General features: G+C 34.4%; 5 protein-coding genes and 1 non-coding gene across 12 annotated transcripts in view; 2 read left to right on the forward strand and 4 right to left on the reverse strand.

The window, feature by feature from the left end:
* The window catches only part of U11/U12-31K (RNA recognition motif and CCHC-type zinc finger domains containing protein), a 4,897-nt gene extending 876 nt beyond the window's left edge, over positions 1 to 4,021 (reverse strand). The window contains exons 1-2 of one of the 2 annotated variants that reach the window (XR_016529072.1): positions 3,163 to 4,021; positions 144 to 274 (exon numbers count right to left, since the gene is read on the reverse strand). Coding sequence is in view for 1 of the 2 variants with exons in the window: in XM_090312738.1 (XP_090168864.1) it covers positions 3,196 to 3,975 (780 nt within the window). In the remaining variant the exon portion in view is untranslated. The remainder of the gene's footprint in view (positions 1 to 143; positions 275 to 3,162) is intronic. The other variant, XM_090312738.1, reaches the window with a different exon arrangement.
* Positions 4,022 to 37,774: 33,753 nt separating this feature from the next.
* Positions 37,775 to 37,881, reverse strand: LOC120076947 (small nucleolar RNA R71). Its single transcript, XR_005481692.1, has one exon. It is a non-coding gene; the product is annotated as a small nucleolar RNA R71 (small nucleolar RNA).
* A 7,087-nt stretch (positions 37,882 to 44,968) lies between these two features.
* On the forward strand, positions 44,969 to 49,949 carry LOC120075565 (MEF2BNB-like protein). 5 transcript variants are annotated; one of them, XM_039029061.2, is made up of 2 exons: positions 44,969 to 45,315; positions 48,893 to 49,949. In XM_039029061.2, exon 2 carries the CDS (start codon positions 48,921 to 48,923, stop codon positions 49,737 to 49,739), a length of 819 nt encoding a protein of 272 aa, XP_038884989.1. In that variant the 5' UTR covers positions 44,969 to 45,315; positions 48,893 to 48,920; the 3' UTR covers positions 49,740 to 49,949. The 5 variants fall into 5 exon arrangements, with proteins under 5 accessions (XP_038884989.1, XP_038884991.1, XP_038884987.1 ...); XM_039029063.2 differs by having other exon boundaries at positions 48,940 to 49,949; XM_039029059.2 differs by having other exon boundaries at positions 45,025 to 45,315; positions 48,862 to 49,949.
* A 12,370-nt stretch (positions 49,950 to 62,319) lies between these two features.
* FLD (protein FLOWERING locus D-like protein) lies at positions 62,320 to 67,218 on the reverse strand. The gene is made up of 5 exons (XM_039029364.2): positions 65,321 to 67,218; positions 63,987 to 64,748; positions 63,854 to 63,902; positions 63,644 to 63,768; positions 62,320 to 63,019 (listed from the first exon to the last, which is right to left on the reverse strand). The coding sequence occupies exons 1-5, from the start codon at positions 67,083 to 67,085 to the stop codon at positions 62,997 to 62,999; spliced, it is 2,724 nt and encodes a 907-aa protein (XP_038885292.1). The 5' UTR covers positions 67,086 to 67,218; the 3' UTR covers positions 62,320 to 62,996.
* Positions 67,219 to 68,379: 1,161 nt separating this feature from the next.
* On the forward strand, positions 68,380 to 87,943 carry SEC8 (subunit of exocyst complex 8). 2 transcript variants are annotated; one of them, XM_090312735.1, is made up of 27 exons: positions 68,380 to 68,844; positions 70,449 to 70,502; positions 71,562 to 71,774; positions 72,049 to 72,222; positions 74,736 to 74,840; positions 75,238 to 75,347; positions 76,027 to 76,200; positions 77,038 to 77,215; positions 77,341 to 77,447; positions 77,901 to 78,205; positions 78,304 to 78,467; positions 78,962 to 79,077; positions 79,827 to 79,897; positions 80,264 to 80,394; positions 80,483 to 80,532; positions 80,977 to 81,077; positions 81,623 to 81,735; positions 81,852 to 81,963; positions 82,268 to 82,461; positions 82,606 to 82,691; positions 84,026 to 84,212; positions 84,296 to 84,373; positions 85,430 to 85,531; positions 85,653 to 85,727; positions 86,256 to 86,351; positions 87,342 to 87,391; positions 87,479 to 87,943. In XM_090312735.1, exons 2-27 carry the CDS (start codon positions 70,461 to 70,463, stop codon positions 87,564 to 87,566), a joined length of 3,222 nt encoding a protein of 1,073 aa, XP_090168861.1. In that variant the 5' UTR covers positions 68,380 to 68,844; positions 70,449 to 70,460; the 3' UTR covers positions 87,567 to 87,943. The 2 variants fall into 2 exon arrangements, with proteins under 2 accessions (XP_090168861.1, XP_090168862.1); XM_090312736.1 differs by having other exon boundaries at positions 68,449 to 68,648.
* A 1,087-nt stretch (positions 87,944 to 89,030) lies between these two features.
* MRH2 (Armadillo/beta-catenin repeat family protein / kinesin motor family protein) lies at positions 89,031 to 101,235 on the reverse strand. Its single transcript, XM_039029589.2, has 21 exons — positions 100,786 to 101,235; positions 99,456 to 99,556; positions 99,055 to 99,177; positions 98,530 to 98,715; positions 97,545 to 97,766; positions 97,289 to 97,457; positions 96,994 to 97,143; positions 96,570 to 96,658; positions 95,503 to 95,715; positions 95,220 to 95,354; positions 94,193 to 94,372; positions 93,409 to 93,588; positions 92,855 to 92,968; positions 92,661 to 92,789; positions 92,442 to 92,580; positions 92,208 to 92,300; positions 91,684 to 91,809; positions 91,325 to 91,450; positions 90,430 to 90,573; positions 90,204 to 90,332; positions 89,031 to 89,389 (listed from the first exon to the last, which is right to left on the reverse strand). The coding sequence occupies exons 1-21, from the start codon at positions 101,033 to 101,035 to the stop codon at positions 89,253 to 89,255; spliced, it is 3,135 nt and encodes a 1,044-aa protein (XP_038885517.1). The 5' UTR covers positions 101,036 to 101,235; the 3' UTR covers positions 89,031 to 89,252.
* Positions 101,236 to 105,170: the final 3,935 nt, after the last annotated feature.

Raw genomic sequence — 105,170 nt, forward strand, 5'->3', positions numbered from 1 at the left:
TATCTGCCTATCATTCAACTGAACAAACCTCTTCCTACAGGCAAGGACAGAAAAGCACTGACGGAGGCCAGTAATTGGATTAAAGACTATCTTATCTACTATAAGTGTGATTTAGATTTAAAAGGTGCAAAATCTAAGAATACCTTGTGAACGTTATTCTTGAGACATCCTGAGCTATGCTCTCATATACAATGTTGCATTACAAAGCCATCAAGCTTAGTCTTCGGGACTTCATCAGGGGAGAAAAAAGTAATCATGTGGATGCACAAGAGGCCTGATTGTCGGTGACACAATCAAAAAGGGAAAAAAATCAATCATTTGGATGCACAAGAGGGCTGACCAGACAGACAAGGATCAATCAAAAACGGGAAAAAAAATTACAAGAGGCTTGTTGGTGACAAAAGAGAAACGAAAATAATAAAAGAAGGATTGATAGAAACAAGAATCATGTGGGTGTACTAACATAAGCGACCTCCCAATCTCCATCCAAGACCTCTAAGACCAGTAAAATCCATTTTATTTCTCTCCGATCAATGCTCCTAAAAATGACCGAGATGAGACTAACAGAAACCTTCCTTTCTAACAAGAGAAGAAAGGCCTAGAAAACACTTCCCTCAACAAGAGAAGCCTATGATTTAGAACCAAAAGGATTTCAAACATCTGAAAAGATCTATATTATACCACACTTACACCAAAAGGCTGCCACTAAATAATGATCACACTCTTTAAAAGAAAAGAGCGTTGGGTGGTCGATAGACCAAATATATGCGTATTCTAAGCATCATGGATTAATCTCCGCACAAAGATGGATTTTAGATGCTTAGATAATGTGAAGCCTCAACTTAGGTTGTTGGATTGTGATTTAAATTGCCATAGTATTCTTTTAGATCTGATGAGGAAGATGGGGGGTTTCCATCTCTAAGTTGCCCAGTATCTGGTACATCTATTTCATTTTGGAGGGAACCTTGGCTTAGCTGTGTAGCTCTTTATACGGTATTTCCTTGTTTGTTTAGGCTTACTCACTTACCGAATATTAAGGTTGCTGATGTGTGGATTGAGGACTCCGAGGCTTCGGACTTGCGTCTTCATCGTAATCTCAATAATTTAGAAACTCTTGAATGGGCCGCCTTGTCGCAATTATTATGTCCTGTCAGTTTCCATCGTTCGCCTGACACCTGGATTTGGACTATTGATCCTTCTTCAACGTTCACTGTTAAATCTCTTATGGATAATATGGTAGATACAATTGATTTTCAAGTCAAGGATGTTTGTTCAGCTATTTGGACGGATCATTTTCCTAAGAAAATCAAAATTTTCTTATGGGAACTAAGCCTTGGTGCAATTAATACTATTGATTATCTCCAACGAAGAATGCCATATATGACCATCTCTCCATCTTGGTGCCATATGTGCCATAATCAATCAAAGTCTACAGCTCATCTTTTTGTGCATTGTCCTTTCACATTGCATTTTTGGCATATCATGATGCAAGCTTTTGGTTGGTCAGCGGTTTTTTCCCACAATATGTTTGACAATCTTGCTTCTTTGTTGGTTGGTCATCCATTTCATGGTCCTAAGAAGACCCTTTGGTTAGCTTTTATATGAGCTTTCTTCTAGACTTTATGGGGCGAGCATAATAAACGTCTTTTTAGAGATCGTTCTTCCAGTTTTGATCTTTTTTTAGATTTGACTCTATCTACTGCATTGTATTGGTGCAATCTAAGCAACCTTTAAACATCTCTTTCTTATTTAGTTTCCAATTGGAAATCTCTTTTGTAATCATCTTTAGGTGCTATGGGGTCTTCCCTTTTATTACATTTATTCAATGAAATGTTTCTTACCTAAAAAAAATCTCTAAGCTGCCCAATAAGAGTCTGGACTCTAGAAAAACTTGGAGATTTGTCTTCCAAATTCCTTTCAACTTGGTACATCTTTCAACAAATTTTCTTCTTAATCAATCTATCTATTACCATAGTAAGTTGGGAAGAGGAAAAAATAAACTATATAGATCAAAAGTTTGATATTCACTCTTTCTTAGCAAAAAAACTGAATCCTCACGACACATGAAGTATATTACTGTCTATGCCACAATTGCTGAATTAGTGCATTATGTGTCAAACTCATAGGGAGAAACAGATCACTTCTTCCTCCATTGTTCATTTGCTGTGGATTCTATGGTAAGTAATTTAGCACGTTTAATTTATCTTGGAACCTGCCACAGTTGATCAGAATAGAAAAGGTTCTAATGATAAAGATGGAGATCTTTCCTTTCTCTCCTTCTTTTCCCTCATCTAGTTTGGTTACTCTATTTCAAATTGGTGTGTGCATATCCACTTCAAAGGCTTATGCAATGACTTCCCGCTTATTATTGATGTCGATTGGGCCATTAAATAGATTTATTTTATATATAGAATAATTTCCATTGGCTTTTCTAGAGTTTCCCCACCTTTCCTTTTCATCTAATCTCAGTGAACAGTTCTTGTTTCTCTTCAAAAAGAAGAAAATAATAATAATGCTTGTTCGAAGGAGCATGGACCAGGACCATTCATCAAGTCTGAAACGTTTGGAGAAGTCTTGGCACAAGGGAAAGCAAGCCCTAAAAGATTGATGGCACTAATCACCGGGATCATGATGTGGGAATTCCAAAATATATAAAAATACAAAAATACTGCTCATGCTCGAGGGAATTAATAAGCAACTTATACTCACTATCACTGCAGAAATCCTTGACTCTTGAAAAAGGTGGCATGAGATGGAAGATTGAGTATTTATTACCATTTCCAGATTCCAGTATAGACCGGTTATTGCTATCGTATGGGCATACATTGTTAAGAGCAGTACCTCTGTCCTATTGAGTTCAACATAACATATGGAGGTGAAAATTTGAATTTATTTCTGGCCTATTGGTGGAGGACATGTGCCTTAGGCTGGCAGTAGTACCACAATCCTTAATACTCCTGACATTATCAAAAAGCAGAATCTAGAGTACACACCTATAGCTCGTTCTTACTTACCGCACCCAGCAGCCTAAATTTTGAAGTTTGTAAGCTAATTTCATCTAACAATGGCTCCCAAGCAACATGCACCAAAATAAAACAGAAATGGAGGCTTAAAGTATAACAGAACGACAGAAAAGAACGACACAATAGTAAAACCACGTACCTTCGCAAATTCTTCCCAAAGAGACGAGCTCTGTTAATCATCTTCGTCACTCTCGTCACTGAAATAACTCGCTTTCTTCGCTTTTTTCTTTTCGACAACGTTCTCACCGCCAGTCAGGAGTCTCTGGTCTGCATCTCCGTCCACCACCGAGGCCCAATTGTCATCCTCGAACCCTTCTCCAACATCCGATCCCCAATCCTCCTCGTGCCTAGCACCGACTCCACCCCTTCTCCCCCGCTTCGGTTCTGGCCGCTCCCTTGGCCCCAATTGATTTTTAGGGCATTCATAAGACAAATGGCCATCAACTGCGCCGCATTCGTAGCACCTACTCTTATCCTTATAAACCCTTTTCCTTATAAACTCAGCGGCGCGACCATTATCAGTCGCTATGGCAGCCTTCAGAACGCGACCATTCAAAATCTTCCCGTTCATCTGTTTCGCGGCCTTGACTGCATCGTCCTGAGAAATAAACTGGACGAAAGCAACGCCGCGAGACTTGCGAGTCTGGCGATCTTTCAACACCGTAACACGAGCGATCTTACCGAAGGTGGAGAAGAGAGTATGGAGGTCGGAATTAGTGAGTGAATAGTCGAAATTGGAAACATATACAGTAGACTTCGAAGGAACCAAACCTCCGGAACCACCACTGAACTTGGTGGATGAGTGTGAGTGCGATTGCGATGAGAAGTGCGACTGTGAAGCCGACGGCGGCGGCGGGGCAGAAGAGGCGGCGGAGGGATACCGGTAATAGAAGGTTTCGTCGTCCTCGCTGTCGCTATTAGGGTTATTGGTTCTCTTTCCCTTGCGCGCCATTTTTTCAGCGTCAGTCTCTGACAGAAACAAATCTGGTGGTAATTTCATACCCGTTGTTTTAATTTTCTTTTTTGTACATATAGAGAGAGTTAAATTACAATTTTAGCCCTTTTGTTTTAGATTTCTATCCCTTCAAAATTAAAATTTAATCTTTTTAATTCTTAAACTTTACAAATTAAAAGTTTAAAAGACATATACTTTTCTATAATCTTTTTAAGCTAAATGTATCAAAATGATTATTAATGTTTTGGAATCGTTCTAAAGTCCAAATCAATTATAAATTAAATCAGACAAATGAAGTCTTTTAGATGGGAGAAAAAAAGGTTTTTTTTTTTAAAAAAAAAAAGAATTATTTAAATTATTTTGATAAAAGTCGGTTAAATTTATACTTCAAAAATGTTTTGAAATCTATTTTGAATGGTTGCGAAACATTTCAATTTTTTCAAAATAACTTATTTTTAAAATTGAACATTTAAAAAATTTACCAAACACACTCAAAGTTATGAATCGAAGGTATGACATGGTTGTAATCAAGGTTAAAATGTCGATGTCTACATAAATAGCAAGGTCTTAATTTTACATAAATGTCTATCAAAATATCGATAAAATTTTGATACCAATGAATATTTTTGGAAAATTTGTAAAAACTACAAATTCAAAAAATAAATTTAAATTAGTAAGTAAATATTTTATGATTTTTAAACAAGTTAATATGTCTATTATTTATATTATATTTACATTAGTGATATTTTGTTACTTGATTATTATATTTTATGAATTTTTCTGCAATATAATGAAAATATCGCTTCATGTCGATGTTGAACCCATGAAAATATAAAAATATCAATAAAAATTTTGATGTGGGAACAAAAATTTAACACTATATTTATTATACTTAGGCCAACATAATTTAACGTTTAAGTCAACACCAAAGGTAAAGTGGTGTTTGGAGCATGCAGTGGCTTGCCAACCTTGAATAAGGACATTGTTTTGGGTTGTTGTTGTTTTTTTTTTTTTTTTTTTTTTGTATGTTTTGTTTTGATAAACAAAACATATAAAACATATATTATTTATGTTATAAAATTAGAGAGCATAACGGAACACGGATATGGAGAAAATATAATATAATAATAAATAGATATTGTAATAATATATAATATAAATAAATGACAAAAGAATAAAAATAAATAACTTAAATAAAATTAAAAAAAGATTCTCTAATTTCTCTAATTTCCTTCCAAAAATTTGGGATTTCTCACCAATCTTCACCCCTTACAAAATCCACAAAATGACCACTATTTATAAGATAATTGAAAAGTAGGAGGTGAAATTAGTTGGACACTAAGTGTTGGGTTTTATGCCTTAAAACTCGTAGATAGTAAATGTAATTAATTTATCATCATCAATAAAGAGTCATATATGTTAAATCAATAAATGTTATTGTTTGTATTGTTGTCTATTTTGTCTAAATAATCCTGAATCCAATAAACTAACATCCAAGATTGCTTATGAGTCTTGAACTATATGTGGAGACATACATGAACCAATGTTCAAAATGCAACCTAAAAGGTCTATAATATAGAGATAAGGTTAGGTACCTTATTTTAATAACACTATGGATACAACCCGCTTTGTATTTGATACAAACATAATGATCTAACGCGTTCGTGTAGGTGGCGCACGAGTGGGGGTATCCTATGCAATGAGTTTGCATAAAACTATAATGCAAAATAGCAACCACTAGATGTAACACCGTTGACTAGTTATTTTTTTATTTCAATAGGATGACCTAGGCGACTTAGTCTTAATTCTAAGTATATCATGAACTCCTGCTTACAAGGGATTGTCCTTTTATTTGCATGGGTGAGGGTGGCTAGTTCACCGACTTGATATATCTACTTTGGGTACGAGATCGATTGGGGAGCTAGGAACATAATAATACATTAGCCCGAGATCGATGGAATTCACTTTTTCCCTCCTTAAGGATAAGTAGATGAGTGTTCCCTTAAGTGGTATCTTCGGACTTGAAAAAATGGTCCTACCCTCTCATTAGCCCGAGAGGAGTTTCTATTTATTGGTTGGACCATAAACATATTATTCATTAAACGAGCAATGGTACTTAAGAAGTCAGAGATAACCCAAGGATAAAACAGTAATTTGACATAGTTGGAGTTACGAACACTTGTGAATGACTAACTTGCTGGTATTGGTCTATATTCCTAGACACGGAGCATATGTGGGTTTATAGTGGAGTGTACTCACGGTTAACGAATATTAATTAACTTGGTTAATGAGTTTAACCAATTAATCTCATATCGTTAGATCTACATGTCTACCAAATCCCTTCATTAGCTCACTATATGATACTTAGGAGGGATAATTTGAATTATTCAAAATGATTTGAGGAAACTATATATCAATGTGATTAGTATATAATTAATTATGGATATGATCTATAATCAAATTGAAAATTAATATTTGAATAAGATTCAGATTAATTAATTCAAGTGAATTAGATTCACAAAGAATTAACTAATAGAGAGGTTTTGCACATACACATGAAATGTATATGATAATTAAATGTATATATTAAATTGGGTTTAATGTATAAGTAGTTATTTAAAAAATATTGTGGAAATCAAAATTAAATAACTATCATTTAATTGTGTAAATTAAATGAGTGTTATTTAATTGGGCTAATTAACCAAATAAGTGTTATTTAATTAAATGGACTAACTAATTAAATAAATATTATTTAGTTAATGTTGGGTTTTATGTCATAAAACTCGTGGTTTGTAAACAATAAACTCATTCTGTAAAACAATAAAGTTATTATTAAAGTTTGAAAATTCAATAAGCTGTTATTGAATATATGAATTGTTTATTTCGTTTTAAAAATAAATCTAATAAACTAAAATATCAATAACTATTACATGAATACTTAAACTTTATGTGGAAACAAAAAAGTGGATTAGGTTCGAGTAAATAGTCAAAATGATCTATAATATATGATTAAGGTTGAGTACCTTATTTTGGTAATACTATTGGATGCAGCCTACTTTGTAGTTGTTACAAGGAGTTGTAAAGTGCTACAAACAAAGTGATCATGATTTGTACATATCATGATATGAGAAGTGAGGGTGTCATGTGCAATGAGTTTGCATAAGGTCGGACCATGAAATAAGTCACTCTTACCTTATAACGCTGTTTACTATTTAAGACTGACTATTTCAAAACGATGACCTAGGTAACTGAACTCCTGTTTATTCGGGATTATCCTTAGATTTGCATAGGTGGGGGTTGGCTCAACAACGTCGGCTCAATAAGCCTCCCATTTTAGGGGTAAGGTAGATAGTTGAGGACATAGGGTGCAAGATAGAATCCACTCCTACCCACTTTCACGGATAGTGAGAGATTGTTCCCTTAAGTGTTGACTCCGAGTCTTGAGCAAGAGGCCTCACCCTCTCATTGGCCCAAGAGAAACTTGGTTTGATGATTGAATCACAAACCAATTATTCATTAGAGGATCATTGGGACTTAAGGAATAAGAGGTAATCTCGGGGGTAAAACAGTCTTTTGACCCAGTTGTTATTATGAACAACCTGTGAAGGTTAATTTACTAATCATGATTATATTGAGTGGACACAATATATCTATAGTGAGGGGGTGCAACTACGGACTTTAGTGGAGTGACCCAGTAGTTAACGAATGAAGGTTAATTCGGTGTAAAGAGTTTAGTCAATTAATCTCAAATCATTGGAGCCCATGATCTGTAGGTCCATTAAGTCCCCCTACTAGCTCACAAACAAATTAGCCTTAGATAAGTGTGTTGATTTGAAACGTTCAAATTAGAATTAAGGGAATTAGTAATTATATGTGATATAATTACACGTTTAATTTTGGAATTAAGCGGAATTGGAGAATCGATTAATATTTAAATATGATTTAACTATTAAATTCATGAATAAAGATTTATGGTAATGGAATTTGTGACGAATTAATTGAATATTTGATATTAAATTAATAAAATTTATTGAATTATTGAATTAATTTTATTAGAAAAATAATTATTGAATTATTGAATTAATTTATTAATTTTATTAGAAAATTAATTATTAAATTAATTTGGTAAAATTAATAAAATTTCAATTTTTTAACTATTTTTTTTTAATTTTGGAAATAAAAAATAAAAGAAGAAAACTGGAAATGGAAAAAGTGGGATTTTCCCACTTTAGGTGCAAGCACCTTAGTTATTAAACCACCAAGGTTTCAGCTCAAATTCACAAGCACGAGCTGTGATTCATGCAAGGTTGTTAGTTGCATGAAAGTCATGCAATATAAAGTTGGAATTTTTAGTAGAATGGATTGAGCAATCGTTGTTGAATGTTGAGAATTTGTGTTTGACGAAGTGTTCTTCACACTGTATAAAACCAGTAAGCTCCTCTCTAATTCCCTTCGATTCAACCTTATTTTGAGTCTTACAACTCAATCCAAGACACCAAGATAATAGTAGGGAAGACCCTTGTGGTAGTTCACATCCAAATAAGAAGGAGATCGTAGTTGAAGATCATGAATCAAAGGTACTTCAAAGGTTAGTGTTGAAACCTTGTTTTTAGTTTATAAGCATGCTTAGTTTGAAGCCAAAATTAATGAATTATAATACTTTATCCTATTTTTGCTTCCCGAATCCAACAATTAATTATAGAAAATGAAAATATATTGGGAAATATGCTTGGTCCTTCTCTATATAAAGATCTTCCCATGGCCTTCTGGGAATGCATCGAATACACAATTCTCATTGTAGAGAAACCCTGACAATACACAACTCTCTAGCATTATCGTGTCGAATTTTCCCCGAGCCTCCTTACTCTCCAAAACCTTATTCTCCTCTCCATATCCCAATAGCCGGATACCACCTATACCTATATTAGAATCCCAGAGAATAACGAGATAACTCTCATGGTAGTATTTGAGATCGCTCAAGGAGTTGTTCGTGATCAAGATCGTTTGGAGATTCGTACGTTGGAACCTTGGAGAGGATTGTTTGTGTTACTTGGGATTCTACAAAGGTAAGAACTGTTATAATCCTTTCCCCAATGTCATGTTAATTTACGTGTTTATTCATTCAATTTAGTATAACAATTTTGTTTAATGTAAAATCGATCGTGGGATATAAGGCATTCTCACACGAAACGCCTTCGCTGCGAAATTTGATCCCTTCAATTGGTATCAGAGTCAATTCCTTGCATCTTCGTTCTTCATATTTTTCGAAACAAAATCGTTTGGATGTGAGTTTTCATATTCTGCATATTGAATGTTTAAATGGTTGGTTTGCAAAAGTGAATGTTTTCGATTTTGACACTAAAATTACTTTTTAATTTGATTAAATTTTAAGGGCTCGTTGTATTTTTGGGCGTTTTAATTCATGCTTTGAGTCTGTAAGTTTGTGTTGATCGAGAGCAATGGTTGTTGAAGAGATCGGGATCAACAGAGGAGTTCAGGGCACAGTGTCTATTGCAGCATTTCAACGTTGCAAGGTAAAGGCAAAACGATGCAGCCGCAGCGTTGCAACGCCTCGAAAGTTGACAGAGAAGTTGTAATGCGCGCGCGGGGGCTTGTGTTGACTGAAGACTCTTAACCTAATTTCCTTATTTGTATTTTATTTTATATTAATTAATTAAATTAATATAATGATTATATTAGTTTAATCAATGAATTTTATTTTAGGGTGCCAAAATCGGTTCATTTTTTGTTGTTTGATTTAATTATTCATTTGATGTATGTTTTAAATTATCTATTATTTGAATTCATATTCATACTATATGTCACATAGATTCAAAAATACCCACCTTAGGATAAACATGTGCATGCAACATAATTAAATATAAAGGGTTATATTTTCTATATGTATGATCGAATTAGCATATTCATGCAACATAATATATCTGTTGTATTAGTGTTGTATGATTAACCCAAGTATGCTCATGCATCATACTATATATTAACATCGTTCTCATAAATAGTAGAGTGGTGTATATGAATGCTTGACTTTTTTTTTCATAGATTTAATAATTAATTAATTTATAAAGAGTTATAGTATTTTGATGAAATGGATTAAAATCTATAGTCTAAATTGCATGCATACATAGGTCCAAATTATTTTAAATGATTTAAAATTGACTTATATTATTTATGATGAGATTATGAATATGTTAATATTTTAAAATTTGTTTTAATAGGATTAAAATGAATTTTAATAAAAGATTAAATTTATAAGAGACCTTTGTCTAAGAAAGGTTCTGTCTAGGAGGGGGTATTTAAGCTGACGGAAACGGAACACCTCCACCTGAGAACCAACCTAGAAGGTGAATTGGGCAAATATCTTATAAGCATGTTATGAAATCAAGTATTGTTAAACCATTCTAATATAAATGTTATATTGAGTAAATGTAAAGGATTTAGATAAATTCATTAGTCGAGTTTTAACTATGTATAATAAAATCCTAACAAAAATAATGGAATACTCTAGTGGGATGAATTTGGTATATATGATATATCAAATTTAAGCTCTCACATCCCCAAGAGTTCACATCATGAGATCCATGCTCGGCTTCGTGTCGCCTTAGGAGCAATCTCTCTTCGAAGAGTGTTTGCATGAGTCAATAACAAGATGAATTGGGAAAACATAGTAAGTGAGAGGCATGTGTGTCAATGTATCCCATGGTCTCCTCCATTAGGTTGCACCGTGAGATTCCTACGGTATACCTACGTATTATCTTAGAGCGACCTCCCTTTGGAGGGCCTCATCATATGGGTCGAAACAACACAAACTCCAGCAGTGGATAAGCTTTCTTAAGTTAATCTTCAATAGTTGTTTTTCCCCTTCAGTAGCCTGTTGAAGTATACCTCTGGGATCCGAAAATGAGAAGGTCGCAATTAGGGGATGAATTAAGTTAGTTAATGAATCCTTGATCGAAACAGCAGTAACAAAAAACTACAGGAATAAGAGCTATTCTGGTATTAGTAATTGGATAATATTGTCTCAATTTAGGAGAGGAGTAGTTGATCACCCTTCGATGACTATTGCTCTAAATCTTTGAAGTATCGTTGCAAAAACTCAAATAAAAAATTTAATCAGGGTTCTTTGATTAAATGTGTTTTTTGCTAAATTGATTGGATTAAGTAATGAGTTATTACAAAGATAACTAATAAGGTCAATTGATTGTTATATGTTTCAGCATGTCTTCCACAATCATATATTTGCGTAAAAGTGAGAAATTAACCATTGAAAACTATGCGATGTAGAAATCTAGCATGAATACGATTTTAGTTGTTGATGATCTGCGATTTGTCTTGATGGAGGAATTTCCTCTAGTCCCCGCTCAAAATGCATCTCAAGCATTGAAGGATACTTATGACCGTTGGACGAAGGCCAATGACAAGGCTCAAGTCTACATCTTGTTAAGTATGTCTGACGTTCTTGCTAAGAAGCATGAGGTCATGATGACTGCACATCAGATCATAGAGTCCCTCTAGAAGATGTTTGGACAACCGTCCACTCGAACCTGACACGAGACCTTCAAGTACATTTATATTGTGTGCATGAAAAAGAGCCAATCAGTGAGAGAACATGTCCTTGACCTGATGGTCTATTTCAATGTCGTCGATATGAACCGTGCGGTCATAGACGATCAGAGTCAAGTGTCCTTTATTTTAGAATCTCTTCCGAAGTTTTCTTTAGTTCTATAGCAATGTGATAATGAAAAAAATACAGTACAATCTGACTACCTTTTTGAACGAGTTACAACATTTTTAGTCTCTTATGAAAGATAAGGGACCAGTAATAGGAGAGGCAAATGTTTCCCGTTCCAAAAAGTTCCATAGGGGTTTATCCTCTCGAACCAAGCCTATTCCTTCGACTTCTGGTACTAAATAGATCCAGAAAAAGAAAGAAGGGAAGGGGAAGGCTCCCGCTGCTGGCAAAGGCAAGGGCAATTAAAATACTTCGATCTGATCAGGGTGGAGAGTACATGGATTTAGAATTCTAAGACTATTTAATAGAATATGGAATTCAATTCGAACTCTCGACACTTGGTACTGAAGGGATCGAATCCCATAGCAGAAGCGTTCTCGTGTGAGAATGTCTTGTTGGGGTGTGTGCCCTAAAGTCTCGTGTCCTGTAGTTTGCAAATAACTTTGTACAAACACTTGTGATGTATAATATAAATGATATTTACTTCACTACTTGACTTTACACATTTAGATTTTTTTTTATTTTACCACAAACCAATAAATTTAATATCCCTAGTTTTTATATAACTTAAGCATGTATGCAGTGACATACGAGTGGATCATGTCTTAAGTGACAACAAAAATAGTCTGTAGTATATGGATATATGAGGGAAACCTTATCCTGGTAACACTATGGACGCAACCCGCTTTGTGGAATTGTTACAAATGTTGTGACTTGCCACAGATGGTATGATTTTGATCATTCGTGTAGTGGACATGCGAGCGTGGGTGTCCTATACAAAGAGTTTGTATAAGACTTGACCTCGAAGTGTTAATGTCTTGTCATATAACTTCGTTCATGACTGAGATTTCACTTCACTAGGATGACCATAGGTAATATGACCTCAATCCTGAGTGAGTTGGGAACTCCTGCCATTAAGGCGGTCCTTTGATTTGCATGGGTGTGAGTGGCCAGAGCGTCGACTCAAACCTACCATTTTAGGAATTCTTCTGATTTGGGAGCTGGGAACTCAACTTCACAAGATGGAGTTCACTCCTTTCCCAAAGTAGGGGTAAGGAGGTTACAAATTTGTGGAATTGTTACAAATGTTGTGACTTGTCATAGATGGTATAATCTTGATCATTTATGTAGTGGACATGCGAGCGGGGGTGTCTTATACAAAGAGTTTGTATAAGACTTGACCTCGAAGTATTAATGCCTTGTCATATAACTTCGTTCATGATTGAGACTTCACTTCACTATGATGACCATAGGTAACATGACCTCAATCCTAAGTGAGTTGGGAACTCCTGCCATTGAAGGCGGTCCTTTGATTTGCATGGATGCAAGTGGCCAGAGCGCCGACTCAAACCTACCATTTTGGAGATTCATCTGATTTGGGAGCTAGGAACTCAGCTTCACAAGAGGGAGTTCACTCCTTCCCCAAAGTAGGGGTAAGTAGATAGATTGCTCTCTTAAGGGCTGATCCCGGGGCTTGAACGATGTAGCGCCACACATCTTCTCATGGCCCGAGAGGTGTTAGTAGGACTATGTTGTATTGTTCATTAGAGGGATCAGTGGTACTTAAGGAGGAAGATATAATTATAGGGGCAAAACGGTAAATTGGCCTGCTGTAATTATGAGCATCTATGAAGGGTCATCGTACTGATGATTGATTACATCCAATGGACATAGAAATATATCTATGGCAAGAGAGTTCAACTATCGATCTTTAATGGAATGTCTGATAGTTAATGGATGGTAGATATCATGACTGAAGAGTTTAGTCAGCTATTCACGCACCGTTGGAGCTTTGAGCCATAGGTCCATAAAGTCCCCTTGGTAGCTTGGATACAAGTTGAGAATCAGTTTTTGGGTCAGTATGAAATATTCAAATTGACAAGAGGAAGTTCAATTATATATGATATAATTGAACGAGTTAATTAAATATGATATAATTAACTTTATGTATGAGATACATTAATTTGGAGGAAATTGGATATAAATATGATTTATATATAGTAGAGGAAAATATTATAATTAAAATATGATATTAATTCATATGTTATGAATATGATAAGATCACATTCCTTGGACGGTTATAAAGAAAATGGGACGACGTCTCTTTTGTTCTAAATAACGGATGAGTGCATTATAAATAACCGACAGTGTGCAGGAGTCATAGGCACGGACATTATGTTAAAAAGAGTGTCATCGTTTAGAAAGTCAGTGCCTATACGATAGTGACTACACGATCGGTTACATATACGATATTGCTAAGCGATCGCTTACTGATTACACCCTCATGTGCTATTAACTAAACGATCGTTTACCTTTTCTTAAGCGATCGTTTAGCTCTTGATATTTACTAAACAATCGTATAGACGATCGCTTAGTTTTTTTTCCACGCGATCGGACGATCGCTCACCCTTTTCCTACACAATCGTTTAGACGATCGTTTACTTTTTCCTACACGATCGTATACTTCACCTAAATGATCAAGCATCTTGTCTATGCGATAGACGACCTCATCTCCCACTTGCTTGATCATTGTGTATGGTCTCTCTTCCTTCTTCCCTCTACCAAATTCGAACAAAGTCCATGCTTTGGATTCTCACTCCAAGAATACTGAGGGCTCTGAGTGTTGTTATCTTCTCCGTTTCCTTCTGTCTGAGTGGTGATTGTTCGAGGCAGATGATTGGGTTTTAGACTCGCTGTGAAGAAGAAATCTTCATCTGGTATGATCTCTTGATCTCTTTAGCATTATGAATGCATATTAGTATATTTTGAATGTATATGCGGTAATTCAGTCACAATGAATTGGAAATATCCGCTTCCACTTGTAGGTACTCGTGAATAAGAATTCCTTCACGTCTTGCATCCCGCAATTTGATTTTTACAATAAATAAAATCGTTATACTAAATTGAATGAATAAACACGTAAATTAGCATGCTATTGGGGAAAAGGTTAGAACAATTTTTACCTTTGCAGATTTCCCAAGTGCCACGAATAATCCTGTCCAAAGTTCCAACGAACGGATCTTCAAACAATCTTGACCATGAACAACTCCTCGAGTGATCTCAAACACTATCACGAGAGTTACCTCGTTATTCTCTGGGATTCCAATAGAGGGATAAGTGATATCTAACTATTGGGATAGGGAGGGAAGAAATTTGTTTTAGAGGGTTGAGAGGATTTATGGCTTAGAGAAAATTATGCACAATAACACTAAGGAGTTGTATATTATAAGAGTTTTTCTGCAATCAAAGTGTGTTGCCAAAGGGCCATGGGGAAGTCTTTACATAGAGAATAGCCAAACATCTTTCCCAATATATTTTCCTTTTCTATAATTAATTAAATAATATTTATTTAATTAATTAGCTCATTTAATTAAATAACACTTATTTAATCAATTAGCCCAATTAAATAACACTTATTTACTTTGCACAATTAAATAACATTTGATTAAATTTTTATTTGCAAAATAATTAAATAACTACTCATACATTAAACCCAATTTAATATATACATTTAATTACCATATACATCTCATGTATTTGTGCAAAACCTCTCTATTAATTCACTTGAATTAATTTGAATCTTATTCAAATATTTCTCTCCGATTTAATTATAGATCATATCCATAAATAATTATATATTACTCTCATTAATATATAGTTTCCTCGAATTAATTTGAACAATTCAAATTATCCCTCTTTAAGTATTCTCTAGTGAGCTAATAAGGGGACCTGGTGGACCTGTAGATCCGAACCTCCAACGATATAAGATTAATTGGTTAAACTCATTAATCAAGTTAATCAATATTCGTTAACTGTTGGTACACTCTACTAAAGACCCACAGTTGCATTCTCACTACAGATATATTTATGTGTCCACCGATATAGTCCAATACCAGTAAGTTAGTCCTTCATGAGTGTTCATAACTCCAACTGGGTCAAATTACCGTTTTACCCTTAGGTTATCTTTGGCTCCTTAAGTACTAGTGCTTCTCTAATGAACAACCTGTTTATGGTCCAACCAATAAATAGAAACCCCTCTCGGGCCAATAAGAGGGTAGGACTCTTTGTTCAAGTCCCGAAGAGACCACTTAAGAGAACACTATTCTACTTACCCTCAAAGAGGCAGAGAGTGACTTCCATCTTGTATTATTATGTTCCCAGCTCCCTACTCAGTCTCGTCCCCAAAATGATAGGCATATTGGGTCAGCGAACTGACCACCCCTCACCCATGCAAATCAAAAAACAATCCCTCATGAATAGGAGTTTATAATGTACTCAGAATTAAGACTAAGTCGCGTAAGTCATCATATTGAAATAGAAACATAACTAATCAACAATGTTACATCTAGTGGTTACTATTTCGCGGTTCAGTCTTATGCAAACTCATTGCATAGGATATCCCCACTCGCATGTCACTTACATGAATGTGTTGGATCGTTATGTTTGTATCAAATACAAAGTGGGTCGTATCCATAGTGTTATCTGGATAAGGTACCCAATCTTATCCCTGTACATAGACCCTTTAGGTTGTATCTTGAACATTAATCCCTGTATGTCTCCAGATACTATTCAAAACTCATGAGGTAGCCTTGGATGTTATTTATTGGATTTAGGGTTATTTAGACAAAATAGACAACAATACAGATAATAATATTTATTGATTTAACATCTATAACTCTTTATTGATGATGATCAATTAATAACATTTACTTTCTATAAGTATTATGGCATAAAACCCAATAAATACACCTCTGTAGAATGGTGTATCAGAAATGAGAAATAGAACATTATTACATATGGTTCGTTCTATGATGAGCTATGCTCAATTGCCTTACTCGTTTTTGGGGTATGCAGTAGAGACTGCAGTTCACATCTTGAATAATATTTCCTTGAAGAGTGTTTCTAAAACACCTTTCGAGTTATGGAGGGGGCATAAACCGAGTCTACGATATTTTAGAATTTGGTGTTGTCCTACACATGTGTTAGTGACAAATCTTAAGAAGTTGAAACCTCGTTCAAGATTGTGTCAATTTGTTGGTTATCCTAAGGAAACGATAGGTGATCTGTTCTATGACCGTCAAGAAAATAAAGTGATTGTATCAACAAACACTACGTTTTTAGATAAAAAGAATCCACATGAGAGATCGTAAACCATATAGCAAACTAGTATTAAGTGAAGCTACTGAAGAATCAACAAGGGTTGTTGATGAAGCTGGTCCTTCATCAAGAGTTAATGAAGAAGTCAGCACTTTAGATCAGTCTCGTCCTTCTCAATCGTTGAGAGTGCCTCAATGCAGTAGAAGGGTTGTGATTCAACTTGACCGTTATGGTTATCATACTAGATGGTGGTGTTGAAGATCCATTGTCTTATAAACAAACGATGAATGACGTAGACAATGACTAATGGGTTAAAGCCATGGACCTTGAAATGGGGTCCATGTATTCCAATTTATTATGGGAGCTTGTAGATTTATCTGTATGGGTCAAACCCATAGAGTGGAAATGGATCTACAAAAGAAATAGAGATGTAGCTGGAAAGGTATAGACCTTCAAGGCTAGACTTATAGCAAAGGGTTATACCCAAAAGAAGGGGTTGACTATGAGGAAACTTTTTCCTTTGTTGTCATGCTTAAGTCTATAAGAATTTTCTTGTCCATAGCCACATATTATGACTATAAGATATGACAAACAGATGTCAAGACTACTTTTTTGAATGACAATCTTGAGGAGAATATCTTTATGTCTCAGTCCAAGGGGTTCATAGCCCAAGGTCAGGAGCAAAAGATTTGCAAGCTGAATCGATCCATTTATATGTTGAAACAGACATCCAAATCTTGGAACATTAGACTTGATATAGTGATCAAATCTTTTGGTTTTAATCAAAACATCGATGAACCTTGTATCTACAAGAAAATCATCAACGATAAAGTAGCTTTTCTAATACTTTACGTGGACGTGGGAATGATGTAGGGTACATTACTGACATTAAGGAATGGTTGGCAGCCTAATTCCAAATGAAAGATTTGGAAGAGACGCAGTATGTACTTGGGATTCAAATCATCAAGAATCGCAAGAATAGAACGCTAGCTCTATCTCAAACATCTTATATCGACGAAATGTTGACTCGATATTCGATGCATGACTCTAAGAAGGGTTTGTTACCTTTTAGGCACGGGGTTCACTTGTCCTAAGATACCTCAAGGAGTTGAGGATATGATATCTATTCCTTATGCATCAACCCTGGGCAACTTAATGTATGTTATGCTCTATACTGGGTTAGATATTTGTTATGCAGGGGAATTGTCAATAGGTACCAGTCTAATCTAGGGTTAGACCATTGGACAACGATTAAGAACGTCTTCAAGTATTTCAAGAGAACGAAGGACTACAAGCTGATTTATAGAGCTAAGGATTTGATCCTTACATGATACACATACTCTGATTTCCAAACTAACAAGGATTCTAGGAAATCACGTCAAGATCAATGTTTACCTTGAACGGGGGAGCTGTAGTATGACGTAGTTAAAGGAACTCTAAATCTAGAGAACCAATGAGTGGAAGCAGATCGTTCCAAACTCCATTGTGAAAGAATATAAACACTTACAATCAAACAAACAGATTATGCATTAAGGATAAAATTATAGCATGCTTTTGAGATAAAATACAAGGGATCGAGTAGAATACCTTTGAAGAACCCTTTCTTCACGTATTTCCTCGATCGAACTCGAACGCGTTAAACAACACGATTGCAATGAGCCTTTGAAAAATCCTCGATCACCAGCGAGTACAACTCGATCCTCGAATAGAATTGGACACCACCACTCGATTACCTTGGTATTCTCAGTGTGAGAATCCAGGAGGTGTGGGCTCTGTATGGATATGGACAGAGGGATGGAGGAAATGAACGATCGAGTATGCAACAGAAGAAGAAGAAGTTTATCGAATAGACTTAGTACTTGATCGTGTAGTTAAGTGAGTAACTATCGTATAGTAAACTCGATGACTTATTGTTTTCTCTTTCGAATATGAAAACAATCACTTGATGCGTGTGTCGTATGAAATGAAACTGAAAAAACATTTTTCAACTTTATCTCACAGTTAGCCATAAACTGTGTATAACCACCCACTAAGTTGGTTATTTGGGGAAAAGGAAACTAATTATCTCATGATTAATATATTATAAATAAATGCAATAACTAACTTATCATATTATATTTATAACATTTAGTTTGAATATTGCATCATATGCAACATATAAACCATAGTTCTTTTTCTCATTTATGACATTTAATATAAATCATATTTATATTAATTCTTCCAATCAAATAATGTATCAAATACATCATATCAATTATATTATATATAATTTAATTATATCATATATAATCAAATTCTCTCTTGTCAATTTGAACATTTCAAACTAACCTAAAAACTGATTCTCAACTCGAATCCATTGAGCTACCAAGGGGACCTTATGGACCTGTAGCTTGAAGCTCCAACAGTATATGAATAATTAACTAAACTCTTTAATCATGATATCCACCATCCGTTAATTGTCGGGCATTCTACTAAAGACCGTCAGCTACACTCTTTGCACTACATATATATTTATGTATCCATTGGTGAAGGAACTTTTAAACAAGAGAATCCATGAGCGGAAGCGGATGTTTTCAATTTCTTTACGACATAATTACCACACATACATTCTAACATTCAGATATGCATTATATACTAATTACTGGCATGCTTTAATAAATAATATACAAAAGGTTGAGATAAACATACCAGTTGAAGACTTTCTTCAATTAAACTCAATCCAGCGGAAGCAACTCCTCTACACTTCTTATCGCCCAACAAATAGTTGCCTAGCAGCACCACGGTCGTCTACACGATCAGCAGCATACGGACCAATAGCAACCGTGGACGACACCACCACTCGTAGCCCTCTGTATTCTCAGAGTGAGAATCCAAAGGATGAACTCTGATGGAATTGGTAGAGGGAGGAGGAAAAGGCGATCGTGTAGTACGAACAAGCAAGTGGGAGATAGTAGAAGACTATCGTATAGTCATGTGCTTATCGTTTAGAAAAAGATACACGATCGGGTAGGTTTTGCTAAGCGATCACCTAGCAAAAGGAAAGCGATCGTTTAGGTCTGCTTGGTCCACTAAGCGATCAATTTGAAAAGGTAAGCGATTGTTTAGAAATCACGAGCGATCGGGTGTGCGATCATTTAGAAAGATGGGCACTATCATATAGGTTCTCAGCATTATGCGATCGAATAGAAACACACCGTGAGCGATTTTTCTACGTCCGTTTTTGTGTCTCACAAAATGAAAAACAATTTTCATTTTTATTCTTCAGTTACAAAAACTGAATTCGATCTTCTCACTTTCGCACGATTCTGGAGAAATTCTCGGCCAATTATCTCATAATCACCTAATCAATTAGTTAATGAATATAATCATATTATATTCTTAACCTATAGTTTGATATCATATATCTACTATAGTATTTTCTCCTCTACTTGGTATAAATTCATATTTATATTCAATTTCCTCCAAAATAATGTATCTTATACATTTAGTCAATTATATTATATATAATTAACCAGTTTAATTATATCATATATAATCAAACTCCCTCTTGTCAATTTGAAATTTCAAACTGACCCAAAAACTTATTCTTAACTTTATCCATGCTACTAAAAGGCCCTTATGGACCTATGACTCAAAACTTCAACGATACGTGAATGACTAACTAAACTCTTTAGCCACGAGATCCACCATTCTTTAACTGTCAGATATTCCACTAAAGACCAATAGTTGAACTCTTCTTACCACAAATATATTTCTGTGTCCATCAGATATAACAAATCATGAGTACGATGAATCTTCACAGATGCTCGTAAGTACAACTGGGTCAATTTACCGTTTTTCCCCTGTAGTTACATCTCACTTCTTAAGTACCACTGATCCCTCTAATGAACAATACAACATAGTCCAACTATGTATGAACACTTATCGGGCCAAGAGAAGGTGTGTGGCGCCGCATCGTTCAAGCCCTGGAATCAACCTTTAAGGGAGCTATCTATCTACTTCCCCCTACATCGGGAAAAGAGTGAATTCCATCTTGTGTAGTTGAGTTCCCAGCTCCCAAACCAGATGAATCCCCAAAGTGGTAGATTTGAGTCGATGACCTGGCCACTCGCACCCATGCAAATCAAAAAACCACCCCTAATGGCAGGAGTTCCCAACTCACTCATGATTGAGGTCATGTTACCTATGGTCATCCTAGTGAAGTGAAGTCTTTATCATGAACGGTGTTATATAACGAGACGTTAACACTTCGTGGTCAGGTCTTATACAAACTCTTTGTATAGGACGTCCCCGCTCGCATGTCCCCTACACGAATAATCAGGATCAGATCATCTGTGACAAGTCACAACACTTGTGACCATTCTACAAAGCGGGCCGCATCGTAGCGTTACCAGGATAACGTTTCCCTCCTATATCCATATACTATTGACCATTTTGGTTATCACTTAAGACATGATCCACTTGTATATCACCACATACATGCTTAAGTTACATGCAGACAACCAGGACTTTTAGATTTATTGGTTTGTGGTAAAGCAAATAAAACATTCAACTGAGTAAAATCAATAAATGAAGTAAAATATCATATATAACCAATCAATAGTACAATGACCCTTCATAAATCACTCGTAAGTACAGCTGGGCCAATTTACCGTTTGTCCCTGTAGTTACATCTAACTCCTTAAGTACCACTGATTTCTCTAATGAATAATAGATCATAGTCCTACTATGACTAAACCCTTCTTGGGCCAAGAGAAGGTGTGGCACAACATTGTTTAAGCCCCATAATCAACATTTAAGGGAGCAATTTATCTACTTACCCCTGCTTCGGGGAAGGAGTGAATTTTGTCCTATGTAACTGAGTTTCTAGCTCTCTAATCAGACGAATCCCCAAAGTGGTAGGTTTTAGTCGACGATCTGCCACTCTCACCCATAAAAATTAAAGGACCGCCCTCATAGGTAGGAGTTCACAACTCACTCGGGATTAAGGTCATGTTACCTATGGTCATCCTAGTGAAATGAAAGTCTCTATCATGAACAGCGTTATATAACGAGACTAAACATTTCATGGTTTGGTCTTATATTAAATCTTTTGTATAAAGCATCCCCGCTCGCATGTCTAATACACAAATGATCAGGATCATACCATTTGTAAAACTTTACAACATTTGTAACACCTAAAAAGCGGGCCACACTCGTAGTGTCGCAAGGATAAGGTTTCCCTCCTTTATCCATATATTACAGACCATTTAGGTTATTACTTAATGCACGATCCACTTGTATGTCTCCATATACATGCTTAAGTTACAATGCAGGGATCTTAGTTTATTGGTTTGTGGTTAATGCAACTAAAATATCTTATTTTTCATAGACTAAAGTGAATAAAATATCTCATATTATAAATCACAAAGCGTTTGTTCATACAAGTGTTTACAAACTATAGGACCTTACGAGATTTAGGGCATCAACCCCAACAGTAGTATCAAACAAGGATACATTGCAGATTCTACTGTGGAATCTAAGTATATGCCTGCTTGTGAAGCAGAAAAGAAAGAAGTTTGGCTCATGAAGTTCCTAAGTGATTTGGAAGCGGTTCTAAATATGGCTTGTTCGCCACCTTATACTGTGACAACAGTAGGACATTAGCCATTATTGATTTATTTACAAAAGCTCTCTCTCAGCTGAAGTGTATGAGGGTCGTCTAGAGAATCTAGATCTACGAGACATGTACATTGTATAATCTAGGGCAAGTGGAAAATGTGTAATGAGTATATGGATACCCTAGTCTACTGTATTTAGCATTATCTTGCCTTTTGGATCGTGTACAACCCATAACTAGAATTTTAGTTCAAGTGGAAGTTTGTTGGGTTTTATGCCCTAAAACTCAATAGTAAATGTTATTAATTGACCATCATTAATAAAGACTTATAAATGTTAAATCAATAAATGTTATTGTTTGCATTGTTGTCTATTTTGTCTAAATAACCCTAAATCTAATAAACTAACATCCAAGTCTGCCTTATGAGTCTTGAACTATATGTAGAGACATATGGGGATCAATGTTCAAGATACGACCTAAAGGTTCTATAATATAGGGATAAGGATGGGCCCTTATCCTGGCAACACTATGGATATGACCCACTTTGTATTTGATACAAATATAATGATCCAACGCATTCGTGTAGGTGACACGCGAATGAGGGTATCTTATGCAATGAGTTTGCATGAGAGTGGACCGCAAAATAGTAACCACTAGATGTAACACCGTTAACTAGTTAGGTTTCTATTTTAATAGGATGACCTATGCGATTTGGTCTTAATCTTGAGTATATTAAGAACACCTATTCACGAGGGATTTTCCTTTGATTTGCATAGGTGAGGGTGACCAGTTCGCGAACCCAATATGCCTACCATTTTGGGGACGAGACCGAGTGGGGAGCTGGAAACATAATAATACAAGATGGAATTCACTCCGTCCCTCCTTGAGGGTATGTAGATTAGTGTGTTGGGTTATATGTCCTAAAACTCATAGTTTGTAAACTTTAAACAAATTCTATTCACAATGAAGATGTTATTGAGTTTTTTTTTTCCCAATAAAGTTTATATTGAATATGTAAATTGCATTTATAGATTTCTAAATCCAATAAACTAATGAACCCATGGCTATAACATGGATACTTAAACTTTATGTAGAGATATAAAAGAGGATCAAGTTTTAGTATATAGCCAAAACGATCTATAAATATATGGATATGGTTGGGTATCTTATCCTGGGGACATTATGGATGCGACCCGCTTTGTATATTAATACAAACGATGTGATTCTAAAATTGTTCATGTGGAGACATGCGAGTTGGGGCATCCTGTGCAAAAGATGTTTGCATAAGACCAGATCACGAAGTCACTTTTCTTTATAACGACCGTTTACTGTCGAGACAAACTATTTCAGTTCAATGACCTAAGGTAACTCGATCTCAATCCTGAACTAACTATGAACTCCTATTTACTCAGGATTATCATTTAATTTGCATGGGTGAGAGTGACTCAAATATCGCTGCTCAATAAGCCTCCGATTTTAGGGGTAAGAATAGATAGCTGAGGACATAGTCCTGCAAGACGAAATTCACTCATACCCATCTTAGGGTTAGCAAGTAGGTTGTTCCCATAAGTATTGACTCATGGTCTTGAACAAAGGGGTCTCGCACTCTCTAGGGCTGAGAGGGATTTGGTTTATTAGTAGGACCATAAATCAATTGTTCATTAGAGGATCAGTGGAGACTTAAGGAGCAAGATGTATTACGAACGGTAATTTTGACCTAGCTGTAAATATGAACAACCTGTGAAGGATCGACTTACTGTATTATGGTTAATTCAAGTGGATAGAAATATATCTACAGTAAGGAGAGTCCAACTACTGAACTATAGTGGTGTGTCTCGGTAGTTAACGAATATTGATTAATTCAATTCAAAGAATCTAACCAATTAATCTCAAATCGTTGGAGCTCATGATCTGTAGGTTCATTAGGTTCCTCTATTAGCTCGTAACAGGATTAAACCCTAGAATAGCGTGTTGAAAGAATTTAAACTGTTTAAATTTGGTTTAGAGTTTGGAATAATTATATATGATACAATTAGATGTTTAATTAACGAATTAAACGTGTCGGAGAGTTGGAAAATATTTAAATCCGATTTAAATATTGCACATATGAATTAGGATTCATGTTTTGATTTTTTTAAAAAAATAATTTAATATGTGATATCAAATTAGTTTAAAATTAATTAAATTGTTTAATTAATTATTTAAAAAATTAATAATTTGTATTAAATTTATTAAATTTTGAATTTAATAATTAAAATCTAAATTTAGTTATTTTCCTATTAATTTAAATTATGTGATAAATTAAATTAAATAGAAGATTAAGGAAAAATGGGATTTTCCCTCATTTCCTACCCAATCCAATTAATTTAGTGCTTTATTAAGTGTCAAATTATCACGCAATTCAATTGCATGTAGATCTTCTTTTAAAATAGAAGATTATTCAGCTGAAAGGGGCAGAGAAAATTCTAAATTTTTGTGGAGAATAATCTCTCTTACAATTTGACTTTCTTCCTCAAATTCTCATCAATTTGGATCCCACAATTTAATCTAAGGCCTAATAGTAGAGAAACTCCTTGTGGTGGTCTACTGCAAATTCCTAAAAAGTTTTCACGGATTGTTTGGAACAAATTTGAGGATTTATCAAAGGTTGTATTCTTGAAACCTTACTACTGATATTTTCATAAACATACATGCATCCACCAAATTTGATGCAGTTAGAGTGCTTAAAATCCTAATAGCTTCTGTGTGTTGAATGTCAACTCCATCGAAGTGTTCTCTTAAGCGGTGTCTCCGAAACTCGAAGAAATAGCCCTGCCCTTTCATTCGCCCGAGAGGGGTTTCCGTTTATTGGTTGGACCATAAACAAGTTGTTCATTAAATGAACACTGGTACTTAAAGAGCTAGAGGTAACCCAAGAGTTAAACAGTAATTTGACCCAGTTGGAGTTATGAACACTTGTGAAGGTAATATAGACTGACTCGTTGGTATTAGTCTATATTCATGGACACAGAAATATATTTTTAGTGAGAAGAGTACATTTGTGGGTCTTTAGTGAAGTGTACACACAGTTAACAAATATCGATTAACTTGGTTAATAAGTTTAACTAATTAATCTCATATCGTTAGAGCTTCTGATCTATAGGTCCACCAAATCCCCTCGTTAGCTCACTAGAGGATACTTAAGAGAGGTAATTTGAATTATTCAAAATAATTTGAGGAAACTATATATTAATGTGATTAATATATAATTAATTGTGAATATGATCTATAATCAAATTAGGAAGTAATATTTGAATAAGATTTAAATTAATTAATTCAAGTGAATTAGATTCACAAATAATTAATTAATAGAGAGATTTTTCACATATACATGGGATGTATATGATGATTAAATATATACATTAAATTGAGGTTAATTTATAAGTAGTTATTTAAAAATTATTGTGCAAATCAAAATTAAATAAGTGTTATTTAATTGGGCTAATTGATTGAATAAGTGCTATTTAATTAAATGCGCTAATTAATTAAATAAATTTTATTTAATTAATTATAGAAAAGAAAAATATATTGGGAAAGATGTTTGACCCTTCTCTATAAAAAGACCTCCCCATGCCATTTAGGAATGCATTGAATACATTCATTGCAGAGAAATTCTGACAATATACGACTCCCTAGTATTATTGTGCAGAATTTTCTCTGAGCCTCTCTACTCTCCAAATCCGTATTCTTTTCTCCCTCTCCCAATTGTTGGATACCACATATACCTTTATTGGAATCCTAGAGAATAACGAGGTAACTCTCGTGGCAGTATTCGAGATCGCTCGAGGAGTTATTCATGATCAAAACTATTTAGAGAACCATTCGTTTGAACCTTGGAAAGGATTGTTCGTGGCACTTAGGGGATCTACAAAGGTAAGAACCGTTCTAATCCTTTCCCCACTAGTATGTTAATTTACGTGTTTATTCCTTCAGTTTAGTATGACTATTTTGTTTAATTTAAAATCGAATTGAGGGATACAAGGCATTCTTACAGAGACGCTTCCGCTGCGACATTTGATCCCTTCATTAAGGATGTGTACTCATAAGACATATGGACTACGTGTTTAAAGACACATAACGTAGTAAGAGAATGCCATATGTTCTTCTAGGACGCCAAGCTTTGGCACTAATGGGCATCTATTATTATTATAATATTTAAAATACTCCTTAGATGCCCATTATATATGAAATATGCCTCATTAAAACTTTACTAGGAAAAAATCTCATGGGATAAAAATCCTAGTGAAGGGAAAAGAGTATATATTTCCTATAATTTATACTTTTAAAAGAATATATTTGCTCCCCTTCATGAAAACATCACTTAAGTGATGGAACACGAGACATATGCAGCGGAAAAAGGATCTAATTACACTTTAATTGCTTCTAATTAAAAGGAAAATATCATGCAAATATAGGAAAAAACAGTAAATTAAAAGGGATATAATACAACCTTTGTAGCTCCCGAAACGCTTCTATCTCCACTCGAACATGAATCGGACAACCACTAGAGTTGACCTACCATCCTCTAGACTCAGAACCGAGTTGTGGAACCCGATGGATGAAGAAACCGAGAGAGAGGAAAAGATGGAAATAGGAGATGGATTGGTTTTGGGTTGGGGTTTTTTTTCAGCCCAATTTATAAACTAATTTTGGCAAAATTGTCAAAAGTTTTTTATCCAATTTGAAAGCCCAAATTTATAGAAAAAAGTCATATAACAATTGCATGAAACAGATTCATAAAAACCCAACACTTCAAAATCCACTATCTAAATGGGCTTGAGTCTCCACTATAAGCCAATACAAAACCCACTATCTTGTTAGTGGAATTATCCAACAAAAGTTTGGATTTTCCCACCAACTTTAGTCAAAGGGCAAAATGGTCATTTTGTCAAAATCAAATTTTGACCGAAAAGTCAACATTTTGACTTTTTGTGATTTTTCGTGTTGACTGATTTTGACCTTCCGAGCATGAATCCATATTCATTTTCTCGAAATTCAAATCACATCTGAATATAAGGCCGATCAAAGTTTGACTTTTCAAAGTCAAAAGTCAATTCTTTGACTTTTTACATCTTTGACCATTTCCATTATTTTCGAGCTTCCAAATATGAACATATTCATATTCTTGATATTTAAATCATATTTATTCATTAGAGTTGTATCTCTAAACTGAAAACCAACCACTATATCACATATACTTGTCAGTTTCTCTCTCTTCACCTAATTCGAACAATTTGAATCATTCTATCATACTGTTCTAAGTTTATTCCATATGAGCTAGTAGGAGAACCTAATGGACTTATAGATCATGGGCTCTAACGATCTGAGATTAGCTGACTAAACTCTTTTAAACGGAGCACATCAACATTCGTTAACTAACGGGTCATTCCACTATAGTCCCGTAGTTGCACTCCCCTCACTATAGATATATTTGTGTCCATATGATATAACCACGATTAATAAGCTAATCCTTCACAGGTTGTTCGTAATCTCGGTTGGGTCATAAAAAACCGTTTTACCCCCAAGACTACATCTTGTTTCTTAAGTTCCATTGATCCTCTAATGAACAATTGGTTTAAGGTTCAACCTATAAACTAAACCCCTCTTAGGCCAAGGAGAGGGTGGGGCCCCTTGTTCAAGACCTGGATTCAGTACCAAAGGGAACAACCTATCTACTATCCCTATAATAGGTAGGAGTGAATTCCGTCTTGCATCTTATGTTCCTAGCTATCCACCTGATCTTACCCTTGAAATGGGAGGCTTATTAGGCCAGCGATAATAAGCTGCCCTCACCTTTGCAGATCTAAGGATAATTCCAAGTGAACAGGAGTTCATAGTTAGCTAAGGATTAAGATTAAGTTACTTAGGTCATCAATTAACGAAATAGTCAGTTTTATACATAAAATGGCATTTAGAACGTAAAAAGTAACTATTTCATGGTTCAGTCTTATGTAAACTCTTTACATAGGATGCTCCCACTTTCATGTCTCCACGTGAACGGTTTAGGATCACATCGTTTGTACTAAATACAAAATGGATCGCATCCATAGTGTCCCCAGAATTAGACTTCCAACCTTATTCATATATTATAGACCATTTTAGCTATATATATTTGAACTTGATCCACATTTATATCACTACATAAATTTCAAACTTAAACTTAATAGCCTCGGATCCTTAGTTTATTGGATTCATGAATATAGAATTTAATTTTACTAAAGATTTTCAATAACAGCTTTATTGAACAAGATTATGATATTACAAACTACGAGTTTTAGGACATAAAATCTAACATTAAGATCTCTGAGTCGCTGCGTTCCAATGTCGTGCACCAATTTTTCCAAAGATTGTGGTAGGTAATGCTTTTATAAATAAGCCTACTAGGTTATCTTTTGAACAAATTTATTGTACTGTAATTAGAGATATCCAAAAAATCCACAGGGTTGAGGCCCCTGGGGACCCGCCCCGAACGGGGAGGGGAATGGGGGAGGGAGTGGGGATTTTCCCCCATTTACAATTCGGGGGCGGGGTCGAGGTCGGGGAATTATAAATATTATATATATATATATATATTAATATTGTAGACTTTCTTAAGATAATTATAGATGTTTTAATTATTTAAGTTTAAGATTTTTATTACTTTAATTTTTTAGATGTCATAATATTTAAGATATGATGCTCTAGATGTTGAATTTTAATTTTTATAAATTATGAGGATTTAGAATTTTAATTATATTTTTAAAATTGCATGTGTATTATTGTTTTAATTAGTAAAATTGATAATATTTCATTAAAATGACAATTCCATCGAAAATGTTTAAAGAACTGTAAAAAAAATATTTAATTGAAATTAAAAAAATGTTAGAGAAAAATAAAGGCGGGGAATTTTTCCTCGAAGGGAACCCGATCCCCCCGAAATCCCTGCGGGGAATCCCCGCCCCGTTCCCTATGGGGAAATTCACGGGGACGGAGAATGGAATAGGGGGCGAGGGCGGGGACGGGGAAGACTTCCTTGTCCCCGCCCCACCCCGTGGACATCTCTAACAGTAATGTCATCATTTTCTTCAAGATCATGAATGTTGAAAATTTTTGGTGATATATGCTTTGTTCTATCTCCTTTAGTATATCCTTATTTAGTTTGGGATATGCATGCTGTGTTGTCTTTGTTTAATATTGTTAGAAGATTTTTATTAGAAGATAAGCCACATGTTTCACAAATGTGCTGAGCCATTGATCTTAGTCATACACATTATCGGCTAGCCTCTTGAATTGCAAGAATTTCATCACGAAGCATCGTTATGATTTGTTTCACTGACCGCTACGATATAGCAGTTCTTCCACATGTGAATAGATAACATGTTTGAGATCTTGCTTTGTGTGGATCAGATAAATATCCAGAATCTGCATAACCAACTAGATCAAAATTTGATTTATTTGAATAAAATAAACCCATATCAATCGTTCTTCGGAGATAACGTAATATATGCTTAATTTCATTCCAACGTCATTTTGTTGGAGAAAAACTGTATCTAGCTAATAAATTTACTGAAAATGTTATCTGATTTTGTATTATTAGCAAGATATATAAGTGCACCAATTGCACTAAGATATGGTACTTTAGGATTAAGTATTTCTTCATTATCATCTCAAGGTCGAAATGTATCTTTCCTCACATCTAATGAACAAACTTCCATTTCAATATTAAATAGATGTGTTTTGTCCATATAAAAAAAAATTCTGTATAAGTTCATTGATGAAAAAATATCCTATCTGCTAAATGCTCAATTTGCAAATCAAGATAAAAATTTGTTTTTTTCGAGATCTTTCATCTCAAATTTCTTTTAAGATATTATATTTCCTTTGAAAGCTCTTCAAAAGTTCTAATTATATTTAAATCATCAACATATATAACTATAATAGCAAAATCTGTCTGTGATTTCTTTATAGAAACACACAAACATATTGGATTATTCTGATATCCTTCTTTGAACAAATATCCACTTAGGCGATTGTATCACATTCATCCTAATTGAATTCTATAACTTTATTGAATACATTTTTATAACTTTATTGAATACAATTCTCAGGAATTTGATTTATGTCTTAGGTACCTTAAATCCTTATGGGATTCTCATACAAACATCTTATTAAGAGATTTATATAAATATGTTTTGACTACATCCATAAGAAACATGTCCAAATTTTCATACACAGTCAGACAATTAAATATTTTAGTGTAATTACATTCACCATTGGAGAATATGTCTTATCATAATCAATACCAGGTCTTTGTGAAAAACCTTGTGCAACTAGTCTTGTTTTATATCTTGTGACCACATTATTTTCATTTCTTTTTCTCACAAATACTCATTTGTATCCCACAGGTTTGACACCTTCTGGTGTTCAGACTACTGATCCAAAAATCCGACTTTTTGAAAGTGAGTTTAATTCTGTTTTGATTGCTTCTTTCCATTGAAGCCAATCTTTTCTATGTTGACATTCTTCAATAGATTTTGGTTTAGAATCCTCACTTTCAGATTTAATATCAATAGCAACATTATACACAAAAATGTTGTCAACAACTACATTAGTTCGGTTCAATCTTTTTCCTGTCACGACATAGTTTATTGAAATCTCATTATTATTTTTAGGTATTTCACCTTCCTCACTAGTCATGTCAAGGAATTCTTCATGGGTATTTATATCATCAACCAAGTCTTTTTTACTATTAATTATTTTTCGTTTTTGAGGATTTTTTTTATCTTTGGAACCAGCTGGTCTACCATGCTTTTGGTGTGTTCCAGACTCATTAGTGACAACTTGCTGCGTTGAGATATTAATTTTCGATGGAACATTTGTAGCTGGTATACGTGACTTAGTTACTTTATTTGCATCTATAAATGCATATGATGACTGATTTGCTATATTTTGCAAATGAATTATTTGTTGAACATCAAGTTCACATTGATCTATACGGGATCTAAATGAGACAATAATGATGCATTCCATGTAATTGTTTTTCCAACTTCTTAACTTCTCCCCCTAATGTTGGAAAATTTGTCTCATTAAAATGACAATCAACAAATCGAAATACAATACCCGTCAGGGGTTCGAAATATTTAATAATTGATGAGGAATCATATCCAATATATATTTTTAACCTTCTTTAAGGGCACACCTTAGTACGTTGTGATGGAACAATTGGAACATATACGAATACATAAAAAAATTCTCAGATGGGAAATATTTAGCTCATGTCCATAAGTTAATTGTAATGGCAAGTGCTTATGATAAGCTATTAGCCTGATGCGTACAAGTGACATTGCATGCAAAATAACATGTCCCCATATAGATGAAAGAAGCTTAACTCTCATAAGTGATGATCTTTCAGTGAATTGCAAACGTTTTATGAATGATTTTGTTAAAACATTTTGTGTATGATCATGAGCTACAAGATGTTCACACTTATCCCAATTGATATACAATAATTATCAAAAGCTTGGGATGTAAATTCACCAACATTATCAAGACGAATGGTCTTGATTGTATTATCAGAAAATTGTGCTCTTAACTTAATTAGAGCAAGTAATCATGCAAATGCAAGATTTTGACTCGATAATAAGCACACACATGACCATCTACTGGATGCGTCTATTAATATCATAAAATATCTAAATAGTCCACTTGGTGGGTTAATAGGTCCACATATATCACCATGAATTCATTTTAAAAATGCAAGTGATTTAGTTTCCACTTTGACTAGTGATGGTCTAATGATTAATTTGCTTTGAGAACAAGCATCACATGATTCATTAGATTGAATAATCTTCAGGCTCTTTAATGGATGCCCATTTGAATTCTCAATAATTATTATCATCATTATAGACCTTGGATGACCTAATATGTTGTGTCCAATTGTAAATATGTCTAGATTCATGAACTTCAAGTTTATTGTTGCATATGTTTCAATTACTCGTATATGGGTATAATATAATCCAGAAGATAAAGCAGACAACTCTTCTAATATACGTTTTCTATATGAGATAGTAAATATGATATAAAGATACTCCATATTATTCTTTCTATCGGTTTAATATGATAACCATTGCAATGTATATCTTCAAAACTAAGCAGATTTCTCTTTGATTGGCTAGAGAACAATCTATTGTCAATTGTAAATTTTGTTGCTCTAGGCAAAATAATATTTGTTTTTTCAAATCCTTCAATCAGATTTGCAGAACCTTATATTGTATTGACCTTTTCTTCCAGCATTGTCAGTTACTTGTAAGTATTGTATATGTAATTGCATTGTCTGCCAAACATAGATCTTCTTTACTAATTTTTTAGTCACCTAATATATAAAAATGATTCAGATTTCTTCATTAAAATAAAATAATTACAATAAGAAAAACAACAGTTGGAATATAAAAAGATTAACATCTACTAAGAGGGGAAAAAACATGGAGATGAAAAAAAAACACATTAAATCAAGATATTTTCAAAGTCAAAGGAACACTTGATGTTCCATCAATTCTGTCGATTTTCTCTTCAGGAGATTCAAAAAAGTTTGATATATCCAAAATTTTCATATAGGATGGGTCAAATATGTCATTATCTTGGTATGCAAAATTTGTTTTCACATTTTTTTTTCTTTTTCCTTAAGGGGTGCTTGATAGAGATCAACTAAGTGTTTTGACGTATGACAAATACGTGACCAATACCCAATTATTCTGCATCGGAAACATTTATTTTCAACATTTTTTAAACTTTTATCTTGTGGAGCTTTTTCTTTGTGATCATCATTTTATGTGGTTCTTTTAAAATTTGAATGATTAGAACGACCACTACAAAAATAATAATTATTTCTTCCTCTACCACGATCACGACCTCGACCATGACCATGATCTCGACCATGATTATTAAAATTCACATTATTTACTTAAGGGAATGTTGTTGTTCCAATTGGTCTGACTGTGTATGAAAATCTAGACATGAATCTTATAGATGTAGCCACAACATATTTAAATGGATCTCTTGATAATGATATTTATATGAGAATTCCAGAAGGATTTAAGGTACCTGAAACATATAAATTAAATTCTCAGGAATTGTATACTCAATAAAGTTACAGAGATCGTTATATGGATTGAAACAATCAGAACAAATATGGCACAATCGCCTGAGTAGATATTTGTTAAAAGAAGGATATCAAAATAATCCAATATATCCATGTGTTTTTATAAATAAATCACAGTCAGGATTTGTTATTACAATTGTATATGTTGATGATTTAAATATAATTGGAGCTCTTGAAGAGCTTTCAAAGGCAATAGAACATCTTAAGAAAGAATATGAGATGAAAGATCTTGGAAAAACAAAATTTTGCTTGGACTTACAAATTGATGTCCTAATTCTCTCGGAGTCTCGTTGTTTTGTAAAGATACACATTGTTTAATGAATAAAATAAATGTTATTTAATTATGACATTTACTCATATCCAATAAACAAATCTCATTGGTTATCTTATGTGAACTTAAGCATGTATATGTGATATACAAGTGGATCATGCCTTAAGTGATAACCTAAATAGGTCTGTAGTATAAGAATTAAGGTGGATACCTGATCCTGGTGACACTACATATACGGCTCGGTTTGTAGAGGTTTGCAAGTGTTGTAAACTACTACAGATGGTAGATCCTGACCATTCATGTGGAGACGAGAAGCGAGGGTGTCCTATACAAAGAGTTTGTATAAGATTTGGACCACAAGATGACTAGACTCTGTATATAACGTCGTTGATACTAGAGACTTACATCTCACCTAAATGACCATAGGTGACACGACCTCAATCCTGAGTGGTTGGGAAACTCCTGGTTTTGAGCACAGTCCTTTGATTAGTATGAGTGAGAGTGTCTAGAATGCCAACTCAACATGCCTACCTTTTTGGGGACTTGTCTGATTTGGGAGCTGGGAACTCAATCCATAAGATGGAATTCACTCATTTCCCGAAGTAGGGATAAGTAGAGAGATTGCTCCTTTAAGGGCTGATTCCAGGGCTTGAATATAGTGGCCAAAACTATGGTTTATATGTTTCATGGATGAAATATTAAAACTATAGGTTATAAATATAGTATGACAAGTTGGTTATCATTTATATTTATAATAATATTAATTATTGGATAATTAATTATTTTTCTTTAATAACTAAGTGAGTGGGTGGTTATTGATTCATGGTAACCGTGAGTTTAAAAGGAAAGTGGTTTTCCTATTTTGAGAAGAAATTTTACAAACGCTAAAAAGTTTTTTTGAGTTTTCTCTTTCGCGCAAAAGAAACTCACGTAGTCTTCAAGTAAATACAGATTTACTAAATAACGACTGGACGAGCTAAACGATTGCATAGTTTTGCTAGATGATCGCTTACCCAAAGTAAACGATTGTGTAGTGTCTGTAGGCGGCAGACGAAGCTAAACGATGGGCTAAATGATCGCATAGCTTTTGCTAGACGATGCTTAGCTTTATCTAAACGATTAGGCATCGATCTATATGATAGGTCTCTGTCATCTCCCACTTGCCCAGTCGTATACGCGATCGGTGTTTCCTCCTTCGTCTGCCTCATACCAAGTCCGAACAGAGCCCACCCTTTGGATTCTCATACCGAGAATACCAAGGTAGCCTTGTTGGTGGTGTCAGACTCAACTCGACACCGTCGAGGTTTTCTAGAGGCCGTTTGTGGTGTTGTGGAGGCCGTTTGTGACCGAGGTGATCGTTGAGGACGAGCACGAAGTGTTCGTGCTGTGTTGCTGTTGTGTTGCGGTCGTGTAGATCAAGCGTTCGAGGTTACTGATTGTTCGAGCGGTCGCGCAACGGAGCGTGGAGACGCATCTTCAAATGTGCGTAGAGTTTGCTCTTTGTTCATTTGAGTTTTTTATGCTGTAATTCCTCTGTTAATTGTATAACCACTTGTTTGGAATTCGATTGTAAATGTAATGTTCATTTATGATTGTGATTTGGAATAATCTTTCTTCCACTACTTAATGAAATCTCGAATCCGATTTCTTTCAATTGAGCATTTAGCAGATGAGATGTTTGTTCATCAGTCAACTTATATAGGAAAAATTTTAAAAATGTTCTATATGGACAAACATGTCTATTAAACATTCCAATGTAAGTTTGTTCACTAGATGTGAAAAAAATATATATTTTGACCTCGAGACGATAATGAAGAACTTCTTGGTCCTGAAGTATCATATTGATAACTGGTAGAAATCCAATTTGTTAAAGCTCAAATTATTAAAACAGTGGGAGAAAGCGATGGTAAAATAGGCAATATTACGATTGAATGCGCCAAACTAAAAGAAAATTGTGATCGCTAACGCTCATCACATAAAAACAGTTAAATTGCATTATTCTGTGCAGGTACAATTTGATGGTGCGTTTTGAGTTTGCGATCTAAGAGTACCTCAAAGATGATCACATAAAGACCTTAAATAAAGGCGATAACATAATATAATGAAACGTGATGGAACGTAAAACTGATAACGGTCAAATAAAAATTTCAGTTGACGATCGTTGAAGACCATACCGTTGCAAATATATTGAATTTCTGATGACTATCAGACGGTGCAATAGGGTATGGAAATTAATGCTGCCCATCCACGCAATCATTAGTGCTTTTCCTAGAAGTTTATAAATACCGAATGTTACCAAACCAGAAATAGCACGCGAAGAGGCGAGGCGAAGCTAAGGGAAGGGAATTCTTGAGAAGAAATTAATTTTTGGAGAGGTCGAGAGACTGCCGAAAACGCACGGAGGAAAGATGCCCAACCCTTGTGAGAGCAAGAGCCTACAATTTGGGAAAGAATTGAAGTGATAAGAGTAGTGTAAAAAGTCAGAGGAAACAAGACATTGCTTACCTGGCTTGATACTTCTTACACCATTTATTGTTTTGTACTCAAACACTTTATTTGCAAAAATGGAAACTTCATTTCAATTTATGATCAGTCTCTCCACACCATACATGAGTAACTAAATTTGTGAATGAGTTGAGAAGTACTTAGTTAGCATGACTTAAGCTATGCACCTTATGCGATCATCTTATCTTATGTATGCTTCATTCATCATTTAGAGTACTTGAGAGAGTAGTCTAAAGATAAAATCTAGGTTTGAGAGAGTCGGTTTAGATCGCATAAGCAAGAGTAGAAACTTAGAAATAAGTTCTATCTACTACATTCCATACACATTACATGCATCCTAGAAATAGGAAATGTGGCATTATGTATTGAGAAATGTAGTGCTTAATATTTGTGTATAGCATGATCGCATGACTTGTACAAAATTTTAAAAAATGCTAGCTAAAACTCTTCTCAACCCTTTCATCGTATACTTGTTACAACACCACCCTTTCATCGCTGCGCATTTAATTCCATCGCATTAGAAAATCTAAGTTAAATCACCATCTACTTCTTAATCATCATTACAATAGGATCAGGGAATCCGTCGCATATCTATTTAGTAATCTTTACGTTTGACCCTGGACTTACCAGGACCCGAATAAGGCTTATACTTAGGCTTTCTTAGGAAAACTTGCATGATCATCGCATCCACACATCCTTTCATCGCATGATAAATCAATGCATCAAGTTTTTGGCGCCGTTGCCGGAGATTACGATATAGATTGCGCTAACATCAAACCTCTTTGATCTTTACAGCTTTCGACCTTTGGAGTATTACAATTCCACATGTGAAGGAAAAAGCAAGCGTCGTATGAGCGAAGGACATACTCTTGAGCTCAAGTACGACCCAGAGATTGAAAGAACTTTTCGCAAAAGGCAGAGAAACATAAACGACAAGGAAGATTTCGTAGAATGGCTTAACAACCTGAGGAATGAGTAACGAATAAAAACAACATGATGACAAATCCTATCCTATTGGAAAATGATCGCAATAGACCCATCTGGGACTATGCATCACCAAACCTGTATGATTTCTCCTCAGAAATTATGAGACCAGCATTAGATGGATCAAGGTTCAAGATGAAGCCAGTAATGTTACAAATGATACAAACAGAAGGACAGTTCAGAGGATGACGTGGTGAAGATCCGCACACCCATCTACGAAGCTTCATTGAAATTTGTAACACTTTTGTGTTCTCTAATATTTCCCTAGAAGAGGTTTGACTCACGTTATTTCCATTTTCACTATGCGATAAAGCAAGAAAATGGGCATACCCTCTCGAATCAGGAGAGATAACGTCATGGGAACAAGTTGTAGAGAAGTTTATGAAGAAGTATTTCCCTCCCACAGAAAATGCCAGAAAGAGAAAATTGATCACCAATTTTGAACAAGAACAAGATGAATCGCTCAGTGACGCATGGGCGAGATTCAAGAAACTAGTACGTGATTGCCCAAATAATGGATTACCGGATTGCCTCCAAATGGAGATATTCTATCATGGACTTAACTCTACATCGCAGACAGCTGCCAATGCGGCAAGAGCAGGAGGTCTTCTAGATAAAACATATGATGAAGCAAAGAATATTCTTGATCGCATCTCGAAAAACTACGAAGATTGCCAAGAAAGCGATTAAAGAACGAAGCCCAAAGAAGGTAATTCGAGTAATGTTACCATCGCATCATTACAAAATCAGATGAATGTGACGATAAACTTGTTGCAAGGCATCAAAGTAAACAATTCAGGAACTCAAAATGGGCAAGTCAATGCGATAGAGCAAACAAGCACCAACTATGTCGTATGTGAAGAATCGCATTCTTTTGAGGAATACCCACGAAATCCTCAATCAGTTTACTTTTTCAAAAACAATCCTTTTTCAACCACTTACAACTCGGGGTGGCGAAATCACCCTAATTTTTCTTGGAAGAACAACCAATAGCAAGGCAGTTAGCTTGTGGCTCAGAGAGAGGGACCGCCAGGATTTTTCCATAGAACTAATGGACAACAGCAAGCTAGCAGTTCTCAAACACCATCCTCATCATCCTTGGAAAACTTGTTGAAGCAATACATCGAAAAGAATGAAACAATCCTTCAAAACCAAGCTACATCCATCTGCAATTTGGAAATTCAAATGAAATTGCAGGAGAACTAAAGAACAGACCCCAAGGGACATTGCCTAGCTCAACCGAGTTTCCACGCAATCCAAGGAATATAGGAAAATAGCATTGCCAAGCAGTCACCCTAAGGAGTGGAAAGACGGCGATAGAAGTCAGAAAGGAGCCTTGCAAGACCGAGTTAAAGGAGCAATGTGCGATTGACAAAGAAGCCTCTATCGCAGACTAAATCAAAGAAGTCCGAAACTAGGGAACCAAAATATGCGATCACCTCTAAGCCTTAGACCATGAAACATTGAAAGTACAACTACCTCTGTTTCCTCAAATACTGAAAAAGAAACATAACGATGAAGGCCAATATTGGCGCTTCTTGGAAGTATTGAAACAATTGCACATCAATATTCCATTCAAAGAAGCGATAAAGCAGATGCCGGGGTATGCGAAATTTTTGAAGGACATTGTTTCGAAGAAGAGAAGCACGGGAAGATTCGCCACAGTGGCATTGACACAAGAATCCAACACTATAATTCCACCAAAGATACGCAACCCAGGCAGTTTCACAATACCCTGCTCAATAGGAGGAATCTATATTGGTCAAGCATTATGTGATCTTGGGGCAAGCATAAACGTAATGCCCCTTTCAATCTTCAAAGATTGAATGTGGGACATCTAACACCTACAATGGTGACTCTTCAACTCGCCGATAGATCCTTGGTGCAACCTGAAGGGAAATTAAAGGATGTCTTGGTAATAATAGATAGATTCATTCTACCTGCATACTTCATTATCTTAGATTATAAGGCGGATAAAGATGTTCCAATTATATTGGGACGACCATTCTTGTCTACTGGTTGTGTTCAAATAGATGTGCACAAGGGAGAAATCACAATAAGCGTCAACGGAAAGAAGCTCAGGTTCAATATTATCAAAGCAATGAAATTCCCAGATGAGGAAGGTTTATCAGATTTCGATGATGAACAAACGTGCGTTGAAAATTGGGAGTCCGAAGAGAATGAAGAAAGAGAGGATGTGACAGCATCTATTGAGACTTGCCATGCGATAATAGAGATGCTGAAGAATGATGAAATGCTAAACTTGGATGAAGAAAGAAAAGTACAGTAGCCCTCTTTAGAGCAACCACCCACACTAGAACTAAAAACTCTACCAACCCACTTGAAGTATGTATTTCTCGGCCAGAATGGAACCTTACCAATCATCATATCCTCTGTGTTACCTAAATAAAAAGAAACCACGCTGATCATTGTTCTAAAGAAATATATTAGAGCAATCAGATAGACGCTCGCAGACATCAGAGGTATTAGCCCAATGTATTGCATGAATCGAATCCGGCTTGAAGAAAAATAGAAGGGCTCAATAGAACCTCAATGTAGATTAAACCCTGCGATGAAAGAGGTTGTCAAAAAATAAATCATCAAATGGTTATATGTCGGCATTAGACCTTATCGCAGATAGCACGTGGGTCAGCCCCGTGCAATGTATTCCCAAAAAGGGTGGGATGACAGTGGTTCCTAATTCAAACAACAAATTAGTCCCCATGAGGACCGTCACGGGTTGGCGGATTTGTATGGACTATGGGAAACTCAACGCGGCAACAAAGAAAGATTATTTCTCCTTACCTTTCATTGATCAAATGCTCGATCGATTAGCGGGGAATGATTATCTCTGCTTCCTTGATGGGTACGCAGACTATAACTAAATTATGATCGCACCAGAGGATGAAGAAAAAAATCACGTTCACATGTCCATATAGAACGTTCGCCTTTTCTTTTGGATTATGTAATGCTCCCAGTACATTTCAAAGGTGTATGATGGCGATCTTCTTCAATTACGTTGAAGACTCGGTTGAAATCTTTATGGATGACTTCTCAGTCTATGGACAAACATATGAAATCTTTCTGCAAAACCTGGAGAGAATATTGAAGAGATGTGAAGAAACTAATCTAGTGTTGAACTGGGAAAAGTGTCATTTCATGGTCAACGAAGGAATTGTGCTCGGGCACAAGGTTTTAAGTAATGGGTTAGAAGTAAACAAAGCAAAGATTGAAGCTATAAAAATCTTCCACCTCCAGCGAATGTGAAAGCTTTGAGGAGTTTCCTAAGACACGCGGGGTTTTACAGAAGGTTTGTGAAGGACTTTTCCAAAATCGCTCGACCTTTGAATGCGTTGTTGGAAACTGATAGACCCTTTGATTTCAATTCACACTGCCTCACTGCATTCAAAACACTAAAGGATGCTTTGACTACAACGCCAATTCTGATCGTACCTGATTGGGCAAAGCCATTCGAACTGATGTACGATGCCAGCGGATATGCGATGGGGGCAATCTTGGCACAAAAAGTAAAGACAATGTTACACCCCATCACATATGCTAGCAGAACATTAAACTCCATGCAGGCGAATTACAGCATCACCGAGAAGGAACTTTTAGCGGTGATTTTTGCGATTGAAAAATTAAGACCTTACTTGTTGGGATCAAAGGTGATTGTCCACACAGACCATTCTGCGATAAGATATTTGATGACCAAAAAAGATGCGAAGCCTAGACTAATCTGATGGGTTCTCTTACTCCAAGAATTTAATATGGAAATAATCGACTGAAAGGGAACAGAACCAGGTCACTGACTATTTATCGCGATTAGAGAATCCAAAACTGGACCGTATCTAGTCGAAGGTGAACGCCTCATTTCCTAATGAGCAGTTGCTTAAAATTGAAGAACTACCCTGGTATGCAGATATTGTCAACTTCTTGGTCTGCAAACAATTCCTTGAAAACTACACATCCCATTAAAAAAAAAAAGGCTCATTCATGAAAGCAAATTTTACTACTGGGACGATCCAAATCTCTACAAGAGGGGACCAAACCAGATATTGAGACTTTGTGTTCTAGAAACTGCTTTCCATCGCATATTGTTTCAATGTCATGAATTACCCTATGGAGCGCATTTCGGCGGACAGTGCACAACAGCAAAAGTTTTGCAATATGGGGATTACTGGCCCACACTGTTCAAAGATGCACGAAAATACTCCATGAAATGCGATAAGTGCCAACGCACTAGAAGCATTTCAAAAAAAAAAAAAATGCGATGCCAATGAACATCATTTTGGAGGTGGAGCTATTCAATGTCTGGGGAATAGATTTCATGGGACCATTTCCATCGTCAAATAATCATAAATACATTCAATTGGTTGTAGACTATGTTTCCAAATGAATTGAAGTTGTTTCATGTGTTGCAAACGATGCGGCAACGGTCTCTAAATTCTTACAGAAAAACATATTCACTCGTTTTGGCACTCCACGTGCCATAATAAGTGATGAAGGGACCCACTTTGTGAATCACATTATTAGTAAACTATTGATCAAATATAATGTCCACCATAAGATTGCCACAACATATCACCCTCAAACAAACGGACAAGCAAAGGTTTTCAACAAAGAAATCAAGTCAATCTTAGAGAAGGTGGTGAACCCATCGCGGAAGGATTGAGCCATGAAGTTGGATGATGCCTTGTGGGCATATCGGACTATTTATAAGACACCCATAGACATGTCACCATATACGTTCGTGTTTGGAAAGGCTTGTCATCTGCCGTTGGAATTGGAATATAAGGCGATGTGGGCAGTTAATAAACTTAACTTTGATCTTAAGGTTGCAGGAGAAGAGAGAAAACTTCAACTACTAGAGTTGGACGAGTGGAGATTACAAGCGTATGAGAATTCCGAAATTTACAAAGAACGCACCAAGCGATGGAATGATAAGCGTCTTTGCAAGAAAAACCTCAAGACAGGTCAAAGGGTATTATTGTTCAACTCTAGGTTGTGTCTCTTTCCTGAAAACTGAAGTCGTGTTGGTCCGGGCATTTTATCATCAAAGAAGCATTCCCGCATGAAGCGGTGGAATTGACCAACGAAGATGGGACTAACGCATTTAAAGCGAATGGACAAAGAATAAAGATATATCATAGAGGAGATTTCCAACGCGAGAAAACCTCCATTGACGGGTAAGCCATAATAAAGAAGAAACACTCAGTCCCTGCAATGATAAGCGACATACATTCATCAGGGACGAAGTATATCCTTTTGAGTATCCTTTTTGTTTTTTTTTTCCAAGAATCTATTTTACTTTAAGCCAATAACAGTAGAAATTCAGTTGACGACCGTTGAAGACCATACTGTTGCAAATACATTGAACTTCCGATGACTATCAGACGGCGCAACAGGGTATGGAAATTAATATTGCCCATCCATGCAATCATTAGTGAGAAAAATTGCTTTGCCTAGAAGTCTATAAATACCCAATGTTACCAAACCAGAAACAGCGCGCGAAGAGGCGAGGCGAAGCCGAGAGAAGGGAATTCTTGAGAAGAAATTAATTTTTGGAGAGGTCAAGAGACTGCCGAAAACAACATGGAGGAGAGACACCCAACCCTTGCGAGAGCAAGAGCCTACAATTCGGGAAAGAATTGAATTGATAAGAGTAGTGTAAAAAACCAGAGGAAGCAACATTGCTTACCTGGCTTGATACTTCTTACACCATTTATTGTTTTATACTCAAAACACTTTATTTGCAAAAATGGAAACTTCATTTCAATTTATGATCAGTCTCTCCACACCATGCATGAGTAACTAAATTTGTGAATGGGTTGAGAAGTACTTAGTTAGCATGACTTAAGCTGTACACCTTATGCGATCATCTTATCTTATGTATGCTTCATTCATCATTTGGAGTACTTGAGAGAATAGTCCAAAGACAGAATCTAGGCTTGAGAGAGTCAGATTATATCGCATAAGCAAGAGTAGAGACTTAGAAATAAGTCCTATCTGCTACATTCCATACACATTGCATGCATCCTAAAAATAAGAAATGTGGCATTATGCATTAAGAAATGCAGTGTTTAATATTTGTGTATAGCATGATCGCATGACTTGTACAAAATTTTAAGAAATGCTAGCTAAAACTCTTCTCAACCATTTCATCACATATTTGTTACAACACCACCCTTTCATCGTCGCGCATTTAATTCCATCGCATTAGAAAATCTAAGTTAAATCACCATCTACTTCCTAATCACCATCGCAATAAGATCAGAGAGTCCTTTGCATATCTATTTAGTCATCCCTGCGTTCGACCCTAGACTTACCAGGACCCTAAGAAGGCTTATACTTGGGCTTTATTAGGAAAACTTGCATGATCATTGCATCCACACATCCTTTCATCGCATGATAAATCAACACGTCACATATCTTAGTGCAATTGGCGCACTTATGTATCTTGCTAATAATATAAGACCAGAGATTATATTTCCAGTAAATTTATCAGCAAGATATAGTTCTTCTCCAACAAGAAGACGTTTGAACAGAATTGAGCATATACTCCGTTATCTCCAAGGAACAATTGATATGAGTTTATTTTATTCAAATAAATCAAATTTTGATCTAGTTGGTTATGCAGATTCTGGATATTTATCTAATCTATACAAAGCTAGATCTCAAACAGGTCATCTATTTACATGTGGAGGAATTGTTGTATCGTGACAGTCAATGAAACAAACCATAACGACAACTTCCTCAAATCGTGCTGAAATTCTTGCAATTCATGAGGCTAGTCGAGAATGTGTATAGCTAAGATTAATGAGTCAGTATATTCGTGAAACATGTGATTTGTCTTCTAATAAAAATCTTCCAACAATATTACATGAATACAGTACAACATGCATATCCCAAATCAAAAAAGGATATATTAAAGGAGATAGAACACAGTATATTTCACCAAAGTTTTTCTATACTCATGATCTTGAAGAAAATGACGATATCATTGTACAACAAATTTGTTTGAAAGATAACCTGACAGACTTATTTACAAAGGCATTACCTATTGCAATCTTTGAAAAATTAGTGCATAACATTGGAATGCGCGACTCAGAGATCTCAAGTGATGTTTCCACGAGAGAGAGTCTTTTTAGGAGTATAAATTATATGAAATATGTACTAATTTCCGTCCACTAAGATTTTTTTCCCATTGGATTTTTTTTTCTAATAAGGTTTTGACAAGTCATATTTAATATATATAATGGACATTTAAGGGGAGTAATATTATGATAATAGATGTCTATTAGATGTTCATGCTTAATGTCCATTGACCATATGTCATGCCCCAATTTTTCAAAGTGTTGTCCATGTGTCTCAATATTACATATTATTAGTGTGTATGTAATCCGCCTCTACTTGCCAAATTGGCATTTGGTGGGTTTTGGGAGGTACACATATTTGACAAATTCCATGAAAATTGGAGAAAATGGAGAATTCAGAGAAAATTATTATTTTATATTTTGCTTATTTATTTATTTATTAATATATTATATTACATTTATTTTAATATTATATTTGATTGATATATGTGTTGTGGTTGCACTGTTCACAACATTTCTTAGTTTATGTACCAATTTTATCAAATTTCAAACTTTTCCAAAAATTCCATGGACACGTCGTTCATTTCTGTCATTTTTGTTAGCATATTGTTCTCTTATTAAAGCAGAAGAAGAAAAAAGAACGGCGAGAGCAAGAGAAAAAGGATTGTACTCCTCCAAGCCAAGGCCCACCAGATTCAATGGCAGAGCTTTGCTGACGAAAATAAATTCGAATTTGTCTCTACCTGCCGTTATCGGCTACTTTTTCTATAAAGCTTGAAGAAGAAGATAAAATCCAGAGCTTTTATCTCCCTGCGACCCTCAAGAAACCTCGAGCGCATTGGTTTTCTAGGGTTTCCTGTAAGTTTTCTTATTTCCTTTTGCCAATTTATCCATTGTAGTTATTGCTTGTGAAATTCTTATATATCGTCGCACTGGATGAAGAATGGAGATTCTTTTATTATTATTGTTGTTGTTGTTAATAATATGATATTTTAGCTGGGTGTTAGCTATTGAGGGCTGATGAATTTGTCAATTTCCCTCATGATAGAAATATTTCCAATTTGCTAGGAACATAGTTTTAGGTTTATTTCTGAACTATGATCTCAGGTTAGTTTGGACAAAACCACCACTTTAATTTCATTCCAAACCAAGGATCAGAATGAGAATGTTTGTGATGTTAAGGGTCTTTGTAATGTTAGTAAATAAGAAATCTTCTTTATAGTTTTATCTTCTTGTGGTATTACCCTTTAGGTTTTTCAAGTCAATTCTTGTTGGATCCTTCCAATCCAAATGTGTAATTCTTAGTCATACTGGCTTAGAGGTCCTAAGTTTGAACATTCGGGGTGGCACGGGCGCCATCAGTATAGGGGAGCAAAGCTCTGACTCCCGGTTATCAAATAAAGAAGAAAAAAAAAAGGAGTATTCTCAGATGAAGCTGTAACAAATCATTACTTTGCCATCATAGTCAGGGGTTGGGTTAAAGACACAAGACTTAACAACTCTTGTTGGGAATGTGAAAACTGGTGTGGGTAGGTTGAGTTCGATTTTTACCCCATTTGTTCAAAATCTGATGCTGAGCTGATATTTCAGTTCTGCAAAAATTTTAAACAATTTGCAACTTGATATTGAAAAGTGAAAGATTCAATTACTAGAGCCCATTTGATAACCATTTGCGACTTGTTTACCCTGGTTTTCATATTTCCTAACTAAACACTAAAATACTTGAACTAAATTCCAAAAACAATAACTACTTTTTTTAGTTTTCAAAATTTGACTTAGTTTTTTAAAACACTCTTAAAGAGTATATTACAAATCAAAGAAATCAATAGGCGAAAGTAGTGTATTTATTTATTTATTTTTTTAAGAACAACTACTTTCATTGAGACAAAATGAAAGAATGTAGGGGCGAACAAAAACATGCCCACAAAAAAAAAAAACCATCTAAAGGAAGAGGTTCCAGCTAAGTAAAATGTTTTCTATAGAATAGTTACAAAACAACTTTGAAATTGAAGCCTAAAGGGACACATGAAATCTCACTAAAGACCACACCTCACAAGGTTCCCTGACGCTCCCTCTAAACACACTATCATTCCTCTCCCCCTAAATATCCCAAACACCTGTACACCCCAGCAAGCCACAAAAAACGACCTTTCTCTTTGAAAGGCGGATGGAGAAGGAACTTTTAGATCATCATATGAACGTCTCTCTGACCAGCAATGCTCACGCATTGAACTCCTGCAAAAAGAAACTTCATATAGTCATCGCATACTGGCAGTTCCAAAGGAGATGATCCAGATCTTCCTCTGCCTCCCGACAAAGGATATAGCAAAAAAGTCTCACAAGTGAAGTTCTTCTCCTAACAAGCCTATCGAAAGTGTTCACATGACCAAGCAAGACTTGCCAAATAAAAAACCTGACTTTCTTAGGTTTAATCCTCTAAATCACATCAAACCCAAACACCCAAAGGGAGACAGATCTAATAACAACTTGAAGAAAGACTTACAAGAAAACTCCTCACCAAGATTCAAACTCCAAATACGAACATTCCGTCTCCCCTCCCTAAAGGTGCACCCCTCCAAAAGAGAAAGAAGAGAGGCAACCTCCGCCGTTTCCCTATTAGACAAATGACGACGAATCCCAAAAGAAAAAGACAGAGAGTTCTCATACCAAATCAACAAATCCGAGACTGGGCGGTTTTTAAAGGCAAACAAATGTAAACTTTTCCCCACCCACTGATCTTCCCAAAAGTACATTTCCTTACCATCCCCCACAACACACCGAACAAAATGAGAATAAGTAGGAAGCTTGACTGAAATATCTTTCTAAGGATTCCGATGTGTGCCTTTAACCCCTTTCTCTACCCAATCAAAAGGATGGTTATCGTGCTTGCTCACAATGATCCTACGCCGTAAAGCCTCGGGCTCAAGGGCGAAGCACCAAAGCCACTTTGCCAACAGGGCTCTGTTGTGAGTCCTTAAATTACCAATCTCCAATCCCCCCTGATGCATAGGATGCCCAACCACCTCCTAGCTCACCAAGTGAGAACCCTTCCCTTCATCCACACCTTCCCAAAGAAAGTCCCTCATTAAACTTTCTAAGCCTATGCAGACCGAACTAGGAGCCGAAAAAGGGAAAAGTAATACACAGGAACACCACTTAGCACCAATCTGATCAACGTTGACCTACCTGCTTTGGAGAAGAAACTTTTCTTCCACATAGAAAGCCTCTTTTGGATCTTCTTAGAAATGGGATCCCAGAATGTTATAGCCCTCGGATTACCTCCCAGGGGAAGCCTACGGTAATAGGCGAAATAAGTGTTATAAGCTTACTTTTAAACACCGAAAACCAAATAGTTATTGAACGAGGCCTTGGTATTTGGTTTTTGGTTGTGGTGAAAATCAAGTTTATAAAGACTACTTCCACCTATTGGCTTCTTTTTGTTATCTACTTAGGAGTGCTTACAAATTCAAGGCAAGTTTGGAAAACTAAGAATATTAGATTTTAAAAGCATGATTTTGTTTTTGGAATTTGGCTAAGAATTCAAATGTTTAGGTAGAAAAATTGAAACCACGGCAAAGTAATGGTGAGAAAACAAATACGATTTGAAAAATAAAAAAATCAAGAAATCAAATGGGACCTAGGTGTTTGATAAGACCCATGGGTTGGAGTTGGACATTACCCTCAATGAGATTCACCTTCATCTTTATATGCCATGGCATTTTGAAATTTTAAAGTTGGTCTTCGTATAGAAATCAAGGTGACATGGATTCGTTTTCTTTGCTTCCAGTAATCAGAAGAAAGTGAGGTGTAAAACTATTTAGTGATCCTCTTGGATTAAATGCTCACATGTCCATGCTTAATTTGTGAAGTATATCATTGTCACGATATATGTGTATGGGTTTATGTTATGATTTCATTTTGCAACTGCACCATACAGAAGTTAGCATTTATTAGAACCAAGTATATTTACATGTTCATTTTCTTATAAGAAACAATTTCATTGATGGTGAAACTACAAAAGATGGCCCTCCATATGGTGGATTTACAAAAGACTTCTCCGATTATATGTTTTAGACAGTTCTATTAGATGTTTTTTTTTTTAAAAAAAAAAAATGTGAACATAGTTATTGGTTGTAGACCCCTGCCTGGCCAAAAGTAAGGAAGACAGGCAAATATGGGCGACAAAGAGAAGATAAGAAGGTTGCCTTTTTCTATAAATTTCAGACTCAGTAAATTTCCTGTTGCATTGCTTTTTTAAATCTATTTTTAATTTTTATTTTATTCCCTAATCTATTGTGGCATCTCATTGCTGGTGTGTTGTTAACTTCGCGAACAAATAGTATTTTAGTTATTCTACAATTTGTTGTCTGTCTTCCATTCTTTTTACCCTTTCATTTCGGTTAGCAATTACAGTTGTTATGTTCCATAAACCCAGTGATGAACTGCCATTCACCTTTGAAAGGATGTATGGATTCTCCACAGTTGATGGCTTTGTGGAGATAGCTGAAAGCTCAGCAGAGATGATCAAGTATATAGCAAATGAACCTTCAACTGGGCTTTTCTACATTCAACAGCATACAAAAAATGCTGTTCCCAATGTTATCAATCTGAAGAATAGTGTGGTAGACAAATCTCATGAAACAACTCTGCACACTGAAGATTCGGAGGATTCAATCACGATGTTGAGGTCGATGAAAGAATGTGGGTTTCCTATTGCTGATGAGATGATCAGAGACATAAGGAAGTCCCTTGCTATAATGTCAACCAAACAACCAAGAAGGGGTTTGATACGTAATACTTCTGGTATGCTGCAGCAGCAGCAGCAGCCAGGGAGAATGAGCACTTGGAGATCGGCCACTTGGGGGCGAAGAGCAATTGTAGCCCCACTTGATGATGACAGTGGTGGTTATATTTCGACGGTATTCAAGTCGGCAAGAGAAAAGGCGAGCAACTTTAAATGGCCACAGCTTGAGATCAGGGAAGATCTTGCACAAGTTGAAGTTGATAAGCTACAACCACAACCTATCCAACCACCAGTTGCTCCTGCTACTTCTAGTTCATCACAGCCAGATATGGACACTGAGGAGTTGCCTCTGTCCAGTCAAGTTAATGATGAGTCGCAACGAGAGGACCAGGTTGAAGACAATTTGAATACTGATTTACTTTTGGTGTCCGATAACTTCGATGATTTCAGGGCTGATAAAGAAGCGAAACTGGAGGAGTGGTTGGGAGAATCTGGCGGCTTGAATGAAAGAGATTTGAGGACAGGGAAAGGCCATTAACATTGATTTTGAATAGTGTTAATGCCTTCTACAATGCGTTTTTTACTGTAAAAATGATCAAATAAAGATCACTCTAGACACGTTTTCTTCTTCCATCATTTTTGTCCGACCCTGAATTGCACCAGTGGAGTTGTATTTCCATAGCTTTGTAACATGATATTATTGGAATTATTATAAATATCATATTGCCCAATGTTTAGTGTTTTAAAAGTCATGTGTCATTTTTTATATTGTCCATGTGCTTTGTGATAATTCATGCTTGGTGTTCATCTAAGTTCATATCCTACTTACCACTTTGTCTATAAGTAGTGACATTTGGTGGATCTCAACATAATGCACATTGGTGAGAAATTCACTTCAAAATATCATTAATTTTCATATCAAATTTTATAATTTTAGTTATTTTATGATTTTGGTTATTTTATTTTAGATTATATTTTATATATTTATTATTATTATAAAAATATATTATTATATTATATTTTTTCTACGTGTTTCCGTCATGCTCCTCAATTTCACAATACGTTATCGGTACGAGTTCTTGTTGTTTTTCTCGCTAAAGGTATTTCGGTTTTTCCCTCTTTGTTATAATTAATAAATTTAACGTTATTTTGTATATTTAATATCTATTAAATTTCTACCATAAGTATAATATTTTATGAAAGTGTTGCCATGACAAATTTCACAAAATTAGAATTTGTCGCCCTTGATATTAACGACAATAATTATTTGTTATGGGTACTTGATGTTGAAATCCACCTAGAAGTTATGAATCTTGGGGAGACTATTAGAAGGAAATACGACATCCAGGACAAGGCAAAAATTATGATTTTCCTTCGTCATCATCTCTACGAGGGATTGAAAATGGAGTATTTTACAATAAAAGATCCCCGTATCTTGTGGAAAAATTTGAAAGAGAGGTATGATCCTAAAAAAACAATTATTCTTCCTAAAACTCGTTATGAGTGAATGCACTTGAGGTTACAAGATTTCAAATCAGTAAGTGATTACAACTCCGCATTATTTAAATTCACTTTAAAATTCTTGTTATGCGGAGAGAAAATTACTGATGCTGATATGTTAGAGAAGACATTTTCTACACTTCATGTCTCGAATATGCTCTGCAGCAACAATATTGAGAGAAAGGTTTTAAACAATGTTCTGAACTAATTTCATGTCTTCTTGTGGCCGAACAAAATAACGAGTTATTGATGAAGAACCACGAATCTCGACTAACTAGAACAACACCATTCCCTGAAGTGAATGTTAATAATCGAGGTCGTGGTCATCCATTTAAATTTCAAAAGAACCACATAAAATGATGATCACAAAGGAAAAGTTCCACAAGCTAAAAGTTCAAAGAGTGTTGAAAATAAATGCTTCCGATGTGGAATGACTGGGCATTGGTCACGTACCTGTTGTACGTCAAAACAATTAGTTGACCTCTATCAAGCCTCCCTGATGGAAAAAGAGAAAAATGTGAAAACAAATTTTGCATACCAAGATAATGACATATTTGACCTATCCCACATGACAAATTTGGATGTGGTGGACATTTTTGAACCTCTTGAAGGGAAGATTGACACAGTTGGTGTAACATCAAGTGTTTCTTTTGACTTTGAGATTATCTAAACTTAATGTTGTTGTTTTCTTTTATCTATCTTCATATTTTTTTTAGTAACTTTTGTATATTTTAAGTGTTATTTTTCTTATTGTAATTATTTTCTTTTAATGAAGAAACATGGATCATTTTCATATGTCAGGTGTTTAAAAAATGAGCAAAGAAAATTTATGTCTGGTAGACAGTGCAACTACACACAATACTTACAAATAAAAAATATTTTTCCAAATTGACAATGCAGAAAGAAATAGTAAATACAATATTAGATTCTGCAAACTTGATCAAAGGTTTTGAAAAATAAAATATTATTGTCTAGAGGAACAAATTTTACAATTGACAATGCATTGTTCTCTAGTCAATCAAAGAGAAATATTATAAGTTTTTAAAATATACGTTGCGATGGTTATCATATTGAGACTGATAGTAAGAATAATGTGAAATATCTATATATCATATCCACTGTCTCAAATAAAAAATGTATATTGGAAGAGTTGCATGTTTTATCTTTTGGATTATATTATACTCATATACGAGTAATTAAAATATATGCAACAATGAACCTGAAGTTCATGAATCTCACATATTTATAATTTGGCATGATCGATTGAGCCACCCAGGATTTATAATGATGAGAAGAATTATTGAGAATTCAAATGGACATCCATTGAAGAGCTAGAAGATTCTTCAATCTAATGAATTATCATGTGATGCTTGCTCTCAAGGAAAATTGATAATTAGATCATCACCAGCTAAAGTGGGGACTGAATCACTTACATTCTTAGAACGAATTCATGGTGATATATGTGGACCGATTAACCCACCAAGTGGACCATTTAGATATTTTATGGTATTAATAGATGCATCCGATGGTCACACGTATGCTTTTTATCAAGTTGAAATCTTGCATTTGCAAGATTACTTGCTCAAATAATTAAGTTAAGAGCACAATTTTCTGATTATACAATTAAGACCAATTTTCTGATCACACATCCTGTAGCTCATGTTCAAACATAAAACGTGTTTTAGTAGAATCATTCATAAAATATTTGCAATTAATTGCAAGACCATTAGCTAAGTTTCCTTCATTTGTATGGGGACATGCTATTTTGCATGCAACATCACTTGTATGCATTAGGCCAGTAGCTTATCATAAATACACGCCTTACAATTAGCTTATGGTCACGAGCCAAGTATTTCCCATATGAGAATTTTTGGGTGTGAAGTATATGTTCCAATTGCTCCATCACAACATACTAAGATGGGTCCTCAAAGGAGGTTAGGAATATATGTTGGATATGATTCCCCATCAATTATTAAATATCTTGAACTTCTGACTGGTGATGTATTTACTGAACGATTTGCTGATTGTCATTTTAATGAGACAAATTTTCTAACATTAGGGAAAAAATAAAGAAATTACATGGAATGCATCGTTATTGTCTCATTTAGATACCCATACAGATCAATGTGAACTTGAAGTTCAGAAAATAATTCATTTGCAAAATATAACAAATCAGTTACTAGATGCATTTATAGATGCAAAGAAAGTAACAAAGTCACATATACCCGCTGCAAATGTTCCATAAAAATTTGATATCCCAATACAACAAGTTGTCGCTAATGAGTCTGGAACACGCCAGAAGCGTGGTAGACCAGTGGGTTTTGAAGGTAAAAGTCCTCGAAAACGAAAAATAAGTAAAAAATACTTGGTTGAGGATGTAAATACCCATGAAGAAATCTTTGACATGACTAGTGAGGAAAGTGAAAAACCTAAAGATAATAATAAGATTTCAATAAACTATGTCATGACAGGAAAAAGATGGAATCGAATTAATGTAGTTATTGACAACATTTTTGCATATAATGTTGCTCTTGATATTATATCTAAAAATGAGGATCCTGAACCAAAATCTATTAAAGAATGTTGACATAGACAAGATTGGCTTAAGTGGAAAGAAGCAATCGAGGCAGAATTAAACTCACTTTCAAAGCGGCAGGTTTTTGGACCAGTAGTCCGAACACCAGAAGGTGTCAAACCTTGTAGGATACAAATGGGTATTTGTGAGAAAATAAATGAAAATAATGAGGTCACAAGATACAGAGCAAGACTAGTTGCACAAGGTTTTTCACAAATACCTGGTATTAATTATGAGGAGACATATTCTCTAGTGGTGGATGAAATTACACTAAGATATTTAATTGGTTTGACTGTGTATAAAAGTCTGAATATGCATCTTGTGGATGTAGTCACAACATATTTATATGGATCTCTTGATAATGATATTTATATAAGAATCCCAAAATGATTTAAGGTACATGAAACATATACATCAAATTCTCCAGAATGGTATTCAATAAAATTACAAAGATCACTATATGGATTGAAACAATCAGGACGGATGTGGTATAATCGCCTGAGTGGATATTTATTGAAAGAAAGATATCAAAATAATCCAATATGTCTATGTGTTTTCATAAAGAAATCACAATCAAGATTTTCTATTATAAATGTATATGTTGACGACTTGAATATAATTAGAACTTTTGAAAAGCTTTCGAAGGCAATAGAATATCTTAAGAAAGAACTTGAGATGAAAGATCTCGGAAAAACAAAATGTTTCCTTGGTTTGCAAATTGAGTGATGTGTTCGTAGCATGCGATGAAATGAATAATGATTATAAGGTTATAACGCTTTATTTTTCCTAGTAGAACCCAAGTGTAAGTCAAACCAGAGTCCTAGTAAGTCCAGGGTCGAACTCAAGGATTGCTTAGAAGTGTGCGATAAACTGATACTCAGATCTTAATGCAAATGAAATGTTATACAAATGGTTGATTTTTGGTATTATTCTAAATCTATTGCGTTGAGGGTTGTGCTTCAAGTGAAACAGTGGGAACAATGGTTATGGATACTAGCAAGCGATGGTAGAATTGAGAAGAATTTTCACCAACACTTCCTAAGCAACTAAATGAGTTATGCATTCAAGCAGTGCACTCGATATACGACCAACACTTTTCAGTGTATTTAGCCCCATTATTCTATCTTTAGGATGCATGCGGTGAGTACAGTATGCAAAAGATGAACTTATTCCTAAAGAGCATCTCCTCTTGTTTTACGAGTTCTAAATCTGAATTCTTTCAAACCTAGATTATTTGCTTAGAATAATCTTTCGAATTATTCAAGTGATGCGAGTAGGCATACATAAAACAAATGATCGCATAATTCTTTTGCTACTTAGTTCATGTTGGTTATATGCTTCTCAACCCATAAGGTAATTTAGCTACTTATGATAGTGATAGAAGAAATGAACAAAGAATGGGATAAACATTTATTCATATTGCATACATGAATTCTTCAATGTTAACGATACAACATAAATACACTGTAAGATAAAGGAAGGGATAAAGAATCAAGCTGTGGTGTACAATGTCTTGCTCCCTCTGGCTTTTATGCTGACTACTTCACTTAAATATCAAACAATGGAGCTTTTCTTCTTCCATAAGAGACCCAGGCCCTCACCAGGGTGTTTTTATGGTTGAACGAGAAGGATTCTTTCCAGAGTTTTCTTCTTAAAAGTTTTATGACCCTCGTATATTTTGCATGGCGATTGTATAGGTATTTATAGGTGTCTGATGATGACTTCTCTTCTCTCACTCATGATTGTGTTGATAAGGTGCATTGAATTCCATACCTTGATGCGCCACCTACAACCCGTTGAAAGTTCATTGAATCTTCAACAAAGTTCTCTAATCAGCTACCAACTCAATCTGAGATTTGACTTCCACCGTCCATGTCATATCATGCTTCATCGCCTAAGGTTGTCACATTAACTGGTTATGTGATCGTGCTTTTGTTTATGATATTTCTTGTTTGTTCGCATCAATGAATGTTTTGCATTAAAATAGCGACATTAGCTCAAAATTTAGATAGATCAGGCATTGGAGATGTATGATTGCATGCTATGATTATTTTATAAATTCTTTAGCAAAAATGTCGCATTTTTAGAGCTTTTTTTCTTATTCTTTTGGATGAGAAAGATAAAATAACTTGTATTTCTACAAGTTATCATTGAGCATTTAGTAGATGGAATATTTATTCATCTTATACAGGAAAAGTTTTGAAAAGATTTTATATAGACAAAGCATATCCATTAAATATTCCAATGGAAGTCCGTTTATTGGATATAAAGAAAGATATATTTCGATCTCGAAAAGATAATGAAGAACTTCTTGGTCCTGAAGTACCATATCTTAGTGCAATTGGTGCACTTATTTATCTTACTAATAATACAAGACCACATATTGCATTTTCAGTAAATTTAGTAGCAAGATATAGTTCTTTTAAAAAAAAAAAAAGAGATTGGAATGAAATTAAGCATATACTTCGTTATCCTTGAGGAACAATTGATATGCGTTTAGTTTATTCAAATAAATCAAAATTTGATTTAGTTGGTTATACAGATTTTGGATATTTATCTGATCTATACAAAGTTAGATCTCAAACAGGTTATCTGTTCACATCCATTAAATATCATGAGGATCGTTGAAACAGATCGTAACGGCCACTTCCTCAAATCATGCTGAAATTCTTGCAATTCTCGAGGCTAGTCGAGAATGTGTATGGCTAAGGTCAATCACTCAGCACATTCGTAAAATGTGTGACTTGCCTTCTAATAAAAATCTTCCAACAATATTGTACGAAGACAACACAGTGTTGGAAATTTCCTAAACTCGCAGTTCGTAAATGTTGTTAACATATTCTGTTTATTAATAAAAAAATGTTGTTGAGTATTTTATTAAATAAATTACTATTTATATTGCATTATTTTATGAAAATCCAATAAACGAATCAATGGCTATAACATGAATACTTTAACTTTATGTAGCGACATAAGAGAGAATCAAGTTCTAGTATGTAGTCAAAATGGTCTATAAGTATACATATGAGATTGGGTACCTCATCCTGATGACACTATTGGATGCGACTCATTTTGTATACTGATATAAATGATGTGATCCAATACTCATTATGTTGGGATTGGTGTCCTAATTCTCCCGGAGTCTCGTAGTTTGTAAACTGTACACATCGTTATGAATAAAATAAGAGTTATTTTATTTGGCATTTACTCATATCCAATAAACAAAGTTCCATGATTATTGTATGAAAACTTAAGCATGTATATGAGATATACAAGTAGATTATGCCTTAAGTGATAACCTAAAAAGGTCTATAGTATAAGAATTAAGGAAGGATACCTAATCCTGTTGACACTACGGATACGACCCGCTTTTCAAGTATTGTGAACTACTACAGATGGTTGATCCTGACTATTCATGTGGAGACATGCGAGCGGAGGTGTCCTATACAAAGAGTTTGTATAAGACCAGACCACGAGATGATTAGTCTCTTTATATAACGCCATTAATACTTAAGATTTATATCTCACCTAAACGACCATAGGTGACATGACCCCAATCCTGAGTGTTTTGGGAACTCCTGCCTTTTAGGTCGGTCCTTTGATTAGTATGGGTGAGAGTGGCAACTCAACAAAGTTACACAAGATGGAATTCACGCCTTCCCTGAACCAGGAGTAAGTAGATAGATTGCTTCCTTAAGGGCTGATTCTGGGTCTTGAACATAGTGGCCACAACTTCGCTTTGGAAGAGAAGACTCAGTCATAGTAGGACTATGACTTATGTTCATTAGAGAGATCAGTGGTATTTAAGGAATTAGATGTAACTACAGGGGCAAAATGGTTAATTGGCCCAGCTGTACTTACGAGCGATCTGTGAAGGGTTATCGCACTGTTGATTAGTTGATATGGATACAAAATATATCTGCAATAAAGAGAGTGTAGATGTCGGTCTTTAGTGGAGTGCCCGACAATTAACGGATGGTGGATCCTCTAACTAAAGAATTTAGTAAGTTATTCACGTACCGTTGAAGCTTCAAGCTACAGGTCTATGAGGTCCCCTTGGTAGGAATCAGTTCTTGGTGTTAGTTTGAAGTGTTCAAATTGACAGGAGGAAACTCAATTATATATGATATGATCAGTGTGATGTAAGAGATACATCAAGTGGAGGATTAATGTAAATGTCATTTACATTAAGTACTATAAAATAGAAAAAAGAACTATGGTTATGTTTCGTGTGATGAAATATTAAAACTATAGGTTATAAATATAATATAGTAAGTTGGTTATCGTATTTATTTATAATAATATTAATTATTGGATAATTATCTCTTTTTCTCTAATAACCAATTGAGTGGGAGATTATTGGTGGTTTTATGGTAACCGTGAGATAAAAGAAAAATTATTTTCCTAAATTTTGGAAGAGTTTCTACTTTTGGAAAAAAAAAACTCACGACATTGCTATCAAGTGAAAGTGTTTCACTAAACGATAGCTTATGGAGAGACTGAACGATCGTGGAGTGTCACTATACGATAGTTCACTCAGGTGGTCGTAGCTAAACGATCGCAGGGCATTGTCTATACGATAGGCTGCCTTCTTCTACACGATTGAGCATTTATCTATACGATAGAGACTTCTCATCTCCCACTTGCTCAATCGTCTCCACGATTGTTGTTCCTCCAATCTTGTCTTCTAACCAAGTCCATATAGAGCCCACACTTCTGGAATCTCAAACCGAGAATACCAAAGTAACCACTATGGTGGTGTCCTCACTCAACTCGACTGAGTTCGAGGTTTTAGAGGCCGTTTGTTGCGTTTCTGTTCATTGTTGATCGTAACGATTGCGGTCGTTTTGTTCGAGTGTTCATGTATTGCTGTCCTGAAGAATGAACAAGCATTTGTGATTGAGGGAGTTTGAAGAATGAGTCTTCAAAGGTATGATACTCTATCCCTCGATCTTATCTTAAAGCATGCTGTAATTTTGTATGTTGCATGACCTATTAGTTTCCGTTTTGTGACTGTAATTGTTTATGTTCAATTTCAAATGGAATTTGGAATGATCATTCCACTGCTCATGGAAATCTTCATGTTTGATTTCCTTCACATTTATATGGAGGCATGTGATTGTGGCATCATGTACAATGAGTTTGCATAAGACCGGACCTCGAACTAATCACTTTTCTTTATAACAACCGTTTACTGTTAAAACTGACTATCTCAAACTCAATGACCTAGGGTAACTCGATCTTAATTCTGAGCTAACTATGAACTCCTATATATTCGGGATTATTCTTTGATTTGCATAGGTGAGAGTAATCCAACAGCACTGCTCAATAAACCTCCCATTTTGGGGATAAGGCTGGATAGATAGCTGGGGACATAGCTTTGCAATATGAAATTCACTCCTACCCGATTTAGGGTTAGTAGATAGGTTGTTCTCTTAAGCGTTGATGCCTTGTTTTGAACAATGGGGCCCTGCCCTCTCATGGAAGAGAGAGTTATGATTTATAAGTTGGACTATAAATCAATTGTTCAATGGAGGATCGGTGGGAGCTTAAAGAGCAAGATGTATTTACAGGGGTAAAACAATAATCTTTGACCCAACTATAAAATACGAACGACCTGTGAAGGATTGACTTACTGATTATGGTTAAAATAGATAGAAATATATCTACAATAAGGAGAGTGCAACTATCGAGCTATAATGGAATATCTTGATAGTTAACGGTTTAAAGAGTTTAACCAATTAATTATAAATTGTTGGAGCTCATGATCTGTAGGTCCATAAGGTCTTTCTACTAGCTCGTAATTTGGATTAGCAAATTGAGTAATCTAAATGAGATTTGAAATTAGGGTTTAGAATTTGAAATGTTTAAATTCAATTAGGGTTTCTTTTAATTGTATTCGATACAATTGAATTGTTTAATTTTATCGAAAATTAAACGAAATTGGAGAATCAATTAATGTTTAAATTATGATTTAAATATTAATTTCATGAAATTAAATTCATTGTAGTAAAATTGGTATTTTATTAATTTAATATTAGATATTAAATTAACAAAATTAATTAAAAGGTTTAATTAATTAGTTTTATTTAAAATTAATTAATTGAATTAATTTTTTATAAAACAAATAAAAACAAATAAATTAGTTTATTTGTATTTTTTGATTTTAGAAATCATTTTTTTTAAAAAAAAATAAATAAAACAAAACCAATACAAAGTGGAAATTTCCAAAAGTTGGAAATCTCCACTATGGTGCAAAGTACCTTATTCATCCAATTTCACTCAATCTATGAAGAAGAAACTGGCCTTCATGTAAGCTTTGAATGTGCATGATGAAAACTTTATAAATTAAAGTGTTGGGCTGGATGATTAAGCTAAGCATTCAGAACTTCTTCAAGAACTCTGCAAAATTGAAAACCCTCCAAACCCTCTTCATATCTTCATAAAATCCAGCTCAATTTAGTGTTTTCACCATACAATCCTTGCAAGAGAATAGTAGAGAAGATCTTCATGGTAGTCTACTTGTAGATTGAAGCATATTTACGTGGAGCTCAGTTGGTGTTGAAGAGGTTTCATCAAAGGTATTGTGTTCAACAAATCCTCTTCTATAATTGCTACTTTGAAGCATGTTTTAAACTCAAATTAAGTATAATTAGGGTGCTTGTTGATTCTGATTTTCTCAGTTGCATGTTAATTTACTCTATCACATGATTTGCATAGCTCAAATCAAAGGATGATATATTAAAGGAGATATAACAAAGTATATTTCACCAAAACTTTTTTACGCTCATGATCTTGAAGAAAATAGCGATATCACTGTACAACAAATTTGTTCGAATGATAACCCGATAAACTTATTTACAAAGGCATTACCAATCAAAATTTTGAAAAATTGGTGCACAACATTGAAATGCGACGACTCAGAGATTTTAAGTGATGTTTTTGTGAGGAGAGTAAATATATCGTATTATTTTAGGAGTATGTATTATATGAAATATGTACTCTTTTTCCTTCATTAGGATTTTTTCCCATTGGGTTTTTCCTAGTAAGATTTTAACGAGACATGTTTCAGATATACATACAGTATATATATACATCTAAGTGGAGTATTATAAATATCATAAAAATAGATGGCCAATGCTTAATGTCCTAAAAGCCATGTGTCATTTTTCTTATTGTCCATATGCCTTGTGATAAGTGGAGTATTATAAATATCATAAAAATAGATGGCCAATGCTTAATGTCCTAAAAGCCATGTGTCATTTTTCTTATTGTCCATATGCCTTGTGATAATTCATGTTTGTCCATGTAAGTCCACATCCTACTTGCCACTTTGCCTATAAATAGTGACATTTGATGGATCTCAACCTAATCCACATTGGTGAGAAATCCATTTCAAAATTCCATAAATTTTCATTTTTAATTTTAGTTATTTTATTTTAGATTATATTTTATATATTTATTATTATTATATAAATATATTATTATATTATATTTTCTCCATATACATGTTTCCATCGTGCTCCTCAATTTCACGACAGAAGTAAATATTTATTGGAGTGTCGTATGTTCACTTTTTACGTTTCCACAAATGTGATAATTGAATAAAAGATTTGAATAAGATTATACGTAGAAAGTACTAGACTAGATGGTCTTGGAGATTAGACTGATTGGTTATTCGTTGGTTTGTTCTTTTGTTATGCCTAAGAATGAGGTTTATATATGTATAACGTATGTATGTATTAATTGATTTATTTTATAAATAATTTTTGTATGATTGACCTTATAGTTGTGAGGTTGTTTGGGCCAGTTTTCGAAAGTAATAAAGGATGATTTTGTCATTGTCAAAATGCATCAAAAATGTGTTAATTATCCAAACTACCTCTTGCAATTTTATTGAGTGCGGCATTGAGATCATTTATACCAAAGTGTTTTACACGTTAAGGTTCTTCCTCCCTCATGCTTAATTAATTTAATACAAATAACGCTTTCAGATGTTAAAATTCTTTCTCATGATAACTAATCCAATATAATAGTCCTCTTACATGCTAGAACTCTTCCTCCCTTGCGTTTAATTGATCCAATACAATAATGCTCTTACACACTAAGGTTCTTTCTCTCTCATACTTAATAATTAATTCATTACAACAGTGTTCTCATACACTGACTCTTCCTCCCTTGGCTAATCTAATGCAATGCTTTCACGTTCTTCCTTCACACTTAACCAGTTCCAAAGGTGAATAAATCTTGAATTGATAGTGCATTGATCCCTACATATTAAAGGTATTTTTGTAATCGTCCACAACCATGTTTTTTGTTTTTATGAGTGGAACCCCCTGATTTATAGTGCCTGACCGTTGTGTACTTATAAAATGAAATATGTCGAAATTATTTTGTTTTGAAAATAAATATTCGATGGTGGTTAATTCGATAAAATATGATATGTAAGTTTGCAATCGATTTTGTTGGTATTGTTCAATGAAATTTAATCCAATACAACAATGTTCTCTCTTCATCCCTCTACATTTAACTAATCCAATACAATAGTGCTCTCACACACTAGGACTTTTTTTTTTCTCGTACTTGTACTCCTCTTCATTCATTCCCTCCTACTTGCAATTGTCACGACACTCTCATTGGCCCTCCTCCTCACACTCTTACTTGTGCTCGTGTTTGCCACTCTAAACCTTCATTGATAGTGGACGAAGAGGAGCACAGAATGATTATCCTTCATTTTCAAAAACTGAAGCAAACAACGTTAACCCTCCAAAATATAGTAATCCGTATAAAAACCCAAGAATAAAACCTTATTATTTTTAGTTAGGCATATGATAACGTGGTTTCCATGAACATAAATTCTAGATGTCTTTATTCTGTTTCATTACTCTAGAAATATGTTTTGTTGTTATTAATAAATAACTAATCAGATTAATTCAAACAAATAATATAAATTAATTTATTACAAGTTATTGGTTATTTTGACACAAGTCAAATAATCAATTACTTTTGTACCTATCCATGGAAAGTAAGTCATACAAGCTGATGAGTAATTCAATGGAGAATTATATGAATAAATAAATGTATACTTAAGGATAGATATTACACCACACAGAAGTTGCAAACCTACACCCTTAGCAATTCTACTTCTACATTCCTTCTTTCTGTTATAGTAGTGTACAAGTAAACGATTTGCCAACATTCTTTCCCTTTTTGGCTTCAGTAATATTCACCAAGCATAGGATAATGTTGCTCTAATTAATAATCCTAATAATCGATTTTCAAGTATACAATTCAAAAACATCACATGTCCATATTGGTTGCTTTGAAGCTTCCAGGGAACTGGAAATGAAGAAGATCCACTCAGAAGGTGCTGATTCCTCTGTAAACTCACCATCATAAAGCTGAACCAGGTGCTGAAGTTGATGCTTTTTTCTCAGCAAAACAACCTTAACATCTCCAGATTATGGCTAATGGGTAATACTATTTCCAGGTCAGTAATTTCAGTTTCATTGAGCGATTTGGTTAAGGCATACACTCCAAATGTGTATTGGAAGCATTTGACGTTTGAATTCCAGGTAGGTTACAGAGAATGAGACCTACAGCTCAACCAGCTGCATAGGGATCTATGTTTTGCTTTGTTGTTTGGCTGGAACAGAAAGTTACCTTTTGAATGGTCAATTGTGTCGACTGTCGAGTCTGAGGAGAGGTCTACTCATTGCTTCAAGATGTCATGTTGGTCTGATCTGTGAGATGCATCAGAAATTCCATCAGGGGAAGGTTGGATCATGACATGAATTATAGACGAGAAAATAAAGTACAACCGATCTTATGAGTCGTTAACCATTGGCAAAGGAATTAAAAAGAGAGAGAGAGAGAGAGAAAAGTGTTATCCAACATAACCACACACTTCAATATAAGCACATGTTTTTTTATTCAATATGTTCATAGTAGGAGGAGATAATTGACCATTGGTTAAATTACAAATTTGGTCTACATGATTTGGAGAATGTTAAAATTTAGTCCCCGTGATTTAAACCATTTGAATTTGTCCCTATTGTTTAAACGTTTGAATTTGTCCGATGGTTTGATAAAACCTCGTATGGAATATTTCTGAAGGTTTTATCCAACGTTAGGGATTATTTATATTATTTTATCAAACCATTTGGATGAAATTCTAACTTTTAAAATTAAAATGACTAAATTCTAACTTTCTCCAACTATGGACCAAAATCGTAATTAACCTTGTAATTTAACCTTGATTGTTCATCTAAGGGGATGTAACTACAGTGGAAAGTTCATTCTCTAAAAATTCTGAAACGCACGCACGTCGACATCCATATTAAAATCAAGTGGATTAGATTATTTACCTGAACGAAGGGCTGCAGAGGAGTCTTGATCCACCAGTTTAATGTTGTCTAATACTTGATCATTTGATGTGTTTGAAACAGGAGCAGCCGCTACTCTAGTACTGTTTCTCACTATTTTGGCCCTCCTAAAGAAGTGAAACAAGATTGCCAATATTGGAAAATAGATTGTCAAAGGAACAGTGATAAAAATGTGAAGAAATTTAAACGTACCTGACTGCATTTCGCTTCAAAGTGCTGCTGGTTTTCATCTTTGATATCCCTTTGAAAACCAAGTAAAAATTTCAGTGTGATCTATAATAAATTTGACTGAAATTGAGGAAAAGTAGATGCAGACCATGCTCACCTGATTTAAGAGCTAAATAAGTTGAAGAAGGTTTCTTATTCCCCCTCTCAGCTTTAATGGAAGCAATTACAGAATCAGCATTAGGACCCAGACCTTTTCTTCCCACTAGTCTCACTCCTAGCTTCTCACACAGGTAATTCAACCTCATTTCATCACCCCCTCGAACCTCTCGGAGTTCAAGGGCCTGTTGCCTCGACAACAGAGTATAAACATGAAGCTGTTGTTGTTGATTAAAGTGTGATTGAAGTTGTTGGAAAAGCAACTTATTTGTGTGCTGTTGATCTGAGTTTGAACCTTCATGGTTCTTCTTCTGAGGATCATTGAATGTCACCCTTAGAATGACTGTTGACTTAGGGTCAGCATTTTTTCGACCAAAAATTATAGAGAAGCTTCCAAATTCCAAATCTGGCTCTCGGAATAGATCTGCAAGAAGACAGGCACAAGAGTGTGCATTTTTGGAAGGGCCTCTATCTATCTTCAACCTCAAAGCTCGAGCATTGGCATAGTTTGCCATATTGGCTGCTTCTCTTAGCCCACTTAGAAAAGCTCCATGCATAGTTGCTGGATATCGTCTCGTAGTTGCCTCACCAGCAAAGAAGAGTCTTCCATCTCCCACATTTTCTGCTAGAATGTCATAGTCATCACCTGATGCGCCCACTGCAACATTTGAGTAAGAGCCCAGACTAAATGGATCGCTAGCCCATCTAGTACAGACTGTTTGAATAGGCTCTGGGACATCAATTCCTTGGGGTTCATAGATACCTGCATCTCTTTACGTTGAGAATCTTTTAACACCACAAAATTAACTAGGGCAATTATTCCAAAGATATATTAAAAACATTTCAGTAAAAACATACAATGAAGACAAATAACAACACTCAAAACACAATAACACTTTGAACGGGAGAAGAAAAGGACAGAAAGTTAGGGTTCTCCTGATCTTACTTTTCTAAAAGTTATGCAATGAGATATCTTGATTTCTTCTAAAAAGTTCCTTTCCCGCTAAATTTTTTCATCTAAAAAAAGACACTTCCCAAGTCAATTAATGCTATAAAAGAAGAATCGGTGAGAGAACATTAATTTCAATCTTGGATTTCAAAGATACAGTTCCTATGTGAACCTCCAAGGGCGCTGAAAAAGTCAAACTGCTTTTTTCATAGCTCAAAATTCCGTCCTCTTTAATCTTGCCCCTGGTCTTAAGAAATCTAAAATGTAACCAAGTAACGGGTAATCAAATTCTCAAGCAAAAAATGGTAGACAAACTAACTTTGTTGGGAAAAGTTCAAGTTCAAAGATTCCCTATAGAAAAAAATGGCATGAGCATAAATTATTACCCTTAAGAATTTCAATAACCCGAGTCACAGCATCTGTAGGGGGCATGCTCTCAAACTTATGTGCAGCTTCACCTGCAACTAAGGCTATCAACAGAGGACCACCTGCAACAGTTGCATAGTTGTAAAATAAAAAGAACTCTCCTCGACGACTTGGATCATCAGACAGGTGCCCAAAGGTGTCAAGATCCATTTCCCAAAACACACGAGGAAAAAGCATTGCAACCTTGTTCAACAGTCCAAAACCCAACCTCTTTATGCCGTCCAGCTTTCTCTGAGGCAATTCTGGAATAAACTTAATAGAACCACTCTTTAAAACACCAAGAGGTACGGTGCACAAAGCCATATCACCTTCAATGACCTGATTTCCAGCAATAACCTGCACACCGTGACCACTGTATCTAATAGTGTGCACTGTTTTCTCATATAAAATAGAAACATTTTCAGCCAACGCTTGAATCAACCTTCCATTGCCCCCAGCCAAGAAGCAATGATCCCCTCCCATGTCATACGGATCATCTTGGTCCCAGAATGCAAGTGAAAGCTTCGACAGCAAACCTGCATTTGCATATTCTAAATTAGCAAGATGCCAATTGAACAAGTTCATCTCTTCACTATTAACTGAATCCCCATGAGCCTGCCAAAACGTTTCCAGTGCTGCACCAAGAGAAACATCAACAGAGACCTCCCCCATTGACTGCCTGAGCATACTTGCCTTATCCAAAAGATGGTTAAATGCAGTTTCCACCTTCAAGTCCATATCAGGATCCACAGGCTTCCCATCCAGACTATAAAGTGGACACTTATCTCTAACCTTATGAAGAGAATAGCCTAATTGTCTAGCCATAATACCAAGTGGGTTTCCTAAAGTACCAGTCAAAACACTCCCACCTAAATCTGCAGCTGCACATACCCTGTTTCCACCCTCCATCTTCTTGGTATAAACCCGCCCACCTGCTCGCTTCCTGCCCTCCAGAACAGTCACTTTAAACCCAAAACGCATCAATTGCCTAGCAGCAGCAAGACCTGCCAGTCCCGCGCCGACCACAATTACACTAGGCTTAGATGGTTCGGCAGGAATTTTTTCTTTGATTGCAGGAGCAACCCCAAAATTAATATACCCATGTGAAACCAAATAATTATAGGCAGTGTCTAGTAAAGTATGACAATGAGTAGGTATAGAATCAATAAACATCTCCTTACTCACCCAACTCGACACATTTTCGCGCCACTTCGCAATAATGTGATTACGAATGATTATGTAGTTCACCTGTTCAATACCTCCGATAACAGAGACCACCCGAGCATCAATTTCATCCTCCGTTAAGTGATCAGCCGGAAATCCGGCCGTTAGCGCAAGCAAGGCCTCGGCAGTGGATTCTTTATTGATCACGATAATCTCATCAGCCACATCTGGGACATTGGCGCTAGAACTTTCAACGCCATTTCTGGCTGCCGGTACTGAAGCTGAAGAAGAGGAAGAGACGATGCCATTGTTGCCACTGAAACTTCCATTGGGAAAGGGAGGGAAATTAAACGACGTGACACTTCGCTGTGGTCTGCCTCTTCGCCGTTTCTTCGGAACTGGGAATGGAAAAAACTGGCTCGAATCTATCGTAGAGTCTTGATTTTGAGTGATACTCGTGTTGATCGTTGTATCGGAATTAGGGTTAATGTTGAGGCTGAAGTTCTCTTCCGGCAAAAAGAGAGTGAACGGAATCGGCGGGAACGAATCAAATAATTCGGAGCTCTGGTCCGGCAGATCCATGATTTTCCCGGCGATCGCGAGTCCGAGGAGCCGATAAACGGTCGTCGGAGGAGAGAAAATTAAGGGACGGTTTGTTTATTACCCGACGATGGGTGATTGGGGACTTACCCAGAGATCAAGTTTACAAAAATATCCCTCGGTTTTTTTGGGGGAAAAAATAATTTTATATCAACTTTTATTCAAATTAAACTGAAATATAATATTTATTTCCGTTTTTATCCCGCTTAATAAAATTAGGACAAATATCAACTTATATCCTCTAAAATATATCAATTATAGTTAAATGTATAATTGTTTATATTGTAGTTCAACCGATGTAGAGTTGGAAGATTTGTACCTCTAATATTAATATTATAAAACATGAAAAAAACCAACATTTCATTAAGTATTTACATTTATATTTATGTTAAATTACAAACTTTGGTCATTAAATTTTCATATTTACATTTAATAAGTCTTTAAACTTTCATTTTTTTAAGAAAAAAAACCTTCTAATTTTATATTTAATTGGTTGAACTCTCATCTTTGTGTTTAACAAGTCTCTTGACTTTAACAAATATAAATATAAATCTTTGTATCTGTAAATTTATACTTAATACATCATGTATATATTAATCATTTTTTTAAATTAATGAACCTATTAAACATAAAATCGAAGGAAATGTGATTGTTGGAACTTTTACTTCAGTGTCCAACAAATTGATTAATTTGTATAAAAATATAGAATAAAGCAGTGACCTAGCAAATAATAAAAAAAAAAAACATTAGCAATCAGAGTAAAAAAAAAAAAAAATAACTAGATAAAAAAAAAACAGTTTATTTTATTAAAGAGTTCAAAATTTAACCCGACAAATCTATAATATAAACATTGGATTAAATACTATTTTGATCTTGTATTTTTTGTTTTGATTTGTTTTAGTCTCTGTATTTTAAAAATGTTTATTTTGATAATTGTATTTATAATTTTGGTTCATTTTAGTCGTCGAATTTTCAAAAAGTGTCCATTTTGATCCTTTAAAAATGGAAATCAAAGAACTAAAATGGTAAGTTTTTGAAAGCACAAGAATTAAAATGAACATTTTGAAAGCACAAGAACCAAAATAAATTAAAATTAAAAATATAGAGACCAAAATGAACATTTTAGAAATATAGAGACAACAAAAATAACTAAAATAAAGAATTAGTTTTTTTTAACACTAAACTAGTATTTAAACCATAAATATATTTCCATTGAATTATCGACTCAAAAATGAAAATGTAACTCATTTATGTTACTTAAATATACTATTGCTTTATTTATTAAGACCCATACTCAGACCGTGAATACCAATAACTATATATATAAATCACCAACTAATTCTTCCCGCTGGCCTCGTTGAAAATTTCTTGCTTGGACTTTAGGGCAAAATCGGCAGATCAACTCAATTTCTTTCTTCATCACCATTTTCTCACGTTCTGAGCAAAATCAGAGCACTAATTCAGCTCGCTTCTCTCGCTCATCAGCATTCCGTTAGAGCTCTGGACTCAGTTCATCTCCATCGCCGGTCGGCGAATCAAACCTCGGTGATAATCTGTAATCTCTCGTTTTCTTTCTTTTTTGGGCTGTACGTGTCAATTGTTACCCCTTTTTGGTCTATAAAGGCTGTTGGTTTCCAAAGCAAGCAACATTCGATTTCTTGTTGAATTATCTATCGTTCTCTCCGTTCCTCGTGATCTCATTTCTTCAGTCTTCTACGACAGTCAATGTCTTTTGTTTAAGGTTTGTTCTCTTGATCTATCTCAAGGTTTTTCGAATTAAGTTATGTTTAATGGCTGACGTTGATGGTTGCTGGTGATTTATCATTTTATTGGTATTTGAATCATGATTTCTGAGAATTCATGACGTGGGTCCGGTTTTCGGAGGGTGTAAACTTTTTTTAAAGGTTTTAGTTGCTGCAATCTGTTGTTATTTATGTTCCGAGCTCGCTGTAATGCGTGTAAATATAGGTCTCATTTTGCTATCAGTCCCTTCCTTGCTGTGGTCGTCTACTGTAGTCTGCTGTAACTTGGGAATTGGTGACATTTGATATCTAAAGTGGCCTATGCCCATCACGGTCCCCACACATTTGGTCGTCAAAAACTTTGTAGGATCTTTTCCATAAGTTTGAACCCATTACAAAAAATGCTTATGCTGAGGAAGTATTTATCCTCGTAGCTTCCTTAATTGGTTCAGGGTTTTACCCTTTGTGATTTTATTAAATGAAATCTGTTTCTCAAAATAAAGGAAGGGAGTTATTGCTTTCGTGCTGCATTTTGTTTATTTCCCGTAGAGTGCTTATGCTTCTCAAGGGGGAGAGGAAAAGGACGACATGCATTGAATTCATTTTAGGAATGTTATTAGTGAATAGCGTGTAGTTTTCCTTTAGTTTCTTGCTGTAGTAGATTGTTTTGCCCTTTGAGCTTGGTTTCAAGAATTAGTTGAAAGACTTGAGCTGCGCTTTAATGATTACCGGCTTGATATTCTCTAGGTAAAGGCTTGAAAAAGGGAGAACCCATAAAGAACGGAGGCAACATACAAAAATGGCCTTCAATCTAACATAATACCTAATGAGTAATTACAAAAAAGCTCAGTTGCCAACGCCTGTAGGGACATGTTGAAACTAAATATAGGACAAACCCTCTAAAAGTTTTATTGTTTCTTTCTCTCTAGAGCCCCTAAACAGTACGTGCCATAAAAACCTTGCTTTCTCACGGTTGATGAAAAGGAGGATGGAGAATGAACTCCTTAGTCATCTCTTTGCAACCTCTATGTGTGGCCAAACTAATACCGAATCTCAAAAAAAAAAAAAAAAAAGATTCCAAACTGCATAAGAAGTTTCACAAGCCCAAAGAATTTGATCTAGATCGTTTGTCAGTTTCCTGCAAAGAATGCAACATAACGACACCATCATGTTGGTCATCCTCCTCGAGATGCTATCCAAGGCATTAATTCTTCCATGGAGAACCTACCAGACAAAAAACTAAACCTTCCTATAATTCTCACTTTCCACGATGAGGCAAAGACCACTCTAGGGAGATGGGTTCACTAAACAGAGAAGAAATGCTTTACACTAGAACCCTTCAGAAGGACTAGGGTTCTAGGTATAGATATCCCTTCTCCCTGGGCTACAACGAAACTCCCCTAGCACCAGTAGAAGATTGATAATATCCAACATTTCCCTGTCGGACAAGTCTCTAGTGTTAGAAATGTTATTTGTGAATACTGTGCTGTTTGACTTTAGTTTGTTGCTATAATAGATTATTTTGCCCATTCAGCCTTGGTTTCGAGAATCGGTTGGATGACTTAAGTTGCGCTCTAACAGTTACTTGCTTGCTCCTTTTTAGGTAAGGCTCAAAATGGGAATTTTTGATGGCTTGCCAGTCCCTCCCGAGAAAGCTGTGAGTCTTCTTTTAGACACTCATTTTCATGCAGTCTTGTGGTGTGTTATATGAGTTATGGTTCTTCATTCCTTCCATACATTATTATAATTGTCCATCAATTTTATATTTTATATTTTGTCATGTTCGAAAGGAAAAGTTCTTTAATGTGATTTGTTAATACATGATCACATTACTGTGCGGAAGGATATTTGGAGGTTTACATTTGTGTTTAGAGTAATAGCTTGTAGCAGTTTCCATTTTCCTTCTGTACAGCAGGAAAGGTTCATTGATTAACAGTTTGACTCTTATTCATGATATTTGTATTACTTGGGATGCTTATTATATTCACACATCATAAATTTCTGTATTTGTATGATATGTTTGACTTCTAGTGATGGCTTTTGGAACTTCGTCAGCATTCTTCATATTGGTGCTCCTGCTGTATGTATGCCAATTTGGGAGCCTTATTTGTAATCCCCTTGGCTTTTGGGGATATTTTGTTGCCTCTTTTTGTACAACTCCATTTTTTTATGAATACACCTGATTTCGTAACAAACAAAACAAGTGAAAACTAAAACCTGCTGTGCATGTTGTGTGTGTGTCTCTCTCGTCATTCATTATGGACTTTTTTTTGTTGTGGGGGGCGGGGGGTTGTTGAGAAGCACCACTGAATTGTGACAAAGAAAGGGTTCATGGGCAATATTTCTTCTTCTTCTTCTTCTTTGCTTTTTTTGTTGCTTTTTTTGTTTTTGCTTTGTTGTGGGACTTTTGGCTTGGGAGGAATAGTGGGATTTTTCATGGGTTTGAGTGGTCTGGAGAAGATCTTGGGGATGCGATCAGGTTTAACATTTAGTGAATTTGGAAACATAAACATTATCAAGATTGCATACCTAACATGCCCTACCCAACTGATGAAGGAATTTTCCTACTTATCCTTATATTGAAATTATTTTTTCCCCTAGAAGTGATCAATGACGCTTGAGCCCAGTTTTGTTAAATATCAAATATCGATATTAACACTTTTCTAGAGGCCATGTACTAGCTATCTTGATATCTGGGTATTTTTGTTAAATGCAGTATTTGAAGGATGAACTTTTGAGAGTCGATGAGAGTTGGGCTGCTGCACGGTTTGATTCGCTTCCTCATGTTGTTCATATTCTGACGTCAAAAGATCGTGAAGGGGAAGCACAAGTTTTAAAGGAGCAGAGTGATGTTATTGAGGAAGTTGTGGATGAAGTGGTGCATGCTTTTCATGGTGGTTTCAACAAAGCCATTCAAAATTACTCCCAGGTTTATTATTATTGTCATTATTTTTGCCTATGTGCACACTTTTACTCCCTGATTACGGATTCAAATCTTCTCTTATCCTTCCAATTAGTCGTTATTTTTGGGTCATATTTTCTTTGGTTGAACCCATTGGCAGCATTGAGATTTTCTTGGTTCAATAGTATCTCGTTTCAATATATCTGTAGTGTTGTTGTAGGAATCTCTATAATTCGTAAACAACGCTTCAGAAGTTTTTTTCCCACTACAAAACTTATTTTTTAAATTGATTTTTCACCAGATATTGCGTTTATTTAGTGAATCTGCCGAAAGTATAGCAGTTTTGAAGGTTGATTTAGCCGATACAAAAAAAAGTTTCAGTGCCCGCAGTAAACAGTTGCATCAGCTTTGGTATCGTTCAGTTACATTGCGTCACATAATATCCCTTCTAGATCAAATTGAGGGCATTGCTAAGGTATGGCCTCTTAATTTTTTGGTTCTAACTCTTTACATTACCAACAAATGGTTATCTGAAATCTGTAAATTGTTGAAATTTGATTTTCGAATGGGTTCGTATGTCATAATGTTCTATTTTATGATCGATGCAGTTTACTTCTTAAAATTGTAGTAGTGAAAAGCTCTTTTGAGTACAACCACAGACCTCTTATAGCTAGTGCCCGTACAATCACAAAAAGACCCTGACCATTGATCCATTCAATCCACTTTGAGTGAAAACCCACTAATGAGAGTATTCTTTCATGAACATCCCAGTTTACTCGATCAGAGGCCTTTTCCATATCAATTTTAAGAATCCAGCCCTTTTTTTCTTTGCTCAGTAATCTTCTACTGCTTCGTTTGCTACAAGGATCGGGTCTAAAATCTGTCCTCCTCCAATGAAAGCACTTTGAGTGTCCGAGATTAAGGATGGCATCGCCTTTTTCAGCCTCTCAGATTGGACTTTGGTAATTATTTTGTAGGGAGCCGTGGTTAGATTTATGGGTCTAAAGTCTGAGACATACAGAGTCTCTTCCTGTTTAGGGTTGAGGCATATAAAATGCTCCTTGATACAAGCATTTAGTTTACTATTTAGATGGAATCCCTCGAACATTGATTACTAAGGCTGGTAGCTAGTCATTTTTGTGTAATTGTCGGACTTGATATAAATTATTCCAGCTTAGACAAACAAGACAGTACTTAGAATTAGGTTTTCCTTTTCCAACAAATGACAAATAATGGAAAAAAAATAATAATACATTGACCTTGACCTACATCAACACGATTCAGCATTTAGTCCTGCTTGAATTGCATGCCATACTGACCTGACCTTAAGCTTAAACAGATGGATTATGATAAACTCTAATTATATCAATACTTCAACACTCCTCATTACTTGTGGGCTTGAAAAGTTGTAGAAGGCTCAACAAGTGGAAATCAATAGTAATTGAGAGGAAATGACATTAAGCTTAAGCTTAAACAGATGGATTATGATAAACTCTAATTATATCAATACTTCAACACTCCTCATTACTTGTGGGCTTGAAAAGTTGTAGAAGGCTCAACAAGTGGAAATCAATAGTAATTGAGAGGAAATGACATTAAGGGGGTTCTAGAACCTCTTTTTCTAATACCGTATTAAATCATCAATCAACCCAAAATCTTGTTCTGATACTACGTTAAATCACCAATCAACCCAAAATCTTGTTATGATACTACGTTAAATCACCAAACAACCCAAAATCATATTACGATATCATGTCAAATCATCAAGCAACCTAAAAGCTTGTTCTAATACCATGTTAAATCATCCCACCCAAAATCTTAAGTTGTGGATTATGGATAAATTTTTTTATATCAATACCTCATCATATACATACCTCCATAATTATGTATATCCATTATCCCCATAGATTATTGTTGATCTATTTAATAACTAAGAAATATGACTAAGGGTGTGTTTGAAATACATTTTCAAGTGTTTAATTTAAAAAATAAGTCATTTTGGAAAAAATTGGAGTGTTTGTCAAATGGGTCTTGTATAAGGCCAGCATTCTGTTGGATTGAGCTCAAGTTCACTTCTTTTACGTTTCGTTTTCATAGTACCAACAAATGCTCTACTTAGAAAAAAAAGAGAATTGATTTCACAGCTCCTCTTTGCCCCCTATGACGTCTAGTTCTATTCTAGTAAGGCTTTTATTTACGAGGTTCTGAATACTTCATTTCTGACTTAATGGATGCACTAATGGATAAGGGGTAGTGTGGGCAATTCCTGAATATCAAGAGAACGTTGATCAATATTCAGGAAGAGATCGAGGATCCTGATCTTTGTCAACACAAGACTCGTTCAAGTGTATTTTAATAAGGATTTATCAAAAGTGTTTAAATAAAAATGAGTTTTTTTAAAAACACTTTTTTCTCAAGTCAATCCGAACGGATCCTAAATGGAGCTAAACTTGACCAAAAAAAGGAAAAAAAAAAATGAAGCAATTGATGAAGAAGACATGTACACATTGGACAGAGGGTGCGTGCACCACAATGAAGCATCGTGAACAACCCAAAATAAAGATACAAAGAGATTACAAAAATGCTTTTTGTTACATAAAAGGCAATGGTGGGGCACTGCAAATTTCTTTCATTTGAACCACAAAGAAACTTTGAAATAATCACCAGAAGTTATCATATTGCAATATCTAATATGATCTTCTATTTTGTTTTCTAATCCCTAAAGAAAGAGCTAAATGACTTTGATTACTCGGACTCTGCCTTTAACATCGAAACCTTTAAGAAAATGAAAGAACAAATGTTCTCACTTTTCTTGAAGATTGTGTTTCTCAACTTTTCAAGGCCTCATGGAAGGTGAGGTACCTAATGACTATATCCGATGTTGACTGACTCTTCTATGAAAAACGGGGTTCAATTTTAGTAGAGAACTTTTTTCATTCATTCTGAATAGTTGTAGTTGGCATAATATTCATCTGAAACATATCTCAGGTTCCGGGGCGAATTGAAAAACTGATTGCAGAAAAGCAATTTTATGCTGCAGTTCAACTACATGTTCAATCTGCGTTAATGCTTGAGCGCGAAGGGCTTCAAACAGTAAGTTTATTAAGAAAACTTTAATTGCCCAACAGGAATGTTTATATTCATCAGTTGCTTTCTAGTGTGGCTATTGCTGTGTTTCGTATGGAGAGATTGGAGAAATGAAGAGGGATAGAGGGAAAAGGGAAGGAGAGTGTGGGTAAACAGAGTTAGTTTCCATCTCTTTATGAGAGGTGAAATGGGTTAGGGGCTATTATCATGATTTGAAAATCTGAACCTAGGATTTAATAGAGCATGCTCATTTCTTCCATCCCCTGTAGGCCCTTTTTCAATTTAATGCTCCAGAAGTCTCTCATCTGGTTCCTCTTCACATATAGTTGTCATTTCTAGTATTTTAAGGATGATTAGCTTGTTCTATCGTGGATGCATTGTGATGACACCCGTTCTCATATAGGTTGGTGCTCTTCAAGATGTGCGGTCGGAGTTGACTAAATTACGGGGAGTTATTTTTTATAAAGTTTTGGAGGATTTGCATGCCCATCTTTATAATAAGGGTGATTACAGGTAATTGATTTCATATCATTCTTTTGTTGCTGGTTTGACGTCAACTTGCATCTGTATTTTTATGAATTATGATGGAGTTACTGGTCATTTATACTTACTTCAGTTGTTGGTTGTGGTTCACGTTATTATTTTTAAATGCCATTTTGATGTATATTACTATTAGGGGCATAATTATGAATTTAATCTGAAAGAGATGAAAATGAAAAATATGTTATAATTCAAATATCGTTTGGTTCTTGAATTTTATCTCTGGTTATTATTAAGTCAAGAACTTCTGAATATTTGAATTCAGTCTCTTGTTTTTGATTAAATGCTCAAACTAGTTCTTGATTAAACTCCTTAGTTGGATTTAGAAGTTGTTTACCCTTGGATATATTTGGATATTTCAATCAAACAATGAAATTGTTTCATATAAAAAAAAAGGGTGAAATTATGTCCGCCATAAATTAACGAAGTTTCTTTTTCTTTTCTGGATATGAAGCATTTGACAAAGTGACTTCTTATCTTTCGAAGGAAGAAAAAAGAAAAGAAAAGAAAAGTTGTAGGCAAGCAAATCCTCTTTGCACCTTTTTTAAGTCTTTCAGCCACTTGCTCGAAATCAAAATATGCTGTTGTGTAATTACATATTGCCTATTATATTTGGTTTTTTTTATGCTACAAATCTAATACTTTTCTGCAGTTCAGCAGCCTCAATCATGCAGGAAAGGGACGATGAAGTACCAACTGCTGAAGCTGTTGCTTTGTCTCTGAATAGCTCACAATCTCTGTCTCGAAGAACCAGGTCGCAGAGAGGTGACGGTCAATTTGGCATTCATGTAGATGGATCATTTAGAACAGGTTCTGTTGATGATGGGTAAGAGTTTTCACAACTTTCTTCAAGTTTTCTTTCTCCTTCCTCTTCTCGTATGCTCTTCCCCTAGTCTCAATAGAGGTTTCTATGATTTATTTGTTCATTTTGTAAATTTGGTATTTTTTCTGTGTTCTTGATTTAGCCTGACTTGTGAAAAATTACATTTTTTTTTTAATAAATAAATAATAAGAAACCTGCTGTATGGAGTTACAAATATATAAAAGAAAGAGAGAAACAGGAAAAACAACCTAAGGGATGGGGGAAGAGAGATTCCCTACCCGTCAAAAAAAGCTACTTGCAAAAGGCCCAATCAATTTTACTGTTGTCATTGATTTCTTGAGCTTGAACAGTTTGCTTGAGGTTATCATTGTTTAGTACATTGTAGTATTTATAGTCAGTTTGTTCTAGTAGGCTACACTATTATCATATTCATGAAAAGTTACACTATATCACTGGGAGGGGGCTCACATGGAGGGAGGAGAGATGACCAGAAAACCAATGAGCTATTAAAAAAATCTCATTGGGTTACATTATTAGTGAGATCCTTCTAAAAACTTTTTGATGTTGATTTGAAAACTATATCTCCTTCAATCTAGGCAAGGGCCTTCTTACACAGAATCACGTGCAAAGACTGCTCTCTTGTTTACCCCAAGAGCATACGACCTATCCTTCAATCTAGAGCTTTCTTACACAGTATCATTTATTAATATTTTTCGGATTGTAAAATTACATTATATTAACAGATATCATTAATATGTGACCCAACCGTTATGATTGACCTGCTGTTGACCTTGAGGAAATTATGCTGTTTTCATTATTGTTGTCTTCCCTTGTATCCAGGTCATCTTTTGATGGCCACGAGGAAGCTAGTACTTTGGAATTAAATGACGAAGCTGTTTCAGACGGTCAGTCAACTTTTTCAAGGGTCAATGGTGGAGATAGTGGGTTAAAAGAGGCGAAACTGGCTGCACGTCAATTGCCAACATGGCTTTCAAATTCCATTCCAGATGAATTTCTAGTAAGAAATATTTCTTATCTTCTCATTTGAAAAAAAAAATCAGAGAATTTTTGTAGTCTTACAGTTTGATCCTTTAACTTTTCCCTTGACTTTGTGGCTCAGTTTCTATTATATTTTGGATTTAGGAAACAATAAAGAAGCTTGATGCTCCGCTTCATGTGAAGTATTTGCAGACCATGATTGAATGTCTGTGCATGCTTGGCAAAGTTGCTGCTGCGGGTGCAATCATATGGTTTGTTTCTTGTCTAATCTTTTTCTGCCAAACATTGGGGTTGCATAAAGGCTCTCCAATTTTTCAAAGGACACTTAAGTTTTAACTCAAAAAAAGACAATAACATCATTAGGGGTGGGCTGACATATATGCTTTTTTTCTCTAAAAGTTGTGATATAATTCCAGAGAATCTTATTACAGTAAAAGATGTTTTAGATCTATCATTTAGGTGAATGTTCATTTTGCTCTTTTTTAAGGTTCCAGTTTTTTAGAATCTTAATCTTGTAGATATTGCTTCTACTCTATTTCTTCGAGGAGTATTCTTACTCTTTTCTCGGCACTTTTGTTCGTAATTATTGCTTTATTTCTCTCAAATGATCCAATCTATCATATCCAGAAAAACACTAAATCTATATTTGTTTCATCTGAATTTATTTGATCTATTAACTTCTTTAAGGTTTTCTTATATGACAGCCAAAGATTACGACCAACTATTCATGAGATAATAACTTCCAGAATCAAAGCTTATGCAGAACAAAGAAATTCTTCAAGGTTAGGCTTTGGTCAGGCTGTTCGATCCGGGACTGCTGCTCATTTTACGAAGGAACAGTTAGAAAGTTTCCATGTACCAAAACTTAAGTGCCAGAATGGGATTTCACTGGCTGGGACGTTGATTGCAGTAAGCCCCGTCTCTCCTGTGATGGCTCCTATGGGGAAAGCACAGACTTCTGCAAGAGATCTTCTTGATTCTGTTTTGGAAACTGTTGTTCGTGTATTTGGTCAGAAAACATTTTTCATATATACTTTGATAAGAATATTTTTTGTATATCCTTCTCCCTGAAATGCTGAGTGTTAATTGCCAATGGTAATCATACAGAGAATCATGTTGTTGTTGGGGAGCTTCTGGAAGCAAAAGTTTTGCGGCAAGCAGATATGAATACACCGAAGTCAATGCCAACTGATGATAATTGGAATACGGACTCTGAAGCTTCTCAAGTTACTGGAGGTTATACTATAGGCTTTGCCTTGACAGTTTTGCAGGTAATCATGTAGCTTCACTCTCTCTCTCTCCTCTCTCCTCTCTCTCTCTTCTTCTTCTTCTTCTTCTTCTTCTTCTTCTTCTTCTTCTTTCTTCTTCTCTAAAAAAAATTAAATTATAAATTAAGGAACATAGACATTTTATTAAGAAAGACATTTCATTAAGAAAAAGAAAAGGCCAAAGCCAAAACAACCTTAATGGACAAAGGGACGAGAATGACCCTTCTCCAAAAGAGTAAATGGTTCAAACTAGAAGCCTCCTATGTTGACGGTGCAAGTGAAGTAATTACAAAGGAACTTGTGTTGAGCACTTCAATGCTGGCCATGAATTGTGTAAGATCACATAGTTGTTATATTTTCACACATGTACTTTGCTTCCCTTAGGGAACCCTTAACTTTGGAGGGTCATGAAGCACATGTAGTTGGGTGTTGATATCTCTACAAAAAACTTGGTATCTAAAATTTATGTACTCTTGATATCTTCGGCTATGAAACAGAGTGAATGTCAGCAACTCATTTGTGAGATTCTGCGAGCAACTCCTGAGGCAGCATCAGCTGATGCTGCTGTACAAACAGCCAGGCTTGCGAGCAAGGCACCCTCCAAAGAAAAGAGGCATGTATTTAGTTGATCTTCTTTATCATTCTTGAGCATATTTTGGAATCCTTTTTTACCTTCATTTGGTTATCTTTTCATACTTCATCTTCATGTAACCTTTGGCACGTTAAGCTTCTTTATCAACCTTCAGCATATTTTTTTTTTTTGCTTCTTTCTTCTTTATTGTTGTTTTTCTAAATTTTTCGTGCCTTTTTGCTCTGGTCCTCTGGATTTATAATAATGTCTGGACTCTGAAGGTAGCTTCAGATATGTAATTTCTTGAAATGTTCTTGCCTACAATACAGGCAATATATAAAGGCAGTGGTACTGTTTGCTCCTTTACTCTTTGGTTTTGATGCCGTCAAGATTGGATTTGGTGTGAACATGAAGTTTAGCAGTAGATCTTCTTAATAATCCACGTGCCCCAAAATTTCTCCCCTAAATAATTAAAGGACAATCAACAAATATTGATTTTAAATTGGTGATCTTTCTTGTAACCTGCCTATAGGTGCTTGGAGTCTTAATCTACCTATTTCATTTATCAATGAAATTGTTTCTCTTCTAAATAATAACAACAACAACAACAACAACAAATATTGATTTTTCTATTCCAAATGTCTATGGTAATTCTGTTCATTCTTTAGTCTATAAAATATTCATATTTCTAGTGTATGAGAATAGTATGATACTAAAATTCCTCACGTTTATGCTTTTACTTTTCTTGAATTTTTATTGCAAAAATGCATTTTCATGCAAATGAACTGCAGGGATGGGGCAGAGGATGGTCTCACCTTCGCTTTTCGTTTCACAGATGCTACGATATCTGTTCCTAACCAAGGTGGGTATAGATATTAGTACATGCAAAATAAGAAATTTTCATTTCCCTTAAACCAAGAAGCGATGGATCTGTTTGGAGTCAGTTTCAACAACCATTACTCTGACCAAAATCGTGAAATGAACTATAAAAATTAATGAATTCCATTCCTTCAAGTGTTCTTAATTGATTATGTTGCTGTCAGAATGGTTAATAACGACCTTGTGCTCTGAACCTGGATACTCTAACTCAGTTCTATACCTTCTATAGATATTCATTCAATGCAATTGTTATTATAATGTTCTGTTGTGTATGTGTTTTTCACTCCTTCCACTTCTCTGTTAGTCAGCATATCTAAATATTTTTCCATTTTGTTTAATTATCATAAAGGCGTGGATCTCATTCGGCATGGATGGAGTAGGAAAGTTCCCAATGTATCACAAGAAGGCTATGGATCTGCGGCTGTCTTGCCTGAACAGGGATTTTATTTGGCGGCCGCCATATACCGGCCAGTTCTTCAGGTTTCTGACTGTTATTTATACAGATGATAAAATATGAACGAACGAGTCGATATTGGTTTCTATCCTGACATTTTGATATCTTCCCCAGTTCACGGATAAAGTTGCTAAAATGCTTCCCGAAAAGTACTCACAGCTGGGGTAAGGATTAAAAGCTAGAAAAATATAATAGTGTGTTTGTATCTAGACACTACTTTAAAAGGATCTCCACTCGAAATGGTTAATGATTCATTGCATAGTTCTTATTCTTCTATTCTGCATCTGGGAAATTATGAGGGAGACGGCCTAGTTAAACGATGATATGCTTTGATGATCAGCTAATATTAAAATAAGTTGCATAAGCATTGTTTGAAAATTTCCCTTATATTATTTACCTGCGTTAATTATAGAAAGAAAGTATATGTATATGATAGTGAAAATATATTATTTACATTTATCTGAAGAATTTAGTATTTGTATTTGGTATTTGGTTATTCCAAATGCATTATCCTTAGAATGGCCTTATTGTTGATTTTTATTTTTGTTTATTATTTTTTAAATTTTGCATTATTATTGATTTCAGTAATTTGATTCCTGAAATTACAGGAATGATGGATTACTTTCTTTTTTGGACAATTTTGTGAAGGACCACTTTTTGCCAACTATGTTTGTGGACTACCGAAAAAGTGTGCAACAAGCTATTTCAAGCAAGTTCTCTCACCTCTCAGCCTCTCCTTCTAAAAACTATTGGAGAATTGCAACCTGAATACATTTTCTTACAATACAAAACCTCAAAAAATTAGCCCCCATATAGTTATAAATTTTCTTAAAATAAGCATATTACTAACGTAAGCAGAAATTGAGGCATAGAGTGAAGTTGTAGAGGTTTATCCAAGCAATTTCCGTTCAGTGCAGGTTCGGGTAAATATGGAGTTCCAATGAGTTATAGTGACACAAAACTGAATTGTGCTGACCATGAAAATAATATCCTGAAAAGGCAATTCTCAGCTTTCTCCATCTACCCATTTAATTAAATATGGTGTAATAATATTTGCGATAGTAGACGTGTTTCTATTGGGCATAAAATGAGTAGATCAAATAGAGTTGTATGGTTTGTAACTTTGTAAAAGAAGAAAGAATCTTGCCTGTATACTCAGTCTGATACTTGATCAAAGACTTGTCGGTTGTTTGTGCCTTATGGGCTATGACGTTTCTAGTGAACTATATTTCTAAATTTAAGAACTCTTCATAGGTCCGGCTGCATTTCGCCCAAGGGCTCATACTGCTGTGATTTATAATTCATCCGTTGAGAGGGGTCGACCCGTCTTACAAGGACTACTGGCTATTGATTTCCTTGAGCGAGAGGCAAGTCAATATTTCTTCACTGGATAAGCTGGCTTTCCTCCTTTGCAATTATAATTCACCTTTTTGTACTTTATAGTTTGATATTCTGCATTGATGTTTGGCCTAAAAATTTCTAGGTTATTGGTTGGGCTCAAGCCATGCCCAAGTTTTCTTGCGACCTTGTGAAGTATGTGCAAACATTCCTCGAGCGAACATATGAAAGGTGTCGAACATCGTATATGGAGGCATGTGCTTTTGTTCCTTTTCTACATTCCTCTTTCTTCGGTTGGCATATACTTTATACTCATGCTATCCTTCTAATTTCAGTTTTCCTTATTGGTTGTTGAGTTTATTTTCTTCTTGCTTATTCTTCGTTGGGTTTGAAGTTTTAAACCATGAAGAATTCATACTTTGATTAATGTTACTCATTTTCTCATATAAACTCAAAACAATAGAAGAACCCCTTGTTGAATTTATTCTATAATTACCCTGTAGCATGTTTCTTTTCTTGAATCACCTTGTACTCAAGAGTTGTTGTTTTAATTCCAGGCAGTTCTTGAAAAACAGAGCTATATGCTTATTGGGAGACACGATATTGACAAATTACTGCGACTTGATCCAGCTAGTGCTTGTTTATCAAATCTCAGTAGCCCATCAGACCTAGAAAATAGTACTTCTGATGCTGAAACTGCTGAAATTGAATTAGAGCTCTCCAATTTATTATTGAACTTACCGCCAATTAAGCAGGTTTGGAAATAATATGCCCGTTATCACAACTAAGTACATTGGTTTAGCCTTCAAATTTTTAAGTTCATAGTCTGTCCTTTCCCTTCAAGAGAGAACATAAAAGTTTGAATGTAGCTTAAATGTTTTGTTAACTATTCTTTTTAGGAGTATCTAATCCGTGATGATCACAAACTAATTTTGCTGGCATCTCTTAGTGATTCACTGGAATTTGTTGCAGACTCTATTGACAAGTAAGTTCCCTAATTTGCTTGTCCACTAATTTTTATTTTCTTCTTCTTTTGTTTTTTCTATTGTTGGTAAACTTCAACTGATTCAAATTCAGGCTCGAATGATTTAGAAGTTGCTCATTGAAGTATCACGTAGAGGACCTATTCCTCTGTTCCAACGAAAGAGTTGGGGAGTGTCAGATTTTGCAGATCCGAGTGGCTTGTATATGTCATTCTCTTTGCTTGTTTTGTAGCAATCTTTGAGAATGACATCATCATTGGAGCTTGTGCATCAGAATCTTTTTGTAGAACCTTCGATATATTAACACAAATTAATTTAAATTTGTTGCTCGGTATAATTTATTACTTAAGTGATACCTTCAAGAAAGTAGGGACACAAACATTAGAAGTTCCGTTATACTTAAATCTAACACAGAAGAAAGAGAAATTGCCGTATTTTCTTGTAGACTGACGTAAGAATTTGAGAAAATACATACCAATGAAGAGATCTTGGATAATGGGCTAAAGAATTTAAAGAATTCAACTCTTAGGGTTAAATTTATAGGATTTAAATCCTGAAAAAAATCTCATTGACGGTTCTGAAGTCCTACACCCACCTTACAGGGCTGTGCGAAGATTTCTAACATTTTGTTAGCGAAGTGTCCTGTTAATAGCTGATCTAACTTATGTCAAAACTAGTAAATTTAATAAAATAAATCAGCTTAATAGTTAATATTAAAAGGGGGAAAAACTTACTTCAAGCTTCCCCTTCACAAAACTTAACTCATCCCCAGAGCTACATATGTATAGAAAACTGATTTGCGGTGTAAGATTCTTGGAGATCTGCAACATCAAATGTAGGATTGATGTTTAAGTAAATCTGAAAGCTGTGCAACATTTGCCCCTATTTTCTTTTGTATTTTTCTTATGGTCCAACACGTTTGTTCTTCAACTTATTAAATGTTCCTGTGATATATTTAAGTGAATCATGGCCTAGTCTCTTCAGCAAAAGTGTTCAACCTGTTGTGTGCATTCTATTAGGAATAGATTTCATTTTGAGAGAGTTGAAAAGGTTCTATCTCATTACAAGCTTCTATTTATCTATATTTGCCAAGATAGCTCTTTGGACAGAGATTCTTATTTTTCCTCTTTCTGGATGGAAGTTTTTGTATGGGATGAAACAATTCTTTAATTTCCATTTAAACAGATTTATTTATTTCTTATAAAAACGTTTGATGGAAGTTTCTTGTTTGCAAAGTGGAGCCCCATTTTTAGGTTGAAATATTTTTGGCGCATTTTTAATATGAATTTGATGACAGTATCCAGTCCTAAATGAACAGGTTTTTGTTTGCATACAGGTTAGGACAGACAACTTTAAGACCACCATATCAAGCAGAAGTTAACGGCAGGCACCATCATGCCCGAACAAACAGTGCACTTACTCGGGATCTGGCATCATTTTCAGAGGAGTATAGGAAATTATCTATCGACTGCCTCAAGGTTTTGCGTATTGAGATGCAACTAGAGACACTTTTCCATTTACAGGTTGAAATTTGTGGATTGCCAAGGGTTGTGGAGTTTGCTTGATTGGTAAAGGAAACAATTTTTTAATAGTAGTATTGAAACAGGAAATGACAACTAGGGATTTTATGGAGAACCAAGATGCAGAAGAGCCAGATGACTTCATTATTTCCCTCACTGCACAGGTAAGTTAGATGATTAGATATAGGATAGTAAGTGTCAGTTTAAATTGAACTGATTATATAATTTCATAATGAAGCTTTTGGTCAATACTAATTAAACTCTTGGGATGTTTAAGATCTTCTTGCTACTGTCACATTAGAAAAGCTGTATATGATGAAAATGATGAGCACTTTTAGTCATCGAAAATAGTAGATTCTAGATTTTCTTAATTGAATGAGAATAATTTCAAAAATGAATTTTTCACCAAAGTATCAGATTATAAACTCACATAGTCTCCTGAAACCCAAACCGCAGTGTTTATATTAGGCTGAGAGTGCGAGGGAAAATCGCCTTTTTATTGACAATATGTTTTTCCATTTAGATTCTTTTGATCTTTTCCTTCTAATCAAATCACGTAAAAAAAATCTTTTTCTTTTTTAATTCTCTTTCAGTAGCGATGGTTAAAACAGATTTGATTAGTTTGGTTTTTATTTTTTTGTTCCAATTTGTTTTATTTTTGGAAGGTGGTGGAATTATAACATGGGGAATGAATGCTTGAGGATGAGTAGGTAATGTTGTAAAGATAATGGATGAGTTCATTTTTGTAGCCATTTCGTATGGAAAGAATTCTAGAGATTCCCTCGGAGTTTTCCGATGTTCAAATTATATTGATGCCCGGGCATCAAAATCTACACAAATCTAAGGATTTTACAAAGCCTGGAGGTTGCTTGGTTTTTTAGGATACCCTTGCTGTCTGAATTAATTTTTAGAATTTTAGCCTTCAACTGTCAAAATACGTCTCTCTATCGACTGAATACATGGAAGAGATAATCCATAATTTATTTTGTCGCTACCTAGTTTTATTTATGTTCAGTGTTAAGACATTCATACCATTTCCTGAAAGTAATATCACTGGGAGGAACTCATTTAAAAAGTTCACTTTATTGTCCTTTGTAATTTTGATTTTTCTTATTTTGTTTCCTTGTATTTAGAGCATCAGCCTATTTTCATTTCTTCAATCAAAAGTTCCGTATCCGTTTCAAAAAGAAAAAGTTCACATTTTTTTTCCTTACCTACAGATAACACGTAGGGATGAGGAAATGGCGCCTTTTGTTTCAGGACTGAGGCGGAATTACATATTTGGAGGAATCAGTGGTATTGCAGCAAATGCATTTATCAAGGTTCACATCTTTTTCATACCTCCAGATTCTTTGGGAGTTTTCATTAGCTAACTTTTTGGATTTTAGCTTTTATTTAAATTTCCTCAGTTGGACCCTCTCACTGATAAGATTGCATGTTTAGGCGGTAGCTGACATTAAATCTATCAATCTCTTTGGCGTTCAGCAGATATGTCGGAATTCAATCGCACTTGAACAGGTACAGCATATAAATTGCATCGGTTCTGGAAAGAGTGAAGTAGCCTGAAAATAATTCGTGTTTGTCAATGGTTTGACTCACGTCGTAAAGAATGTTCTCTTCTCTAGACATTTAATCTCAACAGAACATTGCATTAATCACAGCTAAAGAAGCAGTACCACTAATATACTGGAGGATTAATAAGCTGAAAAGTTGCAATGTCTTTTAACTACATGGTGGCTGGATGGTTGATTCTTTCCGCTTTACTTTTTTAATATCACTAATTGGTGCATAAACTTATGAAGTGTTACGAAGTTCTGTTTCTACCAAAAAGTTTCCCTGTTAGCTTGACTTGGTTATAAAAGCCGATCTATGGCACTTCCATCAGTAACTGTAATTCCTCTTAATGGAAATGTAAAAATAATCTTTAGTTGGATTATATTCGGTTAATCTCAAGGCCATGGGTAGAAATAGATATAACAGGGTCGTACAGAACTACATTGTGAAAATGCTATACAGCTATAATCAATCTTATTTTATAACTTACAGGCGTTGGCAGCAATTCCTTCAGTTAATAGCGAGGTGGTACAGCAGAGATTAGATCGTGTGCGTACTTACTATGAATTATTGAACATGCCATTTGAGGTAAGTAGTTTGATTTAGTTTTAAAATCTAGGTTAAATTGTAAGTTATTTATCCTTTTAGTCTCCAAATTCTCAAAAGTGTCTGATAGGTTCTCGATAAGTTCAAAACTTTTAAAAATTAAGATCCTGTTTGGTAATCGTTTGGTTTTTGGTTTTTTGTTTTTGAAAATTAAGCTTATAGATATTACTTCCACCTTCAAATTCTTTATTGTTATTTACATTTTACCATTGGTTTAAAAAACCAAGCCAAATTTTGAAAACTAAGAAAAGTAGTTTTTTAAAAACTTGTTTTTGTTTTTGGAATTTGGCTAAGAAATTATACTTAAGAAAGATTGCAAATCATTATAAGAAAAGGGAAGAGGAAATAGGTTTAATTTTCAAAAACCAAAAATAAAAAATGAAATGGTTACCAGATCTATCGGGTTTAATTTTAGATGTTATTTGTTTTGGCCTCATTTGGTAACTATTTGATTTTTTTGTTTTTAAAAATTAAGCCTATAAATATCACTTTCATCCATTAGTCTATATGTTTTGTTTAGATTTTAGGAGTGTTTTCAAATTCAAAGCCAAAATTTAAAAACTGAGCCCCATTTGGTAACCATTTTATTTTTTGGTCTTTAGTTTTTAAAATTTAAGCCTACAAACACCTCTTACACCTCTAGATTTCTTGTTTTGTTATCTATTTATACCTACTTTTTTTAAAACAAAGCCAAATTTTGAAAACTAAAAAAGTAGTTTCTAAAAACTTGTTTTTGTTTGTAGAATTTGTTTTAAAATTCTACTATTGTGCTTAAGAAAGATGCAAACTATTGTAGGAAAATAGAAGAAAATAAGCTTAATTTTCAAAACCAAGAACAAAAATAAAATGGTTACCAAACGGGGCCTAAAAAAAATAATTTTCGATAACTTGTTTTTGTTTTTGAAAATGGGCTAAGAATTCATGTTTATATAGGAAATATGAAAACCATAAGAATAATTACTTTTCCTGCAGGCCTTGCTTGCCTTTATCATGGAGCACGAGCATTTGTTCACTGCAGCAGAGTGAGTTTAACAGTCCACATTCTCTGCTTAATTAGGATGATCGTATAGAACTACTAATCCTAAACAATGGATGTGTTCTCTTGACAGATATGCCAATCTTCTCAAGGTTCAAGTTCCAGGAAGGGAGATCCCACCCGATGCACAAGACCGTGTATCCGAGATCTTATCCCGTTAGGTTTCGTGCCACTCGTGTATCCGAGATCTTATCCCGTTAACTCCTCAAATGCTCTGGATGGCCATGTGATTTGCCAAATTTCAGGGATATCAGTTCAAAATGTCAAGCATATTGCTCGGTAGTTGTTGAAGTGAAGCTGAATGGCAACCTTCAATGGAAGTTGCTAGCTATTCCACGGTTTCATCATATGCGGTAAATTTTATCACTTCAGTTGTGGTGGTGTTTTAAATCCTTGTGTAGAATCAATTTTGGTTCTTTTTTCAGTTTGTTGATGCCTCTTCAGTTACTTCAATTCAGGTTGGTGAGAATTGTTAAATTTTTCATGTACATGTAATGTAGAAACATTTTACTTGTATAAAATTATATTATTATTATTATTTTTTTCTTTTAACTTAATTTCATTTGAAGTGAGTGTAACTTGAGTATGATGTTTTTACTAGCTCAAAACCTTTATGATATGTTTAAGAGTGATTTTGAAATAATTAAAATCATTTTTGTTATTTTCAAAATCACTTCAAAAAATTATTTTAAAATTCAAAATTAATTTTAATAGTATGAAAAATGCATTTAAAGTGTGAAATTAAACATTGGATCGAATATGAATGATTAAGAGTGTATTTTGGAGTGAATTTAACCATTTCAAAGTCACTCTCAAACATGCGTTTACACGATTTTGATGACTTAAAGTATAGGCACAAAAGATGTACAGTTCTTTTTAAATTATTTTAGAAACAACTATTTTTATTAATCTTTTTTAAAATCGGCTCAAATATTCAACACTAAGAAACTTGATTGAATGAAAATTTGATGTATTGATTAATGTAATTGTTAGTTTGGAATTTTAATTGATACAATCAAAGGGTAAAAATTGCATTGAAAAAAAGGTGCATGCCATCTGGTTGGACAGCCAATTAAATAAACTCAAAGGAAATCTTATATTGAACATAGATCTTCTAAATTGCCTCTTGGTATTTAGATGGTTGAACGATGAATAAAACTTGAAAATCCTACTCCCACAGATACGCCGTTAAATGAAAATTTGAGCAAAAGCTCTAATTAACATTAATTAAATATAAAATTAAGAAATAAATCTGTGTAACGCATCAATTTACAGAGTTTGAATCTTATCCATTCTAACCTTAGTGTCTGCCATATTCATCGACGACTTTTCAAACTAATTCTAAATATTTCTTGAAAAAAGACTAATGAATGTAGAAGTTTCTTAGAAACACGAATGTCAACAAAAACCAAGTGATTAATTCACAAAACGGTTCATCAAATATATCTCCTAAAGTCTAATTTAAAATTTAAAAAAATACAATAATGATCAAAAGTTTAAAAATAAGTTGATACAATTTTACCTGTCTAAGTTCTATGGAAATGAAAGATTGAACCTCCAACTTTTAAAGTAGAAAATCATGTGAATGACCATCGAGCCAAACTCATTTTAGCAGCTGGTCTAAGTTGATCGAAATGAATAAAAATTGATTATTATTTTTTTTTACAACGAAAAATGTTTACACATTACATTACTGCAGTTGGCATCCTTGTGGAAATGATTGGCCCTGCTAAAACACGGGATACTGTTGTGGAATGAGAGATGGTACAGACGGATTTACGATGTTTGAAAAACAAAGGGCAACATTTAAAAGCTGTACATCTTGTGATCTTGCTATTTGCTGCTACCTAATGAGCATGAAATGTGGGATTTTGCCGCAGCATCTTCCTCGCTAAGTTACGGATATCCTCTTTATTAGATTCCCGTGATATTCGCTCCAACTCTTTCACTCCCTCACTGCTTATAAAATCTGCTGCATTTTCCTCTGCTCATATATAATATAATAGGTATAGTTATGATTCCATTGGATAATGGTTTAGTTTCTTTTATTTTTTATTTTTGAAAGCTAAATTTAGAAATACTACTTCAGTCAAAAAGTTTCATTATCTTGTTATCCACTTTCTACCAATGTTTTGAAAGCTAAATCAAAATTTAAAACTAAGACCACATTTTTTGTTTTTTTTTTTTTTTGAAAATTGAACATGCTTCCCATTAATGTCAATTTCTTACGATGATATGTATCTTTCTTTACAATTCTTAGCTAAATTCTAAATTCCAAAAACATATTTTTAAAAACTATTCTTTTAGTTTTCAAATTTTAGCTTGATTTTTTAAAACAATGGTAAAAAATAGATAATAAAATAAATCAAAAAATTTTTGAGATGAAATGAGAATTTATATGCTTAATTTTTCAAAAACAACAAATTAAAATCAAATGGTTACCAAACAAGACCTAAATAAAACTAAATAAATAATAAAAACAATTTTTCTTAGAAAAATGTGATAATTATAGTAAAAAATTTGGAGGAAAAAAGTTTAAATTTCAAAAAACTAACCAGACCTAAATAAAAATAAATAAATAATAAAAACTTTTTTTTTCCAAATTTTGATTGAGAACTCAAATGTTTCTTAAGAAAAAATGTGATAATCATAGTAAAAAATTTGGAGGAAAAAAGTTCAAATTTCAAAAACATAATTTGAATTGAGTATGTGAAATTAGGATGGATAAGTAGGAGATTTCTTTGGATAACTTCATGTGTTGTACTCTTGACCAAAAAATAAGAGGTTTGAATCTTTACCGTTTTGTGCCAAATGACACAAGGCAAGCTCGATATGGCGCCGAGTTGATGCAGAACTAGTATGAGAATTGTTGATTAACCATGTAAGGGCACCATCCTCCATTAGCAGAGAACGGCCTTTCTTGCGTCCTGCAGCAAGCAATGGAAAATTTAGTATGGTGAAAGGGCAGCAGATATTTGTGTTTGACAAGAATTAATTACATCAGCAAAAACATATGGTAAAAACCTTGAACAATTCCCCTGGATTCACATTTGGCAAAATTTGCCATTCCCCTTGCAACTTGCGCAATAACATCATTATTGCCGCTTGTAACCATTTCCAGTAGAGCTTTAATACCTCCATCATCCTTTAGCATCTTGTGCAACTTTTCTGTTCAGCGAAAATTTCAGAATCAAATTTTATGAAATCTCTAACATAGTAACCTGAAAATATTATATTAGAGCATTGATTCACGATGGGAAAAAAAAGTGTACTATTGTATCAGGACTAGAAGTGCCAAAAAAAAAAAAAAACCAATTCACTGGTTTGCTTTGGTTTAGTTTTTTAATAAAAAATTGGACATCTTAGTTTGTATTTGAAGAAAGAAAAAATTATTAGTTCAAACTGGTTTTTGATTGAAAAAACAAGTCAAAACCGGACCAAACCATGGGTAGGTATATATAATCTTAAAAATAAACTCTAACCTCAAGGTCCTTTGAGTTAAAAAAATCAAAAAAAGAAAAATAAAACAAAAATGTCCGATTTCAATCTATAGAAAAAGAAATAGACCCCACTTTAATTTGAAAATAGTAAAAATGACCCATTCAAAATAAAAGAGAAAATAAATATGAAAAATTGGAAGAAAAAAAGAGAGATCTACCAAAAAACCAAACTGATAAATAAACCTAACCATATACAAACCAATAAGTTGATTTTATTCTTTATTAGACATCGATTTGGATCCCTTCTTTGTGAAACCAATCAGTTTGGTCTGGTTCTTGGTTGTTCCGAAAACTGATAAAATCAAACTGATTTTCACATAGGCCATAGGGCGAATTAAACAGAATAATTAAATCCAGGCTTCAAAACATTTCCAAATCTGACTTTCCAATTCTGAAAGTTGGGCAAGGTGGATTATTACCATTTCCACATAAATTAGCAAGGGCACCAGCAACCATGCGAAGAGTTTGGGGATCGTCTGTTCTGGATGCTGTTCTTGCCAATAGCTGCCCACCCCCTTTGCTCATTATTACGGCTTGATTCCTCTCTGAGTGAAGTCCCCAAAAAAATTGAAAATTGTTAGTGCATTTATGAATTACTTGGTTTAAAATATTACAATAGCATATGGCTACTTTTGTGTATGATTTATGAAGATCAATTATGTTGAAGGGGCAAAAAAGAAGAAAAATGCAACAAAAAAAATAAATAAATAAATAAAAAGGATCGAAGGAGATTATGAAACAATTCTACAAGTTTTTTGTTCCAAGTCGCCGAGCTTACCATTCATTGCTAAATTGGCAATAGCTCCCGAAGCCACTCTGAGAATTGTCATATTTCTAGATGATTGCAGTAGCATGAGTAAAGCATCCAAGCCACCTTCATCTACGATTTTTTCCTGATTTGAATCTGAAATCGATAAAAACCATCAGACCCAACTTCTAATGAATTATGCAGTGAGAGCGGAAAGAGCCATACATTGAGGGGGTAAACACATTCCCTTTAAAGTAAAATTTGACAAACCATATGGACACAATAAAGTATTATTTGTGAAATATTTAGTCTTTATCGTCCTAAGTTCTCTCCTATTTAAGAAAACCTACTTTACATATTGAATAAAAAGGATATTGATACTATCTCAAAACTAAGATGGTATTAGAGCTCATTAGCAAAACATGTATTTGGTCTAAAAAAATTTGGAATCTGACTCAAAGAGTGGTGAACCGAAAATTTTTTAGAGGCACGTTGAGGATCCTACATCAAAAAAGATGAAGAGACCCATAAATTATGGGAGAGACGATGCACACCTTCAGCAGCAAGATTGGCCACCACTTTCACAGCATGGACTTGGACATCAGAGTCTTCAGAAGTCAGCAATTGTAAAATCTTCTGAAGACCAACTGGATATCGAAGCCAATGAACTTCCATTAGGATATTTTAAAATTTCAATTCAGATTAAAAGAAAAAGGTTTTTGAATCTTGTACAAGTCCATAGCAATTTTCATATTTATGAAAATTCAAGTCTACTAACAATCTCTTACTTTCTTCACATATTTTTGCAATTGTTGCACGTTGACCGGAATTGGTCTCTTTCAATTGACCCGTCTTATGAAAACCCATGAGAGTTCCCATGTTGGAGGGTTCTCTGTGTATATTATCCTTCATATACGATTTCTTATCCTGGGATCAATTAATCATAACAGAAGACCATCAAAAACTAGAACGATTTTGATAAAGGGGAAGTGCATGACAAAATTTACCTCAAAATCATTCTCACTCATTGGTACAGTCCTTTTTATTTGAACCAATTCATTTTCAACAGTCTTCCTCTGCTTCTCTTCTGATAGAAGTTTTTGCCTCGTGATATAAAGTTCTTCCTTCAGTTTTTCCTAAAAATACAAGGATTTGTAAACAACTCATTAACAATAAGTTGCTACGAGTTACCCTAGCATACCTTCTCTTCCACTAGATTTTTGTGCTCTGACTTCAAGGATTGAAATTCAGTGAGAGTGACCTCATGCGACTGGCATGAACGTCTTAACTTTTCCTTGAGTTCTTCGATTTCTTCCTGCTCATACATCCAACAAAACAAGTGAGTAGGAAAATGATGAGTGCAAGAAGAATTTGGTCTCAAGTATATAGTTTCCCCTAGGCTGCGACTAGTAACACTTACAAAAAAATGAAACCTAATATATTTAGGCTCAACAAAAACCTAGTAATGCAGAAGGGTATAAGAGGCTTCAACCGAAGTTTTCTAACACTATAATTAGATTACAAAATCGTAGAAAGATGACTGGGTCACTTTAAACTGGATTGTGACATTCAAATGAAGTAGGGTGCTTGTTCTTGAGTCGAGTATCGATTCAGAATCATATTTTATATGAAATGTCAATTCATCAGGGGGACAGAGAGATGGAAATAAAATGCTTTACGAAGCTGTAATGATGTTAACTAAAGGTCAAATAATAAAGTTAACTAACTTTCAGATACATCTTTAAAGAAGTTAACCTGCATTGAATTTTGATGATTACTTAAGCAGCTCTTTGCCGAATGTAGCTGTTCTTCTATAACTTCAACGTGAGCATTCTTATCCTCTAATTGTTTCGTTAGTTCTGCCATTTTCTTCTCATATCTCTGAGTGGTTTCTGCAAGCGCCTTCTTATACGCTGAATTTTCTGTTTCATGATGCTATGCACCACAAAGAAGAAGAATAAATCTACTGGACACTACCAATGAATTAAAAGTAACGAAAATCAATCTTTTACATTACTGCTTCAACGTTAAGCACCAAGGCCAACTACAGTCTCAATAAAGGGGGAAGGAGAGGAAGTTAAAGAAGATAACAAACAATGACATGTCATCAAGCAACTGTAAGTGGTCAAATAATTCCATGTATGTAGCAACACTTCTTTCGTTTTTCTTTTTTTAGAAAAAAAAAAAAGGTAATAAATAGTTCAAACCACCTATTTTCCAATTTCAATGGAAGCATAAAATTTCAAGAACATTTATAAACAAGTGGAAACCAAAAAAATATAATAATAAGTATCAAACAAAATCGATCAAAACATAATCAGAAAACTGCCTACACTAGCAAGCAAATAAACTTTGCGACTAAGAGCTGCAACAACATATAAAACTAGCAGTAGTATTTAGCTCCGATTCCAAATTCACAATAATAATACAATACTCAGATGGTCAAATAGCAACGATGAAGATATAGCTAAAGAAAGTAAAGAAAAGGCAAGGCTTCCAGTTCCACCACCAACTATCTATAACTGATCAATTTACTGACCTGAATCGACTTTTTGTGATCAGACAAGATTTTCTTCATAACTTCTAACTCTTCCTTGCCACTTACAGAACGAGCATGCTCAACTTCCAGCTGTTTCTTCAAATCTGCTATATTCTTCTCATACATTTGAGTAGTATCGGCCAAAACTTTCTGATACGAGTAGTTTTCAAGTTGATGTTGCTGCCAGTACATAAAAAGAGACCATTATTCTCATAACCTCTTTGGTGCAAAGAAAAGTATATCCCCTCCTATAAGCCACTATTTCCAGTATAAGGGTCTAGTAGAATAGTTGGACATTGAGCTAGTTTCTATATAAAGTAAAGATTAAGAACCATATAAAGGATTATATGTTTCAGTTTAATTTATTCTTTCCCCTTCCCCCCCACCCCCACACCCATTAATTGGGTTAAGGAACCATATGTTACTGATAAAAAAAAGAGATAAGAAAGTGGAGGAAAAGCTGACTGGATCAAAACTAGTGACTAAAGAGTTAGGAGAAAAATTGGGACCAAAATTAATGAAAATAATAGAATTGAAAGCTGGCCGGACCAAGCTTAGCTCATTATGAGGACTACAGAGAGAAGCCAGGTGCTCATCGTGGATCATTAATTATATATGTTGTAGCAAGCAGAAGTGAAGACCAGACAAGAAATTAATCTTTTTAGGAAGCATAACATTAATTATAAAATGCAGCGTATCCCAAACTCAATCGGCCATCACAAATCATGTAAAAGTAATTGAAAAAGTAAAGGCTTGAACATGAGATTATCTAGCATAAGACTACTGAAAGTAATCGTCTTTCAACTAGCCCTACTGACCACCCTTGTGGCTAGACTTAATAAGCCAATAATTACTTGTTTTTATCTTTTTAGTTATTAGATAATAACTTACACCATCATCACACGCTAGGTTCAGAATATACTTCATAAAACAATGTAGCATCATGAGTTCATTAAACAAAAAGATAAGTGGTCTCAAAATGAAAATGTTTAAAAAGAAGTATATTATTTATCAGGATTGATAATACCTTACTGTGTTCTAAACTCATTTCCAGATGACTAACTTTATCACGCATTAGGTCATTGTGATCTCTTTGACGGTTCAACTCGGTTAATAAATCTGTCATCTCCTTTTCCATTCGCATATTCTCCTTCTCTAGAAACTGAAATAAACATCATCAGAACAAGATTCTCAACACAGGAACTAGAGAAAACCCTTGAAATAACATAGAATTTTAAATCCATATTGAAAATGAAATACTGGTACGAAAAAGGAACTTAAAAGAAGTGTTCAAGAGGAGAGATGGCTACCTCAGACCTTGTAATTAAACTATTTTCTGCTTCAGCAAAGGAGGCTTGACAATCCCTTAGCTCTTTTTCCAGTTTATATTTCTCATTTTCTCTTAACTTTTGTTGCCTATCAGCTTCTGCAGTGAGAGTGTCTACTTGATTTTCAAGCTTCCGGCATAAACTTTCATAATCAAATTCTTCTTTAAGTTTTATCATGTTGACAATCTTCATTGCCTGATAAAAGAAAAAAAATAGCAGCCAGTTAATGTCCTGAAATAAAATATACAAACGAAGCAAAATATTCTGATTCGTGATTAGGACGGTAGCAGAGGCAATACAATTTAATCATTTAGGAAATAAATGCGTAGGTAAGACGTGCCAACTGAAAATTTAAAATATTTGAAGATTCTAAAAGATAATCATAAACCCAATTATAAAAAGACACTTCCAGTGTGGCTGCTTTTATTGTTCTTTTATCGAATCCATCGCAACCTGCTTTCTACCCTCATTAATAAAATTGTCATCTGCTTTTATAAAAAAAATATATATATATATATGATATTAATTTCAATGACACTATTACCTTCTTGATTTGAGGGGATATAATAATAATAGAATCTTGTCTAAATGTTAAAATCTAAAAGTCGCCTTTTTCATCTCAAATTCAATGCACCATATCCACTCATTGACGGAATATAGATGTTTGCAGCATCCAAATGAGACTTTCAAGGCCAACTCTGAGATAGTTATGTTCATGGAAAATTGCTCCACCAAGTGTCGTGGCTAACTGTGATCTTCATTCCACTACTTAAAAGTATGAAGTGATCAGCACACCACATAAATCTATAAATCCAGTTTTCAGCATCCACTACACATTCAGACTGAAGCACCAAAAATCTTTAACTTTATCACGGAAAACAAAAAGAGAAAAAGAGAGAGAGAGAGAAGAAATGAAAGCTTATGTTATCCAAATCAACAGGAAGAGGGAACAAGCCCTCCGGCATTATTCCTTATAAAAGGTTTAAAAAAATACGGATGATTATAGTATGGGGATGAAACAGAATATACAATTAACATATCCAACTCACACGTTGTCCAAACATTATTGTGCTAGCAGTTTCTGCATGGTATCTTGAAGATGGTCCAATTGTTATAATGAGAGAAGTCCTAGCAGAACCTAATAGAATTAAACTTTCATTAGTTCATAAGAAAATTAAGAGAACGTTCGTGGACATAACATAAACAAACATAGTGTCAATCTTATAATTCTTCTTTAAAAGAATATAGAATAGCTAAGGACGTATACCAACCAAGACATTAGGCTCGATCAACTGATCTACTTGTCAATGTAATATGTGAATTTAAATCTAGGAGATTATAACATCGTGAAACAATAAAGAAAGGAAAAGAGAGGAAAAGAAACTCGTGTAGATGCTTGATATTGTAGCTATATATTCTTTATTAGAACTGGTCATGGGAGAATCAGAGCAGATGAGATTTCCAGAGTCGAACCTCCAAATGAATCACGAAGAAGTCTTGTAAGCTTAGAATCTCTGGTGGGTATATGGGTGCTATTTTCTGCCAATGCATTGATACATTTTCCAAGGGAAGTGAGAGAAAGATTAATAAATTTTGCCTCTTCAAGTAACTGACCTTCACTTCCTGCAACAAGAAGTACAAGTAAGGACAAGTTAAACTAGTTGTTCATGTCACTTACCATGTAAAGGGTATTTTTCTCCAACTCAAATAACATTAAGAGAAAGGGAGAAAAGCAAGGGTTGGGTACTGGCCATAAAAAATAACAAACCAGATTTATTTATTCTTTCTGATCCTGCTAGATCAACAACCAGCAGCTTGCTTTTCCGAATCATTGGTATGCCATTACCACCTAGAATATCAATTGCATGGTCGTTCACGTTCCCTTGGAAAGCAGTCATATCTTCATTTCTTTTGCTGACAGCTCTTCGTACATAAACCTATGAAAAGTGAATTAATAAATAATATTTATATTATAACAAAATTTGAAACCATTGATGAATATTAACATCCTATTGAATACCAACCATGAGGATTGCGTGACTTCGCGAACTTTCTGTATTCATTTTTGTATTGGCTGCATGGCGATTAGACTCGCTAATCTCCAGTAATTGTAAAAAATGATCTATATCTTGAATTTTGACAACAGTAGCACCAGGAGCTGATACTTCTCCAGTTTTGGGATCCTCATTAATTGGGATGTTAACCTTTTCAGGAGCAAGCAAATCTTGAATGGATTCCATATACAACTGAGAACAAATAGAGCACAGTAAATTCTTATTCATCTGGAAAAAACCCTTAGACTGTCCAAAGAAGAGCTATTACTATTAAGCATGCAACGGAAACATGCTTGTGTCCAAAATGTATGAGACACAGAGATTCAGGCTTGTTCATATAAACTAGATTTTGGACTTTCTTCTCCTTTTTCTTTTAACTTCAGTTCATGAGCAAATAAAAAATTAATAATAGTAGAGGAAAAAAAACTGAACTTTTAGACTTCTTTTAAGCATATAATTAGGCTAACATATTTGGTTTTAATTTTTTTTTATAAGATTGAACCTTTTAGAGATTTACTTAAAAGAACGCACACAGAATATGCTGCACCATTAGAAAAGGACAAAAAATTCGTAAGATAGAAAGTTGGAATACGAAGAGCAAAGGAGATTTGAGACTAGTTGCATAAATCTATATATTACTGTTCAACTTTGTGGAATTCATCTATCCAATATTATCAGCTTTTTTTATATATTCTTCCAACATTTTACAGCTCTCCAGTCTTGCCTAAACAGTTTCAAATGGTCGAGATCAATCCAAAATTAACCAAACAAAAGTAGAACTATAAAGCAAGCTCAAGAAAATAAAGAGTAAATCAATTCGTCCAAGTAATTGGCTGCAAGAATCTACTGACACTAAAGTTTCCAGTGCACAAAATAAAGTACCAAGAAACAAAAACAATCAGAAAATTTCACAAAAGTAGTATGACAATCACTATTCATGGAAGCACATGTGTACCTGCAAATAGGAAATTTCCACGCTATCCGAAGTAGGAGATACATTGGCAATTATGTCCTCCAGAGCTCTAACCATGATACCACGCTCAGATGCATCTTCTTTACCCATCCTTCCAAGTGTGTAAGTCTTACCAGTACCTGTTTGACCGTAAGCCATAATTGTGCCATTATATCCATTTAGCACACTCTGCAAAAAGTACATCAAACCTATTAACATAAATACCAACTGGGAAAAGATCAAGAAACTTTCATTAAGGGAATGAAAAGAGACTAGCGCTCTAAGATGCAAAAGGATACAACAAAACATATGTAAACAAAAAACCACAAACAATTTAAGACAAACTGAATGAAAGATGAAATGATAGTAACCTATACAACAAGGAGAACCATCAAATATGGGAAGCACACCAGAAATTGTCTATGAAAATTAAGATCACATGCACGTATACAGCATTTGAACCACAACACGACACATCAAACATGATATTTGGGGAATTCTCTATGACTTTGCTTATCAATCACAAACCTCAACAACAGGTTTTGCTACCACTTCATATACACGCCTTTGAGAAGCAGATTCCGTAAAAACTTCATCAAATCGATATGACTCAGAACTCCAGTTGTTTTTTCTCAATTTCAACCGCTTCAGCTACATGGTGAAATAGAATATAAATAAATAGGAAATAAAGAAGATCATTACAACCACAGCTAACACGAAAATAAATTAAGAACAACACTTGGAGCACATGGACCATGTCGAAAAGTATGAACTCCAACTTAATGTTGAATAGATAAGCTTTTTCATGAAATTATTTTGTAATTATGTTGAAAATTACCTCATTTTTTTCTTTTTTCTTTTTCTTTTTTTTTTTTTTTTTTTTTTTGAAAAGTTTTAAAATAATGAAAAGAGACCAACGCTCAAATTACCTCTGGTTGTAATTCAACACAATCAGCAAAATCTGCATCTGAAAGAAGATCCTCAGTATTTCTAGGTCGAACTCTAACAGCCACTCTCACCCGCTGAGAATCTATCATCAAAAGGTACATGTGTCAAAAACAAAAAAAAACAAAACAAAACAAAAAAATTGATCCAGAAGATATGCTAGCTTCACAATTGCAGGAAAATCATTTTCAAAATTTATTTACCAAAGAAGCTAAACAATTCAAGCATTGACAGATGGATGATTCGAGTAAGATCCTAAGATGACTGTAAAACCAGTCTGGTTTGGTTAAGACTTGATATATAACAAGGAAATAACACCCCTAATCAAATTAAGCCTTTTGTATGTTATATTTACATTAAATGTTAAGTAATAATAATGATATTCACCTAAAAGGCTAAAACTTTAAATCGACAAATATACTAGTCAACTGCTTGTGGTATGAATTTATCACTTAACTAAGAAGCTGAAACCAATAGGTTTTCATATTGGAATTTACACATGCCATGGACTATCTTAAGCATCGTTTTTCCGGATAAGGACTATCTCCGTGGAGTTTCTGTGGACTATAATTTACTCTTTTTCCACTAAACGTTTAAATTCCCAACGCCCAACAGAGTTCACTAAACAAATGTTGAATCGCAATAACACACAAAAACTCTGTTGGTCGTCGATCAAATATCTTCAGAGTGATTGAGGTAGCAGTCATCATATTACGCCAATTTTTTTATCATTTTAGTGCTGAGTCCTACCAAAATGATCGTACCGGAGAAAATATAATCATTGTATGCTTTACAAGTTCTTTAAGCGTCTTTCTCTTAATTCAACATCCGGCATGCTAGCCATTCTCGTACTGCGCTCATCACAAGAGAACAGGGATATACATAGAACAAAGTTTAGTAACAAAAAGAATTGCAATTTCGAACTGTGAGTCTAACACATTCCGGCCGCTTACCTTCCCTCAACTATCTTATTTATATTATGGGCTCACTTCGTGATCACAATTTCGTACTTAGGCTCCAGAGATAAGAATCCGCTCACTCAACTGACAAACAACATCATAAAGTTGCACATACAGAGTCAAACTGAGATGTGCCAGTTTATACTCGTTCAGGAATCTAAATACATCATAACATCAAGGAGAAGACAAAAAAGCGGAATAAACAAATCATACTTAACAAATTCCAAAAGCAACACAGCACCTAACACGTATCAAACCGAAAGCAGTTTAGAAACAGAGCAGCACGACAAGCATCCAAACCGCGCAAGCAAAGAAACAGACACACAAAGAGATAGAAAGTGACAGAAATCAAGACCTTCATCGCCGTCAAACGAATGAGACCTTGAATTAGGAGTAAGAGAGCGTCGAGAAGCATTAGACGCTTTATTACGAACAGAAGAATTAAGACTCTGTCCATGACCAACACTTTTCGAAGCAGAAATGGAGAAAGAAGAGGAGCTATTATGAGCAGGAGAAAGCGGAATATGATGATGAACACCTTGCCTCTCGGACCTCAAAGAAGACCTTAAACCATTACCGCCAATACCACCACCATTCGAAGCCATTTCTCTTCCAAATCAAAGATTCCGATCAGAGCATGTAGCTCGAAGCTTGAGATGAAACTGAACACCGAAAATCGAGCGAACATTTACAGGAAAAGGAAGAATCCATGGCGGAATATCAAAGAAGTTGAGGCCGGCACGTAGAGAAGAAGAAGAGAGAACCGGTTCCCGCGTTGGCAATTGGGTAACGTTTGGGGCGGCAGCGTTTATTTATTGAATTTAAGATTTATAGTTATTATTTATTTTACTGTCACTATTATTATTATTATTTGACTCAAATTAAATTGGCATTTAATTTGAATCTCAAAACTAACCGAATCAATCCCTCTTCTTTTATTACAAAAAAGATAAATAAATATACTAATCAACTTTATTATCTTTTTATACATACATATATCAACTTTATGACGTCATTAATAAAACTAAAAACTAAAAGTATACTTTCTCCTTGTTTCAAAAAAAAAAAAAAAAGTGTATTTTCTCCTTTGTCCCCTTTTAATTTGTCTGTTTGTTTGTGACATTGACACCTATGTTTGGGATTTTCTTATCTAATTTTTTATGAACATTTGTTATATTTTTATTTTTTAAAAAATACTAAAATGAACCTATCTCTATTGTTCATACATCCCTCCAAATTTCCTTTAAAAAAATTTAAAATTTTCATTCATTCCTTTTTTTTTTTTTTTCTCTTGAGAAAACTTCTTTTAGTCTCAAAATTTTGAAAATATGTGCATTCAATCTTTACTCATGACATCGCTTTTTAATCCTCAAAGATCTTAAAATAAGTATATCTGATCACTGAATTTTCAAAATGTTTTTAGTCTTCAAATTTTAAGAATAAGTTTAAAAGGTCCTTTGTTTTTTATAACTTCACATAATTATATGGCATTTGAATTAAAAAAAATAAGTTTAAAAAATAGCTTCAGAGAGAAGAAGGAATTGGTTTAAAGATTATTTTTATAATTTAAAAATTAATAATAAAACTACTATATGGATCTTCTAAATCTATTTTAAAAAACTCAAATACTAAAAGGTTACATTATGAAAAATATAAGAACCAAATGCATTTATTCTATAAAATTTAGGGACTAAACATGTATACTTTGAATATTTAAATGACCAAAGACACATATTTTTAAACCTTTAACTAAAATTATAATTTTTTTTCTTTTTACTCTAAAGGAAAAAGTATTTACAAAAGATTGTATATTTTGTTTGATACCGAAGGACTTCATGCTTTATCGTGTTGACATATAGGTTTTAATTCTATTCCATTTCTAAACTTTTAAATTTATTATAGTTTGATCTCTAAACTTTCAAAATGTTTATTTTAACCCTAAACTATCGAGTTTGTTTTACTTTAGCTCTCAACAAGTCAGGTCACCCCATAAGGTCGATAGTAATTATACATTGATCATATATATATTTTTTCTTAAATAATTAAAAGGAATACAAGTTTTTTTATTTAAAAGAAAAAAAACAATAATAATAATAAAATAAAAACCCTCATGTCATTAGTTGCCTCTCCGGTCCACATTCATATACCCTCAAACTCATTTAAACTAGAATAGGAAAATGCTATTTATCAATCATAATGAATGATAACATTCTACTTAAATAATAGGTACAAGTTGTCAACAAGGGGACAATAAAAACTTGCATTTGGCCTATCATCTTAAATTCAAGTTTTGTTTACAAATTAAGACAATACAAATAGATAAACCCGAGTTTATTTCTATGAAGAATATTATTTACTAATGTAGTAACAACACTCTTAACTAATAATTATCGAACTAAGATGAATATAGTTGTCCAACAAATGTGTCCAAGAGCATGAGTTGTAGCGACCAAATTTATTCCTAATAGTCATTACAATTAATGATTGACAAAAGCTACAAAGCTCCTAAAGCTGCAATCTCTTGTGAGGTCTATATTCCTATAACAAGATTTATTCATTTTCACTTTGAAAAGTTGAGGACAATTATTGGTGTATCTATGTCTACTTCTGGAAATTGTAGGGACCTCAAGAGACATAATTCATTCATAATGTTGTAGGACATTTAAATTTGCAAAGATTTTATAAGGAACTTGAGTATAAAGTATAGCACATGCTATGTTTTTCTCACATTGTATTAAAAAAAAAAAGGACAATGCTTCTTGTTGGAAATTATTGTTTGACATTTATTGAAATATTTATACTTATGACCAACTTGAGATGAATTATTGAAACATTATACAGTAAGTGGTTATTTGAAGTTTTTTTATTTTTCAATGAAGGATAATAGTTTTTATTCAAAATATATCACTAACATATTTTCTTAAGAGTAATATTTGGGTGCAATCTTGTATCCTCTTTAATCACAATAGAAAAAGATATATATCATTTATTAAAAAAGTAAAAATTTACCACTAGACAACTTGTAAGTAGGTACTTTGATGGACTATATAAAGATTGGTGTAACTAAGGATATAACGAAATATTTTATTTTCTTAATTTAATTGGTCAAGAAACTTTTTATTATTATTATTATACTGAATGCTTGCAAAGATTTTAGTCTTTGATTTCAAGGGAAACAACACAAACCAATTACTAAACTATACTTGACTTTGATAGGGATATTAAATGATACCTTTTTTTGATGAATTCAACAAAGATTCAGACATCTAACCTTTTAAACAAAAATATATGACTTATGTTAGTTGAATTATGCTCGTGTTGGTAAAGGTCAAATGCAACATTCGGCAGAAGTGGGGTTGACACTAATATGTTTTCTTAAGAGTAATATTTGGGTGTAGCCTTGCATCCTATTTAATAACAGTAGAAAAGGATATATGTATCATTTATTAAAAAAGTAAAAGTTTGCCATGAGAGAACCTGTGAGTAGGTACTTTGGTGGACTATACAAAGATGGGTGCAACTAAGGATACAACCAAATATTTTTATTTTCTCAATTTAATTGGTCAAGAATTTATTATTATTATTATTATTATACCGAATGCTTGCGAAGATTTTAGTCTTTGATTTCAAGGAAAATAGTACGAACCAATTACTAAACTATACTCACTTTGATAGGGATATTAAATGATACATTTTTTATGAATTCAACAAAAATTTAGACATCTAATCTCTTAAGCAAGAATATATGATTTATACTAGTTGAATTATACTCGTGTTGGTAAAGGTCAAAGGCAACACTGTGAGGTTGACACAACTCTTTATTTGACTCAGGTAGTTTGTAGGTCCCACAACTAAATAACACAAATTTCATAACTTATTAGCTATTTATAATATGAATCCAGACTAAACAATTTTCTAAACCTAACAACTTCTGTCGACTAAGTAACTCTACTCTTTGTCTTATAGGCCTTCTGAATGATTTAAAATAGTCAAATTTGTCGAGAAAGAAAAAAATCATTTACCATTGAAACATAATTGATATATTTGTTCTTCAATGTGAATAAATGAGATAGCATTTTGTAAAAGTATGTTCACGAGACGAAAGTTATGGAGATGATGGTAATTAAAGTACCTAAAAAGATAGCTTTACAGTGTCCACTCACTATCAATGAAATTGAAAACTAAAAAGGGGTTTCATTTTTCCAAGAATGTTGATAATTCTTTTCCGACATTTGGAGAATAATGACAAACTTTTTAATGTCTTTCGTAGTCTCAAAATGCATTAAACTTTGAAGTGCGTGAAAGACATTAGAGAATAAAGTAGGCAAGACAAAAGAGGATTTTTTTTTTCACCTATCATGTAACATCTTTTAGTAGAAACATTTTTACTTAGAACTTACATTCAAGTGAAGTAATGATCTATTCTTTAACCATAATTTGTAACGATTTAATCAAAAATTAATTAATTAGCTCAATATATTTGTAAATTACAAAAATTTAGTTATTTCTATCTTGTTTAATAATTATTTCGTTTTAAATTTTTTATTTTTAAAATTTAAACCTATTTCTTCTCAATTTTTTATAAAAATTTGTATCATTCTTAAATAAAAGAGTAATATTCTTTAACTAAATTTTAAAAATAATAATAAATTTTTAAAAACTACTATTTTTAATTTTCAAATTTTAGCTTGATTTTTTAAATATTAAAAAAGAATAGAATGACAAATAAAAAAAGTTAGA

Source organism: Benincasa hispida, chromosome 4 (assembly GCF_027475165.1).
Source record: "Benincasa hispida cultivar pf3 chromosome 4, pf3_genome.v1.1, whole genome shotgun sequence".
Taxonomy (NCBI): domain Eukaryota; kingdom Viridiplantae; phylum Streptophyta; class Magnoliopsida; order Cucurbitales; family Cucurbitaceae; genus Benincasa; species Benincasa hispida.

What these genes read in the sequence shown, in the direction of transcription:
- LOC120075565 (XM_039029059.2), top strand. Translation starts at nt 48,876, where the DNA reads ATGTTCCATAAACCCAGTGATGAACTGCCATTCACCTTTGAAAGGATG.
- FLD (XM_039029364.2), bottom strand. Translation starts at nt 67,085, where the DNA reads ATGGATCTGCCGGACCAGAGCTCCGAATTATTTGATTCGTTCCCGCCG. An exon ending in TTGAAGCGAAATGCAGTCAG is followed by an intron (nt 63,769 to 63,853) that starts GTACGTTTAAAT and finishes TCACTTCTTTAG; the next exon opens with GAGGGCCAAAATAGTGAGAA. An exon ending in CTCTGCAGCCCTTCGTTCAG is followed by an intron (nt 63,020 to 63,643) that starts GTAAATAATCTA and finishes TGCATCTCACAG; the next exon opens with ATCAGACCAACATGACATCT.
- SEC8 (XM_090312735.1), top strand. Translation starts at nt 70,461, where the DNA reads ATGGGAATTTTTGATGGCTTGCCAGTCCCTCCCGAGAAAGCT. An exon ending in GATATCTGTTCCTAACCAAG is followed by an intron (nt 79,898 to 80,263) that starts GTGGGTATAGAT and finishes ATTATCATAAAG; the next exon opens with GCGTGGATCTCATTCGGCAT. An exon ending in AGACACTTTTCCATTTACAG is followed by an intron (nt 84,213 to 84,295) that starts GTTGAAATTTGT and finishes GTATTGAAACAG; the next exon opens with GAAATGACAACTAGGGATTT.
- MRH2 (XM_039029589.2), bottom strand. Translation starts at nt 101,035, where the DNA reads ATGGCTTCGAATGGTGGTGGTATTGGCGGTAATGGTTTAAGGTCTTCT. An exon ending in AAAATCTAGTGGAAGAGAAG is followed by an intron (nt 92,790 to 92,854) that starts GTATGCTAGGGT and finishes TTGTATTTTTAG; the next exon opens with GAAAAACTGAAGGAAGAACT. An exon ending in ATCCAGGGGAATTGTTCAAG is followed by an intron (nt 90,333 to 90,429) that starts GTTTTTACCATA and finishes TGCTTGCTGCAG; the next exon opens with GACGCAAGAAAGGCCGTTCT.